Source organism: Babylonia areolata, chromosome 28 (genome assembly GCF_041734735.1).
Source record: "Babylonia areolata isolate BAREFJ2019XMU chromosome 28, ASM4173473v1, whole genome shotgun sequence".
Lineage (NCBI taxonomy): Eukaryota > Metazoa > Mollusca > Gastropoda > Neogastropoda > Buccinidae > Babylonia > Babylonia areolata.
The window spans coordinates 3981540-4125718 of record NC_134903.1 but is presented as its reverse complement, the minus strand read 5'-3'; the positions used below and the strand labels follow the sequence as shown (position 1 = coordinate 4125718).

The following is a 144179-nucleotide window of genomic DNA, read 5'->3' as shown; positions in this document are numbered from 1 at the left end:
GGGGAAAGGAAAAAATTTTTTTCCCCAAAAACCCCTTTCCCGGAAACCAAAAACCCCCCAAAAAATTCTTTTCCCCCGGGGGGGGGGCCCCCCAAAAAAGGGGCCCAAAAATTTTTCCCCAAAAAAATAAATTAAAAAATTTTTTTTTTTAAAAAAATTCTTTTTCCCCCCCCGGGTTTTTACAAAAAAAAAAAAAAAAATTTTTTTTTTCCCAAAAAGGTTTTTTTTTTTTTGGGGGGGAAAAAAACCCTTTTCCCCCCCAAAAAAAAAAAACCCAAAAAAAAAAAAATTTTTTAAAAAAAAAAAAACCCCAAAAAAAATTTAAAAAATTTTTAAAAAAACCCCCTTTTTAAAAACCCCCTTTTTAAAAAAAAAATTTAAAAAAAAAAACCCCCCTTTTTTAAAAAGGGCCAAAATAAAAAACCAAAACCTTTAAAAAAAATTTTTTTTTAAAAAACCCCCAAAATTTAAAAAAAAAAAACCAAAAAACCCAAAAAAATTTTTCCCCCCTTTTAAAAAAAACCCCCAAAAAAAAACCCCAAAAATTTCCCCTTTAAAAAAAAAAAAATTAACCAAAAAAAAAAAACCCCCCCCCCTTAAGGGGAAAAAATTCCCCAAAAAAAAACCCTAAAAAATTTTTCCCAAAACCCCCCAAAAAAAAAAATTTTTAAAAAAAACTTTTTTAATTCCCCCCAATTTTAAAAAAATTTCCCCAAAAAAAAATTTCCAAAAACCCCAAACCTTAAAACCCAAAAACCCCCCTTTAAAAAAAAAAATTTTTCCCCAAAAAAAAAAAAAAAAAAATTTTAAAAAAATTTTTTTTAAAAAACCCCCCCCAAAAATAAAAAACCCCCCAAAAAACCCAAAAGGGGAAACCTTTTCCCCCAAAGGGCCCCCCCCCCCTTTTCATTTCCCCAAAAGGTTTTAAAAAAAAAAAAAAAAAAAGGGAAAAATAAAAAAATTTTTTTTAAAAAAAAAAAAAAAAAAAAAAAAAAAAAAATTTTTTTTTCCCCCCCCTTTTTTTAAAAAAATTTAAAATTTAAAAAAAAAAAAAAAAAATTTTTAAAAAATTTTTTTTAAAAAAAAAGGTTTTTAAAAAAAAAACCCCTTTTTTTTAAAAAAAAAAAAATTTTTTTTTTTGGAAAAAAAAAAAACCCCCCCCCAAAAAAAAAAAAAAAATTTTTTTCCCCCCCTTAAAAAAAAATTTTTTTAAAAAAAAATTTTTTTTTTAAAAAAAACCCCCCCAAAAAAAAAAAAAGGGGGCCCCCCCCCCTTTTTAAATGGGGAAAAAAAAAAAGGGCCCTTTTTTAAAAAAAAAAAAGGGGGGAAAAGTTTTTTAAAAAAAAAAAAAAAAAAAAAAATTTTTAAAAAACCCAACCGGGGAAATTTTTTTTTTTTTTAAAAAAAAAAAAAACTATTTTTATTTTTTTTAAAAAAAAAATTTTTTTAAAATTTTTTTTTAAAAAAAAAAAAAAAAAAAATTTTTAAAAACCCCCCCTTTTGGGGAAAAAAAAAAAAAAAAAAAAAAAGTTTTTTAAATTTTCCCTTTTTAAAAAAAAATTTTAATTTTTAAAAAAAAAAAAAATTTTTAAAAAATTTTTTGGGGAAACCCTTTCCCTTTTTTTTTTTTCCGGGGGGGGGGGGGGGAAAAAAAAACCCAAAAAATTTTTTTTTTTGGGGGGAAAACCCAAAAAAACCCACCCCCCAAAAACCCCGGGTTTTTAAAAAAAAAAATTTTTTTTTTAAAAAAAAAAACCCCCCCAAAAAATTTCCCCCCACCCCCCAACCCCCCCCCTTTTCCCCCGGGGTTTTTAAAAAAAAATTTTTTTTTTTGGGGGGTTTTTGGGGGGGTTTTTTTTCCTTTGGGGTTTTTTTTTTTTTGGGGGGGGGGGGGGAAAAAAAATTTTCCCCCGGGGTTTTCTTTTTAAGTTTAAAACCCTTTTAAAAATTTTTTTCCTTGGGGGGGGGGGAAATTTTTTTTTTTTCCCCCCAAAACCCTTCGGGGGAAAAAGGGGCCGGGCCCCCGGGGGGGGGGTTTTAAAGGGGGGGGGGGCCCCCCCCGGCCCCCGGGGTTTTATTTTTTTTTTTCCCCATAAGAAAAAATTTTAAAAATTTTTAAAAAAAAATTTTTTTTTTTTTAAAAAAACCCCACCCCCAAAAAAAACCCCAAAAAAAAACCCCCCCCCCCAAAACCCCCCCCCTTCCCCCCCCCCCCCCCCCCCCCTTTTTTTTTTTACCCCCAAAAAATTCCCCCCCAAAATAAAAAAAATTTTTTTTATTTTTTTTCCCCCCCTTTTTTCCCCTTTTTTTTTTTTTTTTTTTTTCCCCCCCCCGGGGGGGTTTTTCCTTTTCCCCCCCCCCAAAAAAAAGGGGGGGCCCAAAATTTTTTTTTTTTTTTTTTTTTTGGGGGAAAAATTTTTTTGGGGGGGGTTGGGGGGGGGGGGGGGGGGGGGGGGGGAAAAAAAAATTTTTTAAATTTATTTTAAAAAAAAAAAAAAATTTTTTAAAAAAAAAAGGGGGGAAAAAAAACCCTTTTGCCCCCCAAAAAAAAAAAAATTTTTTTTTTCCCCCCCCCCCCCAAAAAAACCCCCCTTTTTGGGGAAAAAAAGGGAAAAAATTTTTTCCCCCAAAAAGCCTTTGGGCCCCTTTTGGGGGCCCCCCCCCCCTTTTTAAAAATTTTTTTCCCCCTTTTTTTTAAAAGGGGGAAGGGAAAAAAATTTTTTTTGGGGTTTTCCCGGGGGGGGAACAAAAACCCCAAATTTTCCGGGTTTTTTTTTTTTTTTTTTTTTTGGGCCAATTTTTTCCCCCCCAAAAAAAAAGGGCCGTAAAAAATTTCCCAAAAAAACCCTAAACCCGGGGGGAACAAGGCTTAAAAAAAAAAGGGGAAAAGGGGTTCCCCCCCAAAAAAACCTTTAAGGAAAAAAAAAAAAAAATTTTTAAAAAAAAACCCCCCCTTTTTCAAAAAGGGGGGGCCCCCCTTTAGGGAACCCCCCAATGGTTTGGTTTTTTAAAAAAAAAAAAAAAAAATTTTTTAAAAAATTTTTAAAAACGGGGAAAACCCCCCAAAAAAAAAATTTTTTTTCCCCCCCCCAAAAAAAAAAAATACGGCCCCCTTTTTTAAAAAAACCCCCAAAAAAAAAATTTAATTTAAAAACCCAAAACCAAACCAAAAAAAAAATTTTTTTTTCCCCGGGAAAAGGGGGAAAAAAGGGGGGGGTTTTTTACGGGTGGCCCCCGGAAGGGGGGGGCCAAAATTGGGGGTTTGGGGGGCCCCTTTTTTTGGGGATTTTTGGGGCCTTTTTGGGGGGGGGGGCCCCAAAAAAAAAAAAACCCCCCTTTTTTTTAAAAAGGGGCCCCCAAAAAAACCCCCAAACCTTTAAAAACCCCCCAAAAAAAAAAACCCCCTTTAAAAAACCCCCAAAAAAAAAAAAAAGGGGAAACCCCGGGAAAAAAAAATTTTCCCAAAAGTTAAAAAGGGAAATTTTTTTTCCCTGAAGGGGGGGGGTTTCGGGGTTTTTTTTTTAAATTTAAAACCCCCCCCCGGGTTTTTTTTTTTTTGAATTTTTTTTAAATTTAAAAGGGAAAAAAAACAAAAAAAAAATTTTTTTAAAAAAAAAATTTTCCCCAAAAAAAAAAAAGGGGGAAAAAAAAGGGGGGGAAATTATGAAGTTCCCTTTTTTTTAAAAAATATTTTTGAAAAAAAAAGGCTTCATTTCCCCGGGGGCCCCCAAAAAGAAAGCATGCGCTATCCACCTATTTTTAGAGCAGGGCCAACACGCACCCGTTGTTGGATGGGGGCGCCCAAAAGGGAAAAAAACAATTGGGTTTTTTGGGGGGGGTTTTTCCCAAAAAACCAAATTTTTGGGGGTTTTTTTTTTAAACCAAAAGGGGGGTTTTTGGGGAAATTTAAACCCGATGACATCACTTATGTTTCCAATTTTTTTCGTACCCCGGGATTTTTAAAAAAAATCCAAAAAAACCCCCCCCCCCCCCCCCCCCCCCCCCCCCCCCCCCCCTTACAACCCGGGGGGGAAAAAAAAAAAAAACCCCCAAAAAAAAAAAATTTTTTTTTTTTTTTTTTTTTTTTTTCCCTTTTGTTTTTAAAAAAACCCTTTTTAAACCCCCCCCCCCCCAACCCCCCCCCCCCCCCCCCAAAAAAAAAAAATTACCCCTTCCCCCCTCCCCCCCCCCCCCCGGGCCCCCCCCCCCCCCCCAAACCCCCCCCCCCCCCTTTTTGGGGGGAAGGGGGGGGAAGGGGGGGGTTTGGGGGGAGGGGGGGGGGGGGGTGGGCCCCCCCCCCGGGGGGGGGGGGGGGCCCGGGGGGGGCCCGGGGGGGGGGGGGGGGGGGGGCCCCCGGGGGGGGGGTTTTTTTTTTAAAAAAAGGGGGTTTGGGGATATTAAAGGGGCCCCCCAAAAAAGGGGGGCCCCCCAATTTTTTTTGGGGGGGCCCCCCTTAAAAAAATTTTGGGGGAAAAAAAAAAAAATTTTAAGGGTATGATAAAGATGATGGAAAAAACCCCCCCCCGGGGGGTTTTTTTTTAAAATTTTTTAAAAATTTTTTTAAAAAAAAATTTTTTAAAATTTGGGGGGGGCCCCCCGTTTTTTGGGGCCTGGGGGATGCCCGGGGGGGGGGGGGGGGTTGGGGTTTTTTTCCCCCCCGGGGTTCCTTTTTTTTTGGGGGGGGGTTTAAAAAGGGGGCCCCCCCCGGGGGTTTTTTTTGGGGAAAAGGGGCCCCCCAAAAAAACCCCGGTTTTTTGGGTTTTTTTCCCAAAGGGGGTTTTTTTTCCCCCAAAAAAAAAAAAAACCCCCCCATTCCCCCCCATTTCCCCTCCTTTTCCCCCCCCAATTTAAAAAAACCCTTTTTTGGGTTTTTTTGGGGGTTTTGGGGGGGTTTTTCCGGGAAAAGGGGGGCCCTTTTTGGGGGGTTTTTTGGGGGATTTTGGGGGGGCCCCCGGGGGCCCCAAATAGTTTTTGGAAAGGGGGTTTTTTTTTGGGGGGGGGTTTTTTTTGCCCCCTTTTTTTCAAAAAAGGGGCCCCCCCCCCCGGCTTTTGGGGGGTTCCCCCCTTTTTAACCCCCCCCAAGGGGGGGAAAAAAGGGGCGGAAAAAAAAAAATTTTAAAAAAAAAAAAAAAAGGGTTTTAAAGGGAAAAGGGCCCGGGGGGGGAAAAAAAAAAAAAATTTTTTAAAAAAATTTTAAAAAATTTTTTTTTGGGGGGGGGAAAAATTTGGGGGGAAAACCAAGAAAGGGGGGGGGGGGGAAAAAAAAAAATGTTTTTTGGGGGGGGTTTTTTGGGGGGGTAAAAATGGGCCCCAAAAATTTTTTTTTTTTTTTTAAAAAAAAAATTTTTTAAAAAAAAAAAAATTTTTTTTTTTTTCCCCCCCCCCAAAAAAAAAAAAAAAAAAAATAAAAAAAAAATTTTGGGGGGCCCCCCCCACACCCCCAAAAAAAAAAACCCAAAACACCCCCCCCCAAAAACCCCCCCAAAAACCCCCCCCCCCCCCCCACCCCCCAAAAAACCCCCCCCCCCCCCCCCCCCCCCCCCCCCCCCAAAGCCCCCCCCCCCCCCCCACCCCCCACCCCCCTCCCCCAAACCCCCCCAAAACCCCCCCCCCCCCACCCCCAACCCCCCCCAAACCCCCCCCCCCCCCCCCCCAAAAAAAAACAACCCCCCCAAAAAAAACCCCCCCCCCCCCCCCCCCCCCCCCCAAAGGGGAAAAACCCCCCCCCCCCCCCCCCCCCCCCCCCCAAAAATTCCCCCCCCCCCCCCCCCCCCCCCCCAAACCCAAATTTTTTTTTTTCCCCCAAAAAAAAAAAAACCCCCCCCCCCCCCCCCCAAAACCCTTCCCCCGGGGGCCCCCCCCCCCCCACCCCCACAACCCCTTTTTTTAAAAAAAATTTTAAAGGAAAAAAAAAAAAAATTTTTAAAAAAAAAATTTTTTAAAAAAAAAAAAAGGGGGGGGGAAAAAAAAAAAGGGGGGGGGGGGGGGGGGGGGGGGGGTTTTTGGGGGGGGGGGGGGGAAAAACCCCCGGGGAAAACCCCCCCGGGCCCCCCCTTCCCCCCCCAAAACCCCGGGGGGGTTTTTTAAAAAAAAAAATCTTTCCCCAAAAAAAAAGGGGGGGGGGGGGAAAAAAATAAAGGGGTTTTTTAAAAATGAGGGGGAAAAAGGGGGGGAAAAAGGGGGTTTTTTGATGGGAAAAAAAATAAAGGTGATTAATTTTGGGGGGGGGAAAACCCCCCCCCCTTTCGGGGGGCCCTTTTCGGGGTTTGGGGAAAAAAAAAACCCCAAAATTTTTTTTTTGTGACCACAAATTAAAGGGGGAGGGGTTTTAAAAAAAAAAATGCCTTTTGTTCCCCACAAATGACTGGTGGGGGGGGGGAAAAAAAGGGTTTTTTTTTTTGCCACCAAAAAGGGGGTTTTGGGGGGGGAAAAAAAATTTTTGGGGGGAAAAAAAAATGGGTGGTTGGGGATTTTAAAAAAAAAAAAAATTGGGGGGGAAAAAATTTGGGGGAAAAAAAAAAAATTTTTCCAAAAGGCCCCCCAAAAAAAAGGGGGAAAAAAAAAACCCAAAAGGGCCCAAAAAAGGGGGGGATTTTTGGGGGGGAAAAAAAAACCCCCTTTTTTAAAAAAGGGGGTTTGGGGGGAAAAACCCAAATAAACCTTTAAAAAAAAAAAATGGTTAAAAAAAAAAAAAAAAAAAGGGGGGGAAAAAAAAAAAATTTTTTTAAAAATTTAAAAAAAAAAAAAAAAATTTATTGGGAAAAAAAAAATTTTTAAAAAAAAAAAAAAAAAAAAATTTTAAAAAATTCCCCCCAAAAGGGGGGGCCCCCTTTTGGGGGGAAAAAAAAAAAACAAATTTAAAAATTAAACCCCCAAAAAATTAAAAAAAAAAAAAGGGGGGGGGAAAAAATTTCCCCCCCTTTATTTTAAAAAAAAAAAGGGGGGGGAATTTTCCCCCCCCTTTTTTTTAAAAAATTTTTTTTGGGGGGGGAAAAAAAAAAAATGGGGTTTTTTTTAAAAAAAAAAATTGGGGTTTAAAAAAATTTAAACCGGGTTTTTAAAAAAAATTGGGCCCGGGGGAAAAGGGGTTTCCCCCTTTTTGGAAAAAAAAAGGGGGGGGGGGGAAAAAAAAGGGGGGGGTTTTTTTTGGCCCAAAAAAAAGGGGGGGGCCCCCGGGGAATAAACCCAAAAAGGCCGGGCCCCCAAATTTTTTTTAAAAAAAAACCCCGGTTTTTAAAAAAGGGGGGGGGGGGATTTTCCCCCCAAAAAAAAAGGGTTAAAACCCAAAAGGGGGTTTTTTAAAAAAAAACCCCAAAAAAAAGGGGGGCCCCAAAAAGGGGGGGGGGGGGGAAAAAGAGAAGTTTTTTTTGGGGGGGGAATTTGGGGGGAAAAAAAATTTTTTTTTTTTTTTTAAATAAAAAATTTTTTTGGGGGGCCCCCCCGGGGCCGGGGGCAAAACCCGGGTTTTTTTTTAAAAAAAGGGGGAAAAAAAACCCCCAAAAAAAAAAGGGGGGAGGGAAAAAGGGGGGCCCCCCGGGGGGAAAAAGGGGGGGGGGGGGGGGAAAAAAAAAAAAAAAAACCCCCCCAAAAACTGGGGGCCGGGGAAAAAAAAAAAAAAAAAACCCAAAAAAAAAAACCCCGGGCCCCTTTAAAAAAAAACCCCTTTTTTTTTTCCCCCGGGAAACCTTTCCCCCCCCCGGGGGGCCCCCCAAACCCCCCCCCCCTAAAGGGGGGGGGGCCCCCCGGGGCCCCCCTCCCCCCCTTTTTTCAGGGGGGGTTTTTTCCCCGGTTTTTTTCCCCAAAAAAAAAAAATTTTTTTTTTTTTTTTTTTTTTTTGGGGGTTTTTTTTTTTGGGGGGGGGGGAAAAAGGGGGGGGGGTTTTTTTTTTGGTTTGGGGGTTTTTGGGGGGGTTTTTTTTTTGGGGTTTTTGGGGGTTTTTTTTTTTTTTGTGTTTGGGGGGGGGGGGTTTTTTTTTTTTTTTTGGGGGTTTTTTTTGGGGGTTTTTTTTTAAATTTTTTCCCAAAAAAAAATTTTGGGGGGGGGGAAAAATTTTTTTAAAGGGGGGGGAAAATTTTTTGGTTAAAAAAGGGGGGGGGTTTTTTGGGGGTTTTTTTTGGGGTTTGGGGGGTTTTTGGGGGGGGGGGGGGGGGGTTGGGGGGGGGGGGGTTTTTTTGGGGGGTTTTTTGGGGGGTTTTTTTTTTTGGGTTTTGGGGGGGGGGGTTGGGGGGGGGGGGGTTTTTTTGGGGGGGGGGTTTTGGGGGGGGTTTTTTTTTTTTGGTTTTGGGGGGGGGGGGGGTTTTTTTTTAAAAAATTTTTTTTTTTTTTTTGGGGGGGGGCAGGGCCCCCCCCCCGGGAAAAAAAAACTTAAAAAAAAAAAAAAAAACCCCGGGGGAAAAAAAAAAAACCCAACCCCAAAAAAAAAATTTTTTTTTTTTTTTTTGGGGGGGGCCCCCTTTTTGGGGGGGGTTTTTTTGGGGGGAAAAAAAAGGGTAAAACCCAAAATTAAACCCCGGGTTTAAAAACCCCCAAAAAAAAAATTTTTTTGGAAAAAAACCCTTTAAAAAGGGGGGAAAAAAAATTTAAAAAAAAACCCAAAAAAAAAAAAATTTAAAAAAAAAAAAAAAAAACCCCCCCCCAAAACCCCTTCCCCCGGGGGCCCCCCCCCCCCCCCCCCCAAAAAAAAAAAAAAAAAACGGAAAAGGAAAAAAAAAAAAAAAACCCCCCTTTTACCCCCTTTTTCCCTTTTTTTTGTGGGTTTAAAGGTTCCCAAAGGGGGTTCCCCCCCTTTTTTTTGGGGCCCCCGGGGGGGGGAAACCCGGGGGCCCCCCAAAAAACCCCTTTTGGGGGGGGGGGGGGGGGGGGGGGGGGGGTTTTTGGTTTTTTTTTTTTTTTTTGGCTTTTGGGGGGTTGGGGTTTTGGGGGGGGTTTTTGTTTTGGGGGGGGGTTTTTTTTTTGTTTTTGGGGGGGGTTTTTTTTTTGGGGGGGGAAAATTTTTTTTTTTGGGGGGGGGGTTTTTGGGGGGGGGTTTTTTTTTTTTTTTTTGTTGGGTTTTTGGGGGGGGTTTTTTTTTGGGGGGTGGGTTTTGGGGTTTTTTCCCCCCGGGGGGGGGGGGGTTTTTTTTTTTTTTTTTGGTTTTTTGGTTTTTTTGTTTTTTGGGGGTTTTTTTGGGGGGGGGGTTTTTTTTGGGGGGGGTTTTTTTTTTTTTTGGGGGGGGGTTTGGGGTTTTTTTGGGTTTTTTTTTGGGGTTTTTGGCCAAAAAAAACTTTTCCCCCAAAAAATTTTTTTTTTGGGGGGGGGGGGGGGGGGGGGGGGGGGGGGTTTTTTTTTTTTTTTTTCCCCCCCTTTTTTTTTTCCCCCCCTTTTTGGGGGGGGGGGTTTTTGGGGGGGGGGGGGGGGGTTTGGGGGGGGTTGGGGGGTTTTGGGGGGGGGTGGGGGTTTTTTTTGGGGGGGGGGGGGTTTTGGGGGTTTTTTTTTTTTGGGGGGGGGGGGGGGGGTTTTAAGGTTTTTTGGGGAAAAAAATTTTTTTTTAAAAAAAAAAGGGGGGGGGGTTTTGGGGGGTTTGGGGGGGGGTTGGGGGGGGGGTTTTAAAAATTTTTTGGGGGGGGGGGGTTGGGGGGGGGGGGGGGGGGAAAAAAAACCCGGGGGGGTTTTTAGGGTTTTTTTTTTTTTTTTTTTTTTTTTAACCAAAAAACCCCCCCCCTTTTCCCCCCCTTTTTTCCCCTTTAAAAAAAAAAAAAACCCTCCAAATTTTTAAAAAAAAAAAAAATTCCAAAAAAAAATTTGGGGGGCCCCCTTTTTTCCCCTTTTGGGGAAAAAACCCAAAAAAGGCCCCCTTTTAAAAAAAAAAAAAAGGGGGGGAAAAAAAGACAGGGGTTAAACCCCCGGTTTTTGGGGGTTTCCTTTTTTTAAAATTTAAAAAAAAAATTTTTTTTAAAAACTTTTTTTAAAAAAATTTTTTTAAAAAAAATTTAAAAAATTTAAAATTTTTTTTTAAAACCCCTTTTTTAAAACCCCCAAAAAACAAAACCCCCAAAAAAAAAAAAAATTTTTTTTTTCCCCCCAAAAAACCCCCAAAACCCCCCAAAAAATTTTTCCAAAAAAAAGGGCCCCCCCACAACCCCCCCAAAAAAAAACCGGGTTTGCCTTCAAACCTCAGACGTACACCTGTGTCAAAACATCAACACCATCTATTAAAGATGTACACATAATAGCACCCCCGAAAACGGAGTATGGCTGCCTACATGGCGGGGTAAAAACGGTCATACACGTAAAAGCCCACTCGTGTACATACGAGTGAACGTGGGAGTTGCAGCCCACGAATGCAGAAGAAGAAGGAAGAAGTACACATAATAGCAACAAGCTTCAGTGCACACAGGACTTGCCTTCAAACCTCAGACGTACACCTGTGTCAAAACATCAACACCATCTATTAAAGATGTACACATAATAGCAACAAGCTTCAGTGCACACAGGACTTGCCTTCAAACCTCAGACGTACACCTGTGTCAAAACAGCAACACCTTCAATTAAAGACGTACACATAATAGCAACAAGCTTCAGTGCACACAGGACTTGCCTTCAAACCTCAGACGTACACCTGTGTCAAAACAGCAACACCTTCTATTAAAGATGTACACATAATAGCAACAAGCTTCAGTGCACACAGGACTTGCCTTCAAACCTCAGACGTACACCTGTGTCAAAACAGCAACACCATCAATTAAAGACGTACACATTACAGCAACAAGCTCCAATTTTTCAAACCTCAGACGCACACTTGTGCACAAACCAAAACATCATCAACACCATCAATTAAAGACATACATGTAACAGCAACAAACTCCAGTGGAAATACACCTTGCCCACGGCTGTTGGCCCGAAAGCTTTTAGCTGGGCCAGTTTTCTCTGCTAAAAACAGTAAGATGAAACTGGCACGGCTAAACACCCGCGCAGTACCCCACTGAGCTGAATGGGTACACCGCGCGAGCACAGACGGTAATGCCAAGCCGGCCTCTTGTGTGAATGTGTGCCTTCATGTTTTACATTTATTTGCTTATTTATCATCATTGTTGTCTTTTTTATTATTATTATTATTACTACTACCTTTTTTATATTATAATTATTATTTATGTATTTATTTATTTATGTAAGCTTATCTATTATTTATTCACTTTTCTCAAGGCCTGACTAAGCGCGTTGGGTTACGCTGCTGGTCAGGCATCTGCTTGGCAGATGTGGTGTAGCGTATATGGATTTGTCCGAACGCAGTGACGCCTCCTTGAGCTACTGAAACTGAAACTGAAACGGCCTCTTGTCTGTGCTTCACACACACACGCACAGACTGAGGCGGTGATATCGCCTGTCAGATTGAGCTTGGTGCAGGGGCGGCAGGGACTTACACGTGACGGTACTCTTGAGATAACTGCTAATTATTAATGTTACACTGCCCACACACACGAAAGATTAAACTGGCTACAATTCACCTGTGAGAAGGGAGCGATTCAAAATGATACGTAAAACACACAAAACGTTGTTTTCTAAAACAGGCAAAGTAAGAGAGAGATCAATGAAGAGTATAAATCCACTTCCTCTTCACATTGAGCACTTGAATAACGGAAGTTATCTGTTGGTAGAAAAGTTGTTTTTTTTATAAAATAAAATTAAAAAAACAAGCGAGTTTCAAGCAGTTCTCACATTTCTCACATACATATAAACAATTTCCACATACTGAGTACAACGTCAGGAAAAAAGCAAACAATGAGATACACACACACACACACACACACACACACACATTCACTTAAGGACTATCGGACAAAGTAACATACACACACACACTGTGTCACACACACACACACACACACACACACTGTCACACACACACACACACACACACACACACACACACACACACACACTGTCACACACACACACTGTCACACACACACACACACTGTGTCACACACACACACACACACACACACACACACACACACACACACACACTGTCACACACACACACACACACACACTGTCACACTGTCACACACGCACGCACGCACGCACGCGCGCACGCGCGCGCGCACACACACACACACACACACACTATGACACATGCACACACACACACACACATGGTCTGCCTGCAACATGCTTCTAATATGTTATGCGTGCAACAAGCATTATTGATAAACAGACAAAAATACGTTTACCCCCCACAACTCCACACACACACACACACACACACATGGACAGAATGATAAATAATGTGAGAAAATTAAAAAAAAAAGAAAGAAAATGGATCGACAGAGATAGAGAGGTGAACAGTGTCAGATTGTGTGAGGGTGGAAAAACCACAACACACACACACACACACACACACACACACACACACACACACACACACACATACATGATCTGCCTGCAACATACTTCTAATATGCTATGCATGTAACATGCGTTGTTGAAAATCAGACAAAAATGCATTCACACACACACACACACACACACACACACACACACACACACACATGTACCCACCAATGGTGAAATGAATGTCTTCTGAATGTAAGAATCAATAGACAACTGCTGCCACATCACACACGAACTATTCATGTTGACATGATGATACTTCACAGGTGCATGATCAAGAATGCAGATTAGGACAAGCTATTGTTCATTAGCATTATCTGACTGACATGCTTGTTTTTTTCTTTCTTTTGTTCTTTGCACATATCATGGGATCTGAGATAATACATTTCAAGTTCAACAAAAAGAAATGTTTTTCACTCCCTTGCAGTTCCATGTACACAGGGTTGGCTTCTCATTCAAACATAATCAGTTGCCACAGTGGTGCAGTTCTCAGGCAATGAAAGGAAATAAAAAGAGTTATGTACACCTGTAGGAACAACCAACACAATGTTAATCACAGTTACAAGACAACATGGACTTGGAGGAATCAAATACTGTTCATTTACATGAATGAATAAGACACAGCACTATGTATGGTTGCAAGACTAAAATAAGCATGGACCACACATGCACCCACCTCTCATGGACATTTCCTCGGTCAGCTCAATGGTGCAGTGACCCTGCACATTCTGACCAGCGTAGTACACGCCTTGGAAGTTGGCCAGAGTGATTTCAAAGATGTTCAGCTTTCCCATTCTGTCAGACAGCCAACCAACCATTTCTGACTCATGTCTGTAAGTTTCCATTTCACTTTCAGTTCAAAGGAGGTGGACCGATCAATTGTTCTACACCGCGTTTGCTTCAAACAAAAACAAGAAACAACAACAACAAGAGAAGAAAAAAAAAAAGAAACAAAATGGAGCTGGAGATGCCTGAACTACACACACTACTGACACTGAAACAGATGCCTGAACTTCACACACTATTGACACTGAAAGAGATGCCTGAACTACACACACTATTGACACTGAAAGATGCCTGAACTACACACACTATTGACACTGAAAGATGCCTGAACTACACACACTATTGACACTGAAAGATGCCTGAACTACACACACTATTGACACTGAAAGATGCCTGAACTACACACACTATTGACACTGAAAGAGATGCCTGAACTACACACACTATTGACACTGAAAGAGATGCCTGAACTACACACACTATTGAAACTGAAAGAGATGCCTGAACTACACACACTACTGACACTGAAAGAGATGCCTGAAATACACACACTACTGACACTGAAAGAGATGCCTGAACTACACACACTACTGACACTGAAAGAGATGCCTGAACTACACACACTACTGACACTGAAAGAGATGCCTGAACTACACACACTATTGACACTGAAAGAGATGTCTGAACTACACACACTACTGACACTGAAAGAGATGCCTGAACTACACACACTATTGACACTGAAAGAGATGTCTGAACTACACACACTACTGACACTGAAAGATGCCTGAACTACACACACTATTGACACTGAAAGAGATGCCTGAACTACACACACTATTGACACTGAAAGAGATGCCTGAACTACACACACTACTGACACTGAAAGAGATGCCTGAACTACACACACTACTGACACTGAAAGAGATGCCTGAACTACACACACTATTGACACTGAAAGAGATGCCTGAACTACACACACTATTGACACTGAAAGAGATGCCTGAAATACACACACTACTGACAATGAAAGAGATGCCTGAACTACACACACTATTGACACTGAAAGAGATGCCTGAACTACACACACTACTGACACTGAAAGAGATGCCTGAACTACACACACTACTGACACTGAAAGAGATGTCTCAACTACACACACTACTGACACTGAAAGAGATGCCTGAACTACACACACTATTGACACTGAAAGAGATGCCTTAACTACACACACTATTGACACTGAAAGAGATGCCTGAACTACACACACTATTGACACTGAAAGAGATGCCTGAACTACACACACTACTGACACTGAAAGAGATGCCTGAACTACACACACTACTGACACTGAAAGAGATGCCTGAACTACACACACTATTGACACTGAAAGAGATGCCTGAACTACACACACTACTGACACTGAAAGAGATGCCTGAACTACACACACTACTGACACTGAAAGAGATGCCTGAACTACACACACTATTGACACTGAAAGAGATGCCTGAACTACACACACTACTGACACTGAAAGAGATGCCTGAACTACACACACTACTGACACTGAAAGAGATGCCTGAACTACACACACTACTGACACTGAAAGAGATGCCTGAACTACACACACTACTGACACTGAAAGAGATGCCTGAACTACACACACTACTGACACTGAAAGATGCCTGAACTACACACACTATTGACACTGAAAGAGATGCCTGAACTACACACACTATTGACACTGAAAGAGATGCCTGAACTTCACACACTACTGACACTGAAAGAGATGTCTCAACTACACACACTACTGACACTGAAAGAGATGCCTGAACTACACACACTATTGACACTGAAAGAGATGCCTGAACTACACACACTATTGACACTGAAAGAGATGTCTCAACTACACACACTACTAACACTGAAAGAGATGTCTCAACTACACACACTATTGACACTGAAAGAGATGCCTTAACTACACACACTACTGACACTGAAAGAGATGTCTCAACTACACACACTATTGACACTGAAAGAGATGCCTTAACTACACACACTATTGACACTGAAAGAGATGCCTTAACTACACACACTATTGACACTGAAAGAGATGCCTGAACTACACACACTATTGACACTGAAAGAGATGCCTGAACTACACACACTATTGACACTGAAAGAGATGCCTGAACTACACACACTATTGACACTGAAAGAGATGCCTGAACTACACACACTACTGACACTGAAAGAGATGCCTGAACTACACACACTACTGACACTGAAAGAGATGCCTGAACTACACACACTATTGACACTGAAAGAGATGCCTGAACTACACACACTATTGACACTGAAAGAGATGCCTGAACTACACACACTACTGACACTGAAAGAGATGCCTGAACTACACACACTATTGACAGTGAAAGAGATGCCTGAACTACACACACTACTGACAGTGAAAGAGATGCCTGAACTACACACACTATTGACACTGAAAGTGAAAGAGATGCCTGAACTACACACACTATTGACACTGAAAGTGAAAGAGATGCCTGAACTACACACACTATTGACACTGAAAGAGATGCCTGAACTACACACACAATTGACACTGAAAGAGATGCCTGAACTACACACACTACTGACACTGAAAGAGATGCCTGAACTACACACACTATTGACACTGAAAGAGATGCCTGAACTACACACACTATTGACACTGAAAGAGATGTCTCAACTACACACACTATTGACACTGAAAGAGATGCCTGAACTACACACACTACTGACACTGAAAGAGATGCCTGAACTACACACACTACTGACACTGAAAGATGCCTGAACTACACACACTATTGACACTGAAAGAGATGCCTGAACTACACACACAATTGACACTGAAAGATGCCTGAACTACACACACTATTGACACTGAAAGATGCCTGAACTACACACACTATTGACACTGAAGAGATGCCTGAACTACACACACAATTGACACTGAAAGAGATGCCTGAACTACACACACTACTGACACTGAAAGAGATGCCTGAACTACACACACTATTGACACTGAAAGAGATGCCTGAACTACACACACTATTGACATTTTTAATTACACTGAAAAAGCCCACACCATACCCACGAGAAATGGCAAGGGAGGTGGTGCGGGGGGGGGGGGGGGGGGGGGTGCGGGGGGGAGTGGTGGGGGGCCAACATGAGTTACCAATGATATAGGTAACTCATGTGTTTCCACAAGGCTACCAGTCCTCTGGATCAGCCAGTGTCAAATGCTCCATGTTCACACTTCATGCTGGACCATTCACATTATACCAGGCCACAGGCACTAATATCACCCCTGGGATGTTGGTATGTCCACACTGGACCATTCACATTATTATGATTATACCAGGGGCATGGCACACTGAATGTGCATCAATGCAACAACAAAAGGCATCTTCTATAAAGTATTCAAATGAATGTCAATGTATGATAGTCAGTCGTGTCCGACTATGACCATCAGAACAGCAGAGGAGGCAACTGCTGTTCCGACTATTTGGGCTAGAATTTGATTATGGTGGAGAGTGTCTTGCCCAAGTACATCCCCACTTTCTCGGCCAAGAGGGTTTTAGGACAGTCGGCGTTGGGATGGTTCCAGAACGCCAACTAGCCCACAAGGCTGCAGCACTATGAGCCAGTGCAATTTTTCCTCCAAGTTTGAGAGTCATAGTCCTTCACAAAAGGCCAAGCTGTAAATGGTTTCCCACTGACTGGAGAAACCATTGATAATATAGCTCTCACTTTGCTGTTGGCCCAAATGTAAACTTATGTCAATCTGTGAGATGTCACTACAGTAAACATAACTACAAAGAGGTCGGGTGGTATTTTTCACTTTCTGTTTACAAGTCCAATTTTAGCATCCTAAATTATTGCACCTATTATACCGGCAATTTTTCTGCGTGTATGAAACGATATTTCCATCAGTAGATACAACCCAATTTTAAGTTAGATTTCGACTCTTATTTTGTATATTATTTTACTCCATTCTGATGCGGAATCAGTCACTAAACTAACGTGTCATCATCTTGTTTTTTTCCATTTTCATCCCACAAACCATGGAAATGTAACCAATGTGTGCAATAATTTAGGATGTTAAAATTGCACCCTTGTACTGGCTAACAAAAATGTTAGTCTTACCTTAGTTTAAGGACTGTTACTTCCTTTTCCCAGTTGCGAGGTTCGTGTTTCCACTGAAAAGATGCGAGCAGATGCACTGTCGGATCCGCCCTTTCGCAGCTTGTTTGTCACTGAGTTCTGGTCAACACCCACCCTGTTCAGTGAATTGCAACACCAACACACACAGAATCTTCGAAAGTTTTGCAAGGACCGCAAAATCGACGAGTTGCACGCGTACCTTACGCAATCAACCACTTCAGCTTCGGGAGGGGAGAACACTCCTCAAATGTTGATCATTTTTTATGAGGTCAGGCTCAGGTCACACGCCTAAAGGCCACACGTCTGTTTTGGAGAGTAGTAGAAAACACGAACTCCTCACTATGCGCGTGGATTCAGAACAGAACAAAAGATTTTTCCTGCAAAATATTCAGTTTCGGTTTCGCATCTATCTGATTTTTTATGTGCGTTCCGTTTCTATAATTACATCTAACTTCGAGGTGAACACTGAGATTAATAGCGTATAACTTAAGACATAATCGAAAGAATAACAATAACGCGTGTTGGATCTACAATGCACACTTATCATTCTGACCTCCAAGTATTCTGACCTCGCGCAATGTTTTCGTTACCGGATAAATAAAGTTGACAATCACAGATTGTGGTAAACCTTCACAGTCGGAAAGAACTTGATAAGATAATTTTAAATAAAATCAAGAAGGGAAACGAACTGGCGCTAGAGAGACTAAGCTTGTATTGTAATTTCCATCTAGAGACAGTTGCGCGGGCCCTGCGGTTACTGACGGATGCCGGATAACTGAACAACAATTAAGACACAACAGTTAAATATAAAGGGCAAAACGGTTAGATAAAATAATTTATAGTACTGAACAATTAGATGAGTCATAAAAAAAAACCAGAAAATTGCAACAGTAAAGTTAATCGTCATTTTTGCAGCCGTGACCAACTATTCAGCGAAACATCTCGACTCAATTTCAAATTCAGCACAAAGAACAACTCGATCAACTTCAAATTTAGTGAAAGAAATTCAACTTTGCATCTTAGTGCTGCAGCCTTGGGGGCCACTAAATAGTTGGCCTTTGGGAACCATCCCATTGCAGACTGTCCTAAAACCCGAGTCTCAGAGAGTCAGTGGGTCAGTGTAACCCGGTTGGGCAAGACACTCGATCTCCACGGTACTGAATCAGATTCTCAGTAGCCCAGATAGTCCGGACAGCCGTGTTGCCTCCTCTGCTGTTCTGGTGGTCATAGTCGGACACGACTGACTATCTGTATCGCCGTATTTATTTATTTGTTATTATTATTTTTTTTTATTATTACCATTACTACTGCCTTTTTTATATATCATAATTATTATTTATTTATTTATTTATGTAACCTTATCTATTATTAATTTACCTTTTTTTTTCTTCTTTTTTTTCTCGAGGCCTGACTAAGCACGTTGGGTTCAGTACGCTGCTGGTCAGGCATCTGCTTGGCAGATGTGGTGTAGCGTATATGGATTTGTCCGAACGCAGTGACGCCTCCTTGAGCTACTGAAACTGAAACTGAAACTGAAACTGCCACTGGGCGGGAGGGTCTCGTCGTATCCCGCAAAGGACATGACTTTCATCACTCCGCAGTCATCGGTCTTGCTTTTTGCATCAATCGTTCTTCATACGTTACACATTTTACTCTGACACACTGGTACATCACCCACTGACTTCTTCTTCTTCTTCTGCGTTCACTCGTATGCACACGAGTGGGCTTTTACGTGTATGACCATTTTTACCCCGCCATGTAGGCAGCCATACTCCGTTTTCGGGGGTGTGCATGCTGGGTATGTTCTTGTTTCCATAACCCACCGAACGCTGACATGGATTACAGGATCTTTAACGTGCGTATTTGATCTTCTGCTTGCAACACACGAAGGGGGTTAAGGCACTAGCAGGTCTGCACATATGTTGACCTGGGAGATCGTAAAGATCTCCACCCTTTACCCACCAGGCGCCGCGCCGTCACCGTAATTCGAACCCGGGACCCTCAGATTAACAGTCCAACGCTTTGACCACTCGGCTATTGCACCCGTCATCACCCATTGACAATCCTTACCACTTACTTTCACAATTCTGTTCAGAACACCCTGGTATTGCATTTATCACAACAAATGAATGGCCGGATATGCCAGAACATGTTCATAAGTTAAGACAGCGGTGAAAACTGACTTGAACTGAGAAGGCTGTGTTCACATCAACGGTGAAGTCCGCTTTCAATGGTAGCTATAATGATGTGGACGGTTGAGTTCAGTCAGTGAACAGTCGAGCTACAATACTGTTAATTAATAATTTATGAGTTGCCGTGTGGACTGGCATTGTAGGGCTACTACAACTTATACACTGACACACGGCACACACACACACACACACACACACACACACACACACACACACACACACACACACACACACTATCGCACCGTGAGTTTTTCCTTTTTCCTCCTCAGTTCTTATTTTGTTCAGATGTTATGATGATCATGTGAATTTTTTTTGCTTTCACATGTTGCTTTCACATATTTTTTCCTTCTTCCTCAATTAACTCCTTTGTAAAAATGTGATGACGTGAATCTGCAGTGAGAGGGAGGGAGAAAGAGAGAGGCAGACAGACACAGACACTGCGGGAGACATACTAACAGGCAGACACTAAGACAAATAGCCTACTGAGACAGACAGACAGACAGACAGACAGACAAATAGACAGACAGGCCGGCGGCACCCATCGTGGCACACCGACGGTCACAGACTGACAGAAGTCAGAGAGAGATAGACAGATAGGTAGACATACAGACAGACAGAGAGACAGACAGACAGACAGACAGAGAGAGATAGACAGATAGGTAGACATACAGACAGACAGAGAGACAGACAGACTGACAGAAGACAGACAGAGATAGACAGATAGGTAGACATACAGACAGACAGAGAGACAGACAGACAGACAGACAGAGAGAGATAGACAGATAGGTAGACATACAGACAGACAGACAGACTGACAGAAGACAGACAGAGATAGACAGATAGGTAGACATACAGACAGACAGACAGACAGACTGACAGAGATAGACAGATAGGTAGACATACAGACAGACAGAGAGACAGACGGGATTCGCATGTTTGAATTGCGACGGGAACTTTAAAAAAAAAAAATTTCTTTTTAATAATTATGTGTCCAGTTATAAATGTATGTCAGAGTGTCGGTAATTACTGTTGTTGGCTTTATATTTTTTTCAATCAGTCCGGTCGACTGAGCAAGTCTGAGACTGTTTTATGTGATTCAATGTATCATTTTACATCCGTACGTTACTGACATTGGTGGTATGATAAGCTTCTCAGTAATGTTTTCAAACCACAGAATAGCTTCAACTTTCAAAGTTGTTTAGCCTTGTGCGGTTACTGGGGATAGGTTTCTCTTGTACTTTTTATATTCATAATGGAGAAATGTGTGTTGACGTTATCTGGTGAAACATGCATATAAGATTATATATTGTGATGGAGAGAATTTGCTCGTTAGCTGATTTATGGCTTTCATATGGATTTTGTATTGCATTTCGAAGAGATGAAGTCTTCAAAGAATGCTCTTTTTTCCCTTTTTATTTATTTTATTTTATTTTTATTTTTTTTTTTTTTCAAGTTTTTTGCTGCACGCTGAAAAGCGTGTTCACTGTGTGTGTGTGTGTGTGTGTGTGTGTGTGTGTGTGTGTGTGTGTGTGTGTGTGTGTGTGTGTGTGTGTGTGCGCGCGCGCGCGTCAGTGTTCTTCTTTCTTTTCCAACAGCTTCGAGTTCATCATGCAGAAAACCAGCGACGACTCATTTTCTGGATATCATCCGTTTGGGTTGTGGCGTATGTTTCACACTGTCTGCCCCGAGGGAATCAAATGGTCCACTGTGTTCATCATAGCCATCGCGACAGCCAGCCTATGTTTTAGGTCTGTGACGTTGTAAACGTCACAAGTTTTACACTGAAGAGGGGAATTTAGATGGAATGTCAAAAATTGGTCCTCGTTAAAATTGGAAAATGACCGGTACTGAGGTGATGTGCAACTAGGCTCAGTTTTGCATGCCTCAGTTGGGGATCAGCCTCTCCTTCCGTGTCCATACCGATTTTTTCCGAGTCCTCCCTAATTCATTCTTGTGTGTGTGTGTGTGTGTGTGTGTGTGTTAGGGCCGGCATGGCGTAAAGAAGCTTTTAGCCGGCTTATTTGTCCAGTTTACCCTCAATAAAACACTGACTTGTCATAGTGTCATTTGTCATTGACCACGTTATACTGACACACAGGGAAAGGCTAAGTCACCTGCACCTGGAACACAGATTTCACTGAGAAATCAGTGTTATGCCTGTGGTACTGCCACATGTATGATACATTAGATATGGTCTTCTTCTTCGGCATGTTAAGTTCCCCAGGCCATGCTGTCACGGATGGTTCATCCGGTCTGCAGCGCGAAGTCCGCCGTCACGTCCTCTGCTGTGCAACATGGTCAATTGTGGTCTTTGATGTAGCAGTTACACACGTAGGCACATGAGAAAATCAGTTGGGACACCAGTGTTGTAAAAATAATCACTGAGTGTTCTGTCCACTGATGTTTTTGATTTTAGCAAAACAGTGTGTTTAAATCCCAGGTCGCCGATTTCAGAACCACCAATAACATCAGCGTCCACCATGAACGAGAATTTATCACTTCAATCTGTCTTTTCAACTGGGTGTCTGTAAAGAAATCCTACTATCGTATGATATTATTTTTTCCCTGGCAAGCCATACAACTTAGGTGGCCTTTTGAAGATGCGTTAAAGTGTTCAGTTTGAAATGGACTCAGTCTCATTTCTGTGGGTCAGTGTCTGTGGAATTTGGGGAGTGAAGGGCGCGAACTTATTATACCTATTCTATTTATAAGTCCGTGGATGAAGGGTCTTACGAATTATGTTGAAACCTGGTACAGTGACATCACAGTCAGCAACGACACACGGTAGTCTGGATTCAGAAAAAGTGACAACAAACAACTTGAATGAAATCTGTTTTTCATTAGACAGACACAGCGATAGAGAGATAGAGTGAGGAGCAGAGAGTAGCAGAAAAGTATTTAGTTCTATAGTTGCAATAAAAGAGTTGCTGTTTTACTTAAACGCTCTTATGGATCAGTGGCACACACACGCACACACACACACTGACACACATACAGACACACATCAACCCCCCCCCCCCCCTCCATCGAAGCATTAAGTAGAAAAATTAATATCTTATCAATCAAGGAGACATCACGCGACGCTTTCATAGGACATTACCCATCAAGGGTGTGAAGATGTACGAACAGTGAACTGTGTGCATGTAAATAATCATTTGCAACAGTAGCCTACATGTGCAATGTCTTTCCATTGACACCTCTATGGGCAAAAAGAAGAAGGAAAAGAAAAAGAAAAAAAGAAAGAAAAAGGAATGCCCAATGGCCTAAGGAGGCAACTGTGTCCACATTCGTAATGTTGTCAAAACCCCTCTCTTGCTGAGATGATAAACTTTGTCTGATCTGATATCGACTTCGGAAAAGTGGAATTCATGTGCACATTTGACTTGAATTGGGTAAAAAGATAAAAAGGAACATCGGAGAATGAACCTGCATTATAACCATAGTTGTTCTTAACTATCAGATAAATAGATTTTCATTCCATTACATAAATATGTACTATGATGCACAAAAACGGAAGAATCACGAACGAAACAAAAATCTCGCATGCCAGTGAAATACAATCCGTGACTGACAAGATGGCTGACGCTTAGACAGGCATCACGTTACCCCGTTTATTGTTTGTAGACAAAAGAAAAGAAACGTCTTACTACACATTGCACCAGAACCGAAACGAAAGAACAAATCGAACATCACAATGAGTTCGTCGTATCAAGGTATGCATAAATGTTTTGGAACCTAGAAATGCTGTTATTGGTCGATTTCTTGCTGTATGCAGACGGAAATTAACACCGGCGAACGGCGAACTAATGTTGAATTTGCACCTCGGCAGACTACTGATTGAAACAAAAAGTGATATGCATATATTATAACACTGTCACAGGCGGCAGTAGGGGAACGTTCAAATGATGTATCTTAACACTGGGAGAAAAAGCAGTGCTCTCAGACTTCAAATTATTAGTAATAATTGTAAACCTTTTCAAAACTGACACATTTTGCTGTGATAATATTGATACGAATGAAATAGCGCATATCTTCGGTCAGAGACCAGACTCAAAGCACTTTACGAACACAACACAGAGTCCTTGCACAGCAGGCGGTAAACATGGGTACAGATGGCTGAGATCGGGGCACACACACAGTGACATACACACAGACACAGACAGACAGACACACACACACACACACACACACACACACACACACACACACACACACACACACAAGACACACATCACACACACACACACACACACACACACACACAGCACACACACACACACACACAGTCATCTCATGTTTACATCACCTTGTTAACAACACACACACACACACACACACAATCACAACATACTCACATCTGCTTATTCACACACACACACTCACACTCACACACACTCGCCACTCACACACACTCACAAACTAAACAGACAGACAAAACAGGTCACAATGCACCCGTCCCTTTCAGGCAGGCACTGTCATACACCCAAACACACACACCACTCCACACCCAGGAAGATCAAAGAAAGACCAAGGGAGTTAATTTTTCTATATTTTATTATCTTATTTTGATAGTTTGATGGCTGGTTGTGTGCATCTGTGATTCAAATTACAAAGTGGCATAGAAGACTTAATACGGACTATCAAAATGGTTGACTGTGCTGATAAACAACATGTATGTAATATGATAGTCAGTCGTGTTTGACAATGACCACCAGAACAGCAGAGGAGGTAACTGCTGTCCCAACTATCTGGGCTAGAATTTGATTATTGTGGAAAGTGTCTTGCCCAAGTTACATCCCCATGCTTTCGGCCAAGAGGATTTGAGGACAGTTGGCATTGGGAATGGTTCCCAAAGGCCAACTAGCCCCCAAGGCTGCATCACAAAGAGCTAGTGCGATTTTGCCGCCTAGTTTGAGAGTCATAGTCCTTCACAAAAGACTAAGTTGTAAATCATAAATGATTTCCCACTGCAAGTGCAACAGAGGAACCATGTTGCTGTTGACCCAACTGTAAACTTATGTCAGTATGTGATATAAGCTGAGACTAGAGTGATATACATTACAGACAGTAGATGAAATGCATTAAGTTTAGACTGAAGACTTTTAGAATAAGGATGATCAAAATGGTTGACTGTACTGATAAGCAACATAGTACACAGTAGATGTTATGCACTGATGCTTTGATGACGCGGGAACTTTGTGTGAATGAGCAACAGGAGTATTTTACAGATTACGGACAGTACACCACCCAGGACTACTCCCAGTACGGGGGTCAGCAGACCGCTGCAGGGACGGGCTACACAGGCGCTCAGTACACCAGCGGAGAGCAATACACCCCTGAGAGTACTGACGCCTATAACTACAGCCAGTATGCTACTGGTACATCAACAGCCACCACTGGTTATACAGACTACACCACTGCTGGTCAATACGACCAGAGCCAAGGCTATGGAACTGCCAGCTATGAAAGCCAAGGAAGCTACGATCAGTACTCCAGTGGGGGTACCTATGACACCTCTCAGGCGTATAACACTGCCACGGGCCAGTATGGTGATTCGACTGGCTACACGGCAGCAGGGACCTACCCGTCAGGTCAGTACGATGCTTCAGGGCAGTACACGGCTACAGACAGCTCTCAGCAGTACGCAACCAGTCAGTACACCACCACCGACAATCAGTACAGCACGGCTGGCCAGTACAGCACCGCTGGCCAGTACAGCACGGCTGGCCAGTACAGCACTGCCACCCCCTATGCAGCAGGTGAGTACACCGTCAACCACGACTTATGGAACAGCCAGCCAGTACGGGTCTGGAGGTCAGTACGGGACTGCCGCCACAGCCCCTACCACCGCTCAGCCTCAGGCAGTAGGGAAGGAGCAGTACAGGGACTTTGGAACGGCTGACCAGTACACGTCCGGGGATGGCTATTCCACTGCTGCTGACCAGTACAGCCAGTACGCCACCACCACTGCTACCACCAGCACGGCTGGGTTAGGGGACGCTTACCAGAGTGCTCAGACCAGCATGTATGGGGACTACAACCAGGCCGCCACAGGCTATGGCTATGGGACGACAGGAACTACGAGCAGTGTTGGGAGTTGGCAGACACCCAGCGCGGGTCAGTACGGAGGGACGGGCACTCAGTATGGAGGGACGGGCACTCAGTACGGAGGGACGGGCACTCAGTACGGAGCAGTGTCGGCCAGCCAGCCTAAAACCACCTTGGCCAGCAGCCAGGCCTACTCTGCGGGGGCCACCGGAACCTACACCCAAAGCAGCACTTACCAGCCAGACTCCTTCAAGAAGTTTGACCAGCAGCCCAGACAGGACTACAGTCAGCTGCAGGGGAAGGACTCATTCAGCAACTCTCAGAACCGAGGGCAATACGGCGCACAGAGCAGTGGATCCTTCGGAGCTAGTCAGACCCAAGGGTCATTCAGTAGTGGGGGGGGCTCCTTCAGGAACAACCAGAATCAAGGCACCTTTGCCTCCAACCAGAACAAAGGTTCCTTTGTTGGTGGCGGTCAGAATCGAAGCGCAGTGGGAGGAAACATGGAAGGCAGCTCCTTGGTGACCGGCCAGGACCGAGGCAGCTACGGAACTAATCAGAACAGGAATTCCTTCGGCACCGGCGGTCAGGGCAGGGGGTCATTTAGTAACGTCCAGGACAGAGGGTCATTTGGCACAGGTCAGGACAAAGGCTCCTTCGGCAGTAGCGTCGGACAGAAAAGAGACTTTGGCAGCGGCGGGAACAAACAGGACAGAAGCTCCGTTGGAGACAGCCAAGACAGGAGTTCATTTGGAAACAATCAGAACAGGAGTCCCTTTGGGAGCGGTCAGGGCCGGGGGGGCAGAGACTCCTTTGGAACGGGTCAGGGGAGAGGAGGCTCCTTCGACAGCAGCAACAGGGGGCGTGGTGGTTCGTTTGATAGTGGCAGGGGAAGGGGCTCCTTCGAGGGCAGCAGCAGAGGGCGTGGCTCTTATGACAGCAGTAGTGGTCGTGGGTCGTTTGACAGTAACAGAGGTCGGGGTTCCTTTGACAGCAGCAGAGGCAGGGGCTCCTTCAACAAGGGCCGAGATTCATTTGAAGGCAGAGGATCATTTGAGAAAGATCAAAGGCGGGGAGGTATGTTTGGGAACGAGGACGCAGGGGGCTCCTTTGGTAACATGCAGGGTGGACGTTCCTTTGACAGCGGCCGGGGGTCGTTTGGGAACAACCAGGGCCGAGGTTCTTTTAACAAGCAGGGCGAAGGTCGAAGTTCTTTCAACATGCAAAGTGAAGGTCGTGGTGGTTTCAATAAGCAAGGTGAAGGCAGAGGTGGTTTCAGCTCTGGGGGTCAGGGCAGGGGGTCGTTCGGCCAGGACAGAGGCGGCTTCAACAGCGGAAACAGCCGGGGCAGAGGTGGCTTTGGCAATGAAAGGGACAGCACCCCTGGCCAAGGAAGGGGGTCGTTTAACAATGGTCCCAACTTCCGTGGCAGAGGCCGAGGAGGGAGAGGAGGGTTTGGTTCTGGCGGTCCTGATTTTAACAACCAGAACCAAGGTGGTAACCAGGGAAGGGGAGGCTTCATGGGAGGAGACGGGCAGAGAAACTGGAGTCGGCCTCAAGAGGGCTTCAGTCGTGACGGATCGCCAGCAGGGTTCAAGTCTGGGCCGGGTGGATGGGCTGGGAAAGGCCCAGGAAAACCCTTTGGTCAGGACAGGATGGCTGGAGACAGAGATGGCCCCAGAAGCTTTGGAAGTGGAGGTTCTGTGAAATCACCGACCGGCCCCAAGCCACTGGTCCCTGCTGGCTCTTCACACCCCCACAAGACGCCCATGTTTGGCAGTGGTGATCGTGAACCCTTCGGCCGGGGCTCTCATCATGCAAAGCCTTTCACCGTTTCTCAAGGCAAACCCTCAACAGCTCCAACAACAAAGATGGAGGCGGCCACTTCCAAATCAGCAACACCCACGAAAGCTGATGAGAAACCGAAATCGGCCATCGAGAAACAAGCGGAGATTGCTCTGAAATGCGCAGCCTCTTTCAAAGGAGTCTCCACACCTCCGTCCAAAGAGGAAGTGACCAGCAAGCCAGGCGACAAAGCAGAGAGCAAGTCCGGCTCTGGTAGCTGTAGTACCCCAATCTCCAAGGGAACCACTCCCTCTGACGCCACCTCCAAGGCAGCCGGTGCCAAAGCAGGCACCCCCTCCGATGCCAAGAAGACAGAAACGCAGCCTGCAGACTCAGCTGATGAAGACAAGGAGATGACAGAGGAAGAGAAAGCCCACGAGGAGGAGATCCAGAGAAAGATCAAGGAGTCTGTGGTCACTGTCAAAAACGACGGCAACCCAACAGCGGAAGATGTGGACAAGATCCTGAAAGCTGCCCCAGTGGTTGACGTGAGTATTCTTTTTTTTTTCTTTCAATGGCCTTTTTGGTTGATTGATATGCATACTTATAAAGCACCTGTCTGCAGTAAGCTACCAAGCTGTAAGCGGTTTACAAACACAGCGTCAGTGCACAGCCTTAAACCATAACATTTCTTTGAACAGCACAATAAACTGCTTGGAGCCTTTGTTGTCATAACAGTTCAAGACATGCAGTTATTTTCATATATAAAGATATATTAACTCACTAGGTACTTGAGAGTATTCTCCCCAGCTTTCCACCTTATATCATCATTTATATATGGCCCTTTAATTATAAAAGGTTTAAAAAAGAAAAAAAAAGGTTCCATAGACTTTGACAGCCATGGGAGCAGTGAATTCATATCCACTGTGTCTGGTGCTTGTCATTGGAAGGCTGGGCCAACTCCTGTCCTAACACCTTTTCAACCCTCCCTACCTGAAATTGGGTACACATTCACACCTAGGTGGATTGAGAAAAATACCCAGAGTAGAGTCACTTTCCCCAAGGACACAACACCTACAACTGTATTCATGCCACATGTTTTGTTAATGTTTTAGAGTTGTAGGGTAAGCACTATGATGTAAAAATTTTATGCACTTTATTATTATTCTTTATTATCATCAGCCAGATTAAGTTAGAGTCTTGTTCAGGCAGAATTCCGTTGATCCAAAAGATTGATGCAAAATTGCATGGTAACTTTGCACTGAAGGAAAAATTTGCATAAACCATTTAAAGATTGTGTAAATACATAGGCCTGAATTTCATATGGATATTATTGTTGCAGAACTGAAAGTGAAACTTGTTTCGCACAAGGGATCGAAACTTTTCACTTTACATGCAAATTTTACCAGTCATTGGACAGATTCCTTCTTGGGTGAAGCAGTGTTTGATGAGATTCCACTCTCCCAGGTCGACTGCTTCAGCAAAAAAAAATTGTTTCCTTGTTAGCTGTGTGTATCTGCTGAAGAGCTGTCTATCAAAACCAAGCTTCTTTTGTTGCAAGCACCCTGCTGCTGTTTCCACCTCAACACGATACTTCCTTTTGCTTCTTTGATGGCAACAAGATTGCATTCACAGCTCTCTTGCTTTTGACAAAGAATGTTTGCTTTGATAGAACTGGCGCCATGGTTTCAGTTAAAACAGGCAGGTAAATGTTGTATCTGTGGATGGACAGTATCGTATCTGTGGATGAACGGATCATATGCAGATTGTGTATAAATTCTTGGCAGGTGAATTTTTTTTTTTTTAATGGGATCTATGGATTGGGCCTTTGCACCAATGGAACTGTGTCAGTGCCCTCCAGATGCCTTCACCTCAACACTCCATGTCGCTCTGTACAATTGGCTTCGGATCCACTCTGTTTACGCACACCCAGATTGAGATTCAAACACTCCACTGTGAGCTGCTGTTTTTTCTCTGTCTCTGGACCTTGCATTTGGAATGAACTTGCTCTTTCGTCAGGTCCCCACACTCAGCTCTTTCAGGTCTGGCCTTAAGTTAAAACCCACCTCTTTCCATGATAGCCTCCCTCCCCTGCCTCTTCTTTGTCTTCAGTTTCACAAGTTTAGAGTTATGCATGTGTGCGAATGACTGGTGTGAAATTGAAAGCGCTTTGATTTGTCTCTGCACAAGATTCAGTGGTATATAAATACTAATATTATTATTAGATGTCGAAGGAGCTGCAGGAGAAGCTTCAGACGCTGACGTCCCAGACGTACTGCCAGCTATGCTCCCTAGTTCTAAACGCCCCCCTGCAGGCTGTGCAGCACTACCAGGGCAAGAACCACGCCAAGCGTGTCCGCCTCTTCGTCACCTCCAACGGCAACTTGGCTGTGGGAAAGGCACCCCCTGTGCCCTCCCAGGGAACAGAAGCTGATTCGGCGACGCCTCCTGCCACTGAGAAGGCCAAGTCAGCGCCTGCAGCAGAGAAGAAGAAGGAGGAGGAGGGGGAGAAGAGCGCAGGGGATGCACCTGTGTTTGATGTGAGTGTGTGGAAAGAAAGAGTGCCTGTTTTTTTATGTGAGTTTGCGGGAAAATAGTGCCTATGATTGATGTGAGTGTGCGGAAAGAACGAGTACCTGTGTTTGGTGTTAGTGTGTGGGAAAAAAGAGTGCCTGTGGTTAACTTTAGCGTGTGTAAAAAAAAAAAGAGTACCTGTGTCTGACGTGAGCGTGCGTGAAAAAAGAGTGCCTGTGTTTGCATGTGCGTGAAAAAAAAGTGCCTGTGTTTGATGTGAGTGTGCGGGAAAAAAGAGTACCTGTGTTTGATGTGAGTGTGTGGGAGAAAAGTTCCTGTGTTTAATGTGAGTGTGCAGGTAAAAAGAATACCTGTGTTTGACGTGAGTGTGCGGAGAAAAGAGTGTTTGTGTTTGACGTTGGTGTGCAGGAAAAACAGAGTACCTGTGTTTGATGTGAGTGTGCAGGAAAAAATGAGTACCTGTGTTTAATGTGAGTGTGTAGGAAAAAAAGAGTACCTGTGTTTAATGTGAGTGTGCAGGAAAAAAAATGAGTACCTGTGTTTAATGTGAGTGTGCAGGAAAAAAAATGAGTACCTGTGTTTAATGTGAGTGTGCAGGAAAAAAGAGTTCCTTTGTTTGATGTGATCGTTGACAGGAGACAAAGAAGTGGGAGTTCTGTGCACTGTGTGGCGTGGGCTTCACGTCCCTGAAGCAGGCAGAGCAGCACTACAATGGCAAGAACCATGCCAAGAAGCTGAGGATGAGCGAGTCCAAGACCCCGGAGAAAGGGGGTGGGGGCGGCGGAAAAAAGTGAGGCTTTGACATGGTTCTCTTCACATTGTCTGTGATGGATGGGAGAGGGAGGGGGAGGATGATGCTTGGGATTTTGGGATGATGATGATGATGATGCTCATGATTTTGGGATGATGATGCTCATAAGCTGGAGATGACGATGCTCATTGTCATAATTTGGGGGTGGCGGGGGTGGCAGGGGGGGGGGGGGGGAGTAGCAGCATTGCTCATAGTCTTAACAGTTTAGGGGTGACAATGTTCATGATTGACGGATGATGAAGTTCATAATAGGAGACGTGTGTGTGATGATATTCTGATTCATGTTCGTAACTGGGGAAGGGTGATAATATTCTCATAACTAGGAGGCTGATGATTTCAAGTCTGGCGTTTAAAACCCACCTTCTCCCAGAATAGCCCTCGCTTCTCCATTTCTAACCCCTCCCCTGCCTCTTCCTGGTCTACAGTTTCTCCAGCTGTCTGTTTTTATGTATTTGTATGTTGTGTTTTTCACCTTCATGAGTTAAGAGTTGTGCATGCAGGTGAATGACTTGTGTGTAAGATTTGTCTTTGCACAAGGTTCAGCGCTGTATCAATACTTATTGTGCGTGGGGTTTGGGGTGGGTGGGCAGGGGGGGGGGGATTGGGGAGGGGGGCATGCAGGAGCAACGGGAACATGTTAAGGTGTGCCGTGTGCATTCTTGATGGTTGTAAATGTGACAGGATCGCTTGTGATTTGACAGTCTGCATTAATGCTCCATTGTGATTGACAGTCTGCATTAATGCTCCCTTGTGTAATGCTCTCTTGTGTAATACTCCCTTGTGATTGACAGTCTGCATTAATACTCCCTTGGGATTGACAGTCTGCAGTAATGCTCCCTTGTGTAATGCTCCCTTGGGATTGACAGTCTGCATTAATGCTCCCTTGTGATTGTCAGTGTGCATTATCATTATTATCATTATTACTGTTATTATGATAATGATCGTCTGTGCCCACAGGAGCCAGGAGAACATGTTTGAGTGCGCCATGTGCAACGTGATGGTGACGAGCCAGGAACAGCTGGCCATGCATCTCAAGGGAATCAAGCACCAGAACAAGATGAAGCAGGCCAGTGGAGAGAACCTCCCTCGATTCTTCCCTGGCCGTGGCGGCCCTGGCATGGCCATGAGCCGTGGCCTTGGCTTTCGTGGCGGCCGTGGGGGAGACCGCGGCGGAATGGGTGGTGGACGAGGTAAAGATGAGGTGCTGGGCTGTTTGGAAACTTCCTGCAGCACTCTTGATAAGCACGGTTTAATAAGGTCCCATTGCCTTTTACAGCTATCAGAGGAGTGGTTTCTTGTCCATGGTGAGTCTAGGGCTCAGCATAGGACGGCAGGGGCATTATGACCTTCCCCAGTCAAAGTTAGGTACCCATTCACACCTAGTTGGTGTTCGCAGAGGATGAAACTATAGTCAGATGAGGCATATGATTGGTTCTGTCTTTTGTTCTGGAGGAGTCCCATTGTTGTCTTTGAAGGGTTTGTTATATTGATTCCAACTTTCTCTATATTTTTTCTCTCCGTTTTTATAAAAGAAAATTTTTGGTTTAAATCTTTGCAAACTTATTTTGAAAATAGGGCTTGTTTTGTTGATAACTGGACTTGTTTTCCTCCACTATCATTTGTTATAAAAAAAAAAAAAATCCACACCAACAACAGTAAACAAAACAGAAATAAAACAGGACAAAACAAATTATGGCAAATAGATAACTGAATGGAAATGGAATAAAAATGATACAGACAGCATAGTGACGGTGTTGGGTTGTTGTTGTCGTTTAACTTAGGGCGGTGTTTATAATCGTGGGGGTGATGTTGTTCACAATTTGGCAGATGATGTGGCTGATAATTTGGGGTGGGGGAACAGAGGTATGTTAATAATAACTGGTTGCGTGGGGGTGATGTTGAAATGAGGAGGGTGGTAGTGATGCCCATAATTTGGAAGGGGGTGGGGGAGTGCGGGGGGAGGACGCGGAGGACACGGAGGACAGAGGTATATTGGTCATAACTGGTTGCGGGGGGCAGGGGGGGATGATGTTTCTAACAGGGTGGAGGTGAGGAAGGTGGTAGAATGGTTAAGACGCTCAGCTGCCAATACAGAGAGTCTGTGGGTGTGGGTTTGAATCCCACTCTCGCCCTTTCTCTCAAGTTTGGCTGGAAAATTGAACTGAGCGTCTAGTCTTTTGGATGAGATGATAAACGGAGGTCCTGTGTGCAGCACGCACTTAGCGCACTGAAAAAGAACCCCATGGCAACGAGAGTGTTGTCCTCTGGCAAAATCCTGTAAAAAGAAACCCACCCTGACAGGTACACAAATATATAAGCATGCACTCAAGGCCTGACAAGCGTGTTGGGTTATGCTGCTGTCAGGCAGATGTGGTGTGGTGTATATGGATTTGTCCAAACGCAGTGACGCCTCTTTGAGAAACTGAAACCGGTGTTGCCCATGACTGGATGTAGAGATGTGATCCCTCCCCTCCCTGTGCAGGCTTCATCCCCAGTCACAGATGTGTTGTCTCCATGTGCAGGCTTCATTCCTAGTCTGCTGGATGACCTGCCTGAGTTCCTGCAGAGTGGAGGCTTCCCAGGCCGAGGGCGAGGGGGCTTCTTCCGGGGGGGTCGGGGTGGGGGGCCGCCCCCCCCTGTGGGGATGGACATGGACAGGGACATGTTTCTGCGGAACATGATGGACCGGCCCCCAGGATTCCCCGGCCTTGGCTTCCCTTTCCCCGACCTTGGTTTTCAGGGCCCGGGTAAGTGGTTGTCGTGGTTTGTTCTTCGTGTGCTGCTGTGCTGTTGTTGTTGAGCCTTGGTGGTACGTGTTGCTGGGGTCTCCGTTAGACTTTTTGTGTGTGTGTTGAGATGTGTTGTCTTGGAGATTTACATGTGTGTGTATGTGTGTGTGCAAGTGTGGGTTTGTTTTTTTTTGTTTTGTTTTTTTGTGTGTGTGTGTTCGTTATCTGTTGTGCCATTTAAAAACTTGTTTGTCAGACTTTATGCCATGGGTTTTATTTATTTCATTTATTTTTATTCATTTAAAAAGAAAGTATTTACTTGTTGGTCTGTTTCTTTGTTTCTTTATAATATTAACATCAGAGGGGCAATAATGTTTTAAATTATTTTTTTTTTATCTCCTTTCAGTTGAGGTTAGCATAGGTTGCTCCAGCCTGGCTAGCTGGCAGTGGTCAAACATAAAGATTAGCATTTCTGCCCCCCCTCCCCCCCCCCTATCTGAATGCATGCCATTCCTCCCTACACCCCAGTCCACCCCACACCCTCCGCCCCCTCATCCACCCAAATATCCTGGGATGGTTATCCTGGTTTAGCCGAATCATGAGAGGTGGGTGGGTGTTGACATGAAAATCCAAATGTGACTTAAGGAAGTCGATGAAACAAGAAAAATGCTGTCAGTGATTCAGGTAAATGGAATTAACCTCTTGACCGGTGAACCTTGGTGAAATGCGATCAACAGTGGGGCGTGAGTTTGAAATGTGACGACGACTTCACAGTTGTTCACAGCAACACATTCCTAGCATTTTTCATCTCTTTTTCTGTCAGCACCTGTTGCAGCTGAGGACATAGAAATGCTGGTTGGAAAATTCACCAGTGTGTTGTATGTCCTGTTGTCAGTTAAAGATGTCAAAACCAGTTCTCATCCTGTTAGAGAGAGAGAGAGAGAGAGAGAGAGAGAGAGAGAGAAGAAAGTCAAGATTAAGAAAGGAAGCGGAATAATTATTGACAAGCGAATACCATTGTCCGATGGTGTGCAGTCCATTCTTTGCTGTGTCTTGCGTTGACAGTCACATAGAATGTGATTATTGTATTGTATTGCTTTTTCTCACAACACATTTCTCTGTTTGAAATTCTGGCTTCTCTCCTTTGGGAGAATGCATTGCTACAGTGAAGAACCCCCACCACCCCCTGTACCCCACCACACCCCCCTGTCTGCAAGTATATTTGTAAAACTATCTCAGTGGATTTTTCTGCAGAATTCTACCAAGAGCATCCCTTTTGTTGCCATGGGTTCTTATACGTGCGCAAGGTGCATGCTGCACACGGGACCAGGGCTTATTGCCTCATCTAAAAGACTAGCGCCCAGAACACCACTGAAGGTCTAATTGGGGTGGGGGTGGGTCGGTCTGTAGAAATGTTGATCTCCTCCCCATCAGATTCAGATAGTTTGTGGTTGACGCTGAAGAGATGGGAATATGACAGATTGTTGCTGTGGACACTGTGCTCGTCTGCATTATTCCTGTAGAGAAAGACGGAGAGAGAGAGAGTGAGACACACACACACACACACAGAGAAACAAGTAATGGGTTAGGTAAGTTTTGGATTATATGACATAGCTGGCTAAACATTCCCTGGGTCTGAATACTGGCCTGTGTCACCTCCTCCAAACTGAACAATGAGTCCTTGATCCATAAAGCGGAACCTGGGCACAGAAACCTCTGGAGTTCGTCGTCTTATTTATTTATGTATCTTTTTTAAATTTTCATTTATTTATTTATTTATTCATTCATATTTTATTTACTTATTAATCTTTTTATATATATATATATAATAATCTGGATAGATAAATCAGCCATCCAGATTACAAAGCATGAAGAGAGAATGCACAAAAAAAAACCCTTCCCATTAAGTGAAGTGGTAGTTTGCAGTGTCACACTAAGTACATCCATGCTAATTGCTATATCTATGGTGTGGTACTGTTGTGTGTTTTGCTGCTTGCCCCCTTGTCTAGTGCTGGGTTTGCAGGAGCAGTCTCAGCAGCAGCTAAGTTTGCCTAGCATTTAAGAATTTTCCTTCCAAAGTCTACGCTCATTCCAGTGACAAAGGAAAACTCTTTATAGCTAACAAAGCGAGCTTAAAGCGCTGCTAAAAGCCGCACTTGTGCAACCAGGGCCAGTTTTTTTTTTTACTCTGATTTTTGGTGTTTTTGTTTTGTTTTTTAAATTACTTTTTTTTTGTTTTTTGTTTTTTTTTGGTTTTAATTTACTACTGACCTTTACTTCCTGTAAAAGTAGGTGTTTTGCCAGAGAGGTGATTTTAGGACATGAAGAAACAGTCAGTGGGTTGAAGTCTGTGTCATTCCCTATAGAGGAAAAGATAGCAAGCTGCTTGAAAGCGGTGGTGTTTTAGTGTGACTACAAAATTCTGTCTCCATCACACACACAATTTTTTTTTTTTGTGGTCCTTCCACGCAGTGTGTGGTTAGCTAAGTTTGCAGGTGACCACAGTTTTGAAAACTGGAAAAGTAAGGAAAAATCATGTAGAATGCCCCTGTTTTTGTTTTCTTTTTTGTTGTCAGTTTTGTGGATAAGGAAATTGACACTGAACTTGCAGATTTGAAGTCCCTGCACTGCTCTTCCTTGGGGTGGCAGTGTAGTCTCTCACTTGGTGGTCCCTAAACCTGGCCTTTTTTTCCCCCCCCTTCTGTTTCTTTCATCAATTTTTATTGCTAAAGAGCTTGATCCAGACTTTTGGTCACAGTCGTCTTGTGTAGATCGGTAGCAGTGTGTTACGTTTATCGCCAAACGACTGCGTCATGATCAGTGCAGAAAACAGTGTGATGTAGATTGGAGTTCCACCCTGGCATTGTTTTTCAGCATCTCTGTCTGGTTTTCTGTCCAGAACTAAGTGATAGTATCCATTGCCATTTAAAAATTTTTTTTTTTATTACACTTATTCCCAAGAATTGCAAAGTTAAGGTTGTAGGTCTCACAGCCTTTTAAGGCTGTTGGGGCAGTGACTTCACATCCACTATGTCCAGGGCTCAGCATGGGAAGGCGGGGCCCCGTTCCCTCCTTCTGACGTTTCAACCATCCCTGTCCAAAATCTGCTGCCCGTTGTCACTTGGGTAGAGTTGATGTAAATGAGAGTAAAGGGCCTTTCTCAAGGACACAACACAATGCTAAAACGGGGCCTTGAACCCTGATCGTTTGGGAACACTGGATCAGAAGTCCTGTCTTGTCACGGTGCGTCTAACCAGTCTCAGGGTATTGGCTGTTTTGTACAGTGACTTTATTGATGTTCTGTTTGCTGCAGGGGTGCTTTTAGTACTTTTTTTGTTTTTTTTTTAGTGCTCAAATCTTCTTTTTTTTTCTTCTTAAGTCCCTGCTACCTTCTATGTATTGTCCTGTATTACTTTTGTCACAACAGATTTCTCTGTGAGAAATTGGACTGCTGTCCCCTTGGATAGTGTGTCGTCGCAGTGCAGCAACACTCATATGTATAGATTTTTGTCCTTTTATCTGCCAGCAAGTCTGTCTGCTTTTATTATCAATACCAAAGTGGATTTTGTCCACAGAATTTTGCCAGGGACAACCCTCTTGTTGCCATGGGTTCTTTTACAGTGCGCTGCTGAGTGCATGTTGCACTCAGGTTTTCGGTACAGTCAACATCTCGACTGAAAGATTGTTGTTTTGGTCATATTCAGAATATGACATGTGATAGATAACATGAATGCACAACAACAGCAACAAAGTAGTATTTGTGGTTTGTGATGGAGACAGAAGATTGTGTGGAGCACAGAACACCTACCCTTGCAGGTTGGCTGTGAGTTTTTCTGTAGCCTGCCAACTGTAGAATCAGCAGCCGCTAGGTTGCGTGTCCTTAAATCCACTCCTTGGTAACGATTCTCTTTAGTCTGGATGGTGTAGGACAGTCAGTCGTGTCTGACTGTGACCATCAGAACAGCAGTGTAGGCAACTACTTTCCGGACTTTAGTATGTAGGCTAAAATTTGATTTTAGTGGAGAGTGTTTTGCCCAAGTTACATCCCCATTCTCTCAGCCAAGAGGGTTTTAGGACAGTCGCCATTAGGATGGCCCCCAAAGGCCAGGTAGACCCCAAAGCTGCAGCACTAAGAGCCAGTCCAATCTTGCCTCCTAGTCTGAGAATCATAGTCCTTCACAAAAGACTAAGCTGTAAATGAACTCCCATTGCGATGGAGAAACTATTGATTATACAGTTCTCACTTTGTTGTTTGCCCAGCAGTAAGCTTACGATAGTCTCTGATATGAGCTGAGTGTTGAGCCTTTTCTGGAGAGAGAGATATAGTCGGGGCCAACACTCGGCTTATATCACAGATTGACATAAGTTTACAGTTAGGCCAAGAATGCAATGGGAAAACTTTTACAGCTTAGTCTTTTGTGGACTATGACTCTCAAACTAGGAGGCAAAATATGAAAATTGCACTGGCTCTTAGTGCCGCAGCCATGGGGGCTAGCTGGCCTTTGGGAACCATCCCAACACCGACTGTCCTAAAACCCTCTTCGCTGAGAAAGTGGGGATGTTACTTGGGCAAGACACTCCACTATAATCAAATTCTAGCCCAAGTAGCCGGGACAGCGTTGCCTCCTCTGTTGTTCTGATGGTCATAGATGGACACGACTGACTGTCATGTATATATAGATACAGTAGAAAGTTTCCTTTGACTTAGAATGGAAAGTTTGAAATGACTTGTGTGTATAGGTTGCACACCATCATTGGCAAAACTGACAGGAATGTCTTTTGTTGGACAGCCTGCAGGGTGGTGTGACAACAACATGCTGTGGTGCCTGTGGTCAGGCTTTTTTTCCAACATTTTTACTCAGACAAAGGTTTATTCATAAAACATTGATACACTTTTTGCATTGGGAAGTAAGAACATGATGGTGCTCTGAACATCGACAATTCCACAGTCAGTAATTCCAAAAAATGTAGGCAGAATTATTCACTTGATGTAGGCAGAACAGTTTACATAATGTCAGAACAATTCACTTGATGTAGGCAGAACAGTTTACATAATGTCAGAACAATTCACTTGATGTAGGCAGAACAGTTTACAGAATGTCATAAAAAATCACATGATGCAGGCAGAACAATTTACATAATTTCAGAACAAATCATATAATGCTGGCAGAACAATATATATTCATAAATTTATTACATAATGATATTGCACAGCCTGGTCTTGTGCTGGCATGCCTGTAGTGCCCATTTCTGCACCAGTTTGTAATATTTCATAGTTACATTAAAAACTACTTGTCAGCATGACACTGGCCAGGCGAGTTCAGTGCAGCAGTGAACTCTGTTCATTCACAGCCTGTGTGTCCTGCTCAAGACTTCATGTCAGTTTTGCTGAGAAAGTTGGTGAGAGACAACTGAAATGAATATGCAAGGTCTTGAAACTTTCAGTTCAAAGCTAAGGAAACTTTGTGCTGTCTTGACTTTACCCAACACTTCCTTTCCAAACGGCTGTCCCACCTCAATCAGTAAAGAAAAGCATCAGAAGAACCAAATGTTACTGTGTGTGTGTTTTGCACATCGACAAATTCTTGCAGGAAACAATGCTATAATGTGCTGACTGGGGTTTTATATCCTGTGGGAGTGTTTTGTGCAGACTCTGGGAATTGAATGTTTTGGCATTGTGTCAGGTGTATGGCTGGCAGTGACTTCTTGCTATGCTTGAGGAGCAGGGTTGTACTTGGGTGGATTCACACAGAAACATCAGGGTTCTTAGAGAGTCCTGCTAGCCTGGAAGTCTTGGAAAAAAAGAGAGAACCATTTCCAGTGCTGCAAAGGTCTGGGGGGGCGGATGTTTTGCCCTTGAGGGTTGGAAAAAGCATTGGGGAAAAAGAGAGAACCATGTCCAGGACTGGAAAAGTCTTGGGAACATGTTGTGCCCTTCAGGGACTGGAAAACTCTTGGAATTTTTGTGAAACCCTTGCCCATTCAACCAAGAGTTTAATGCATTAAAAACAAAAAAACAAAAAAGTGGTGAAAATTGAGTATCAGTACTGAGATATCTGCCGATGTCTTTTATCGGTGGAGTAGCGTTCTGTTTTTTTTTTATATTCAGTTTGGCTTTGTGCTCGGAATGGACAGTTTTCAGTCTCGACTGGAAAAGGTCTTGAAAGAAGTATGGAATTTAGTGTGGTCACATCTGTGGGAACTGTGAACTGTGTACAGTGTTTGTGACTGGGCGGAGGGGAGGAAGGACAGAGAGGGAACCCAACAGAGTGAAAACATTCCATGCCGAGGGCTAGGTAGTTTTCAGATCTTGTGGCCTTGATTAGTGTTGGTGTGCCTGGGGTGTGCATGGCCTGTCCATGTGCGTCCTTGTTTATCTGCTCTTTCCACTGACAGTGCTCAGCAGCTTGCCCTCACTGAGACCATACTTGTGATAGAGCACAGATTGTCTGTTCGTTACCAGCACAAAAACTGGAATGAAATTCAGTCAGAAATTTGTTCGTTGCCAACCCCTAAAGCTGCAGTGCATTATTCTCAAAAGTGTTTTAACGTAAGGGACTTTCTAGGTAGCTTAAACAAAGAGGTTCATGATGTACACTAGTCAGTAAAGCGCAGACCTTCATCATCTGCTTCTTCTCCCTCAACTCACTGAGGAGTCATTGTGGAGCGCCACACTGAGGAGGTGCTCACCAGATTGCTCCAGGTGTGTCGGTCCAGACCACATGGTCACAGTCAACACACAGCACATCCAGCAGCTCTGAGGGGCTGGGGCAAGGGGGCAAGATTGCTGCACACAGTTCCTGAAAGGTTAGATGTTGCTTTGTATGCCGGTCATGGTTGAGGCAAGATAGCTGCACACAGTTCCTGAAAGGTTAGATGTTGCTTTGTATGCCGGTCATGGTTGAGGCAAGATAGCTGTATACAGTTCCTGGAAGGTTAGATGTTGCTTTGTATGCCGGTCATGGTTGAGGCAAGATAGCTGTATACAGTTCCTGGAAGGTTAGATGTTGCTTTGTATGCCGGTCCTGGTTGAGGCAAGATAGCTGTATACAGTTCCTGGAAGGTTAGATGTTGCATGCTGGTCATTGTTGAGGCAAGATGGTTGTACATAGTTCCTGGAAGGTTAGGTGTTGCTTTGCGTGCCGGCCATCAGCAGTATCAGCAGAAAACAGGGAGGATGGTCTCCCTTTGTACTGATTTGCTGGGAAGCAGAATCAATGGAAAGAGAGGCACAAGGGAGGGTAGTCTCCCTGTTTTCTGAAGACATTGTTGGGTGGCCTGGCGGTGATGTGTTTGACCAGAAGATGAGTGTACTTGGGTTTGAGTCCCATATGCTGACTGGCACTTTTACTTACTCCCCCCAGCACCAGACCTTGAGTGGTGGTCTGGGTACTAGTCATTTGGATGAGACAGTAAACTCAGGCTCTGTGTGCAGCATGCCCTTCACACACATAGAAAAAAAAAAAGAAAAAAAAGAAAAAGAAAGGTACAGCAACAAAAGGATTTTCCCTGGTGAAATTCCGTAGCAAAATCTACTTTGGTAAGTAAAAAAATACAATTGCAAACAGAAAAAAAGAAGAAAAAAAACAAACATGGGTAGGACTGCACTGTGGCGAGTGCTCTTCCCAGGGAGAGCAGTCCAAATTCCTCACAGAAATCTGCTGTGGCAATAAATGAAACACAGTATTAATACAGTGATAAATTCTTCAAGAGATAAACCATGCCAGAATCACTGCTTCTGAGGATAGTGCACTTGATGGTCCTTGTCTGACAGAATTGAAATGTGATCAGAGATGTCCCAATGTGGTGATTGCCATGACTTTTATCTGTGCCATGAACAATAACTCAAAAGTAATTTCAAATGTTCTATCACAAGTGCCCTGTTTGATATTTTCATATATTTGTCATAAGAATCTGAAAAAAAAGATTGCCCAAAATATCCCATTTGTGGATTGGATGGTTTAAATGAGATATGTATATATATATATATATATATATATATATAATGTATACACTTCTTTCCTCCCTAATCATTTCAGTTATATTAGTGGATGTATTTATGGCAGCTCATTGTCTATAAATCACTGCTGTGATGGATTATTCATCCTGTAATAGTGTAGACCCAGTTTGCTATACATGGCATTTTTCCTGTGGTTATTTATGGACGCAATACACTGGGGGAGGGAGCAGCGCTGTGCACCAGACAGCAGCAGTGCTGACAGTTCAGAGCCAGCGGTGTGTAGAGAGGTTGGAAGCAGAAGGGATCAGTCCTTGGAAAATGAACACATGCTACAGTCTGTACCCACTGGTGACCGGATTTATGACATTTCCCCCCCTTATTTATTTATTTATTTATTTACTATCTGTGACAGATAATATAGCATTGAGGGCTTATGGAAAAAATGCACATTTGTTTGAAGAAAGGATATTTTAAAAATGTTTTGTACCAAGGGTAGGCTCCCAATATGCCTGACCAGTGTGTTGGGCTTATGTGTAGATCAAGTGTCTTTTCTGGCTTTTTTGAAATTTGATTTTTATTTATTTATTTTCAAAAAAATGATCTTTTTTATGTAGACGTGGATCAGTCTGTGCTTTGGCAACTCCTTGAAAGTGAAAGTGAAGAAAATGAAAAGTCCTTAAATGGGTTTTTGGGGTTCTGCTGGCATCTGGCCCACCACCAAAGACATGGCGACACCTCAGACCAGAAGTGAATTTGTTGATGGTGATAGCTAGGGTGTCTTGCACAAAATGGTAGGAGGCTAAGATCTCAGCAGTTTGCCAGAAATTTATTATTCCCCTCCCCCTTCCCCCACCCCTGCCCTCCATCCCATTCTGTCCCCTGTTGTTGATTACAGGATCTTTTACGTGTGCATTTGATCTTCTGCATGCGTACACACTTGAAGGGGGTTCAGACACTAGCAGGTCTGCTCATATGTTGATCTGGGAATCAAGAAAACAACACCACCTCCACCCTTAACCCACCAGGTGTGCTGAAACCGGGGATCGAACTCCGGAAACTTGGGCAGCGCTATGACCATCAGGTCACCATTCCTGTTGAGACACTTGTTCAGAGTGGCAGTCTTTCTAATTGTAATTTGTGTACTTGACTGAATGAGGAGCAGGTATCCCCATTTCTTATCGATGTCTGGACAACAATAATCTGTTCTACAACTCGTGTTTTCTTTGTATTGAAGCGGTGGCTTAGTGGTACTGCTCCTGACATGGTGACTAGGAAGCAGGTGTTCATGAGTTTGAGTCCCTTACATATATATATATATATATACATATATATATATATATATATATATATATATATATATATATATATATATGATGGAGACCATGATGTTTACTGCCCATGACCCCGCCCCTCCCCTGCACCCTCCCCACGTCCCATGCCCTCCCACCCGTACCCCCACACCTCTTCCTTAGACCTTGGGTGGTGTTCTGGGTGTTAGCTGTTTGGATGAGATGATAGACCAAGGTCCTGTGTGCAGCGTGTGTAAAAGAACCCACAGCAATGATCAGTTTTATGACAGGTGTGTTTTGAGTCTTTTTTTGTGGCTGTCGTGATTTGTTCGGAGGGTGTGTGTGTGGTGGTTTTAGATCTTGACCTGTGTCTTTGGAGGTGGGGCTGCTTTCCTGAGGAACCAAAACACTGTTGAGGACTTTTCAATTTCTTTGTGATGGTAGTTGGGTACATTTCTGTCATTTTCTTATTGGTTTATTTATTTATTTATTTTATTAATTGATTTATTTATCATTCAAAGGAGTGAACAGAAGTAAAAACGGATTCATTTTGGCTGGTTGATTTGCCATCATATGGTTTATTTAATAAAAAAAAATTTTTTTTTAATGTATATTTGACTTGGAAGAAGTGTTGACTTTCTTTTATGTAATTAAAAACACAGCAACAAAACAAGCTGCATGGTTTATTAGGGACAAGTCAACCAACTGGAATGTCAGAATCTTGGGGGAAAGTTGGCTGTGCTTTGTGTGTGTAACTCAGGGAAAGATGGCTGAGTTGGAGAGGTTCTGTTTGGAAACGAAAGTCAAATTATTTATTTGTTTATTTTTATTCTGTTATTTTATTCATTTAGTCATTTATTTATTTATTCATTCATTTATTTGGTTATTTATTTATTTGTTGGAAAGTGTTTATTCCTTCATATATTGACTGAATTATTTATCCATTCTTTCATTTATTTATTGAGCTATTTATTTCAAAGATACTTGATTTTTTAAAAGTTGTTCATTTCTCAAGTTATTTATTTATTTATTCATTTACACACATTTCATTATTGGGGTATTTATTGAAAGATCAGTTTTCCAGCAGTGCAGTAGAGTACAGTGCAGTACAGTAGAGTACAGTAGTCCCTCAGACAGCCCATAAAACACAAGACCTGTTCATTGTTTGTTATATTGTCTGAAGAGCGGAGATTTTTAAAATGTTCTTCACATTGAAGAAACTGAAATGATTTTGGTTTGGATTATAAAAAAAGAAGTAATTTTAGAGTGATTTGTTGAAAGAAAAAAAAACGCCCAGGTTTGCTGTACAAATAATTCATAATTTTGGGTCTTTGTATTACTGAAACGAACAAACAAATTTTTTTTTTTCTGTCAGTACTAAAGCGCAGCTGGGAAATGTCCAGTCTAAATTAAGATATAGAAGTCCTAATAATAAAAATGATATTGAAGATTATAAAAATTTTTTTTTTTTTAAATCCCAATCCCAGAGGCAGTTTTTGAGGGTTTTGCAGTAAAATCAACAACAGCAGCAACAACAAACAAACAAACAAAAACAAAAAATCCCACCTGTTTGAGGCCATTGCTGTTACTCAGGATTGAGAAATTCAGGCTGCTTGCCAAAGACCTTCACTCCTGCCCCTCCCACCTCCAGCCCCCTCTCCCTCCACTTCCCTACCACCTCCCCCCAAAGAAAGACAGTAGAGAAAGGATTAGGAAAACTGGAAATTAACAAATAATGAGGCCAGGAGATGATATGATTAACAAATAGTAAAGAGTGGTCATTCTCTCCATTACACAAGGTACACAACTTCAAGTCAGTGATGCTTACGCTACCGATTCAGCTAGCACACAGGTAAATAAAAGGTACATTGGAACAAACCCAGACACTTCCTCAAAAAAGGAAGCACCGGGCCTGTCCTTATACCAATCATTTGACATGTGCACACAGCAGCAAAGACAGAAGAAATGTGTAAACACAAATTAGCTTTTATTCAAGACTGGCATAACCTCTTTAATCCTGAATAAGCCACACAGAACACATGGACAATACAGAACAAATACATGGTTGCCTATCGATCGGATTAGGAAAACATTTGCAGAAAAGTGCACATTCTGATAACTGTTTGATTGGTTTTGACTGAATTAAGAAACAAAGTTGAACTGACTCATTAGGGAAAAAAATGTAATATATACATATTATATATATATAACTAAAAAAAAAAAAAATTTCTTTTCTAGATTTGCTTCTGTTGAACTCTTAGATAATCAGGAAAAAAAAAAAAGTTTGTGGCAACAACAAAAAAACAACCAGGAACCAGGGGGTGGGGTGGGGGGGGGTGTGTGCATGTGGGGGGAAGGGTGGGGGGAGTCATTTGAAACATGTTCTTGTCTTTGTCATTTGAGTGTGTGTTTTTTTGTTGTTCGTCTTATTCTTTTTTTCTTTTTTTTTTCTTTTCTTTTACCTGCATAAGATATTTTTGTGGATAAATGAAGATATATATGTATGTACTTTTTCTGTTGCTTGTTTTATTTTCAGTAAGAAAAGGAGAGAGAAGCTGCTGAAAGGAGATAGGGTTTGCTCAGCTTTCTGATGTGTTTGTTATGTGATTTGGGGTGTGTGCGTTGTAACTTGAAATGTTCAGTCATTTATTTTCTTTGTCAGCTTTGTGGTTAATTCTCTCTGCTTTGAATTTTCCAAGGTCAGTGTTGATTGTTTGATATTACAATGGTTTTTCCTGAATAGAAGCTTGGATGATCTACTGAAATCCGGTTTGTTTGTTTTTTTGACTGATTGATTTGTTGATTTTAGAAATATTAATTTGATGTTTAATCATGATTCATTTTATTTATTTGTTTGTTTGCTTATTATCTTTGTAAAGTGTGACTGTGCTTGCTCTGCAAAATGTATGATTTGATTTTTAAAAGTTTCTTTCAGTCAGACATTGTTTTTTGTTGACAAACGTTCTTCATTTCTCAATATTTCTTGTGTACAAATAGAAATGGATTTGATGGGTTGGGGGGTGGGGTGGTGTGGGGTGAGGGGTTAAGGGGTTAAAGGGTTGAAATAGAGAGAGAGGGGGGGTTAAAATAATGGTTTTTCTTTTTTAAAAAGAACATGATTGAAAGAACATGACAGTCATAATAAAAATTAAAAAATTAAAAAAATGTTGGCATGGTATTGCAAAAAACGACAACACTTACCTTTAAAAACAGTACAGAGTGAGCACAAATACTTGGAAAAGTACACACAGAGATGTTGAGAAATGAGAGTGAGGTCAATAAAGAGTGTTGACGTGGAACTGGAGTCAGTACAAGTGACAAGTACGCAAGTGAAACCAGAAAGTCCACACCTTCAGTGATATATATATATATATATATATGTATGTATATATATGTATATATATGCATCGTTGTACTCTGCTGAAATTGAACATGGGCAGTCAGCACTTTCATGGCTACTTGGGCTTGTGGATCGTGTAAGGAGCATAGCCTTGTGGTTCTTGATAGCAGTTAAGCCATGTGGTTCTAGGTAGCAGTTTAGCCGTGTGGTTCTTGATGGCAGTAGAGCCATGTGGTTCTTGTTAGGAGTATAGCCATGTGGTTCTTGTTAGGAGTATAGTATAGCAATGTGGTTCCTGATTAGAGTATAGCCAGGTGGTTCCTCATAAGAGTATAGTCAGGTGGTTCTTGATAGGAACATAGCCACATGGTTCTTGTTAGCAGTATAACCATGTGGTTCATGATCAGAATATAGCCACATGGTTCTTGTTAGCAGTATAGCCATAGTCCTTGATAGCAGTATAGCCATGTGGTTCTCTATGCTATAGTAATTTGGCCACATGGTTCTTGTTAGCAGTATAGCCATGTGGTTCTTGATAGTAATATTGCCACATGGTTTCTGTTAGCAGTATAGCCGTGTGGTTCTTGATAGTAATATACTAGCCACATGGTTCCTGTTAGCAGTATAGCCATGTGGTTCTTGATAATAATATAGCCACACGGTTCTTGTTAGCAGTATAGCCATATGGTTCTTTATAGGAGTAGCAACCATGCCACCACAGCTACATTGGAGTTTGCTGGAATTGAACCTGGGACAGTGGCATCCTTGTCAGGCACTTGTTATCACTTGACCACAACCAACGCTCCACACACATTATTGTGGCAGGGCAGACAGGAAAGCAGTGCCTCAAGTTGTCATCAAAATACTGACTGTTGGTGTTCAATTCATGCAGCATGGTATCAAAGCCTTAGCTCCCAGCTTTAAAAATCATTGCACTGGTGTGGTTTCATTGTTGTTAGCTATCGAAGTCTGTTTGATTTCTGGCATTTCCCATTCTCCCATTGGATCCTCTGTATCTGCTCGGTAACCAGTCGCAGGGACTCTTGTCACCCTAATCAACAGCTGGTGAGGTGTTTGTGGGAGACCACTTGTTTCAAAACTCTGCATTTTTAGTTTTTGTGGTGAAAAGAGTCATTTTGTTTGTAGCAGGAGTAAAAACATCATCATGATGATGATTGTGCTGTGCGATTAGATTGTTTCGTTGTGTCATGATTATTGATTTGTCTTGTTTTGAGTAAGAAATCACTAATTTTGGTACAGTGCTATGATATAAATGGTAAATCAGTGTCTGAGTTGTACTCTTTGTGGTGAAAAGAGGAATTTTGCTTGTGAAAAGAGTGAATAGAGTGAATAATCATCACCAAAGCTATTGTGCTGAGAAACTGAATTGTTTCCTTGTGTCATAATTATTAATTTGTCTTGTTTTCAGCAAGAAAATTGATGATTATGTCACAGTGTTATACTGTCATTAATCTAATGGTAAACCAGCATCCAAGGCATTCTTTTGATTTAAAGAATGTGCTTTGAAATTACTGTTTTGAGCAAGAAAATAATAATCATGATGCAGTGCTATGATATACAATGGTAAATCAGTATACAAATTATCCTCTGATCACGTCATCTCATGTGCTTCCTTATGCAGTTATGGTAAATTGGGACAGTAATTGATAATAATTATTGTAATTGGAAAAAACAAAATGGCAAACCTTAGCCTGATAACAGCGACACTGCAAGGTCAGAAATTATTGAATTTTGTTCTTTTCATGCATAAGTGCACTTTACTTATCAACAGGAGCAAAGTTGATGACTTTGACTTGGAAATAACATCACACATATGGTATTAAATTTTTTGTAAGATGGATACTCATTTCACAATGAAAATGACTCATTTCCAGTGTGAAAATTATAATGCAGATCTTTTGAAACAATTGAGCTATCATAGTTCTGACCCAGTTTGGCGATTGAGAGGCTGTCACAGTGAGGGTGACTGTGGCATAGGCTGTATACACCCCAGGGTGACTCCTGCACTCACTCACTAAGCTTGAGTTCAGATCCCAGTGTGCTATAGAGGTGGTTGTTGGACCAGTGTGATGGCTGGGCCACAACGGCACAAGGAAGAGGCGAGAATGGACATGGCCTGCTAGATCTGGCATTACTGTGGTGATTTTCTTCAGCTTTTTTGTATGCCAAGAGATTTTTTGTTCTTGTCCTCAATGGGGTCCATGTCTTTTTGGAGTGGACCACGGAAAAGTTACCGTCCAGTGTGCTTTCTTCTTGTGAATAGCACTTCAGATACAACTTTTATGGAAAGAAAATGCTGGTCTTTAAAGATCACAGAATCTTTCCCCCTTTCTGGAAAAGAAACATTGGCCTTTGAAATTCAAATAATCTTTCCCCTTTCTAAATTGGAAGTATTGGTCTTTGAAGATCATGTAATATTTCCCCTTTCTGGAAAGGAAATAGCAGCATTTAAAGATAATGCAATCTTTCCCCTTTCTGGATGAAAACATTGGCCTTTAAAGATCACATATTCATATTCTTTCCAGTTGTGGAAAGGGAATATTGGTCTTTGAAGATCATGTAATCTTTCCCCTTTCTGGAAAGGAAATAGCAGCATTTAAAGATAATGCAATCTTTCCCCTTTCTGGATTGAAAACATTGGTCTTTAAAGATCACATATTCTTTCCACTTTCTGGAAAGTAAATATTGGCCTTAAACAGTCACATGATTTCCCTCCTTATTTACAGAATCTTTCCCCTTTCTAAGAAAGTAAATATTGGTCTTTGAAGATCACATTTATAATTCCCTCCTTATTGAGAGAATCTTTTCCCTTTCTGGAAAGTAAATATTGACCTTTAAAGATCATAAAATCTTTCTTCATTCTGGAAAGGAAATATTGGTCTTTGAAGATCATGTTATCTTTCACCTTTCTTGAAAGAAAATAGTGGCCTTTAAAGATCACATATTCTTTCCCCTTGTGGAAAGGGAATATTGGTCTTTAAAGATAATGCAATCTTTCACCTTTCTGGATAGAAAACATTGGCCTTTAACGATCACATGATTTCCCTCCTTATTTACATAATCTTTCTCCTTTCTACGAAAGTGAATATTGGTCTTTGAAGATTGCATTTATAATTCCCTTCTTATTGAGAGAATCTTTCCCCTTTCTGGAAAGTAGATATTGACCTTTAAAGATCATAAAATCTTTCTCCATTCTGGAAAGGAAACATTGGTCTTTGAAGATCACATGTTCTTTTCCATGACTGGAAAGGAAATAGAGGCCATTAAAAATAACAGATTTTCCCTCTTTGACAGAATCTTTCCCCTTTCTGGAGGGGAAATACTGGCCTTTAAAGATCGTAGAATCTTTCCTCTTTTTGGAAAGGAAATATTAACTATTTTTCCCTTTTCTTGAAAGGACGTATTGGCTTTTAAAGATTGCATAATTGCCCTCTTTTTTGACAGAATCTTCCCCCTTTCTGGAAAGAAAATATTGTCCGTAAGAAATTACAGATTCCTTTCCCTAAGGAAATATTGGCCTTTAAAGATTGCAGAATCTCTTTCTTATTGGCTTTTCGAGATCACACAGTCTTTCCCCCTTTTCTGGAAAGCAAATGTTGACCTTAATAGATTGCATGATCTTTTCCCTTTCTGGAAAGGAAATATTGGTCTGTAAAGATAACAGAATCTTTTCCCATTCTGGAAAGGAAATATTGGTCTGTAAAGATAACAGAATCTTTCCCCATTCTGGAAAGGAAATATTGACAGAATTTTTCCCCTCTCTGGAGAGGAACTATTGGCTCTTAAAGATCACATAATCATTTCCATTTCTGGAAAGGTGGCCTTTAAAGATCAAGAATCTTCCCCCTTTCTGGAAAGGAAATACTGGCCCTCAAAGATTACAGCATATTTCCCCATTCTGGAAAGCAAACGTGGACAAAATCTTTCCCATTTCAGGAAAAGATATTCTGGCCTTTATTACAGAATCTCTTGCCTATTTACAGACAAGCCATGGTTTTACCCATGACCTTTCCCTGGGAAGTTTTTAGTGACCATTACACCCAACTTTCCCACAGGAGTGGACTTAGTAGTTTGACTTGTGGACTTGTCTTGAAAGGCAAACATATTTTTCCTTAGGCATTTTGTTGAGGATAGTTTAATTCTTTTAGTATCTGGGGACGATGGAGAAAAGATAAAGATGCTGAGAGGGGTGTTTGGGAAGAGGGAGGTGTCCTGTTCAGATTATCATGGTCAGAGACTTAAAGCAAAACCTGCTCTACAACCACCATCACCTTACCACCACCACCACCTCGTTTTTAGTGTTTGGCTGTATGGCTTTATGTATTGTGGTGTGGTGGTTGTGAGAACTGTAAAAACAGCTCGTGTTCATAAAACATTGATATGTGTCTGTCTTGAAAGTAAGCTGTAGAGCGGCCATGTGACTTGTTTCTTGTGGCCAGTGTTGTTACATAAAGCAAGCCTTCTTTCTCTGTGAGTTGTTTCTTGTGGCTAGTGTTGTTACATAAAGCAAGCCTTCTTTCTCTGGCAGTGACTTTTCCAGCAGCAGATCTTCCATCCGGGGCGTGGCTGGGTGTGGGGGTGGTTGGGTGAGGGGTGGTGTGTGGCAGGTGTTTCTATATTCCCCTACCCTCCCTTGCGTGCAGGTTTCAAGAGAAGAGATCGCTTGCCCTTTGACGACTTTGGACCTTCTCGGGGCAAGCGCCCTCGTCGTGGGTTCTAAAACGTGGCATAGTCCCCCCCTCTCCCCCAGTGAGTGAGTGGGTGGTTGTGCGGCGAGCGAGCGAGCGAGAGGGGGCAGGGGAGATGACTGTTGGTGTTTGCCTACACTGGGGAAGAGTTTCTGCAGACTCGATCACGACTTCTTTACAGGCGTGTGTGGGTGTGTGAGCGTGCCACCGAGGCCATTAAAGGAGTAGGATTGGGTGTGTGTGAACTCTTCCCCAGTGTGTAAACTCCTCCATTAACATCTTCGCTCCCTTATCACGGCCACTGTCATCGTCTAAGAGGTTATTCTGATAAGGACAAGAAGAAGAAGTGAACAACAAGAATAACTTGAGGAAAGGTAACACCTGTGTCACTGTCATCAGCAATGATATTTGTTGTGTACAACAGCAGAGATGATGATGATGATGACAGCAAAGAGAATGTATTCAACTTGGTGTTCAGTGTATAAACAGTAACAAGAAAAGGTGTGTGTTTTTTTTTTTTTACTTTATTTTATTTTTCAATTCATGTACAACAGCAGCAAAGATATATGAAGAAAGAATTTCTGAAGCATGGAGGAAGGGTTACAGCAAAGAGACTTTTTAAGAAGAGGTCAGTAGACTGTTGTGGATGTGTTGTTTCTTCAGGAAGGCTCTGAGTGCTTTGCTTTTTCTGTCAAATCCCCAAACATTCATCATCACTTTTAGCATGTTTGTTCAGAAGAAGGCAGTGTGACTTGATTTAAAATAGCCAGCAAAAAAAAAAAAAAGAAGGAAAACGCCCCTCCTTAACGGGAATCTGTATTATAATTGATATACATGTGTGATCATTATCTTCATGTGTCAAGAGATTTTAATCACCTGGTTGTTGTCTTCTACTGTGTCCTCTCTTTACCAGTGGGTTTTTTTTTCTTTCTACTTGTTATGTTTTTTGTTGGATTACTTTGTTTCATTTGATGTTAATGTTTTACACAAATGTAGGATTGGATCAAGGCCTGACCACAGGAGTCAGGTGTATGCCAGGGAAGGGCATTTCCGGTTTTTTTTCTATTTTTATTATAAAGCAGATGTAGTTTAGCACGTATGGACCAGTCTGCACACTTTGACATCTTGAAACTGAAACTGAAACCTCTCATTATCTCTCTCTCTCTCTCTCTCTCTCTCTCTCTCTCTCTCTGTCTCTCTCTCTCTCTCTCTCATATCTTGAATATTGCTGTGTTTTGTGTGTGTAAAACTTGCACTTTGGTAAGTTGACGCATTAAAGTGGTTAACATTGTTGTGTAGAAGTTTGACTTTTTTAAAAACTTTGTTTTGAGTTCTTTTCTTAGGGTTTGTCGTGAATGGTTTTATTGTTAGCTGGTATTGATGGTAATAAGACATTGCTTTCTGTACCGACAGATGGGTATGGCATCACTGGATGGGTCCCTTTTTTGTCAGACTTGCTGATAGATAAAAGAGTCATGTAAGCATGGGAAAGTCTGGGAAAATGATAGAACCATTTACAGGGCTGAAAATGTCTTGGAAATATTTCTTCTTCTTTTTTTCTTGCTCTTTTTTTTTTGCCGCAACAGATTTTTCTCTGTGGACTGAATGACATACTTTGCCCCTCAGGATCTGGGTAAAAATGTGCAGCACATCATGGTCAGGAAACATTTGACCTGTACCATTCAACAATGGGCTTAGTGCAGCAACAAATATATCTTTTATAAAACTAAAAAAGCTGATGAAAACTGAAAATTATACTTGAATATTCACCACACTCTTTTTGTATTGTCAGTGGCATACCACTTTACCAGACATATTGATTCAGTTCGGCTTTGGGTTTGGTATGGAACAACACAAAATTGAAAAAAGTATTAAAAAAACAACAAAAACAAAACAAAACAAAAACAAAAAAAAAAACAACCAAGAAAAACAAAAAAAAAAAACAACAACCCCGGAAAGAAAAGAAAAAAAAGAAAAAAAGAAAATGATACTTTGAATATTCACCACTCTGTTTTGTGTCAGTGGTTTAGCAGACAAATTAAAAAATTTTTTTTTATTCATTTTGGCTTTGGGTCAGGAATAAGACTGGAAAAAGGTTGGAATTTTTTGTTGTGACATGTGTGGAAACGCTGGCAGGAGAACATTGAAGAAGTGTTTTTTTTTGTCACTCTGGGGTCTGGCAGCTGTAGACTGGTCTTTCAGGTTCGTGTGAAGGCTTTGAACATTGTAGGTAGTAAATGCTGTGCAGAAAACCTCGATTGAATTAACTCTATCGTTCATAGACATGAAAGACCATGCACACAAAAAGATGGTTGTTTCTTCAACGGAAAGTTCAGATGAACCTTGTCGCACTGGGATTCTCTCTCTCTCTCTTTTTTTTTTTTTTTTTTTTTTTTTAGATCACCCCTCGTTTTGTTTCTGTGTGTCTAACAAAAATGGAAAATGAAATGTTTATATTAAAATACTTTTAAATAATACAGTGTTTCCTTATACAGTGGCCATATAAATTGACACAGATGTGACAGGGCTGCTGTTAACTTTAAATCAGGAGTTAGTGTTGTTAGGAGACATTCAGGAAAAATGGTGAATTAATTCAGGTGCAGAAAAAATTGAATTCAGCCGGAGGGATGGAGGAAGAAGAAGTGATTAAAGAAAAGTCTTGAGCAGCAGCCGGTGTAGTTGTTTTATCTCATTTTCAAAGCATCCAGTTTCATTTCTGTGACCACCCCTGAAAACGGAGTATGGCTGCCTACATGGCGGGGTAAAAACGGTCATACACGTAAAAGCCCGCTCGTGTGCATACGAGTGAACGTGGGAGTTGCAGCCCACGAACGCAGAAGAAGAAGAGAATTTCTGTGACCAAGTCGTCACAGTTCCTGGTTGGACTTTTCAGCTCCTCTAGAGAATACATGTAGTGCAGAACAACCACCAGTCGTGATGAACGCCTTCATTCAACACCACCAGGTCAGTGACGGTCCCACGCTGGACCTGCCAGCATACATACCGGGCCAGCCCACTTTGAGATGGCTTTGTTTCACAGTTGTGCACAGATTTGAAATCGGGTCGGCCCAACAAGAGATCTGGTCAAGATGGTATCGCCATGAATGCCTACAGATTTGGGCTGGCTGGCTGGCTGTTAGTCCGCACTGGTTTGGTACCCAGCCCAACAGAATGGTTTTAAGGTGTGTTGAGTTTTGTGAAGGTTTGACATGAAGCAGGTGGTGGATGGTGAGTGTTTTTTTCAGTTTCCAGGAAGACGACATTTTTATGAACAGTGCTGTGGCGCTTTTTTTGGTGGGGAAATAAAGAGAGGTACAGACTGCATGGTACACTTCTTTGTTGATGTGTTTGCAAGTTTGCTCACTTTGGGGCGTCGTGTGTGTGTCACAGTGAGTGTGTATGTCTGTGAGTGTGTTTGTGTGTCACAGTATGTGAGTGTGTAAGTCTGTGAGTGTGTGTGTGTGTGTGTGTGTGTGTGCCACAGTATGTGAGTGTGTGCCACAGTATGTGAGTGTGTATGTCTGTGAGTGAGTGTGTGTGTGTGTGTGACAGTATGTGAGTGTGTATGTCTGTGAGTGAGTGTGTGTGTGTGTGTGACAGTATGTGAGTGTGTATGTTTGTGAGCTCGTTCGTTCTTTAACTTAACGTCTTTTCACTTTGAGTGATATAAGACATGTCATGTGTGTGTGTGTGTGTGAGAGAGAGAGAGAGAGAGAGAGTGAGTGAGTGTATGTGTGTGTGTGTGTGTGTATTTGAGCAGTGTTTTTGTTCCTGTTTAAAAAAAAAAAAAAAAAAGAGCAGCAAACAAGAAATAGCAGAATTGGTCAGTTCCTGGCCTGACCTGCATGGACAGAACCTGAAATGGAAAGAAAATTTAGCTTTTAACTTGTGACAAATGCCTGTGTCTCCACATCACATAAAGGAAAGACATGCCTCACAGGTTAAAAAAAGGAAGTTTTTGGTTTAAAAAAAAAAAGATCAAAGATAGACATGTTATGTATATGTGTGTGTGTATATATATATCATGAAAGTCAAATATTGAGGATGTGCTGGATGTTACATACCTTAAATAGGTCTTTGAAAAATGATAGAACCATTGCCAGGGCTGGAGGATTCTTGGAAAAATGAGAGAACCGTTTTAAGGGCTGGAAAAGCCTTGGGGGGGGGGGGGGGGGGGTCTTGAAACAAATGAAAGAACCTGTGGGGAAAAAAGTATGGAATTTTGTTTGGAAGCTCATGTGGGAAGCCTGCTTTGTCATCCCCCCCCCACCCCCCCCACCCATTTCTTGTTTCTTTTTTTTCTCTTAGATTTGAATTTGGAAGAGACAAGAGCCAAACTCTGATGACAAAGGAAATATTTTTGATTCATATAAGGGGGATGAACACACTTTCTTGTGGGATTGCGAGAAATCACGGGCTTACATGAGCTCTTTTCAAGACAGCAGTCAGCCAGTCTGGTGGTCAATTAACCCCTATTGTTGACTCTTTTGTAAGGCACTCGTCCACAGTCTGAAGTGTGAATAGTAATTATTGACAGGAGACAAGGCCTTCAAGACTCAATTGTGCTACATGCTTTATCCAGTACAGGAATCATGAGGAGGAGAAAAAAAGAGAATAAAAAAAAAATGTTTAAAAAGTGTTTCTGTATTATATCTATATATATAGCTCCTTTACGGTGTCTGATGTCATTCAACCAAATTTAATATTTAAAGCTGTGTTGTTATTTTTCTGTGCGGGATAAAGATGTGCTTGTATTGGACAGTACAGTGTTTAAATCTTTAAAAAAAAAAATTTATGTATCTCGATAAGTTAGAATTCTTTTAATTCGGCAGTAAAGGAGATGTTGCCATCGCTTCAAGCACACTACACATAGCTGTTTTCTGTAGATCTGCATAAACCAGTCCATAATGGCTGACTGAAACTGAAAGAAACAATCAATTCAATTTTTCTTTTATGTTCATTTCAGTTAATTCAGTGTCCACTTTAGAAACTGAATACTTACGGTAAATGCAGTAAACAAGTCAATGGTTTAGATAGTGTCACTGTATGTTTTCTGTCCAGAATTTGCATTTCTTTTCTTCAAGTGCGAACAACCCCACCCCCACCCCCCCAAAAAAACAACAAAAAACAAACACAAAAACCGAGGTCATGCCATCTTACCAAACATCGCCCACATTCCAGCAGCTGGGAAGTGGAAATAGAGTGTTTCCGGAATCTGGAATGTGCCTCAACAAAATAAACCGTAAACTTAATGATCTGGAAATGTGGCATAATTTGGGAGACTTAAACCTGTTATTGGTATGACTGTGAAGATTTTTTTCCAATTATTCTATAGCCAAAATTGGTATTGGCAGACAAAAGTATTTCCAGAGAACATTGCAATGTTAAAGTTTACCACGAACACACACACAGACAACCAAACACCGAGTTATACTTTGTTCACACAAGTGAGTTAAAAATCAAAATCAGTGTTCCTGCCCCTCTTAAGTGGTAAACTTAGTGGTCAGTGTGATCAGTATAATTTATTCTGTCGTTAAAAGAATGATGTAGTTGCACACATTTGGACCATTTTTGTATCGGTCCTGGACTAAAATTGTTCTTGAAACAAAATACTGATTGATCCATTTAACAGGGAGTTTCAATTCTTTGTTTGAAGTTACTGGGAAATAGTCTGTCTGCTGAACACAGCAACAAGGAATTAAGTGGTTGTGGTCAACTTTGGGTAACCCAGAAAGCAGTGAAGTACCGCTTAATGTGTTGATAATAATGATAATATTACTTTGTTGACTGTTTTTCTGTTTACATTTGGTATCTTGCACTTTCAGGCAGCATTCTATATTTTGTCCATTTCTTTCTTTGATATATGTGTTTTTTGTTATTGAAATAAAATTGTTGTACGTACGTTTTAGGGTTTTGTGTTTGATTTTATCTCAGTAGACTTACTCAGTTACTGTATTAAAAAAAGAAAGAATAAAGAGAAGGAATATATATATATATGATCGTGTTTTACAGTACTCCTTTTGATTTTGAAGTGGACATCATGCTCTTTTCATTTCTTTTAACAATCAGAATTTCAGTATTAAAAAAAAAAAAAAAAAAATATATATATATATATATATATATATAATAGAGAGAGCAAAAGAGGGAGATAAAACTTTGTCATGCCTGTGACTATTCATTTGCATGAGTTAAGGTTTTGCCTTTGAACTTCAGGTCCTGTGTTCACCAGTGAACAGCATTTAGACCTAGAAAAGTATTAGTAATGTTAGAACTTGTTTTGGTATATATATAAATGAGCGAATTGGTTCAAGATTTACAGAAACTGGGTCAAGAAAGTTATTTAAAAAAAAGTAATTATTGGCCTTCAAAAGGGGAAAAAGACCTAACACCAGACAGACAGACAGACAGACCAGTGTCATGACTTCCCCTCTGTACAGTGTGGGAGGGACTGTCACTCCCTATGTGGACCTGTCCAGATTGACGGGCGCAATAGCCGAGTGGTTAAAGTATTGGACTTTCAATCTGAGGGTCCCTGGTTCAAATCTTGGTAATGGCACCTGGTGGATAAAGGGTGGAGATTTTTCTGATCTCCCAGGTCAACATATGTGCAGACCTGCTTAGTGCCTGAACCCCCTTAGTGTGTATACGCAAGCAGAAGATCAAATGCGCACGTTAAAGATCCTGTAATCCATATCAGCATTCGGATGGGTTATGGAAACAAGAACATAGCCAGCATGCACACCCCCGAAAACGGAGTATGACTGCCTACATTTTGGGGTAAAAACAGTCATACATGTAAAAGCCCACTCATATACATATGAGTGAATGTGGGAGTTGCAGCCCATGAATAAAGAAGAAGAAGACCTGTCCAATCACACCCCACACTGTATCAATCACCCACAGCCCAACTCCGTAGTCTCCCACTGAAGGATGCCTGTCCAAAAGCACATCTTTTGCTTCTAGGTTGAAGAAAGGCGTATTTCAATCAGTTGTTGGCCTTTTAAAAGCGAATAATTAGTCACTGCAATCAATGTTTTCAGAGAACTGAAATGTAGACAACTTACACTCACAAGTCATTTTTAGGAAGAAGCAGTCATATATCTGTAATAAACTGTTTCTTCTTGTGTTGTTTCAGACAACATTTTTTTAGTTGACACAAGTTGGTGTTGCATGGTTCAATAAATTCATGAACTAAATGATTGTGTGTGTGTGTGTGTGTGTGTTGTGTTTGAAGTGAGGTGAGGATGGGATGGTTCTTGTGAAAAAATCAGTTTTTCTTTCCTTTTTTCCATCACCTTTTTTTTTTTTTTTTTTTCTGCCCCATCACCTGCACCATTTCAGTGCCATTACTCCCACACTGCTCATTTAGATTCCCCCATACATGACCACACCCAGGTTCATCCGTCACAGTTCAAGTGTCAGCAGTCTGCAGGGAACCATCAATGTTAGGTCGCCTGGAGGCCACACACCAGAGAAGACCCTGCACCTTTTTGTTTCGTTGTGGTTGGGGAGGGAGTGTAGCAGCCAACAGAGAAGGGTTTTTTGTTGTGTAGCTTGAGGGGGGGGGGGGGGGAGTGTAGCAGCCAACAGAGAAGGGTTTTTTGTTGTGTAGGTTGAGGGGGGGGGGTGGAGGAAGGAGTGTAGCAGCCAACAGAGAAGGGTTTTTTGTTGTGTAGCTTGAGGGGGGTGGGGGAGTGTAGCAGCCAACAGAGAAGTGGGGTTTTTTGTTGGGAAGCTTGGGAGGGGAGTAGGGAGTGTAGCAGTCAACACAGAAGTGGGTTTTTTTTGTTGTGTAAGCTAGCTTGGGGGGCAGGAGGGAGTGTAGCAGTCAACACAGAAGTGGGTTTTGTTTTGTTGTGTAAGCTAGCTTGGGGGGCAGGAGGGAGTGTAGCAGTCAACACAGAAGTGGGTTTTTTTTGTTGTGTAAGCTAGCTTGGGGGGCAGGAGGGAGTGTAGCAGCCAGCAGGGAAGTGGGTTTTTTGTTGTTGTGCTTGGGGGAAAGGGGGGGGGAGGTACATTGGCTGAAGTGGGTCAGTGGGTGTTTGACTTGTGATCCAGTGTTCTCCAGTGATCAGGCCCTGTTTCAGCACAGTGTTGGCAGTCCTGTGCCAGTCTCTCCAGCCGTCCCCAGGTGTGGCCTGTCCTCATCATGTCTGCCTTCAGGTCACAGTGCCATGGATTTTTTGGACGATATCTTTACCTTTTCACCTGCAGGTTCCAGGCGAGGGCTTGCCTTGCAGTGCTGGATGCAGGCTTGTGGAGCATGTGGCCGATCGTCTCCTGCGTCTGTGGAGGATCTCTTCTTCTGCAGGCTGCTCTCTTGTTCTCGGACTCTCCCATAGCTCTTTGTGTTTTTTTTTTCTTTTCTTTTTTTTCTTTTTCTCTGGCCAGCAAATCAGAAGAATCCTCCTGAGGCAGGTGTTGATGAAAGTTTAGATTCTCTTCACGGCAGTGATGGTGGTTCTCCAGGTCTCTGCTCCATAGAGCAGGACAGGTTTCACTGTGGTGTTGAAGATCCTGATCTTGATGTTGGATGTGAGATCTCTGGATCCCGGTACATGGAAAGCCGTCCTGGCTTTGCGATACTGGTTCTCATGTCAGCATCTGTTCCACTCTGCTTGTCAAAGATGCTACCAAGGTAAGTGGAGCTCTCCACCTCTTCTTGTGCCTGCCCTTCCAGCCTGATGGGTGTTGTGTGTTCGCTGCCTTGACCTTCAGGATCTCGCTCATTCCTCTGTGGATGTTGAGGCCCAGGGCTGCTGTATAGTCCAAGTTGTCACTGTCATGATGGGCGCAATAGCTGAGTGGTTGAATTGTTGGACTTTCAATCTGAGGATCCTGGTTTTGAATCTCGGTAACGGCGCCTGGTGGATAAAGGGTGGAGATTTTTCCGATCTCCCATGTCAACATATGTGCAGAGCTGCCTGTGCTGAACCCCCTTTTTGTGTATACACATGCAGAAAATCAAACACGCATTGAAGATCCTGTAATCCATGTCAGCGTTCGGTGGGTTATGGAAACAAGAACATTGCCAGCATGCACACCCCTGAAAATGGAATATGGCTGCCTAAATGGCAGGGTAAATGAACAAAACGGTCATACAGGTAAAATGTTGCATGTCTGAGTGTGTATGTCATGTGTAATTGAAACCTGATTGAATGACACAGGAAACTAATGACAAGCTGTCTGTCGGCTCTACCCAGGAAGGCAGCCTGTTGTTCAAATGACCGTGTTTGTAAAGTGCTTAGAGCTTGGTCTCTGACGGAGGATAGGCACTTGGCGCTACAAGTACTCAGGATGATGATCATCATTCATGGGGTACAGCACTGGATGATGTTATGTTGGCCCCCCTCTCCTTGGGACAGTAGGAGGCTGTGATGATCTGTTGACTGTGTGCCTCCCATCCCATGCCTGCTTCCGGAGCTGTCTGCGGTTGATGTTGTCTGATGTGGAGTGGAGTGCCTGCATTATGGTGTTCAAGACTGCTTCAAAAAAAGGAATGTTTTGAGTTTTGTTTCCAAGTAGTGGAGACAGCAAAGTCTTTGACAGTGAAGAATGTGTTTAAATACTGGCACACAGTATTTTGTTGTGTTGTATTACTATTTGTCACAACAGATTTCTGTGTGTGAAAGTTGATCTGTTCTCCTTGTGGAGAGCATATCACTACATTGCAGGACCACCTTTTTTTCTTTTTTGTCTACAAGTGTATCAGTTTCACCATCAAAAAGTGTTGGTTTTTTAAAATTTATTTATTTATTTATTTTTACAGAACTTTGTCAGGGACCTTGCTTTTGTTGCAGTAGGATTTTCTGTGTGCACGAAGTGCGTGCTGTTTACAAGAATTCAGTTAACCATTTTATCCAGATGATTTTTTCATAATCTTACTGATTCTAGTGGTGAAAAGAAAATTAAAAAAAAAAAAAAAAATTAGAACGCTTCTCAAAGTAGTACTGCTCACTGATGATGAAATAAAGCCATACACATTGAGTACTGACACAGCAAAACAATCTCTGAAACACCTTCTGATTTTGATATTGATTTAATATATATACTCTCTCATCTCGGTAACAATTGAGAAATGCACCTTGCTTTCACACCTCCTCACACCATGCCAAAAACACACAGGAAACATACTCCACTCTCACACACACACAGTACAAAAAGTATGTAATTTTCAAAGGATGATGCACTTTATACATAGTAACCAAACTGAGGGTTTTTTACATGGTAACTCAAAAGGTTGTGTTTTTTTTTTTATATATATTTAAAAAAAAATTGTTTTTATATTTGAACCCAAACGTTGTGACTGTAGTATGATTCGCAGACCCACTCTGTTTGCACACATTAGCCAAACAGATCAGTTCACCCACAGATCAGACAGGAAACAGGGCGACAAAACACAAAGACACCCCCCTCAAACCCCAGCCCCACCCCATTCCACAATGAAAACTGGCAAAGGCAGACTGATGACAGATGAGAGGTGATGTCGGGATGATGCACACACACACCTTTCCTGGCCACACTGTCAGGATGATGCACACACACACCTTTCCTGGCCAGACTGTCACAATGATGCACACACACCTTTCCTGGCCAGACTGTCACAATGATGCACACACACCTTTCCTGGCCAGACTGTCACAATGATGCACACACACACCTTTCCTGGCCAGACTGTCAGGATGATGCACACACACACCTTTCCTGGCCAGACTGTCAGGATGATGCACACACACCTGGCCAGACTGTCACAATGATGCACACACACCTTTCCTGGCCAGACTGTCAGGATGATGCACACACACCTTTCCTGGCCAGACTGTCACAATGATGCACACACACTTTTCATGGCCAGACTGTCACAATGATGCACACACACACCTTTCTTGGCCAGACTGTCACAATGATGCACACACACCTTTCATGGCCAGACTGTCACAATGATGCACACACACCTTTCCTGGCCAGACTGTCACAATGATGCACACACACACCTTTCTTGGCCAGACTGTCACAATGATGCACACACACCTTTCTTGGCCAGACTGTCACAATGATGCACACAAACCTTTCACGGCCAGATGGTCAGGATGATGCACACACACCTTTCACGGCCACACTGTCAGTATGATGCACACACACCTTTCACGGCCAGATGGTCAGGATGATGCACATACACCTTTCATGGCCAGACAATCAGGATGATGCACACACACCTTTCACGGCCACACTGTCCGGATGATGCACATACACCTTTCATGGCCAGACTATCAGGATGATGCACACACACACACCTTTCATGGCCACACTGTCAGGATGATGCACACACACCTTTCATGGCCAGACTATCAGGATGATGCACACACATCTTTCATCATCATGATGATGCACACATCTTTCACGGCCAGACTGTCAGGATGATGCACACACATCTTTCACGGCCAGACTGTCATGATGACATACACACACCTTTCATGGCCATACTGTCAGTATGATGCACACCCACCTTTCACCCTTCATGGCCAGACATGTCTACAGGCTTCACAAAAAGTTAAGGACCACATGGCAACTTGCTCAGTTTTCTTGGATGCATGATGAAAATGGTGCTGAAGTTCCGACAAACAGCGGCGTGTGCAGCTGAAGTAATGAGCACCACTCATAGCCACAGGTGCCTTCTTGTATGTGCATTTCCTTTTTTTTTTTTTGTACAGAAAAACTACATCTGTCATTTATTTACTTAGCTACTGGCAGAAGCATGATATTTTCGAGTACATTTTTCAAGGTATTCATGGTGCCTGAAACAGCTATCAGTGTGATGAGGGGCAGTGGTGGACCTTACGCCGCCTGCAGTATTTAAACCACATCCTGACGTTTTCAAAAAAAAAAAAAAAAAAATCACACACACACACACAAATATACCTGCTTTTATGTTGTGGTCCATAACTTTTGGTGAAGTCTGAATATAATATAAATATGTACAGTGGACATTAAACTTTGGTCAGTAAATCTGAACATCCAGCAGAGAATGACATTTGCCAAGAGAAACAATGCTCTCACACCTCTTGTGGTAGGACAGACATATACATACATGACACACACACACACACACACACACGTATCTAGTATGGCAGACATTCAACTTACAATAATGAATTTGACCAACAAATGACAGAGACTGAAGGTGGGCAAAAGAAAAAAAAATTCAATGATGCACTGACACTTTTTGTGGTATAACAGGCATACAGGCTTATATACAATACTTTGATAAGGCAGACATTCTACTATTGTACAGATCCAAACATCCAACAGAGACTGACGACGGAGAGAAACTATACAAGCTATAAATGATTCATCCAAGACTAGTGAACTGGAAATGCTGACCAGTTAATTAAGCCCTTTTCTGGGTGGGAGGGACAACGGGGAAAGAAGTGGCTTTATTTCTGAAACAGACAATATATGACACATTGAAATGCTGTTGATGCTTTCTATTTAGCACATGTTTGGGTGTGGTGAGCATTTCTGATAAACCAAAATTATGTGATAAATAAGCTACGTAAGTTTTACATCAAAAATGGTTTGGGTGAGGCAGATCTTGGAAGAAATTACAGTAACAAATGTACTCTGTATTCGTTTAACGCAATTTGTTAGTTAGATAAATGAATTGCTGATATTTTCTTCTATGTTATCGCAAAGCAGAATCATGGTCAGACCTGAAGATTTTAATTTTCATTTAAAGCTAACTTCCTGCATTTTTTTTTTTTACAGGTTTTGGGCGAAATATTTGGCTTCTAAAAATATCCTCCACTTTACAATGAGAATGACACAATGACAATCTAAAATAAGACAAGAGAAAAGAAAATGTTTAATTCCTTCACCTGTCTACTCCAAAGTACAGTTAGATTCAAGTGCTCACAAACCTTTTGTACATGTATGTATACGTGTATGATGTACATTTAAAGTCTAAACAGAAAATCTGATTGTGTGATGTCAAAACACTTTCCCTTCAGTTCAAAACCACAGCAAAGTCGCAACATCTTGATCAAGAAATCTTCAGTCCAAGCGGTGTTGCTTAGACTAGAGAAGGACAGTCAATAGCAAGCCTCAGAAACCTGCAGATTCTGAGGTCATGTACACAGCCATAAGCAGACTCAATCAATTAGCAACTACAGCTCACAGACCTGCCAGATTTCACAACCCAAATTGTCAGCATTGTCCAGTAATGGCTTTGGTCAGGGGGCCTATAGAAGAGCAACCCACAGTGCGTGTTTGTGAGAAAGAGACAGAGACACACACAGAGAGAGAACAATAGTCTGTCAGTGCATGCACGTACATGAATGTGACTGAGGAATGACAACATATGTAGATCTACAGAAATAGTAACTAACAGAGTACACATTCAATGACTGACACACCCTAGGAAGAAGATTCAGACAGGAGTACACATTCAATGAACGACACAAACACCCTAGGAAGAAGATTCAGACAAGAGTACACATTCAGTGAACGACACAAACATCCTAGGAAGAAGATTCAGACGAGTACACATTCAATGAACGACACAAACACCCTAGGAAAGAAGATTCAGACAAGTACACATTCAGTGAACGACACAAACACCCTAGGAAGAAGATTCAAACACAGCATCACACAGCACTGACACAAAACCAACAAACACACAGACGAAACGCACACGGTCTTCAGTGCCGGACACCCCTGGTAATGAGTCGCACCACACAGCAGGTCAACACAGTGCAGCAACAAAAACCCTGTCTGTCTGTCTGTCTGTCTGTCTGTCTGTCTGTCTGACTGCTCACACCCCTGGTAATGAGTCGCACCACACAGCAGGTCAACACAGTGCAGCAACAAAAACCCTGTCTGTCTGTCTGTCTGTCTGTCTGTCTGTCTTTCTGACTGCTCCCAACCCTGCAGTGTGGTAGAGGTGTCCTCTGCATGCTCTCTGTCTGTCTGTCTGTCTGTCTGTCTTTCTGACTGCTCCCAACCCTGCAGTGTGGTAGAGGTGTCCTCTGCATGCTCTCTGTCTGTCTGTCTGTCTGTCTGTCTGTCTTTCTGACTGCTCCCAACCCTGCAGTGTGGTAGAGGTGTCCTCTGCATGCTCTCTGTCTGTCTGTCTGTCTGTCTGTCTTTCTGACTGCTCCCAACCCTGCAGTGTGGTAGAGGTGTCCTCTGCATGCTCTCTGTCTGTCTGTCTGTCTGTCTGTCTGTCTTTCTGACTGCTCCCAACCCTGCAGTGTGGTAGAGGTGTCCTCTGCATGCTCTCTGTCTGTCTGTCTGTCTGTCTGTCTGTCTGTCTGTCTGTCTGTCTGACTGCTCCCAACCCTGCAGTGTGGTAGAGGTGTCCTCTGCATGCTCTCTGTCTGTCTGTCTGTCTGTCTGTCTGTCTGTCTGTCTTTCTGACTGCTCCCAACCCTGCAGTGTGGTAGAGGTGTCCTCTGCATGCTCTCTGTCTGTCTGTCTGTCTGTCTTTCTGACTGCTCCCAACCCTGCAGTGTGGTAGAGGTGTCCTCTGCATGCTCTCTGTCTGTCTGTCTGTCTGTCTGTCTGTCTGTCTGTCTTTCTGACTGCTCCCAACCCTGCAGCGTGGCAGAGGGTATCCACTGCATAGTGGAACAGCCACTCCACCCAAAACCTGCCCCCTCTCTCTCTCACTGTGTGCTGGTGCCTTGTTCAAACCCTGCCACTGACCAGCACACCACTGAAAACTCCTGTCACCCCTATGAAAATGTGCGTCATCAAAGGAGAGAGAGACAAAGACAGAGAGTGAGACAGAGACAGACTGACTGACTGGGAATGAACACTGGAAGGGAGAAATGAAAAAAACCAACACACACACACACACATAGAGGAAGACGAGGAGAGGGAGAGACGTCATGACCCCCACAATACAAAACCAACAAACCTCACTGGAGAGAGATTGTCATAACCCACCCTACAGGTACAAACCAAAAGAAACGAACCTCATGATCAAAGAAGAAAATTACTCCCCTTCCCCTGCCCCCCCCCCCCCCTCCACCCCTCCCTCCTCCCCCCCCTTCCCCTTCCCAAGGACAATCACTTTGTCTTGTACAGTTGTGTTACTTCAGCCACACACACCGGATCTGACCAACCAGACTGTCATGCCCTCAATATTTCACAGCGGTTGTACTGGTGAAATAAAATCTCAGAACCAACACTGAGATGCTATCTTAAAGACATTTCTGAACCATACAGACTGAAAAAAAAACCCCAAAAAAGGTGTGCACACCACAACCACAAAAATAAGACAGACCCCCAGGCATGGAAAGTCCACGGCATCTTTCCCTTATCCCCCAAATAATCCCCCTGTCTCATGAGAGAAACAACGTTCTGTCTTGCTGTACTACTTCAGCCACACACACAAACACCCAGATCTGACCAACCACTATGTCATGTGCCGAGTATTTCACAGCAGCTGGCTGCACTTGTGAAATAATCATATCTCAGAGCCAACGTTGTGTCATACCTTGTCAGACATTTCTGAACCATGTAGTCACGGAAAAGCAACAACAAAGCTTGTGTTGGCGTGTTTCACAACAGGAACAACATGGCTGAGCACAGCATCCCCCCACCCCTCTTCATGCACTGGGAAAAAAAAGCAAAAAAGCTGAGCCCCCCAAAACTTTGATAACAAAATGCCTATAAAGATGAGGTCACCTTATGTCCATCTTGCTTCACACAGCCCACCCCCACCCCCCTCCCACAGCCACACAACACCAGGCACAGGACATTCATCGAGTGCACAGCGCACAGCAACACTTACAGTCACATCTCACATGGGCATGTTGCAGAATGGACAACACAGCGTACATATTATATACTCACTGGCTTCAAGCAAGAAATCCTCTCCCCCACAAGGGTCACATCATGTCCCCACAATCCAACACGGCATGGCATGACTAACCATTCATGAGCAAGTCTCAACCAAAAATGAAAGAAAGAAAAAAAAAAAGGAAGAAAACAAGCAAAAAGGAAAGAAAAACAAAAACAAACTAAACAACAAAACAACAAAATAACAAAAATGCTGGTAGGATTGTACTGTAGCATGTCGTCTTGCACATCGTTTCACCACAGCCTCCCACAAGATCCAGATGATGCGAAAAAAGAAAAAAAAAAAAAAGAAAAAAAAGAACACACACAAAAAAAGCTGTGGCAGCCACACCATGCCCTCAGCACTCCAAGACACAGGATGAACACTTGACATGGCCACCACTTTTTGTTTCTTCCCTCACACATCGCTGCCCCGTTGTCTGCCCCACACAGGGACAGGGGGTGCTGGAGGAGCCATGAACGACGACGCAGGACCAATCACCACCCTCCTCTTCCCCCTCGCCCTCGGCCCCCTCTACGTGGGGGGTGATCCAGGGGGCCGGCCGGACCGTTGTAGACGCGCACACCGCCACCGCGACCTCCACGCCTCGAGTCCTGCCCCCCTCCCCTTCCCCGCCCTGGCCCGTCTTGCCATGATCGCTTGCGACCCCCGTGACTTCTCTCGTCGTCGTCGTAGGGACTGCCGAACGAGTGTGGAGCGCCGTAGTTGTCTGGGTAACCACCACCACCACCGCCACCATGGTAACCGGCGCTGTGCATGTCATAGTGACCTCCGCGAGCCATGTCCCCTGCCCCGCGGGGGGGAGGAGGCTGAAGGAAGCGTTCGTCCACGTCCCCCCCTCCACCTCCTCCCCCGGGCGCCATGCGCAGGTCAAAGTCACCGTACTGCTCGCCATAATCATCATCGTCGTAACCCCCACCACCACTGCCCCTGCCCCCACCACCACCCTCCTGACCATAAAACGACGTCTGCCCCCGCATGTCGCTGTCCTCAAAGGGATCCTGGGACTGCTGAGGAGGCGGCTTCGGGGGGAATCCCCCCATGGAAGGCCCGGAAGAGTGTCGGAAGTCCTGGTCCCCTTCCCCGGGGAAATCGTCCAGGGCAGTGGAGGAGGAGGAGGAGGGGAGGGTGGGGGGCCTTCGCAGGTCCATGTCCTGGGGGTGGAGTGAGGAGGAGGGGGCGCTGCTGCTGCTGGCAGGTGGCATGCTGGGAAAGGGGCGGCGGTGGTCCTGGTCACCCATGCCTTGTTGACCTGCTGGACACACACAGCAACAATGGTACTCACTAACACGACAATAACAGTCATGCACTACCTGTAAACACATCCTGGGGAAATACTGAAGCATTTGATTTCACATACATATACACCATCCTTGGCACTCTCAAGAGTTTAAGAGCAGAAACTGCCATGCTCTCCTCCTCCTCCCCTCCCACCCCATCACACAAAAACAGAGTATGACATGGCTGGGATAAACAAGGTCATACACATTAACTCACTCAGGACGGCGAGTTTCTCCCTTGCTTTTCCCCACAGACAGCCTATCTGTCAGGGTTTGGAAAAAAAATGACAAAAAATACAGAGTAAGAATATGAAACTTTCAGAACTGGGTTATTACGTGTTGGGCTATTACATAAAAAAAAAATAAAAAAAAAAATCAAATTTCTCATCTTATTTTTACAGTTTTGCCATAATGCAGAAAATAATGCCAATTTTTCATCCCGCACCACCACACCCATGCTCGCTTTCTGCACCGAATTCACTTTCTTCTTCATCATCATCCACCTCTTCGATGTCCGACCCTTCAGTTTGTAGCATTTCAAGTACTTCAGCAACACTAAAACGTTGCCGTCGGTGCCTTGTTCGCTCCGCAACATTTTGAGAAGAACCCGCTTCAGACGCCACTTTGTTAACAGGTTGGCACACGAGCAGGTGACTTTGTCAGCGTGTGTGTGAGACAGGCCACACATTACAGGCTGGCCAATCATACTATTTGGTTGTGGAGTGACCCAGAATAGTGCACTCTGCTTAGCCAATCACAAAATCATGTGTACAGCAGGTGATGGATTTTTATTTTAGGAAAATGCTATTCCACTCCGTCGTCCGAATCCGAATACATTTTATGTAGGAATGTTCACGCATTCCGTCATCCGGAGAGAGTTAAAGCACACTGGTGTATACCAGTGAACGTGGGAGTCACAGACCATAAACAAAGAAGTCATACTGTTGACCTTAGAAAGACTGGATGTCGTAGCTGACTAAGAGACGGAAAATGGACAGAACACGTACAATTCAAGGTTCCCACACATGTGACCAAATCAAATTCACGACTTTATCCAGACCTTTTCCCAGTCACAATGGAAACTGTCTAGACCAAATGTGAAGCCAAGTAGAAGAAAAAAAGAAGAAGAAAAACCCCCCAGTAATCTGATCCAGTGCTGGTGTATAATCACACGTGTATTAACACCCCTGACTACTGCTAATCTGACAAGTATGGTCATCAGTGAAGGGCTGTCACCTCACTGTGATGAAACTGAGTTTTCAGGTCAGGATGTGATCAGTCGCTGTTGTTTATTTACAAGATTTCCTCTCTGGGGACAGCATTATTTTCCTTCAGCAAAATCAATCAGGAAACTTAAAAACTACACAAAAAGCAGTGGTTGTGCATTGGAGTCACGCCACACTGATCTCTGTTCACCCTCCTTTCAGCAGCTAGGGGGTTAAAATGGGAAGAAAATCACACACACACACACACACACTTACCCATAGACTGCCCCGGCACTGGACGGTAATTTTCTGCAAATGACAAAAACAGAACCAAAATTTAGAACAGAACCCTTCATACACTTTTAAAAGACACACTGATTTTTAGTTTATTTCTGCTACCTCCCTCCCTCTTCATTCACTTTAAAAAGACACACTGATTTTTAGTTTATTTCTGCTACATAGTACATCCCCCTTCAATCACTTTAAAAAGACACACTGATGTTTAGTTTATTTCTGCTACATCCTCCTTCAGTCACTTTAAAAAGACACACTGATTTTTAAAATTTATTTCTGCTACATCCCCCTTCATTCACTTTAAAAAGACACACTGATGTTTAGTTTATTTCTACTACATAGTACATCCCCCTTCAATCACTTTAAAAAGACACACTGATGTTTAGTTTATTTCTACTACATAGTACATCCCCCTTCAATCACTTTAAAAAGACACACTGATGTTTAGTTTATTTCTGCTACATCCCCCTTCAATCACTTTAAAAAGACACACTGATGTTTAGTTTATTTCTGCTACATCCCCCTTCATTCACTTTAAAAAGACACACTGATGTTTAGTTTATTTCTGCTACATCCTCCTTCAGTCACTTTAAAAAGACACACTGATTTTTAAAATTTATTTCTGCTACATCCCCCTTCATTCACTTTAAAAAGACACACTGATTTTTAGTTTATTTCTACTACATACATCCCCCTTCAGTCACTTTAAAAAGACACACTGATTTTTAGTTTATTTCTACTACATCCCCCTTCATTCACTTTAAAAAGACACACTGATTTTTAGTTTATTTCTACTACATCCTCCTTCATTGACTTTAAAAAGACACAGTGATTTTTAGTTTATTTCTACTACATAGCACATCCCCCTTCAATCACTTTAAAAAAGACATACTGATTTTTCCAATAATTTCTGCTACCCCCCTCCCTCTTTATTCGCTTTGAAAAAAAAAAAAAGACAATGATTTTTCAAATTATTTTCAAACCTTTACTTAATCATTTACTGAATCCATGGGCTGCTAGACAACATTAAAACTGATGCTTCAGCCCTCATAATCAGAAGATGAGACAAGACTATACAAGACAAGAAAATAAAGAAATATTCTTTGTGGTTGGAAATTTTTTTGGTATTTCTGAATGTTTTGAAATGGACTGATAGGTGTGTACTGACACTGACACTGATACTGATATCATCTAGCTCTGCCACACAGCTGGCCAGCCCCCCACCCTCCCCCACACCCCAAGCCCCTCCCTGGCCCCCCTCCCTACAAACATCCAGTCAGGTTGTTCTGCACTGCTCTGGAAATCAGGATTCTGGGTCAACTGCTGTGAGTGATGTAAGGGAGACAACCCCACCCCCACCCCACCCCAGCGGCGGCTTCACAGCGACAAACACAAATCACCTTTGGGCGGTGGCATCAGGGAGTTGTTGGGCTGGCCGGAGAATGGGGGGCGGGTGGGTGTGGGAAACAGACCAGGACCGCCGGGCCCAAACTGCTTCTGGTCCGCCAGTCCCCCGCTGCTGTCCTGGGGACGGAACTGAGGCTGGCCCGGCGTGGGGGGCTGGAAGTGGCTGGGACCGTCGGGGCCCATGGGTCGAACCCCCCCGATGCCTTGAGGGGGCGTCTGCAGCAGGGCTACATAACAAAACACTGAGGTCAGAGGGTTGAGTTTGACTTTTGAGACACACCCCTCACTTCTCACATCATCCACAGTGCACCACATCTCTCTCTTCTCTCTCCCTCTCTGTCTGTCTCACACACACACACACACACCACATGCACACACAACACAAACAACACACACACACACTACACCACACCACAACACACACACACAAACAAGAAAACACAAAACACACACACACACACACCATATCACACACATCACATGCACACACACACAACACACACACAGAACACAACACACATGCACAAAACACACAAACAACAAAGCACACACACAAAACGCAACACACACACCAAACACAACACGTAACACAACACACACAAACAAAAAAGCACACACACACACACACACACACACAAAATACAACACACCCACCCAAAACAACACATAACACAATACACACAAACAAAAAAGCACACACACACACACACACACACACACACAACACAACACATACATACCTGGCCGAGACGGAAGTGCAGGTCTGGGCTGCTGCTGCTGCTGCTGTTGCATGGGATTAGACTGCTGCTGCTGCTGCTGTTGTTGCTGCAAAGCGTTGTTGGACTGCCCGGCACTCTGCTGCTGAGAAGGAGTAGGAGGGGGCATCCCTGGGGGGCCGGTGGTCAGTTTGGGGGTCTGCTGGCCGGGGGCAGGGTTGGATCCCTGCTTGCTTTGCATGAGGTCCTGCTGGTGCTTCATGAGGAGCTGCTGTCCCAGGGCCATGAGCTGCGGCTGCTTCTGCATCTCCGTCATCATGTTGACCACGATCTCCTGCGGGATGCTGGCCGTGTTGCCCTGCAGTAACAGGTTGAGGGCCATCGTGGGGTTCAGGTTGGGCGGCATGCCCAGGATGCCTGGCTTGCTGGCCGCTGTGGGGACACACACACAGAGCGATGATGATAATTCTGATAACAGCTGACGGTAGTACAGCAATAATGTTAGTGATTCTGATACAGCTGATGGTTGTACTGAAGGCCATGTTCCCTGCGGATTACCGACACTGGGACTGTGACAGATGAACTTGGGTGTGGCTGTGTATGGGAAAACTTGAAATGCCATTGAAACGGTGCAGATGATGGGGCAGCAAAAAACAACAACAAAAAAACAAAACAAACAAACAAAAAAAGGTCGCCTGTGCTGTTGAAAGAGTTAAGACAGTATAGCAGACAGTGGGGTGATTACAGACAGTGGGTGGTGTTTACAGACAGTGGGTGGTGTTTACAGACAGTGGGGTGTTTACGGACAGTGGGGTGTTTACGGACAGTGTGGTGTTTACAGACAGTGGGGTGTTTACAGACAGTGGGGTGTTTACGGACAGTGGAGTGTTTACAGACAGTGGGGTGTTTACGGACAGTATACAGTGGGGTGTTTACGGACAGACGGTGGAGTGTTCACAGACAGTGGGGTGTTTACAGACAGGGGGGTGTTTACAGACAGTATTCACAGACAGTGGGGGTGTTTACAGACAGTGGGGTGTTTACAGACAGACAGTGGGGTGTTTACGGACAGTGGGGTGTTTGCAGACAGTGGAGTGTTTACAGACAGTGGGGTGTTTACAGACAGTAAACACAGACAGTGGGGTGTTTACAGACAGTGGGGTGTTTACTGACAACAGGGTGTTTACAGACAGTGGGGTGTTTACAGACGGCGGGGTGTTTACAGACAGTGGGGTGTTTACAGACAGTAAACACAGACAGTGGGGTGTTTACAGACAGTAAACACAGACAGTGGAGTGTTTACAGACAGTGGGGTGTTTACAGACAGTGGGGTGTTTACAGACAGTGAACACAGACAGTGGGGTGTTTACAGACAGTGGGGTGTTTACAGACAGTGGGGTGTTTACAGACAGCGGGGTGTTTACTGACAGCGGGGTGTTTACAGATAGTGGGGTGTTTACTGACAACAGGGTGTTTACAGACAGTGGGGTGTTTACAGACAGTGGGGGTGTTTACAGACAGTGGGGGTGTTTACAGACAGTAAACACAGACAGTGGGGTGTTTACAGACAGTGGGGGTGTTTACAGACAGTGGAGTGTTTACAGACAGTGGGGTGTTTTCTGACAACAGGGTGTTTACAGACAGTGGGGTGTTTAGTGTTTACAGACAGTGGGGTGTTTATAGACAATGGGGTGTCTACAGACAGTGCGGTGTTTACAGACAGTGGGGTGTTTACAGACAGTGCGCAGACAGTGGGGTGTTTACAGACAGTGGGGTGTTTACAGACAGTGGGGTGTTTACTGACAACAGGGTGTTTACAGACAGTGGGGGTGTTTACAGACAGTGGGGTGTCTACAGACAGTGGGGTGTTTACAGACAGTGGGGTGTTTACAGACAGTGGGGTGTCTACAGACAGTGGGGTGTCTACCTTTCTCCATGGCAGACTGGGGAGTCTCGTGGCCCAGCCAGGCCTTCTCAAAGTTGCGGGGGATGGGGCGGGCAAAGGGGATCTTCTTCATGGGCAGCTTCTCCGCCGCCATCTGTTTGAAGAACGGGGAGTCCTGGTTCCAGTCCAGCCCTGGGATGCTGGGCACCTCCTCACCCTCCTCCTCTGCAACAACACACACATCATCATCATCGTAACAGTAACAATAATAATAATAGATGCTCCTACAGCATTCCACTCAGACAAATGCTCTGGGTGCGTTACAAAAAACATATGATACATATACACAGCAAAGTATTAAAAAAATCATGATACACATACACAGCAAATTATTACAAAATACAAGATATGACGCATATACATAGCAAATTACATCAAAGAAAAATATGAATCAAAGTAAATACTCGAAAGACACGTCTACGTTTCTGCATGCAAGAAGATCAAATAAAATTATACTGACGCATCTCAGAACATTTTTACCTAACTTGCAACTATTAGCAAAAAAAAAAAAAAAAAAAGAAAAAAAGAAAATAATATATAAAAATCTAAGATCAAATAAACTAAATAAAAGAGCAATTACAAATGAGTAGATAATTCTTTATTCCTGCTGCGAATTTCTGGCCCTCGTTTGACTGCTCACTCCTTCTGTCCCATGTGACAGTGGCAGAACAGCAGAGGGACAGCACCCAGCAGCAGTGCAGGGTCTCCTCTGCTGTGTGGCCTCCTGGTGAACTAACATCCCATAGCTCCCTGTGGGACTGCGAACACTAGGACTGCAAGAGACGAACCCTGGTGTATGGAGAATGAGCAGCTGGGGTGTGATGCCACTAAAATGGTGCAGCTGTAGGAGGATTAAAAAAAAAAAAGGAAAAGAAGAGAGCACCCCCCCACCTTTTGGTTTGAGGTGATCCGGCAGTCCATGTTCCAGCCCCATGCCTGGCAGACTGGGCATCGCCTGCACGTCCTCCTCTGTCACACATCAAATCAACATCAACGTCTTCTGTCACACATCAACATCCTCCTCTGTCACACATCAAATCAACATCAACGTCTTCTGTCACATATCAACATCCTCCTGTCACACATCAAATCAACATCAACGTCTTCTGTCACACATCAACATCAACGTCTTCTGTCACATATCAACATCCTCTTGTCACACATCAACATCCTCCTCTGTCACACATCAAATCAACAGCCTCCTCTGTCACACATCAACATCAACATCCTCCTGTCACATATCAACATCCTCCTGTCACACATCAAATCAACAGCCTCCTCTGTCACACATCAAATCAACATCAACGTCTTCTGTCACACATCAACATCAACGTCTTCTGTCACATATCAACATCCTCCTGTCACACATCAAATCAACAGCCTCCTCTGTCACATATCAAATCAACATCTTCTGTTACACATCGAATCTCATCATTTATACTAATCCATATGGAAATTGATTTGTGCAATCACAGATTCGTTGTGGGCACCAACAAAATCTGATCAGGCACACCATATAAAGAGGTTGAAACAGGTCAAATCAGAATCCACAATAACTGTTGATGGACTAAACCAAGCCACACACACACACACACAACGGCGCAATAGCCGAGTGGTTAAAGCGTTGGACTTTCAATCTGAGGGTCCCGGGTTCGAATCTCGGTAACAGCGCCTGGTGGGTAAAGGGTGGAGATTTTTCCGATCTCCCAGGTCAACATATGTGCAGATCTGCTAGTGCCTGATCCCCCTTCGTGTGTATACGCACGCAGAAAATCAAATACGCACGTTAAAGATCCTGTAATCCATGTCAGTGTTCGGTGGGTTATGGAGACACGAAAATACCCAGCATGCATGAACCACGACAGAGTCATCGGCAAGTCGACGTTGGTCGTGTAACGGAAAGAAGAAGAAATACACACACAAACATACAAGACAATAAATTCTTGCACATCAATAAATGAATATCAATTGCAAAAATCAAAACAAAATCATCCAACAAAAAAAAACAAAAAAAAAAAATCCTTACAAATCAGTAAAATGTACACACACACATGCACAAACACACACACAACAATCCATCAAATCACACACACACATGACATGACATTAAAAAACACAACAACAAAAACAGCAGCAGACCACAGACATCACATAGAAATAAGACAAAACAACATCGGGGAAAACAGTGGCCTGCAGCCATCGCAAAAGAACGGGAGACGGGGAGGGGAGAGCGGCACACGAGGAAAAAGAAGAGGAGGAGGAGGAGGGAGGAGGAGAGTGACGGGGCGTCAGGGAAAGACAACTCACTGCTGTACTCCAGGATCTCCTGCTCCACCCCTGTGGGCAGGTTGTTCAGGTTGTAGCGGTCCCTCATCTCATCCCCGGGTCGATTCCGCGTCCAGAATTTCCTGTAGGCACCCCCGTACAGTCACTCAACTCTGTCAGCGTCTCTTGCTGTGTGGGGTTTGTTTTCAACAAGTGTGGTATATGTGTGTGTGTCTGTGTGTATGTGTGGTTATGTGTGTGTGTGTGTGCATGTGTGTGTGTAGGTGTGTGCATGTGTATCTGTGTGTGTGTGTGTGTGTGTGTGTGTGCGTGTGCATGTGTATCTGTGTGTGTGTGTGTGTGTGTGTGTGTGTGTGTGTGTGTAGGTGTGTGCATGTGTATCTGTGTGTGTGTGTGTGTGTGTGTGTGTGTGAGGTGTAGGCATGTGTGTGTGTGCATGTGTATAGATCTGTCTGTATCTGTGTGTGTATGTCTGTGTGTGTGTGTGTGTGTGTGTGTGTACACGTGCATGTGTATCTGTATCTGTGTGTGTGTGTGTGTGTGTGTGTGTGTGTGTCTGTGTGTGTGAGAGTGTGAGTGTGTGTGTGTGTTGAAAAACTTGGACCACTAATTCAAAAAGACTTTTTAAAGGACTGAAAAAAGGCAAGTAATATCTTTCAAGTGTGCAAATTTCTAAAGATTTTTTAAAATTCAAAACCTGTACTGATTTGAAAACTGAAAAAAAACCACAACCCCAAACACCCCCCCCCCCCCCCACCTCCCCCGAAAACACAAAAGAACAAACAAAAACAAACAGAAGAAGACACGAAAGACAAGCTCTAAAAACACCACCACCACCAACAACAAAAACAAAGCATGGAATCAAGTAACACTACAACAACAACAGCTGTGCAGCCATCAACGAGAGAACACTCACGTGGTGTGGTCATTGGAGCCAGAGACCAGGATGTGCCCCAGAGGATGCCAGTCCAGACCCCACACCATCCCTTCATGGGCCTCTTCTATGCTGCCCACCTCACGGTCACACCTGTAGCATTATTTATCATCATTACACCATCCCTTCATGGGCCTCTTCTATGCTGCCCACCTCACGGTCACACCTGTAGCATTATTTATCATCATTACACCATCCCTTCATGGGCCTCTTCTATGCTGCCCACCTCACCGTCACACCATTATTTATCATCATAATATCATCCCTTCATGGGCCTCTTCTATGCTGCCCACCTCACCGTCACACCATTACTTATCATCATAATATCATCCCTTCATGGGCCTCTTCTATGCTGCCCACCTCACTGTCATACCTGTAGCATTATTTATCATCATTATACCATCCCTTCATGGGCCTCTTCTCTGCTGCCCACCTCACGGTCACACCTGTAGCATTATCTATCATCATTACACCATCCCTTCATGGGCCTCTTCTATGCTGCCCACCTCACCGTCACACCATTATTTATCATCATAATATCATCCCTTCATGGGCCTCTTCTCTGCTGCCCACCTCACTGTCACACCATTATTTATCATCATATCATCCCTTCATGGGCCTCTTCTCTGCTGCCCACCTCACTGTCACACCATTATTTATCATCATATCATCCCTTCATGGGCCTCTTCTCTGCTGCCCACCTCACTGTCACATATGTAGCATTACTTATCATCATTTATACCATCCCTTCATGGGCCTCTTCTCTGCTGCCCACCTCACTGTCATACCTGTAGCATTATTTATCATCATTATACCATCCCCTCATGGGCCTCTTCTCTGCTGCCCACCTCACCGTCACACCATTATTTATCATCATAATATCCCTTCATGGGCCTCTTCTCTGCTGCCCACCTCACTGTCATACCTGTAGCATTATTTATCATCATTATACCATCCCCTCATGGGCCTCTTCTCTGCTGCCCACCTCACCGTCACACCATTACTTATCAGCATAATATCATCCCTTTGCGGGCCTCTTCTCTGCTGCCCACCTCACTGTCACATCTGTAGCATTATTTACCATCATTATACCATCCCTTCATGGGCCTCTTCTATGCTGCCCACCTCACCGTCACACCATTATTTATCATCATTATACCATCCCCTCATGGGCCTCTTCTCTGCTGCCCACCTCACTGTCACATCTGTAGCATTATTTATCATCATTATACCATCCCTTCATGGGCCTCTTCTATGCTGCCCACCTCACTGTCACACCATTATTTATCATCATTATACCATCCCCTCATGGGCCTCTTCTCTGCTGCCCACCTCACTGTCACATCTGTAGCATTATTTATCATCATTATACCATCCCTTCATGGGCCTCTTCTATGCTGCCCACCTCACTGTCACACCATTACTTATCAGCATAATATCATCCCTTTGCGGGCCTCTTCTATGCTACCCACATCATCGTCACACCTGTAGCATTATTTATCATCATTATACCATCCCTTCATGGGCCTCTTCTCTGCTGCCCACCTCATCGTCACACCTAGATTTACCAGACAAAACTACGATCCCTTTTGCACACAAACTACTGCCCATTCCAGTGTCACATATCCAACGCTTCTTGTGCACACAGTGACTTTGGCTCCCACAGCTTTACCCTTCGCCTTTATCCAACCCACACTACATCAAATAATGTCACTGCTGCATCTGACTGCATGGTATAAATCACACCCCATCAAATAATGTCACTGCTGCATCTGACTGCATGGTATTAATCACACCCCATCAAATAATGTCACTGCTGCATCTGACTGCATGGTATTAATCACACCCCATCAAATAATGTCACTGCTGCATCTGACTGCATGGTATTAATCACACTCCATCAAATTATGTCACTGCTGCATCTGACTGCATGGTATAAATCACATTCCATCAAATAATGTCACTGCTGCATTGAACTGGATGTTGTAATTGCTGTCTGTTCAGCACACATTTCCCACCTACCTATATAACATTTATAAAAATTAGGTATTTAACACACACACACACACACACACAAACACACACAAACAATGACAGCAGTAGCAACACCAAACAAAACCAGGTCACTCTCTTCCACACACACACACACACTCACACACACACATACACACCTCTCCACAGACACAGACTGACCACCTACCCCACAATCCAGAACATGAGGGAGCCGTCTGACCCTCCTGAGGTGAAGAGTGATTCATGGAGAGGATGCCAGGCCAGGGCTGCACACACACACACACACACACACCATCACTTAAAACTACACACACAGTACACAGACAACTTCTCCCCTCAACAAAACCACATCATGACCACAATGACACAAATCCACACACATAATTATGGCCTCCTCCTTGTGACCTTCAAAGGTCTGCAGGTCTGTCTTCATTATGCAGATACAGCGCAAACACACACACACATACACACAACACACACATGCAAGCAAACACACAACAGACCCATCTTCTCCCTTCAACGAATCTGACCATCTCACACAACATGAATCAACCCACATATGGCCTCCTTCTTATGGCCTTAACTCACTCAGTACGGCCAGTCCTCTCTTCTCCTCTACACAGACCCCTTGGATGTCCAGTGGGTGTCTGAATGACCCAACCTTTAGCTTCCGTCGTCAGAATTGTGGTATCTTTGTCAACATTCACCTCTTCAGTATAAGAGCCTTCCGCTTGCAATATTTTGATGATGGTAATTGGGGTGAAACGCTGTTAGCGTCGTCTCTTTCGCTGTTCGTATGGAGAGAGTTAAAAGGTCTGTACGTCGGTCTTCAAGTTGCAGATAGCGAGATACAGCGTACACACACACACACACACAACACATAACACACACAGTAACACAAACACCACAGACAACTTCTCATCACACCACACCACCCCACACAACACAAATCTCTCACATGTGGCCTCTTTCTTGTGTCCCTTGAAGGTCTGCATGTCGGTCTTCATGTTGCGGATGTCAAACACCTTCAGCAGGTGGTCACGGGAGGCTGTCAGCAGCCACTGGCCGTTACGATTCCACCGCAGGTCCATCACTGTGTGCTTGTGGGCATGTCTGGAGACAAACATCATCATCAGTGTACTGTATTGTGTCATGAAATGGAGAAGGTTTTCCAACTAACACAGTCCCTGAAAGACAGGCCAATGGTCTGAAACACTGGACACCTTTTTATCAAAAACGAGTCTTATTTTACAACCCATGGTTTTTATACACTTTCTCCATTTGGTGATTTTTAGAGACACAGCAGTCATTTTTCATTTTATTGTGTCACGTTTTGTCACAACAGCTGTCTATGTGTGAAATGCAGGCTGTTCTCCCAAGGAAGAGCCTGTTGCTAGAGTGCAGTGCTATCATTTTTTTTCTGCCTGCAAGTGTAATTGTTTTTCTATAGAAGTGGATTATTAACATAATATCAACATAATATATTCTATTGCACAGAGTCACTTTGTGTTGCATTGTATCAATTTCGCTTTGCACTGTACTGTACTGCACTGTACTGTACTGTATAGCACTGTACTGCACTGTATAGCACTGTACTGTATAGCACTGTACTGTACAGCACTGTATAGCACTGTACTGTATAGCACTGTACTGTATAGCACTGTATTGTATAGCACTGTACTGCACTGTATAGCACTGTACTGTATAGCACTGTACTGTATAGCACTGTACTGCACTGTATAGCACTGTACTGTATAGCACTGTACTGTATAGCACTGTACTGCACTGTATAGCACTGTACTGTATAGCACTGTATTGTATAGCACTGTACTGCACTGTGTAGCACTGTACTGTATACTGGAGTGATGGCCTAGAGGTAACGCGTCCGCCTAGGAAGCGAGAGAATCTTTGCGCGCTGGTTCGAATCACGGCTCAGCCGCCGATATTTTCTCCCCCTCCACTACATCTTGAGTGGTGGTCTGGATGCTAGTCATTCGGATGAGACGATAAACCCAGGTCCCGTGTGCAGCATGCACTTAGTGCATATAAAAGAAACCATGGCAACAAAAGGGTTGTTCATGGCAAAATTCTGTAGAAAAATCCACAAACAAATAAAACTGCATGCAGGAAAAAAAAAAAAAGAAAAAAAGAAAGAAAAAAGGGTGGCACAGTAGTGTAGCGACACGCTCTCCCTGGGGAGAGCAGCCCGAATTTTACACAGAGAAATCTACTGTGATAAAAAGAAATACAAATAGAAATACAAATATAGCACTGTACTATACTGTACTGTACTGCACTGTACTACACTGTATAGCACTGCACTGTACTGTACAGCACTGTACTACACTGTATAGCACTGCACTTTCCTGCACTGTACTGTATAGCACTGTTCTGTACTGTATAGCATTATATACTGCACTGTACTGCAGTGCACTGTATAACACTGTACTGCACTGTACTGAATAGCACTGCACTGCACTGTATAGCACTGTACTGCACTGTACCGTATAGCACTGTACCGTATGGCACTGTACTGTATAGCACTGCACTGCACTGTATCGCACTGTACTGCACAACACTGTACTGTATAGAACTGTATATTATTGTATAGCACTGCACTGCACAGTACTGTAAAGCAATGTAGTGCATAGCACTGTAGTATAAAGAACTGTAGTGTACTGTATAGCACTGTACTGTATATCACGGTAGTGTATAGCACTGCACTGTACAGCACTGTAGTGTACTGTATAGCACTGCACTGTACAGCACTGTAGTGTATAGCACTGCACTGTATAGCACTGTAGTGTATAGCACTGTAGTGTATAGCACTGCACTGTACAGCACTGTTGTGTACTGTATAGCACTGCAGTGTATAGCACTGCACTGTACAGCACTGTTGTGTACTGTATAGCACTGCAGTGCACAGCACTGAGGACTCACAGCGTAGCCAGACTGGTGCCGGTGCGAGGGTCCCACAACTTCACAGGCTGCTGGTTGTCCTTGCTGCCGGACGCCACCAGCGACTTCTGGGGGTGCCAGTCCACACACTTCACGTCTGCCCCGTGACCTGCACACACACACACACACACACAGGTCAAGGTCAAGGCAACACACCGACAGCCTTCGCACTGGTTTTCAACAGGTTTTTTTTTCTCACTAGTCTTTAAACTTAACATACTTGCGTTTCACTTAACATAAAAAAGACACTGACAGCCTTCAAACTGGTTTTCAAAAGGATTTTCTTCTCTCTAAAATTACCGTTAATGTAACATACTTGCGTTTAACTTACCATACTTACCGTCACCCACTGGCGCCGACTCCGTTAGGTGTCTCAGTCCCTGTCCTGTGCTAACTTCTGTCCTACTCAGGTGGAGAAAATGAATGTTACTGAGTTAGTGATATCCCTTGGTGTATTACACAAATTTATTTCCTTGGTCAGCCAGTTCCATGAAGGCATGCAGGCTCGAGTCCAGGACAATGGCGAAACATCTGCTCCTTTTGCTGTCACAAATGGTGTCAAGCAAGGCTGCGTCCTGGCTCCAACGCTGTTCAGCCTCATGTTCTCTGCAATGCTTACTGATGCCTTCAGAGATGGCGATGTTGGAATCGGCCTAAAGTACCGAACAGATGGCAAGTTGTTTAACCTCAGAAGGCTACAAGCAAAAATGAAGGTCATGACAGACATCATCAGAGACTTTTTGTTTGCTGATGATTGTGCCCTCAACGCTGGATCTGAAGCTGACATGCAACTCAGCGTCGACAAGTTTGCCACTGCCAGCAGGAACTTTGGCCTTACCATCAGCATGAGGAAAACTGAAGTTCTCCATCAGCCAGCCCCAGGGAAACCCTACGTTGAGCCCAACATCACAGTCAACGGTCACAGACTCAGTGCGGTGGAGCGGTTCACATACCTTAGTAGCACACTATCACGAAATGCGACCATCGACGATGAAGTGAACGTCAGGATTGCAAGAGCAAGCGCAACTTTTGGCAGACTCAGTGCAAATGTCTGGAACAGAAGAGGCATTAGTCTTGAGACCAAGCTAAAGGTCTACAGAGCAGTATTTCTCCCCACACTACTGTACGCCTGTGAAACTTGGACAGTGTACCAACGACATGCCAAGAAGCTGAACCACTTCCACACATCATGCCTCAGGAAGCTACTGAACATCAAGTGGCAAGACAGGACCCCAGACACAGAGGTGCTCGCAAAAGCCACCCTTCCCAGCATCTTCACCATCCTGATGCAGTCCCAGCTTCGCTGGGCTGGACACATGGCGCGCATGCCAGACCATCGGCTGCCCAAAAGGCTCTTCTATGGCGAGCTGCAACAAGGGAAGAGATCACACGGAGGTCAGAAGAAGCGCTTCAGAGATACTCTGAAAGTCTCTCTTAAAGCGTTTGATATCAACCCTGACTCCTGGGAGGAATCTGCAGTGGACCGTGACAAATGGCGTGCTGCTGTGCACAAAGGTGCCAAGTCGTGCGAGGCCAACAGGACTGCTGCAGCTGTTCAGAAGAGGCAGGCCAGAAAGTCACGGGCAAACAAGCCCCCTGACAATGATATGCCTGTCTTTGTCTGCCCCAACTGTCAGCGAACATTTCGTGCGCAGATTGGACTATTCAGTCATCTGCGCATTCACAGATAGATTCATGAGCATCCTCCCCCCCCCCACCCCACCACCACCCTCCCCACATCCCCCAGCTGGATGACAATGATGGTCATCATCGATCTCGATGGACACACCACCACCACCTCCTTTGATATATATTACCTCCCTTCTGCATGCCTGTGCAGCGCCCTCTTTGACAATTAAAACAAAAAATCAACTATTATGTCAGGTACCTAGAGAGGTGGGTTTTTTTTTACATTTTTTAAATTTTTATAGTGCCAACTTAGTTATGCCCCTTGCATTGTCTGTCTGTTTCATGAAGGAGAACAGTGATTTCAGTAAAAGAAAGATTCTCTTGGGATCAGGTTGACTGTACTGTGGAATCCACATGACAGACTGAAAAGGGGAGTTTCTTCCATGCTACGTGACCAAGATGGTGAAAGAGCGCTGGCCTTGGGACTTTGCTTCTTCAAGGAATTGTCTGCTGTGACTATCTTAATTTTCTGTGGCCGTTGCTTTCAATCAAAAACAGTAATTCCACACCAGTCCATCATCACTGCAAATTGTCTGTGTTCATGACATCACTGTGCCATCATCTGCATATCACTGTTTAACCCCTTAACTGCTGAAACCTCTGTAACATGAAATCAGTGTGGCATATGTTTGAAAGGTAGTTACTACTTTATGTACTTACAAATAATGTAAAAATAGATTTTTCTGATTGAAAATAAGTCAAAAGAGGAAAAGTTCCCCAAGCATAGACAACAACTGATGTCCTGAACTGTAAGCTCTGTCTTACCTCAAGTGAGGTTGCAGCCCTTCACCGACATCCTGACCTGTAAGCTCCGTCTTACCGCATTGAGGTAACAGCCTTTCACGGACATCCTGACCTGTAAGCTCTGACTGATCTCAGTGAGGTGACAGCCTTTCACTGACATCCTGACTTGTAGGCTCTGTCTTATCTCAGTGACGTGAAAGCCTTTCACTGACATCCTAACCTATAAGCTTCTGTCTCATCTTGGTGAGGTGACAGCCCTCGACTGACAAGCATACTCCTAGGAAGCAGGTCAATGGGAAATGCTCAAGGTATTTAGCTTTTGGACAATAACTGAAGCTCATTTCTCTTTCTCCTTGTATGACAATAAAAAAAAAAAAAAAAAAAAAAATCAAGATAAATAAACATATGTATGAAACCCATTATCAGTCCTGAAATGGCCCTTTATCAGTCGTCTGGACTGGGATAAAACAGAATTGGATTTGAACCACACACATGACAAACACAACCAACCACATGTGCATTAACTTTATTTTGATGACACAACAGACAAGAGTCAGAGGCCACCAGTGACGGGCATGGTATTTCTTCCAAGTGTTTCTCACTGTCTGAAAGTGGCTCCTGTCAACAGGTCACCAGCTTCCTCTCACCTTGCACAGCGTGATCGTTAGGGGCTCACCCAACAGATGTACCCTGTCCATGGGATGGTAGACAATGTTTTGGAAAGCTGAAATGTCGGTGCTAGGTCACTTTAACTAAAAAAAAAAAAAAAAAAAAAAAAAAAAAAAAAAAGGGGGTAAAACAAAGACGAAAAATAGGACTTTTCATCATTTTTTTTTTTTAAATCACCAAAAAAGCTTCAAAAATCTGTGTTATATAAAGTATTCCTAATCACGTGTTTAAGTTGTCAAGAGTCCAACTTGTAGTCTGAGGAGATTTGCTGGAAATGCACTGACTGGTGAATGGGTCATTGCTCGTTGGTGGAATGGGTCACTGCTGGTTGGTGAACAGGTAGGTCACTGCTTGTTAGTAGAATGGGTCACTGCTGGTTGGTGAACAGGTAGGTCACTGCTTGTTAGTAGAATGGGTCACTGCTGGTTGGTGAACAGGTAGGTCACTGCTTGTTAGTAGAATGGGTCACTGCTGGTTGGTGAACAGGTAGGTCATTGCTTGTAGGTAGAATGGGTCACTGCTGGTTGGTGAACAGGCAGGTCATTGCTTGTAGGTAGAATGGGTTTGTGCTGGTTTCATGGTCATGCTTCCAAGTAAGTTCGGTGTGAAAGTGCTTTGCTTTGTGCAAAAAAAAAAAAAAAATTTGCTTTCCATCCTGGCAATTCAAGCTGACTCATGGGCAACCTGCCTCACACTCACACCTTTGGTTATTTCATAAGGTCTTACTTTTCTTTTCTCAATTTATAAACTTCATGGGATTTTAGTGATGTAAAAAGTCTAGGCTTACAACCGAGAAAGAACTGAGTCTGTTTCACCATCTGGTCATGCTTTTGTGCTACTTCAGTTGTTGTTGTTTTTTTGTGTGTAGGTCCAACACTCGGCTTTTATTACAGATTGACATAAGCTTACAGTTGGGCGAACAGCAAAGTGAGAGCTGAATGATCAATGGTTTCTCCACTGCAATGGGAAATCATTTACAGCTTAGTCTTTTGTAAAGGACTCTGAAATTAGGAGGCAATATTGCACTGGCTTTTACTGCTGCAGCCTTGGGGGCCAGTAGGCCTTTGGGAACCATCCCAACTCTTGTCCAAAAACCCTGTAACCTGGGTAAGACACTCTCCACTACAATCAAATTCTAGCCCAGGTAGGACAGCAGATGCCTCCTCTGCTGTTCCGGTGGTCCAAGTCATACACAACTAACGATCTGTATCATTCATACTTCTCAAGATTATAAGATACCTTTTGAAAGAGAAACCATGCAAGAAATCAAGTTATGTGTATTTCAGAATAAATACTACTGCTTTCCAAAATGATTACTCTGATTTTCTAAACAGAGAATACCCATAGGTAATAATGCAATTCCAACTTCACAGAAATATATGCAGCAAATCTTTTGTGTTTGACTTGAATCTGTTTGCATCAAGTCACTGCACTTCAAAGTTCGCATGACTTCAACAAATTGTGAAACTTAAAGGAGAACAGAAATGAATGTGACTGCACCCTGATGTCAAATGTATAAGTATGTGCAAAGTTTGAAAGTAATTTGTGTTTTTCACTTTCGATGTCCAGACAATTTCATGGGGAGAGGTTCAGGTTGTTAAGCACGTTTCTCCGTTTCATACGATGACGCATTCATTTCATTCTGCATTTGTGGGCAACAACTTGCATACAATGGTAAGGTTTTATGTGCATGACGAGCTTTACCCAGCCTTTGCTGCAGCCACAGTTTGTTTTCAGTGGAAGTGCATGATGGTGTATGTTCTGGTTTCCATAATCCATCACTCACTCACATGGAATATTCAGTGTGCGTATTTGATCTTCAGCATGATGATCTTCAGCATGGGGACTATGTTGCTAGCAGGTCTGCACATGTTGACTTGGGAGATGGGAAAAATATTTTGGGTCTCCCACGTCAACATGTATGCAGACCTGCCAGTGCCTTAATCCATCAGGTGTGAAAAGAGATTGAACCTTTTCTTTTTTTAAAATGTGTTTCTGTGGTGTTGCAGTGTGTGTATACGATATGTTCAAACTGCGTTGGTAAACAGGTCAGCTGTCAGTCCTATTTGTGTGGACAGCCACAAGAACTAAGAACAGACTGACAGACAGCTGAAGCGACAAGTCTTCACTCTTGGTGGGTCCAACGTGCATTTCAACAGTACAGCATCACATCACCACACACACACACACAAATATTCCATTCATGAGACAAGCATTTCTAAATGTTCCCCCTTTTCCAGTTTGTCCAAACTGAATGGCAAGCATGTATTGTAATCAGGCCAGGGACTTTTTTTTCTTTCTTTCTGAAGGCAAGGAATATTTGATTTAGTTAACTGCTAACTACAACTTTGTTTCTGCTTCAGATGACTAACATTTCGATGCATCATAATTTTCGGCCTACAAGGTGCTGCAGCGTTTTAAAAAACTAAACAGATTAGTGGAAATGTTCTAGAATGTTTTGTATGCTTTGGTGTCCCTCCCTCACTTCCCTCCTCCAGACAAAATGCCTTTTACCAGCCCCCAAAGTTTACAAAGAAAGAAAGAAGAAAAAAGAACTAAAACCCACTTCATCTAAAAAAAAAAAAAAAAAAAAAAGAAAAAAAAAAAAAAGAAAAAAAAAAGGAGCAAAGGTCACTGACGATTACACTGTACACCAAGAGAACATGAATTTCCATCAGCACACATTTTCAAAACAATGTCTTTCCACAGTTGTCAAGGGTTATGACAAAGGATTATCTTTCAACACCACAAAGGGAATATAAAATTGAAATAGTGTTCTTCATACTTGGAGATTTCCTTCTGCAAAATGTTCATTTTTCAGAGATGTGTGCTTGGCCAATCTTCACGAGAAGTATCAGTTCACAAAATGACAGTGTTCTCAGTTTCCAATCATGATGTAAGATAAATTTTAGTACCGAGGGATGATTGACCAAAAATTTTGTTTGTATGACTTGTTATAACTTGCTTTCTTTTCTTCTTCTTTTTGGATGTAAAGGTGACTAAGGTGCTATTAATATTCCAGAAAACCATTTGCTGTCCCCAACACACCCTGGAGAAAAAAAAAGAGAGAAAAAAGAGAAAACCCAGAAAAAACCAGGAAGAGACAGATTTTCGTAGAACTGAACAGTTTGCCACCAGGGTCCAAGGCAGCTTCACTGAAGCGTGTGCATCTGACAATGCCACAACAAAGTAAAATAAAAGAAAAACTATTTGTTTAATCATCAAAATGCCAAAATGGAGATCCCTCTTCTTTGAAAGTACTCCAATTCATGATAACAACATGCATTTCATATAGAAAATGATGTTTTTGTGAGTTGAGAGAAAAAAAAAACAACAACAAAAAACCCTGACAATTCTGATCCATCTTGCTGCTTGTTGGTACTACGGGAGACAAGACTCGGTAAGGATACTAAAAAAAAAAAAAAAAAAAAAAAAAAAAAAAATTTTGTTTTAAATCACAACTCAAAGCTCTCACAAAATAAGCGGAGAAAATCTTATAACTTAATATTACAGGAAGACAGCAAGCCACAAAACGGAGAAAAAAATTGAAAAAGCAGACAGCTGAGACACATCAAAAAGCATGTGGCCTGTGCATTACTGGTAACGGAAAGTTGTGTTGGTTTTTCCAAGTATTTGCTTCTTATTTTCATAGTTTATGAACTGAAAACTTCCAAACTTATCAGTAACATGACAAGTTAGTTGGGAACAAAATATAAAACTTACCCCCTTTTCATGCCGTCATACAGTAAAGATGATGAAAATGTCCATATTTTTTGTTTGAAATTTGTATACACTGATGACTTGTGAACAAACCCAGGAATGCACACAGAGTATGAAACAAATTAAATTCAGAATGTTATATAGCCACTACATGGCCCCTTTGTCTAATTCTGCCTTCCTTGTGACAGAGAAGAAACTGGGTCAGACGCCTTTGTTGACACACAGTTCATGTGAACCAGTCACCGCAAAAATAACTCTCCAGCTAGCGAGCACAGCAACACACACTGCATTTACTGGTAGCAGTGGAGAGTGGAAAGGTGAGTTAAGACATTCTTCTTAGCTTGAATGTCATTATGTAAATTTGGTGCCAATCCAAAAATTCAGAACTATCTAAAACCCCGATCGGGCTCCTTTGTCTGAAACGGTTGTAAACAGTACGGTCTTGATCAGGGCCCTTCGTCTGGAGTTAAGATAATCAAATTCACTCTCTTGTGAATGACAATAAATGCAGAAATGCTAAACATAGACTGGTTGTGGATGCTGTGCACTGGTAAAACACAAAAAAGAGCAACTACACTGATCATGCTGTAGTATTGTTTAACACTGTACTACTACATTACAGAATATGCCAAACTATCATTTTGTAAATTCAAATTCTTAAACAAAACGCATTTAGTAACCACACAAATAGGCATTTTCCAATCCTTTTCTTTCATTCAGAGAGAAATTTCACCAAGTGAAAAATTATGTCATCCAAGTTAGCAGTCAAAGTTTCACACCTAAGTAATGAAGGTGTTCATCAAACACCACTTTTAGTGATACAATCTTAACAATGTAAGCCTGCTGCTAAGAAAACAAAGGCAGTAGAACACTTCCAACCTTTCCACCCCCTCTCAAACAGATGGGAAAGTAGTCACAATTAGAAAGTCTTCCAAATCCACTGCTTGCTTTGTGATCAGAAAAAGCTGGCAAGCACGTCCACTCGCTCACACATCCAATATCTGTCACACACACGCACATCCATCTCTCTCACAACAAGCGACCCAAGCCGCCCCCCTCTCTCACATCTGTCGAACTCGCTCACATACCTCGCAAAATCCTCTCCTCATGGCAGTGCAAGAAGTCCCAGACGCGAACGGTTCCATCATCGGAACATGTGGCAAACTTAGTGTCCGTGGGGCAAAAACTGTGGCAACAGAACAACACAACATGCCGACGCCGGGTTACACACACAGCAAGGAGACAAGGACAGGCAGCACGGAGCACTGTGCACTTCACGACTTATTGCGCACCACTCACTTCAGCACAAAGAAAAAAAACCCACGGTCTTATCCTCTGTGCTTTCCTCAGCCCCGAGTTCAGCAAGACTCTACTATCAGCTCTTTTAATAGTGCAGGGTGGATGGATTCAATTGTACCTGCATCCAATAATTTCAAAATTTATACATTTTCCGGACTAAAAATTCCAATTTCCAGTACCATTCCAGAAATTTCCCCTTGAAAGAAAGTACAATGTATGAGATGCATACACTGACAATCAATTCAAAATTTATGCATTTTCCTGACAAACAATTTTAAAATTCTGTTTTCAGGTACCATTCCAAAAAGCTGGCCCTTGAGAAAGAAAATGCAATTTATTTCGCCAAATTTAATATCCACAAGTTGAATTCAATCACGCTTCAACTTCAAACTGCAAATCCCTTGAAGAAAAATTGTAAAGAAAAATGTCACTTATTCCCCCCACCCACTGACTTGCTTTGTAAAACTGTAAACAACTGGAGGCACAAATCAATGAACCCAGTGAGATTAACATGTTTTGCTCTTCAACAAACAAGTTTACAAAGTTCTTGTCATATAGATTTAGTAATCATTACATTTTCAAGTTGCTTCGCATTAAGATATCATTTGGGAACTTTCTGTGGAACACTATATTATGGAAACACAATTTGCAAACCCTTTCTCCCTTCACCACTTCAAACTGACTGGAAAGACGTTTGCCAGACGCAGACAACTTCAATTTTCTTTTCATTCATTTTAACATTTGGTAATACTTTGAAGACACCCTTCCCCTTGCCCATCTTCCCTTGAAAGGTTCAGGTCCAAGCCTCTCAGAAAATTAATAAAAATGAATGAAAAAATTATTAAAAAATAAAAATCAACAAAAAAAAAGAAAAAGAAGAAAAAAAAAAGAAAGAAAACCACCAAGACAGGCTTAACTTTATTCTTCCGAAGCCATCTTGGCGCTGGGGGGTATGTTTGGAAATGCTTGTCACATGAACACACACCCTCATGCGTTACTGACCACACAAAAGTCTTCACCCGCATTTCTTTATTTGGATCCTGAGCGGAGTGAAGATATTGGAACAGTAACAGAAAGACAGGAGGAAAAAAAAAGGACATGCAGATCTTTATTGGGGTGTTCAACAAGGGCACATCGACTGGCATACTTTATTTCCACCAAGCCAGTGATGTCTCAGCTTTATTGGAAATCTCCCGTCGTGAAGTACACATTCACACATGCTGGTAAGTGCATCAAGATTGCATCAATGGCTGCAATGCATTCCTGAGATGGAAGAATTGAATACTCAACTGATAAAAAGATACTACATTAGCTTACTTATGTAAATAGGCTGATCTAGTTTCGTAACACCAAGATCCCCATACAAACCTCAAGCCAAAGTTCTATAACTAAATCCTAATTTAGCTGATCATTTATATTATTTTACTGCACATATAATCATTCATTAATGTTATCTGTAATGGTTAGCATATAACATTTTTATACTATGAATGAATGTTCTGTTTGCATAAATAAAAGCAAAATAAGTGCCATATGCCTGATAACAAACTTAAAAGCTATTTCTAATATCAGCAATACATACTACTCCACAAGTGCTAGGAATCACAAATAAAACAGCTTTGATCTGAAAATTTCCCCCCCTTTGTAAACGTAAAGCAAATTGAGCAATGTGGTCAATAAAAATAAATACAGCTGGGACCGATGGCTCAAGCACAAGGTTTGATGTCAGATTTTATCAAGGTAGGTCTGATGTCATCAAGGTAGGCATGCTGATTCCTCTCCCCAAACCATTATGTCATCACTGTCTCGGTATGCTGAGCCATGTACTGGTTGTGGAAAGGTCATCACTGTATCAGTACACTGGGCCATGTACTGGTTGTGGAAAGGTCATCACTGTATGATAGTGTATCGGAATGCTGAGCCATGAACTGGTTGTGAAAAGGTCATCACTGTATCAGTATGCCGGGCCATGTACTGGCTGTAAAAAAGTCATCATTGTACCGGTATGCTGGGCCATGAACTGGCTGTGAAAAGGTCATCATTGTACCGGTATGCTGGGCCATGAACTGGCTGTGAAAAGGTCATCATTGTACCGGTATGCTGGGCCATGAACTGGCTGTGAAAAGGTCATCATTGTACCGGTATGCTGGGTCATGAACTGGCTGTGGAAAAGTCATCATTGTACCGGTATGCTGGGCCATGAACTGGCTGTGAAAAGGTCATAATTGTACCGGTATGGTGGGCCATGTACTGGCTGTGAAAAGGTCTAACTGTATCGGTATGGTGGGCCATGTACTGTCTGTGAAAAGGTCTAACTGTATCGGTATGGTGGGCCATGTACTGGCTGTGAAAAGGTCTAACTGTATTGGTATGGTGGGCCATGTACTGGCTGTGAAAAGGTCATCATTGTACCGGTATGCTGGGCCATGAACTGGCTGTGAAAAGGTCATGACTGTATCGGTATGGTGGGCCATGTACTGGCTGTGAAAAGGTCATGACTGTATCGGTATGGTGGGCCATGTACTGGCTGTGAAAAGGTCATCTCTGTAGCAGTATGCTGAGCCACGTACTGGTTGTGGAAAGGTTATCACGGTATACTGGGTCACTGTATTGGTATGCTGGCCATGTACTGGTTGTGGAAAGGTCATCATTGTATTAGTATGCTGGGCCATGTACTGGTTGTGGAAAGGTTATCACTGTATCGGTATGCTGGGCCATGTACTGGCTGTGGAAAGGTCATCATTGTATCGGTATGCTGGGCCATATACTGGCTGTGGAAAGGTCATCACTATCCGTATGCTGAGCCATGTACTGGCTGTGGAAACACTGGTTTTGACGTCTACTCCTGAATGTCATATCAACATGGCCTACCAGTAAAACAAACCAGGGCCCAATTAGCCACAGCCCTGGTGACGTCCTCACTCTGGTGTGGTTCAGGTTCAGAGGAATGCCAATGGCTGAGGCTCTTAAGAGTGCAGACCAACTCTGTTCCAGAAGTCTCCTCACAACTCTACAGAAAACGCCATTCCATTTCGCACAGTTTGAAGCTTGCTCCACAGCCACACTGCATTCCACAACGAACAGCAATGTGCCTGGATGACTGACAACACTGCATTCCACAACGAACGGCAATGTGCCTGGATGACTGACAACACTGCATTCCACAATGGACGGCAATGTGCCTGGATGACTGACAACAAACAATGCATTCCACAATGGACAGCAATGTGCCTGGATGACTGACAACAAACACTGCATTCCACAATGGACGGCAATGTGCCTGGATGACTGACAACAAACACTGCATTCCACAACGGATGGCAATGTGCCTGGATGACTGACAACAAACACTGCATTCCACAATGAACGGCCATGTGCCTGGATAACTGACAACAAACACTGCATTCCACAATGGATGGCAATGTGCCTGGATGACTGACAACAAACACTGCATTCCACAATGGACGGCAATGTGCCTGGATGACTGACAACAAACACTGCATTCCACAACGGATGGCAATGTGCCTGGATGACTGACAACACTGCATTCCACAATGGACGGCCATGTGCCTGGATAACTGACAACAAACACTGCCTTCCACAATGGACGGCCATGTGCCTGGATGACTGCCAACAAACACTGCATTCCACAATGGACGGCCATGTGCCTGGATAACTGACAACACTGCATTCCACAAGGAACGGCAATGTGCCTGGATGACTGACAACACTGTATTCCACAATGGACGACCATGTGCCTGGATAACTGACAACACTGCATTCCACAAGGAACGGCAATGTGCTTGGATGACTGACAACACTGCATCCCACAATGAACGGCTATGCGCCTGGATGACTGCCAACAAACACTGCATTCCACAATGGACGGCAATGTGCCTGGATGACTGACAACACTGCATTCCACAATGGACGGCAATGTGCCTGGATGACTGACAACACTGCATTCCACAACGGACGGCAATGTGCCTGGATGACTGCCAACAAACACTGCATTCCACAATGAACGGCCATGTGCCTGGATGACTGACAACACTGCACACGGCTGCTCAGCCGAGCACAAAATCTGGCTCTTTAGTTGGCCGAGCAGCGTCTAGCGTCTTGGGTGAAAAATTTTTTAATGCCAGACTTTCCCACCGCACTCTGTACTGACCGGCACATTCGCCGCGGTATTTCTGGCCCAGCGCGCCAAACCGGGACACTGCCTTCTTTGTTTCACTCGGCCCCGTGGCCCCCGCCCCACTTTTCCCACCTTTTCACAGCATCCACACATTTCCTGCAGCGATTACAGAAAGTTGAATTATTGCCATTCCTGTTTGTATTATTGGAGTGCAGTTTGATTTGATTTACACAATTTCATTATTTTATTAACATCATCGTTTCAATTTTTTTTTTTTTTTACCTTAAAAATCTTCGTCTTTCTCGTGAAATGAAGGGCACGGCAGTGCCATAAGCCGACAGACATTCACCCCGCTCTCCATCCCCCTGCTGCTCGCACTCACCATGCTACAGTGTGTTCATTTAAACGTTTGTTGTGCTGCCAAGAAAAATCGCACAACTCAAAAGGTAAGCTAATCTGCATGCAGGCATGCTATATGTTCTGTGTGTATTTACGATGTTATTGTGCTAAACGCCTGTTTTCTTAGAGAGGGATTTAAACTTAACGATTTTTGCGATCATGTTTCTGCTTATCCTTCTCTTCTCTTTCTTTATTTATGTTTCAACCGTTGCCGCAACAACCGCTATGTAAGAAAACATATTGTGTTTGGAGTCAATGGAAAGCTTATTTTGTGTTCTTTTTAGAAAACCACTTCTTTAGTCGTTATTTCCGATCCATCCGAGGAGATGATGCGCGAAAGAAACAAAGCAGATTTACCGCCGAACAAGCGTACAGCGAGTGCTGCTGGCGCGGCCTGTTTGTCAGCCGCGTTTATTCATATCCATGCCCTAGTTCCTGGGTTCACGAACTTTCGCAGGGCCAACTAAAGTGCCAGCACTGAACACCCGTGTGCATTCCACAATGGACAGCTATGTGCCTGGATGACTGACAACACTGCATCCCACAATGAACGGCTATGTGCCTGGATGACTGACAAGCCTGGCCTCTCTCTGCCATGTCATGTGTGTTCCCACCCCAAGAATGTGTTCTGAAACTTGTCTACGTGGTCTGGTGGTGGAAAATCACACTCTGTGACTTGTTTAAAGCTGCTGATGCTTGGTGTTGATAACATCCAGCTTCAAGCACACCAATACCTCCAGCCATCTCATCTTTTGTTGAATATCTCCTGAGCTTGCTTATGCATGATGAGAAAGCATTATCCATGAAAAAACCTCCGCCAAAATGAAAAAAACCCAAAAAAACCCCAACTGAACCCGACTTATATGCAGCAACTAAAGAAATATTAACATCAGCTCTGTTTCAGCCCAATTTGAGGTAACGTACAGCAATACAAGCATCAAAAAGTGTTGCTGCTTCAAGCTATACACACCCACTCTTACAAATAACAAACAGCTTTTACATACAATCAAAAGATCCCCAGTGCATGTGGAGTAGTATAAATAACACACACCCTTACTTAACTTTAACTTTATTTCCGCTAATATTACCATTATTACTATTTCTGCCCCAAATAAGGAACCAGGCACCCAGGATGACGGACCCAACACATTACCACTTAACATCACCCACACACAGGCTGTGAAACGTAGCTTTACAGGACTGCTGCTGCTGCCCCTCACCACTGCAACAACAACAGCAGCAGCAGCAGCAACAGCGGCAGCAGCAGAGTCCCAGACAGGACACAGAGAAGCTGCTAAGTGGTCAGAGAACACATCAACACCACCGGCCTTAGCGCCCTCCTCCACTGGCACCACCGCAGGAACCGGGCGCCGGCAGGCTGGGTCGGGGGGGAGGGCATCGGCGCAGCAGGAGGACAAGGAGGTGAAGGATGCTAACCTGACTCCGCGGATGGGCTCCTTGTGGCCCTGGTACATCTTCACGTTGTTCATGTTGCTCTGCCAGTATTTGACGTAGCCCCCGTGGTCGGCCGTCACCATCCACAGGTCGTTGTGGGTCCACCGCATGGCGCGCACCGACACGTCATGAGCCTGGCACATAAAGCAGGATTTGGAGGAACAAGCTTTGCCCACACGCTACTACGCTGCATGCCTGTTAGAAATCTAAATGAATATTGCTTAATCAATTCCTGTATGTTGTTATATATCAGTTAATTCATACCAAAATGATTTTCGAAACAAACAAAAATAAAAACCAAGTTGCTGAGATTCTGATGCTCAAGGATGGGGGAGGGGGGAAACAACAACTGTGCACTAATAGTGAAATAAACACAATAAACACCCACGTCAACCACAGAACAGAAATGGCCCTAAAAAATTACAGCATCAATCGATCTCCACTGCCCTGATTAAGCTGAATAACAAACTGCAACATTCCTTTCTAAATCTCAGACGACTGGGATTTTGATACTTTTGTGGAATGACATAGCCTTGTTTAGCAGGCTGGTTGATAATAACTAACAAGAGCTAAGAGATCAAAATCATTACTGTTCCTATTCGGTCTGAGATGGTATTTGTGTTATAAGCATTGTGTCAGTGTAAGAAACAGCAAACATCACCTTTCAAGACATTACACAAAACAGAATGCTTTAATTCTACTTTGATCTGGAAACCTCATACATAAATCTCTCATTCCAAACCTCATACCCTGTACATTCCATCGTTAAACACAGAACCCATAAAACAACACCTACTATCATCATAAACTGGTGCAAACAGACCACCTCAATCAAAACAAAAAAAGTTAGGTTACTTACTCCTCCGAAACATCTGTAAAGAGTCAAAGCTATGGTGTAGAAATGAGAACTGATAAAAACAACTCCACACACTGTCACTGTATCAAACTACTGTGAATGACTCTGAATTCAGAGCAACAGAGAGAGAACAAGACAGACACCTGTAAGGGAGAAACCAGACTACCGTAAAGAGACTGACTGACAGAGAGCATGAGGGTAAGGTCAAGGGAAAACCAGACTACCATGATGATCAACTGACGGACTGACAGACCGCATGACAGCAACGTTAAGAGAAGCTGCCTTTACACCATGACTTAGCAGCAATAGATCATGAGGGTAACGTCAAGGAAAGCTGCCATTACACCATGACTTCAACAGCAATGTTAATGTCACATGCAGCCTACCTGCAGGATGGTTTCAAAGTTGAAGGTCAGCCCGTTCCACAAGGTGAACTCTCCGCTGGAAGCCCCTGTCACCAACCTCCGTCCCTCCGGTGTCCACTGCACACAGACCACACCCCATCCTCTCTTCATGCAGTCATTTAACATGGTTGCTTATAGCTTAGCCCACCACAGGTTCCAATCCCACACCCACGATGGGCGCAACAGCCAAGTGGTTAAAGCGTCAGACTTTCAATCTGAGGGTCCCTGGTTTGAATCTTGGTCAGGGCGCCTTGTAGGTAAAGTGTGGAGATTTTTCCGATCTCTCTGGTCATCATATGTGCAAACCTGTTAGTGCCTGAACCCCCTTGCTCTACCAAGGTCAGCAACCTGTTGTGCAAATAAATGCTGTGTTTGTAAAACACTTAGAGCTTGGTCTCCGACCAAGGACAGGCATCATATAAGTATCCATATCATAATCATTATTTTCTCCCCCTCCACAAGACCTTCAGAGGTGGTATGAACGCTAGTCTTTCAGATGAGATGATAATCCTGGGTCCTGTGTGCAGCATTATCTTTGCATACATATAAGTACCCACAGCAACAAAAGGGTTGCCCTGGCAAATTTCTGAAAAAAAAAACAAAACAAAAAAAACACCTTTGAAAGGAAAATAAATTCACTGGTATGCAGAACAAAAAACAGAAAGAAAAAAAACACAAAAAAACGGGTGGCACTGTCACTGTAATGACACGCTTCATAAAAAGAAATCTGTTGTGACAAAAGAGTGCCGCAATATAATACACACTGGGCAATATGAGGGCTGAAAGACTAAGCATTGTTTCTGTAGGGAAAAAAACCAACAAAACAAAAAACACAAACAAAAAAACCTTAACAAACAGAAAACTGGAAAAGAAAATTAACCACAAGCACAGTCACATTCATGCACATAAACCTAGAATATGCCTCTGATGCTGACTATTCTGTCAATGTTTCGCCAGAGGACTGAAATAAAACAAAACAAAAAAACATCGTCCCAAAATACAACTAACCTAACACAAACATACATGAAGTGCAGCGTGTAAGTGTTATGCCACTGTGAAGATGAAGAAGGTGGGTCAACCAAACCAAACCAAATCAAAACAAGGCGAGTGAGAGAGAGAGAGAGAGAGAGAGAGAGAGAGAGAGAGAGAGAGAGAGAGAGAGAGAGAGAGAGAGAGAACGACAGACGGGGGGATTGGGGGGGGTGGAGGGAGGCTCACAGCCAGGCAGAAGACAGGACAGCGGAACTTGTTGGTGGAGGTGCGCACGAACTTGGTGGTGACGCAGTTCATGGGCTTGTCCTGCATTGCAAGTGGAGGCATCAGCTGCAACACACAGTGAACACGTGTATCCCTCATCATACACGACATGCTCTGAACAGTAATGACACAACACACAGTGCACACATTTCCCTCATCATACATGACATGCTCTGAACAGTAATAAAACAGCACACAGTGAACACGTTTCCCTCATCATACATGACATGCTCTTCACACATATTTCCATCATCAAACACTGACACCCTCTTCACATATATTTCCTTCATCAAACACTGACACACTCTCCACACTTCCCTCATCAAACACTGAGACACTTGTCACATATTTTCCTCACCAAACATTGACATGCACTTCATACTTCCCTCATCAAATACTGACACGCTCGTCACACATATTTCCCTCATCAAACACTGACACACTCTTCACAACATATTTCCCTCATCAAACAATGACACACTCGTCATACATATTTCCATCATCAAACACTAACATGCCTTTCTTAACATATTTCCATCTTTGAACACGGACGCACTTGCCACACTTCCCTCATCAAACACTAACATGCTCGTCACATATTTCCCTCAATCACTGACAAACTCATGACAACATATTTCCCACATCAAACACTAACACGCTTTTCACCAATTCCCCTCATCAAACACCGACACGCTCTTCACATGTTTCCCTCATCAAACACTGACACGCTCTTCACACATTTCCATCATCAAACACTGACAGTGACACACTCTTCACACGTTTCCCCTCATCAAACACCGACACGCTCTTCACATGTTTCCCTCATCAAACACTGACACGCTCTTCACACATTTCCATCATCAAACACTGACAGTGACACACTCTTCACACGTTTCCCCTCATCAAACACTGACACGCTCTTCACACGTTTCCCTCACCAAACACTGACAGTGACACGCTCTTCACACGTTTCCCTCACCAAACGCTGACAAGTGACATGCTCTTCACACAAACACTAAATCAACTGCAACACAGGGGAACACACAGTTTCCTTCACGAAAGTGACACACTCTTAACACAAACACTATATCAGCAACTGGGGAGAACACACACATATTTCCCTCATAAAACACTGACATGCTCTTAACACAAACACTACACCAGCTGCTACACAGGGGAACACACACGTTTCCATCATGGAAGTGTCACTGCAACACAGGCAAACACATCTTTCCCTCATGAAGCACTGACACTCTCCTCTTAACACAAACACTATATCAACTGCAAAATGGGGAACAAACACATATTTCTGACATGAAACACTGACCCACTCTTGACACGAACAAAACTGTAGCACAGGTGAATGCATCTTTCGCTCATGAAACACTGACATGCTCTTAACATAAACGCCATATCAACTGAAATAGAGAAGTGAACAAACACAAAACACTGACATGGCTTAACAAAAATGCTACATACCCAGTACATGCACACGCATTACTTGCTGCCATAACACACACACACACACACACAAATACTGCTGCTATTTTGAACTTTTCTTTCTCTAAATTTTGAACAGCCAGTGGGTTTCAGTTGTATAAAGTCATTGTTTGCAACATGAAGCACACCTCACAGACACACTTCAACAAACATATAGAGCTATTTTGTTGGAGAATATTTTGTGTTGTTGAATATATGTTCAAAAGTGAGGAAATACAATTAGTATTAAAAAACAAAAATACCAAAACGCCCAAAGCAACCAAATCTCTTGTTTTAAATAAACTATTTTTTACTTTCGCATCACTACAAATTTCACACAGTGGCAGTCGCACAATTATCTGTGAACAGCACCCCGAACACATTTTTTTTCGCAGAACACTTTTTTTTTGGCAAGGGAAAACTTGCTTGCTTCCATGGATTCTTCCATGTGCACTCAATGAATCCCACACAGGGGACCCATGTTTGTTATCACATCCAAAAGACCAACATAGAGAATCACCACTCAAGATCTTGTTGAAAAAAGGGTGAAAATAACCCCATAAAATGTCAAAATCTTTTCATGATCTGGAACAGGACTCTCCCTTCCTAGTTGTGGCCACAACTCCACCACATCCCTTTTTACACAGGTGTAAAAATGTACATCAATAAGTATAACCTCTTACTTTAGTGTCAAGTTCATTTCACAGCCTACTTACCTGTGGTGTATACAAGCCATCAGGCTGGATGGCGCGTCTGTCTCGATGATCACGTTGAAATACACGGTTCTGAAGAATGCAACAGTTGTGCACATTTATTAATTTCAATAATATGAATAAAATCAAAGATCATTTGCAATCTGAACATACTTAAATGCTTTGGCACAGTTTCAATGAAATTACTATTCAGACATGTGTAGGCATATGCTGACTGATGAGTACACAATATATTTCTTGATTTTTGTTTTCGCTTTTGTGGTAGTCACAAAATCAAAATTTTCTGGCACATTTATGAAGGTTATGCATTCAAAATAATTGTGATACTCAAACTGATAACTGTGTCAACTGCTGCACCTGTAATATGGGTACAACATGTGAACGAGGGCCTCAGTATACGATACAGGTGGAAGGAGGAGATGGCAGGGTAGACTGTTCACAGAAGTAAACATGTTATAAATAAATCACAACTTGTTGCTGTTCACAAGTTGCATGCTTATATAACTTACTGACATGTGAGGGAATGGTTGTATTTCAGTGTGTATGCTTATAATGTTTATCTTTGAGTCAGTGTGTGTGTGTGTGTGTGTGTTTGTGTGTGTGTGTGTGTGCGCGCGCGCACATATTCAAGCAAAAGGCTGAACAAGCCTACAACTTAAAGCTTACCAATGATATGAATATGATAACTGATATAAAATCATTTTGATATTATTAATAAATTACCAATATGTAATGTAAACATGCAAATGAAAACCCCTTATCTTGGGCAAATTGACAACTCTACCTCCAAATAGTGAATCATAGAAGAATTGTAGTCAATTGTCTTGCGATGGATTGCCTTGCGCATGCGTTTTCCATCAAAGGACGTGTTGTTGAGATCTCCATTCCTGTCTGACTGGTCCTTGGGATCGCGGTCAGGTCTGTTGCCACCGCGACGATTTCTGTCCCCTAGTCGACCTCCACGCTGAGAGGCGAAGGGTCGCAGGTAGTTTACAGGTCCGCCCTCCATAATGTCTTAATCTTCCAATGGGTCTGGGTCTGTTATTAAAAAAGAAAGAAAAATTGTCACAATAAACATTTATGAATCCTGTAAGTGAAAAAAAAGTACCTCACAACGCATCAATTTTCATCTTCACTTCAGGTTGCTTAAAAGGTTTAGAAGTTTTGACTGCTTTAATGCTTTCAGGCCTTAATTATAAGGTCCTGTACAGCCGTCCTGGCCTGGTATGTTTTGGCCTGGCTGCATCAACTGGGAGGGGTGCTTCACTTCAGGCACAATATTGTAGCAACCATTCAACCAATAGCTACCAAACTTCACATGACTGAAATATAATTTTTGACACAAGTTGCACAAGTCTCTTGTAACTTTAATTAAAAACAGAAATAGTGACTAAAATGTCAGCTTCTGTCAATGTTGAAGGTTGTGGGTAATGTTCTTGAGTCATGTCCACCACCTTGCGACGTTTGTCCAGACCGTTTGCAAATTTGATTTCCTTCACTTTCCGAAGAATTATCAGATAAATTTTTAAGTAAAACTTTTGTCAGTATCACTATCTGTGTCAAATTCGCTGCAGTCCATCATAATATAATCGAGCACTTACTGTGCAATAAGCCTTTCACATTTTACCATATAATAATAATGGATACTTATAAAGCACACTATCCAGAAATCTGCTCCTGGTGCTTTACAAAAACACTTTTGTTAACATAACACATTACATCAATGTTACATACACACAACAAAATGTGACTGCAAAAACACAAACGCACACACACACACACTCTCTCACACACAATGCATACATACATTTTAACATACATGTGTATCTAACAGCTACCCTCAACACATATGCACACATAGGCAGGCACAAACTTACATAAACACATGTGCACGCACACACGCACGCGTGCACACACAACACACATTAATATACATGCATGTAGTTATGTACACATACATATGTATACACACATAGTCAAGCACAGCTAACGCAAAGGAAGTGGACCTGCCACAATTAAATTTATTGCTGAGGAAAAAGGTGAAGATTTAAAAGATGTGATGGAATCAGAATGATGTAGGTTGTCAGGGAGCTCATTCCACATCTTTGGCAATTGAAAAGAAAATGATCTGTGTCCATAGGTCTTACTTCTGACGCGGGGTATCCTGAGAAGTTGAGCATCAGAGGAAGAACGGAGCTGGCAATACGGGCTATAGATATGGAGGAGTTCAGAGAGATACTTGGGGCCAGATCCGTTGACTGCAGAAAAGGTCAGTGGATAGCTTATAGTCTATTTGATCAGAAACTGGCAACCAGTGGAGAGACTGAAGGCGAGGAAAAACATGGTCAAATTTAGAAGCTCTGCAAATAAGTCTGGCAGTGTTATTCTGAATTCGTTGGAGTCTAACAGATATCTGGGAAGGCTGGCCAAAAGAGAGTTGCAGTAATGTAATCCAATCTTGAGAGAACCAGAGAGCATACAAGTGTCTTGGTTGCGTTGGTTGAGAGATAGAGGTGGATAGAACTGATTCTATGCAGATCCAAATAGGCAACTTTACAGATATTCGAAATGTGCTGTTGAAAGGAAAGAGACTGGTCTAGGATTACACCAAAACTCCAAGCAGAAGGAGAAAGTGAAACAGGTGTGTTATTGATCAGAACAGAGTCAGGAAAGGAAGGATGTTGACGAAACTTCTTTGTAATATATCAAAAACCTGTTAAAATACACACACAAATGGTGCTCTCTCTCTCTCTCTTTTTTTTTTTAGCCAAATTTTGCGTGCTAGTGAGGAAGTGAAGTCAAAGTACACCCTTAATTACCAATTTAATGCATGATATTGAGATGATCAACCAGTTTAAGTAAATTAATTTTTAAAAAATTACCAAGTTTACCTACTGTTGTACTGGTGTTACTTAAGCTAAGCCAAAGAAGATTAACTGTAAAGCTTCCAACTTATGGATATTGTAAAACAAGTATATAATTCATATCTAATGTATATACATTTTTTTTTTTTTTATAAACCATTTATCCAAAATGTTTTCTTATTACACATCCTGTTCTTCCTTCTTCATGCTTCTTTTCCCCCCTCTTACTGTGATAAGAAACTCTAGGGAGTGCTGGACAGTACAAGGTCTTCAGAGAAGAAGCCCCCCTCAGTTGAGTGTTTCGGCCCTGAACTCCTTACTGTCTTGAAGTTAGATAACTTTTTTTTAACAGTTTACTTTTTTAAAATTTTTGATGCACTTCTGTTTCTCAATACAATCAAGTAACACTAAAGCATTATACGCAAATCCAACCTGAAAAATTCTTGAGTTAAAAAATAAATGACAACAGACCATCAATGTCGATTCTGCAAGTGTTACTCCCACACAATAAAACTTAAAAGGAATCAGTGTCTCAGGATTTTTAACTTGGCTGCTCTGATATGGGGGCAATTACGTTTTAAACTTTGTCTTGACTTGACTTGACTTGACTTGACTAGACGACGGTTTAGGCCTCTCCCGAGGCCTGTTCGTGTTCCTAAAGAACTATTACTGAAATAGCAGCATGCGTGGCGAGCGTGGCTAGACCAGATCAGTTGTCTGACAGGCAGGGTTATACAGGCCAGGTAGGCCCCTCCAGTGTTTATCTAAGCGGGTTTTGAAGGCGTTGACTGATGGCGCCAGGACCACGGAGTCTGGGAGCCCGTTCCATTGTGTCACTACTCTGTTAGAGAAATAATTCCCCCTGACATCAAGGCGAAAGCGTTGTTTTTGGAGTTTTAGGGTGTTGCCTCTGAGGTTCCCACTAAGTGACGACTGGAACACTGGCCTCTGTGCGTCGTAATGCCCATGAAGGTATTTGAATAATTCGATCATGTCCCCCCGCAGCCTCTGGTGTTCCAGACTTGGCAGCCCCAGCAGTTTCAGTCTCTCGGGGTAAGGCTTCTCCTTCAGTGGGCCCAGGAGTTTTGCTGCTCGCCTCTGGACGTCCTCGATGTCACTACATAATGTTTTGTGAAAGGGTTGCCAGACACAATGGCCATATTCCAACAGTGGTCGGACGAGGCTCTTGTACAATTGAACAAAAGTTGTCTCTGTTAAGAAATCAAATGATCGCCTTATGAGTCAACCATTCTGTTTGCTTTGGATGTCAACTGTGCAACATGTTCCTTGAAATTCAGTTTGTCATCAATGAGTACACCCAGATCCTTTTCACTTGCAGTCTCTTTTAATATCACCCTTGTACTGTCGTCCTCTTGATTTTTGCTTGTCATGTAATATGTTGCCTCTGACTTCTGCCCCCCAGTTTCATTACGCTACATTTCTGTGGATGGAACTTAAGCATCCACGTGTCAGACCAGTGCTGAAGTTGGTCAAGGTCGTCCTGAAGCTCTTTTGGTCCCGTCTCTGTGTCACTTCTGTTGAACACTTTGGTATCATCCGCAAACATTTTTACTGTGCTCTTAACTCTAGCTGGGAGGTCGTTGATGAAAATAACGAACAAGACTGGCCCGAGCACGCTCCCCTGGGGGATGCCACTGCTCACACTGGCTTCCTGAGACTGCGTACCATTGACTATCACATGCTGTTTCCTGTTGGTTAGAAAGTCCTTGATCCATCCCAGCACTTTCCCCGTGATACCGTGGGCTGCGACCTTAGACAAAAGTCTACGATGGGGCACTGTGTCGAATGCCTTCTGAAAGTCGGTGTACACCACATCCACACTGCCTCCATCGTCTACAATGCTTGTCCAGATATCCATGACCTCTAACAGTTGGGTAGTACATGATCGTCCAGGGACAAAGCCATGTTGTTCTTCAGCGATCAGGGAGTTTTTCAGCAGGTGTTTCATAACGTGGTCGCGTACGATCTTCTCCATAACCTTGCAGGTTATACAGGTTAGGCTGACAGGTCTGTAGTTACTGGGCACCATTCTGCTCCCCTTCTTGAATATAGGTGTGACATGGGCTTTCCTCCAGTCTTCCGGGATTGTTCCGCTGTCCAGTGTCAATCTGAAGAGATAGGCCAGAGGCTTCGCCAGCTGGTCAGCTGCTTTGGCGAGTATCAATGGCGTCAATCCATCGGGTCCTGCTGCCTTGTCTGTATGTAGGTTGACTAAGTGCTTCCGTACAAGATCCTCGGTGACTTCCAAGTCTTCTGTGAAACTGTAGTCTGGTGGGTCTGGGAGTGGGCCTGTATCCTCTACTATAAAGACGCTCTTGAAAAACTGGTTCAGCAATTCTGCCTTTTCACTATCTGTCTTTGTCTTTGAACCATCTTCTTTCTTGAGGTCCCCTATTCCAGTCCTTGTTTTGGTTTTTCCTCTGACATAATTCCAGAACGCTTTTGGATTGGTTTTCGCCACTGATGCCACCTGTGCTTCCAATTTCCTCTGTGCCTTTCTTTGTGTATGTATATTGTATTGTTACTTGTAAAATTCGTAATTTGTAAAGACTTAAGTACAATTTTCGTGTGTACGTATAAGCGAATACTGATGCAATGCGAAGTAGAAACAAAAATAATGTGTTATGTAAAGCACCTACATCAGTTTTCTGGATAGATAAGCAGTATCCATTATCAATTTAAACACAGATCAGTCAGATCAAAAAAAGTTTTCTATTCTAACTGTATGGGCGAGACGTAATATATATATTTTTTAAAGCACACACACACACACAATAAGACTGTGAACGTAAGTAACAGTCCGTAAAACCGTAAGGTTCTTAACAGTCCGTACACACAAAACTGAAATTGAAAAGGTCTCAAGAAAGCAAACACAAATCTTTAAAAAAAAATTATAATAAAAAAACAAAAAACAACCCACTGCTCACAAACACCAACGAACAAGAATATAAGCGATATGCAAGAAATCAAAAGCGTACTTGTTTCTTTTGCCTCGATAAATCCTGTTTTATTTGACGAATATGCTGCGTTTTGAATCAATATGTCCATCCCAAACGGTGTTCATCTTCACATGGTAAAACCAAGACTGAAGATGGCGTCGAACTGTGGTTTATGTTAAAATTGTATGTGGAACGAACTATAATAGACAAAAATTCTTATTATAATATTAGAATATATTACCTCGAAACAAATGCTTGTGGAATAAATGTAGTTCGTGTATTATTTATAATGGACTCAATCATGCAAACAGACTGGCGAAAATGATACTGTATAATTCCTTTCGGCAAAATCGGAAGTGTGTTTACCGTTTTTAAAATACCGCACAATATTCCGATGATTTCATTGGTGCGTAAAATCAAGCATTCTTCCGGTCAATGGGCTAAGACCGAAAGCACTTGGGAAATCAGCAAAAGGAACCGACAGAATAGGCAACTAAAAAGACATATTTACTTTCTGACATGCTGTAGTACACAACCCTGTTAGCACTTTTATGGTGCCATGCATTTCTTTGTACACTCTATGTTACTTTTTATCTTATAACTTATCGGAGGTGTATAAAAGTGAGACACACCTTTGTATCAATTGCATTTTACAAAGGAGGAAAGCGTGTTCATGTGGAAATTAAACGCAACAAACATGCCAGACGAATTGAAAATAGCAATTGTGTGCTCAAGCAATCAGAATCGGAGCATGGAAGCACACAGTTTCCTGGGGTGAGTGACACTAACTTGGTTTTCTGCAGTTACCTGTCTGTTTTTGCTTTGATAACCCTAGTTGTTTTTACATTGTATAGAATGTCTTTATTACCAGATGTACCGGGGTCACAAGGAATATTGGGGGGGATAGTACATAAAGGGTACAAACATTAATCGAAAATCATACACAAAAACAGATACAGTAGAATTTAGGACACATACATGTGCATATATGTATATCAGTGTGAGAACTTGAGCGCGTGCACGCACACACACACACACACACACACACACTTATTTAAACATGAGCTGCATATCACATGTGGATGGGGCTGATGACTAGATCTTCAGGTAAGTAGTTGCTAATTGCACAACTCTATTTAATCATACTGGATTTGTTTGAGAGACCGGGCATTGACTGCTTTGGGGAAAAAGCTATTGGCAAAGCGATTGGTTTTCGGCCTTATACTCCTGTACTGCCGACCAGAGGGGAGCATCTTAAAAACCCCAGAAGCTGAATGTGATTTGTCCTGGCTGATTGATTTTGCTTTTTTGATTAGCCACTCATAATTTATTTTGTCTGTAGAAGGTAGATCAGCCCCGGTAATCTTGGTGGCAGTTTTTATGATTCTGTTCAGGGCTGCGACTTCTGCCTTGGAAATGTTTCCGTAGCAAACAGAAATAGCGAAGGTTAACATGCTTTCAATGACTGCCCGGTAGAAATCACCCATGATTTCTTTTCTAATTCCAGACTTTTTGAGGCGCCGAAGAAAGTACAGGTGCTGTTGTACTTTCTTAACAAATTTTTCCGTATTTTTCTCCCATTTCAAATCATTGAAAATGATCAGTTGGAGAAATTTAAATTTGCTGATGATCTTTACTTGCTTGTCTTTTATGACAAGTGGTGAGGGGTCAGATCTGGTCTTCCTGAAATCTAAAATGAATTCTTTTGTTTTTGATACTTTGAGTTCTAAGTTGTTTTGATCACACCAGCTGACAAGTTCCAGTATTTCTTCCCTATATTTTGACTCATCACTGTTCGTAATCAGCCCTTCTAGAGTAGTATCGTCGGCAAACTTGACCATGGTGTTGCATTCATTTTGAGTTGCACAGTCATGTGTGAATAGTGAGTACAACAGTGGGGATAGAACACATCCCTGTGGGGTGCCCATGTTGAGAATACATGTGGAGTAGGTGAGGTCAACAACTTTAACAACTTGCGGTCTGCATCTTAGAAAATCTAGGATCCATGCACAAACTGATTCAGGCAGCGAGAGGTCTTTCAATTTGAAATATAGTTTTGATGGTACTGCTGTGTTGAAAGCAGAGCTGTAGTCAATGAAAAGGATTCCAGCATAACTGTTAGGATTTTCGAGTTGTCTGAGGACGTGGTAGAGACCTGTGCTAATGGCATCTTCAACTGATCTGTTGGCTCTGTAGGCAAACTGAAAGGGATCAAAAGATGGAGGAATGCAGGTTTTTAGGAATTGCAGAATCAAGTGTTCAAATGTTTTCATGACAACTGATGTTAAGGCTATGGGACAATAATCATTAAGACAACTTGGTTGTGCTTTCTTTGGAACAGGAATGATTGTTGATTTCTTAAACAAAGCAGTGTGGTACCACACATGACTGAAGGGACATGTTAAATATGCCAGTGAAGAAACAAGATACTTAGATAGTTGGACTGCACACTTCCTCAAAAGGCCTGGTGAGACGTCAGAGCCAGTGGCTTTTCTCATTTTCAGACGATTGAAGTGGCGTCTGACTTCATTCTCTTGGACTATGAAAGAGGGAGTGGGGGTGATTTTGGGTGCAACCACGTCAGAAGAAGACAATGGTTTGTCAAACCTGGAGTAGAATGTGTTCAGTTTGTCTGGAAGAGTTCTGTCAGTGATGTTGACTGTCAGGTGGGTCAGTTTAAATTATAATCAGTGATGTTCTGCAGTCTGGGCCTCACATTCCTAGAGTTGTTTGCAGACAAATGTTCTTCTCATTTCAAAATGTCCCCTATATAAAAACTTTGCCTTCTTAATGCAGTTTTCACAGTTCTTTTAGCCTTATTGTGGACTATTCTATCATCAGTTTCACAAAAAGCTCATTCTTTTTCCTTTAGTTTTTGCCTAACTGCCCTGTTACACCAAATTTTGTCATTTGAAAATATTTTGATATTTTTTGTTGCAATGCACACACTTTCACAGAAAGAAATGTAATCACACACTGTTTCGGTACATTCATCTAAGTTCCCTGCAGAGTCTTTAAAAATACTCCATTCTGTACATTCAGAACAGTCCTGCAAGGTCGCTAAGGCAGGGGCTGACCATTGTTTGACAGTTTTCACGACTGGATTTTCAGCTTTTTGTTTTTGTTTGTACTCCGACACCAGATACATCATGCTGTGATCGGACTGTCCCGAAGGCTCACGGTGGATCATGTGGTATGCCTTCTTGATGGAGGTGTAGCAGTGGTTGAGGGTCTTGTCACTACGTGTTGGGCAATCCACTCGTTGATAAAGCTTTGGCATCTCTTTCTTGAGGCTGGCTTTGTTAAAATCACAAGCAACGATGACAGTGGAGTTGGGTCAACTGTTCTCGCTCTTGTTAATTTTGTCTGCTAGCAGACCAAGTGCGGCAGAGAGGTTTGCTGTGGGATAGATGTACACCGCGATCAGCGTCACTGAAGTTGTTTCTCATGGGAGGTAGAAGGCTCGGCACTGGATGGTGAGAAATTCCATGTGGGGGAAGCAGGCACACGATAGCACCTTGACATCAGAGGACCAGCTTGTGTCCATGAGGAAACACACACCGCTGCCCCTTTGCTTGCATGAGTCAGCAGTGTGGTCAGCTCTGTGCACAGTGAAGCCTGGTGGCTGAATGGCGCTGCCAGGGATGTCCGGGTTGAGCCATGTTTCAGTGAAACAGAACACAGATCACTCTTTGTAGTCCCTCCTCGTCTCCTCGTTACATGTATTAGTCTGTTACTGGATTGAAACACCTGAGTGGCATTTGAACACCAACACTTAACACAAGTATTGTGATTATATTTTGGTCATAACAGTTTCATAAGAAAAGTTATGTGAAAACATTTTTTCAGTGCTCAGACACACAAAATTATTGTTTCAGCTAGAGTTACAAACATATGGAATGGACTGTCACCTCATCTACAACAAGCACCATCTATATTGATACTTTCAAGAATGAACTAGGCAGTTTCTCAGAATTCTGATCCATTTATAGAAGTTTTTATGTACAAAACAAAGTAATTTGGGTGTGGAACATTGACCAGTTTATTTGAAGCTGTATTAACAGAGAAAGGACTGTTACTTCCACACTTGTCACTTTCTTCTCAGTTTGTTTTGTCCCTAATCTGCTACCACTACTACTGCTACTTATACTAAAGGCTCAGGATCTGTAATACTGATTCATTATTAGTTCAGTTCAGTTTCTCAAAGAGGAGCCGCTGCATTTGGACTGATTATATAATATATTGTCTTAACAAAAAATGTGGGTTACATGAGTGACAGAACAATTTTTTTATTTTAAATAAACTTTAAATTTATGGGTAAATGACTTTCAATCAATGACTGACTTACTTGAATTATGTTGAATGGCATATACTGATAGATGATACAACATTTCAAACAAATTTGGTCAAATTAGATATTGATAAGTGATAGTAGATTCAACGTGTAGTCAAAAAGACTTATTGATATGCCATGGTTTTGACAGTACATCATCATTGATTTATAATGATTTCTATTAAAAATTCAAATCCCTGATACAGCTCTGTTGTTGGCCAAGCTGCAACGTGAATTGAATTGATTTGATATATATTATATCTCTTTTGCCATTGCTGAATGCTTTTTTTTATTTTATTTTTTTATTGTGACAGCATGAGGTGGGACATATATACTGGGAGACAGTAATACTGGCATACATATGTATGCTGTAAGATTTACATACATCTCTGGATGATTAAAGAGTGCAAAATTTTGAGTGCAAGAAATAACCCAGACTTGAAGACAGGTAAAAGTGACATCATAATCAATAGAAAGTTATTTCTTTTTGAATGATGATGATGAACGATAAGGATACTTATAGAGCACCTTTGCTCGGTCAGAGACCAAGTTCTAAGCACTTTGCAAACAGGCTTCCATCCTGGGTAGAACCAACTGACAGCTGCCATTGGGTGCTCATCATTCGTTTCCTGAACCATTCAATCGGATTTCAAGCACGCACACATACACACTCATGCAGACATGTAACATTTTATGTATATGGCCATTTTGTTAATTTACCCTGCCATGCAGGCAACCATACTCTGTTTTCAGGGGTTTGCACACTGGGTGTGTACTTGTTTCCATAACCCATTGAATGCTGACTTGGATTACAGGAGCTTTAACGTGCTTATTCGATCTTCTGCATTGGTATACACATTATGGGGTTCAGGCACTAGCAGGTCTGCACATGTTGACCTTGGAGATAAGAAAAATCTCCATGCTTTTGTTCCGTTACCCACCTGGTGCCATTACAGAGATTTGAACTGAGACCCTCAATTTAAAGTCCAATGCTTTTACCACTCGGTTATTGCGCCAGTGAAATTTAGGTTAAAAGGTAGCAGTTCATTGCATGAGTTATTATATTTCCGGGGGGAACTACAAATGAAAAATACTAGTGGTATTACGATTGGTAAGGTCATGTCAACCTTGTGTGTGTGTTTGGTAAAAATATGCTAATTTTGAACATGACTTTTTACAGGAAAAAGGGATTTCCAGTTCAGTCATTTGGCACAGGGAATCAGGTAAAGCTGCCTGGTCCGTCGCCCGACAAACCTAACGTCTACGATTTCAGCGTCACCTATGATGAAATGTATAAAGATTTGTGGAGGAAAGATCCTGATCTGTATCCTTTTTCTTACTTTTTCAATTGATTTGCTCAATGTTTGGGTTATGAAAGGTTCGTAATGATATTATTCTTGTTTTATCCATCATTGAATTCACTTAATTTTTCAATTGATTTGCTGTATATTTGGGTTATGAAAGGTTTGTAATGATATTATTGTTGTTGTTTTATCCATCATTGAATTCACTGCATTTTTCAATTGATTTGCCGTATGTTTGGGTTATAAGAGGTTTGTAATGATATTATTGTTGTTGTTTTATCCATCATTGAATTCACTTAATTTTTCAATTGATTTGTTGTATGTTTGGGTTATAAAAGGTTCGTAATGATATTATTGTTGTTGTTTTATCCATCATTGAATTCACTTAATTTTTCAATTGATTTGCTGTTTGTTTGGGTTATGAGAGGTTCGTAATGATATTATTGTTGTTGTTTTATCCATCATTGAATTCACTTAATTTTTTCAATTGATTTGCTGTATGTTTGGGTTATGAAAGGTTCGTAATGATATTATTGTTGTTGTTTTATCCATCATTGAATTCACTTAATTTTTCAATTGATTTGCCGTATGTTTGGCTTATAAGAGGTTCGTAATGATATTATTGTTGTTGTTTTATCCATCATTGAATTCACTTAATTTTTTCAATTGATTTGCTGTATGTTTGGGTTATGAAAGGTTCGTAATGATATTATTCTTGTTGTCTTATCCATCATTGAATTCATTTATGCAGATTCCAGAAAATTTAAGCAAGTGCCCCAGTAGAAGAACATACCATGCCAATTCCAAAAGATTATGCTGTTTTCCACAATACAATGTACGGCTCAATCTGTTGGCATACCAAAAGCCCTAAGAAGTTTTATGATAAAAATTGTAAACCATGTCTGCACCCGTAAATATCAAGGGTTTGTACAGAATAGTGGAGGTCTGGAAAAGTCTTTGAATATTGATCAAAGTAAAACCCTTGGCCAGTGTCACTTAAGTTTGTTCTCATTGCATTTGAAAGACAAACAATAGAAATTGGAAACAGTGGTGAAAATTGAACACAAATACTGGGATATCCACTGATCTTTTTTTTTTCAGCAGAAAAATTTTTGAATCAGTTTGGCTTTGTCAGTTAGTGTTTGTTAAGGAAATTGTTCTGTCTGGTCACTATAGCATTTTGTGTTTGTTAATGACATTGTTCCGTCTGGTCAGTATAGAATTTTGTGTTTGTTAAGAACATTGGTTATAGTCTGGTCAGCTGGTATAGAATGTTGTGTATTCACAGCTCTGGAAACCCTGAGTGTGTGTGTGTGTGTGTGTGTGTAACCAGTTCTAACCATTGCTCCAAGAGTCATGTTCTAACCATCACTTCAAGTGTCATGTTCTATCCATTGCTTCAAGAATCCTGTTCTAACCACTGGTTCATTCAAGAGTCCTGTTCTAACCATTGCTTCTGTTCAAACCACTGGTTCGTTCAAGAGTCCTGTTCTAACCATTGCTTCTGTTCTAACCACTGGTTCGTTCAAGAGTCCTGTTCTAACCATTGCTTCTGTTCAAACCACTGGTTCGTTCAAGAGTCCTGTTCTAACCATTGCTTCTGTTCTAACCACTGGTTCGTTCAAGAGTCCTGTTCTAACCATTGCTTCTGTTCAAACCACTGGTTCATTCAAGAGTCCTGTTCTAACCATTGCTTCTGTTCTAACCACTGGTTCGTTCAAGAGTCCTGTTATAACCATTGCTTCTGTTCTAACCACTGGTTCGTTCAAGAGTCCTGTTCTAACCATTGCTTCAATAGTCCTGTTCTAACCATTGCTTCAAGAGTGAAAAAGACAGATTCCTTAGCTTCATGTAGCTACACACAGAACGGCATTCTACACATGCTGGACAGGAATCGACGCATCAAACCCAAACCCGAGCGTTTCCAGGCCTGCAAAGAGAAATTTGACATCGTCATCACCTGCGAGGAGAGAGTATATGACCAAGTCATAGAAGGTAAGAATTAATTTCTTTACTTCTTCTTTCTGTTCTTTTCTTAGTTTTTGGGCTGCATTGCTAATGTTCACCCGTACAGGTATGGAATTAGTTTTTACTTGTGGTTGTTTCCAACGTGCCATGCAGACAGCCATATTCTGTTTTGGGGGATATGCCTGCTGAACATGTTCTTCATTTTTGTGTGTGTTCAGAATTTATTTTATTTTATTTTATTTTTTTTAAAGAATATGAATATAGATGGGGGTACAGACTCTAGCAGGTCCACACATCCGTTGAGTTGGGGCTGGGAAAACATTTAAATCTCTGTCCTTAACTCAAACCAGCCTTTGCAACTTGATTCAAACTTGGGACCCTAACATAAATTTATACTTTCAGTGTTGAATTGGTTGATTTGGTGCTTCTGATGAAGAGAACATGTCTAACTCACAGATCTCTGAAATGGTCGTCTGGTCTGATAGTGAAAGAAATACTAAACAGAAAATTTTAGAACATCCCAGGTATCCGTGCTTTGCTATGGGTCCATTCCATTTCCAAAGCAACGGATGTAGCATAGCAGAAAAAAACTATAAGGACCTGTCCGCACGCTCTGACTACTTTGTTGAAACTGAGACTGTAGGTATGCATTATCAGAAGTGGTGTACAGGACTGTGTGTGTGTGTGTGTGTGTGTGTGATGCACCTCAACAACATCGACATCCAGGACAACCATGAAGAGGCCTTCATCGGGGTATTGATGTGTGTGTGTGTGTGTGCCATGGAAGCTGCGATAAGTAGGAATATGCGTGTGGGGGGAGGGGGGTGCAGGGTAATGTGGGAGATGGTGTGTGTATGCGTGTGTTGGGGCTCTTGTGCTTTTTATGTGTAGTGTTGGGCCTGTGCACTTTTGTTTGTGCTTTCATGTGTGTGAAACTGCATGTTTGGTGCACGTCTGTTGTGAATGTGTGTGTGTGTGTGTGTGTGTGTGTTTATTTACATTTACTTGCTTATCTGTATATCTATCATTATTGTCTTGCATTTATATGTTTTTGTGTTTTTGACATTTGTGTGTGTTTTTTGGATTTTTTTTCACATTGTATTTTATTTCATTATCTGCTTACCTCCTTTTTTCTTTTACTTTTTTTCCCTCAAGGCCTGACTAAGCGCGTTGGGTTATGCTGCTGGTCAGGCATCTGCTTGGCAGATGTGGTGTAGCGTATATGGATTTGTCTGAACGCAGTGTAAGTGAACTGCACTGAGCTGTGTGTGTGTGTGGTGTGCAGACATCGAGAGCCGGGAGAAGGATGTGGACCATGTGATGCACCTCATCAACATTGACATCCAGGACAACCATGAAGAGGCCACCATTGGGGCCTTCATGATCTGTGAGATGGTCTCCATGGTCAGTTACACACATTATTATTATTATTATTTTATTATTATTATGAATATATTTATTGTTTTGATGATTATTATTATGAGCATTTACACCTAATCTTGAAAATAAGCCCTAGGCATTTACAAATAGAACACATGCAAAAATCAAAAAGGAAAAATTGAACGCAAGATACCAAACATTATTTGAATTAATCATCCATCCACACACACTCACACACACACACAGTACACACAAGCATTACACACACAAAAGTCATAGTACACAATCATAAATAGTACACAATAAAAAATACAACCATCGAATTCTGAAACTATCCAAACTCATTCACGCACTAATAGTCATTTTAGTTTGTACTGGAAAGGGATGAGTTGTTGAGAATTATTCAGGAGGGGAAAAGGTGGGTCTTCAGGCTGGATCTGAAAGATTGCAGCGAAGATGAGTGATGGTGAGGCTGAGGAAGTTGATTCCAAAGAAAGGGGGCTTGGTCTGATAAACTGCATTGTCCACATGTTTTGGTTCGAGCAGGGTGGATCCTAAGCATGCGGTGTCAGAACAAGAGCGTAGTTGGCATGAGGGTATGTAAGGGTGAACGAGATCAGAAAGATACTGTGGGCCAGTAGCCTCAAAGGACTTGAAACGCGTATATGTACGCATGATGGTTGTGTCCGACTGTGACCATCGTGACAGCAGAGGAGGCAGCTGCCATGGCAACTGTCTGGACAACATTTGGATTATAGTGGAGAGTGTCTTCCCCAAGTTACATCCCCATTATAGTGGAGAGTGTCTTCCCCAAGTTACATCCCCACTCTCTCGGCCAAGAGAGCTTTAGGACAGTCAGAGTTGAGATCCCCAAAAGCTTCATAAAAGACTAAGCTATTAGTGAAATCCCATGGCAGTGGAGCTCCTAGTTTGGGAGTCACAGTCTTTCATAAAAGTGTGTTTATGTAAGTTTGTGCCTGCCTATGTGTGCGTATGTGTTAGGGTAGCTGTTAGATACACATGTTTGTTAAAATTTATGTATGCAGTGTGTGTGTGTGTGTGTGTGTGTGTGTGTGTGTGTGTGTGTAGTCACATTTTGGTGTGTGTATGTAACATAGATATAATGTTTTATGTTAACAAATGCACCTAGAGCAGATTTCTGGATAGTGTGCTATATAAGTATCCATTATTATTATTATTATAAAAGACTAAGCTATTAGTGAAATCCCATGGCAATGGAGCAACCATTGATCATACAGCTCACACTTTGCTCATGGCCGTACTGAAAGCTTGTCTCAATCTCTGGTACAAGCTGAGCAAGACGTGCCACACCAACTGGTGGTACTGGAACCACAGTCCTTGCATTTTGGCTGACGTGTGTGTTTCAACAGTGAATTTGTGTAATACCCTGCATGTGTTGAAGCACAACATGAATTGGTGTAATACCCTGAATATGTTGAAGTACAACATGAATTTGTGTAACAGTAAAAAAAACTAATACCCTGCCTTTCCGTTGTCTCTGTGTGTGTGTAATGTATGTATATATGTTTATGTGTGTGTGTCTATGGTACATTTTAACAGTTCATTGAGTCTGTATAATAACTGATTAACTCTGTTTCAGATGTCTGTGTGTGTACGTACATCCAACAGTTCATGTGTATGTGTCTATTGTAAACTTTAACAAAATCATTTTCTCTGGAAATACTTGTCTGTCGACACTAGACTTGAGTTAAAAGTTGAAAAAATTAAGTTATTTCCACACATGCCAATGAGAACAGCAGAGAAAGCTGGAAACTTTGACAGATCTGTATTATAATCTGAAAACAGTGAAATGGCAATCGATGTGGGCTGCTGTTGCGTGATGGAATTTTTAGTTTCCAGCACACAACGTTCAGTTTGACAAACACCCGTTTCTAATGGAGCAAACATGATATTAGGATCAATATACATAAGTACTGGTAACCCCCCTCCCCCATACACACTCTTCCTCTTCCCCACCCCCCAGCATTTTTGGTTTTGTCATTCAGCAGGAATCTTATGTTAGCTTTGAAGGCTTTGCCTCTTGTTATGTTGTTGTGTTTTTATTTTTTTATTTTTTTAAAATTTTTATTTTTCATTATCTTACCCCCATAACTTGTTGACTTGTTAACCAAGAGAGTGAAAGGGGTAACTGACAAACGTAACGTCAGTTCTCCAAGAATCAGGTTACTGCCAAGCAAGGAATGGATGTCTGTGTCTGAATACAATTAAACGTTTCATGCCTGTGTATCCAAGTGAGGAAACAGGTTTGCATGTGTAACCTACAGTATACCTCTGAAACAAATTTTACTAATTGTGAGGAGAGCATTTTGAATTGCTCTCTTGTTCAGTAATTTCTTTTGTGTCTCTCCCTTGCAGTTACATGTATATTTCTTAACACACCTCTCCATCCTTTAAGATTGTGTGTGTGTGTGTGTGTGTGTGTGTGTGTGTGTGTGTGTGTGTGTGTGTTTCTGTTGCAGTTGTATTCATCTGATGATCTGGACAATGAAGTGGACGAAATTCTGCAGGACTTTGAACACAAAGTGAACAGGCCCATATTACACACGGCACTATTCTACTAGTGTATGGGGCATCTCTGGAGTGACTCTGTAGATAATTATTCCGTTGACCTGAAAAGTGAATTGATTTTTTTTTTCTTCTTCCTCCAGTGTGCTTGTGGAGTAGAAATCTTCCAGTGTCTGAAGGCAACCAAAGCTTTTGAAGATGAAAAGGCAAGTGTATAAGATTGTGTTTTGGCAAGGATTGAGAATGAGCTTGTTGAAATATCTTTTGGGTGAACTTTTCTTTTTGTTTATTTATTTATTTACTACTTTTTTCGTAATCAGATCAAGTAAGAAGTAGTTGTTGCCAACATATTTTCAATCTGATAAATTGATAAACCTTGAAGGAGGTAAGTTGATTTCAGATCAACTTATATGTGTAAACAGATTTAACAGCATCTCTTTTTTTTTTCTTTTTAACAATGTATTGTACAGAGTTCTTTTGGGTTATTTTTAAAATTCAGTGTAGAGAATTACTGGTAATTTTTTTAAATTCTTTCTTTTTCAGTATATGGAGTAGTTTCAGGGTGTCTTGTCAGCTGCCCTTTTGTACTCTCACCTTTCCCCAGTAATGACCTGTTCAGCCAATAAACATGTGAAACTATCGATTAAACCAGTGACATTGTAGATTAAAAGTGTGAAATTGGAGGTTAAACCAGTGAAATTGTAGATTAAACATGTACAAGGTTTAGAAAAAAAAAGAAGAAAAAAGACATGGATGAAGATCATCGACTGGAGGGTTTTTTTTGTTTTGTTTTTTTGTTTTTTTAATGCATGAACATCACTGGATGTAAAAGCCGGCTGGCCGGTGGAGGTCATACATGATCCCTGGGGTGATGATGAGAATGGAGGTGGTTTGAGATGTCATATATTTCTTCCGTGGAGTCCGTTGTCTCATGTAATACATTGTCAGGTCTGGCAGTTGTTTTTTTTTTTGTTTTTTGTTGTTTTTTTTCTCCTCACTGTCTTGTCTTGGGTTTGCTGCTTTAGTTATTGTCTTTTACCACACTCTCTCCCTCCCCCATCCCCCTTCTACACCTGCCCCACTGCCCCACCTTGCTGTTTGTTGTCAGGTTTATGTAAAATAGCCAGTGAGCATTCAGGTCCGTACAGAGTCCTGCAAGTCTGGAAAAATCTTGGTGAAATGAGAGAACCATTTCCAGGGCTGGAAAAATCTTGGTGAAATGAGAGAACCATTTCCAGGGCTGGAAAAGTCTTGGGGAAATGAGAGAACCATTTCCAGGGCTGGAAAAGTCTTTGGGAAAGTATATTTGATTACACGTGTTAATAATGGTAACAGTGAAGTGTTCTTCTATTGCGCTGTTCCCTCACAGAGAGGCTCACGGCACTTCACAAATTGGATATAAAAAGAAAGAAACAACAATAAAAAAAAACATTTTTTTAAAAAGATTAAAACCAGTCATAAATTACATGATACAAAAGAGAAGCAACAATCACTACAGAATCAACCACGAAGAAACAGTCACCGTCATCACATCATTTACAGCCCAGACACACATGTGCACACACACACACACACATGCACACACACATGCATACACACACACACACAGAGCACCTCCCACCCACACATACACACATAACACTAGAAAAAATAGCACATCCCTCACATAACAGCAAATTAGACTTAACTGTCACTCGAATACAAGACAGTAATGATGCTTTGTATTTGTATTTGTATTTCTTTTTATCACAACAGATTTCTCTGTGTGAAATTTGGGCTGCTCTCCCCAGGGAGAGCGTGTCGCTACACTACAGCGCCACCCATTTTTTTGTATTTTTTCCTGCATGCAGTTTTATTTGTTTTTCCTGTCAAAATGGATTTTTCAACAGAATTTTGCCAGGAACAGGCCCTTTTGTTGCTGTGGGTTCTTTTACGTGTGCTAAGTGCATGCTGCACACGGGACCTCGGTTTTTCGTCTCATCCGAATGGCTTTTGGTTGGGACTTGAGAGAGTCTGGGGAAGGGGTTTTACCATGACCCACTGGTGCAGACTCAAGCAGAGTCCTGACTCCCTGTTCTGCGCTGACTACCATTTTTCTCTTCAGGGTCTGGAAAAGTGCTGCAGTTTTAGTGAAACCCTTGACCAACACCCTTCAAGGGGCTGATTGAGAGTTAAATAGTTAAAGTAAAGACAAAATTGTGCTGCAGTTTTAGTGAAACCCTTGACCAACACCATTAAGAGGCTGATTGACAGCTAAACAGTTAAAGTAAAGACAGAAAATTGTGCTGCAGTTTCAATGAAACCCTTGACCAACAGCATTAAGGGGCTGATTGACAGCTAAACAGTTAAAGTAAAGACAGAATTGTGCTGCAGTTTCAATGAAACCCTTGACCAACACCATTAAGAGGCTGATTGACAGCTAAACAGTTAAAGTAAAGACAGAAAATTGTGCTGCAGTTTCAATGAAACCCTTGACCAACACCATTAAGGGGCTGATTGACAGCTAAACAGTTAAAGACAAAATGGTGCTGCAGTTTCAATGAAACCCTCGATCAACACCATTAATAGGGCTGATTGACAGCTAAACAGTTAAAGTAAAGACAAAATTGTGCTGCAATTTCAATGAAACCCTCGTCCAACACCATTAAGGGGCTGATTGAGAGTTAAACAGTTAAAGTAAAGACAAAATTGTGCTGCAATTTCAATGAAACCCTCAACCAACACCATTAATAGGGCTGATTGACAGCTAAACAGTTAAAGACAAAATGGTGCTGCAGTTTCAATGAAACCCTCGACCAACACCATTAATAGGGCTGATTGACAGCTAAACAGTTTAAGTAAAGACAAAATTGTGCTGCAGTTTCAATGAAACCCTCGACCAACACCATTAATAGGGCTGATTGACAGCTAAACAGTTAAAGTAAAGACAAAATGGTGCTGCAGTTTCAATGAAACCCTCGTCCAACACCATTAAGGGGCTGATTGAGAGTTAAACAGTTAAAGACAAAATTGTGCTGCAGTTTCAATGAAACCCTCGTCCAACACCATTAATAGGGCTGATTGACAGCTAAACAGTTAAAGTAAAGACAAAATTGTGCTGCAATTTCAATGAAACCCTCGACCAACACCATTAATAGGGCTGATTGACAGCTAAACAGTTAAAGTAAAGACAAAATGGTGCTGCAGTTTCAATGAAACCCTCGACCAACACCATTAATAGGGCTGATTGACAGCTAAACAGTTAAAGTAAAGACAAAATTGTGCTGCAGTTTCAATGAAACCCTCGACCAACACCATTAATAGGGCTGATTGACAGCTAAACAGTCAAAGTAAAGACAAAATTGTAATGTGTATTTTCTGCCTGGTTGATTTTTCTTTGTTGTTTTTCTCCTTACATCCCCCCTTCCCTATTTTGGCAGGTAAAAATCAAAATGAAATGAAGATGCGTTTGCATGTATGTGTGGAAATCTTTGTCTTTTTTAAAAAATATTTATTTTTTATTTTTTTTAGGAAATGGGAATGTGTGTTGAATTTTATTGTGTTCTAAAATACTGGAAGTTGGTATGTCACAATAACTTAAGCATTGATTGAACTTGTACATTCACAGATATGTGTACAGGTCTCTACAGGTCTTTATTTCTGTAATTTTCAGAAAATGGGAAGCATCTACAGTGAAGCGCTTAAGTTTTAGGTTTTTATCATTTAGAATTTTATTGTGCTGCAATGGAAAAGATTGTTACCATTGAAAAGGTGCTTTGCTGCAGAAACGCTAGAGAAGTTGTTTGTATTCACAGAGGTTTTGTTTGTACACATTCTTGTGTGATGTCTGAGGAGCATTCTTTCAAACACCATGTACTTTCTCTCTTTCTCTCTCTCTCTCTCACACACACACACATACACACACACTCACACACAAATTCTTCAAACACACCATTAGGATATGTCATGCACATTTGGTAATATGTAATGTACATTTCGTACAGTATACGTTCATATTTCAGACAGACAGGTTGTGATATCAGGAGAGAGAAAATGTAAAATCAAAAGCTGTGTAAATGCCCCTCTTCTTAAGGAGGCATTCTAGATTTCCATAATGATTTCATTGGTACCTCTGATTCCTGATAGGCCTCTGTTTTATCTTATTTTGTTTTATTGGGGTTTTTTGTGTGTTTTTGGACTGTTGGCTGACTCAGAAAGGTGTTCAGGATTTGTAAAGAGCTTGTTGGAAGTCTGGAAAAGCCTTGGTGAAATGAGGGAACTATTTCCAGGGCTGGAAAAGTCCTGGGGAAAATGTTGTGTTCTTCAAGGTTTGGAAATGTCTTGGAATTTTGGTAAGCCCCTTGACCAATATAGCTTAGCAAGGTGCTTAGTGCATTCAAAACAAGAGAGCAAGAAGCATGAAGACTCACTTGTGATACACACTAAAAAAAAAAAAAAAAAAAAAAATATATATATATATATATATAAGCGTTAAAATGTGTTCTGTATATGTTATTATGAAGCTTCAGGTTGAAAAAAAAATCAAAGCAAGCATGCTCGGGGTCAAAAGAAATAGTTACTCACAGCACTATAGTCCATCTACCAATGGCGTTAAAAAAATTAACATTTGAGCATGTTTTTTAAGCGTGATAAATCAATCACAGTATTCAAGGGGATAACGCTGTTTAAATCATGTTATTTTGGTATATCTCGGGCATTTAAGAAATTCTATAAAGTCTACGGTAAAGGAGACGTTGCCATCACCTCAAGCACACCACAACATGTAGTTGTTTTCTCTAGATCTGCGGAGATCCATGTTGAACAGGCTTAGTTACACTCAGAAACTATGACATGGTCCATTCAATTTCTTTTGTGTTCATTCTGGTTCCTTCAGTATCCACCTTGATACATTTATGTGCAGTAAACCCGTCAGTGATGTAGTTAGTGTCACTGTGTGTTCTGTCCAGAATTGGTATTTCTTTTCTTTTAATTGCGAACAAGAAAAACGATGTCATGCCATCATCTTACCAAACAGCCTATGCTCTGGTAACTGGGAAGTGGGATTATGGTCTTTTTGGATCTGGATTGAGCATTAATGAAATAAAACGTTAATGATCTGGGAATATGGCTTAATTCAGAAGACTTCAACCTGTTATTGTTATGACTGTGAAGATTTATTTTTCCTTCTATGTTTAATTCAGATTTGGTATTGGCAGACAAAAGTATTTCTAGATAAAATTATATTGTTAAAATTTACCACAGACATACACACAGGCAACCGAACACTGTGTAATAACGTGGACTCACTTTGTTTACACAAGTGAGTCAAAAAACAATCAAGAAAACCCCAAATGGTGAAAATTAACATAGTAACAGAATATCCTCTGATCTGTTTTGTCAATGGTGTTACAGACCATTTTTAAAAAATTCTGTTTGGCTTTGTGTCTGGTATGGAAAATGTTCAGTCTGGCCAGGAAAATGTATGGAATTTTGTTTGAGCTGTTATCTGACAACACAAAATGCCATCAAAGCTCTCATTTGTTTCAGAATTCTTTCTCCTGTCCTATGTAATCTTGTGTTTACATAGCTGTTCTGGTGTGTCAGTAACTGGTCTTTGTTAGAATCATTTCTCTTAACATGTCTTTTTTTATTTTCTGTAGACTCGAGTGCTTGTGGTGCTGCATTGAATTCTGTCTTGTCTGTTCCTCATTTTTGGATGTTTGGTTTTGGTTTGTATTCGGAACCCCGACTGGTGGATTGATAGATATTTTGTGGTGGTTTGGTTGGATCTGTCTTAATGTCGGTCTTGTATCCTTGTCCATGTTTTAGTTTGACTCCATGCAGATTGCCACAATACATTGATTACATCCACTTTGTAGCAGATCCATTGATGCTGGTAGCTCTGTCAAATTAAAAAGTATCCCCACCTTGCCACAATACATTGATTACATCCACTTTGTAGCAGATCCATTGATGCTGGTAGCTCTGTCAAATTAAAAAGTATCCCCATCTTGCCACAATACATTGATTACATCCACTTTGTAACAGATCCATTGATGCTGGTAGCTCTGTCAAATTAAAAAGTATCCCCACCTTCTGGAAATACCGTGTTGTGTCTTTTCTGTCGCTCTCTTTCTGGCTCTTTTCCTTTTCTTTTTTTGTTGTCTCTTCCTTTGTTGTTTTCTGCCCTGTTGGTCCACTGAGCAACATTTGTTCTGGAAAGCCTTGAATAGTTTGGTCATTTTTGTGGGCTGGATAATTGGGCGTTCTCGCTGTGTTGTCTTATTTTTTGTGTGTGTGCCAAGGATGGATGCATGAGGTGCCTGTTGGTTTTTGTTTATTTTGTATGGCTGTTGTTATGTAGAATTTCATTTATTGTGTATTGTGATGTTTATGTTCAGGTTTGGATTTTTTGTTCTTTTTTAAAATCCTCTAATGAAAAATTGAAGAAACTGGCAACATCAGAGGTCTGTCCTAGATTTATTTGCCCGAGTGTGACTGTACTTTTGCCTAAGTTTCTTTTTATTATTTTGTTGTTTTTTTGTTTTTGTTTTTTTCTTGTTGTTTTTCATTGCACAGAACAGGTAGTTAGTTTTTTTTTTCAGCCCTGCTATGGCTGAGCTGTGATCAACAGTGATGGAGATCCAGTCAGTAGCAAATCACTCCCAGGAAACAAAAAACCACAGGAACATGTAGTCTTGTTTGTGATTGTCACTGGTCACTGTCCTCATTTTGTATTGCCTAAGCTCCCAGCTCTTCCCGATTTAAAATTAAAAATTTTTTTTTAAGTTAATGGAAAGAGATTGATGTATGTTGATGGATGTTGGGCGGCAAGGACTTGAAACCAAAAGTATATTACATGACGTTGCACCACATAGAAGTATCGGTATGTACAGTCAGATTGTAATAAATGGTAATGAAGTCTCATTTGTTTGCTGTGTTTGTTAAGATTTTAATGTGAGTGGTGGTTTTGAGTGTGTGTGTGTGTGTGTGTGGCTTCACCACATTGACAAGGACATTACTTTTTTGTGGTATTAAAATCTTTCAAAGTTTACATTGTTACTGAAAGTATTGTATCATGTCCATGCATGCCCACTTGCAAACACGCTCTAGAGACATACTCGTTCATGCATACACGCACAGCATACACATGCACATATAATCATGCACCTTATTTCATTCTTTTTATCAATATTCTTATCCCATTACTCAGTGTCTGTTGGCTGTGTCAAAAAGGAAATTTTCTATCTAAAATTACGTTTAAATAACATACTTACCGTGACCCAACTAGTGCAGACTCCGGCAGGGGTCTGACATTCCTGTCCTGTGCAAACTACTATCCGCCTATGCGGAGAAAATGAGAGAACTACGGCCGATAACCTCCCGGAAGTAGGTAACGTCCCCTTTGTCCCCCTGGCTAGCGCCCTCTTTTGACGGCAATGTCAGACCCCTGCCGGAGTCTGCACTAGTTGGGTCACGGTTAAGTATGTGTAATTAAACCTGGGTCTCTGCAAATGTTTTTCCTGTCCATTCTGCAGTGTAGTCAGTCCATTAGTTTCTTTTCTGTCCTCCGCTTTGTCTCCTTCCGTCAACAGTTCTTCACAGGACTGTTTAAGCAAGGCCACTGGGTCTTACGTGGCTGTGCCAATGTTGTTTCCTAAACAAGAAAAAATAATAATAACGCAACACAGCTTGGTCATACCACCATTTTTATTATTGACGTTGCCAGTCACTAATTTGCCATCACCATTTCAGCATCATACCACCACACCTACAGCCAGTTAAGATAGCGCAAATAATTTTCTTTTAAAAAGAGAAAATTCAGACACAACCTGGTGCATTTCACAACATGCACTCAATCCTGGAAACCTCAGAATTCACAGCCGATAGAGAAAATCAAAAGGCGTCCAAAAATGACACATAATAAACTGATTTTGATCAGCCAACACATCACACCTTGGTGAAGTGGTTAGTGTTGTGGACTGACGACTGGGAGGATGCAGGTTTGACCCCCATCAAAGGTGGGTTTTTTTCGCCCTGTGGCCATCTCCTGCTCAGACTGGAGTGTGCTGTGGGCTCAGATGTGAAGACTGGGACCACACAGCCCACGGTCATCCACTTTGCAGATCCACCTTTCAGTTTGGGAGTGTTGTTCAAATTCCTGACCAACACTGCAGGTGTCTGTGTCTTTCAGCCTGGTTGAAGCCAGGGCATGTGATGAGAACACAGCTGTGTCAAGTAGTCCCCGGCCTACATGGACCTCCACTGCAGCACTGTCGAAAACAAAATGTCTCAAAATTCTACAAAAAATTGATTTTGAAGATGCTGCTTGCTGTGAAAACACATTTTTACATCTTATGCTGGAACTGACGACTGTAAACGGTGTAACACTTTAGAAAAGCTGTTTTCTGAATAGGACAATGATGAATGTTTACACATGTATCATAACGACACTACCCTAAGTATGCTGTGACTGAACATAAAAGTTCTGAACAGCCATACACCCATACACAACTAGAAATCCCCATCACGCTGATCATATTTTTGCAAGCTGAGAAGAATATCAAGAATTATGAAAAAAATATCCAGAATTAATTACCCTTGGAAAACAAAGTGTAAAAGAGAATATGAAACACACATGGCATAATCGTGTTAGACAACAATATCTCACTGCATGGAGGATACAACACACACACACACACACACAGTTTCAGTAGCTCAAGGAGGCGTCACTGCGTTTGGACAAATCCATATACGCTACACCACATCTGCCAAGCAGATGCCTGACCAGCAGTGTAACCCAACGCGCTTGGTCAGGCCTTGAGAAAAAACAACAACAAAAAAACACAAACAACAAAGACAAGTGTGTGTGTCAAAGATACATGCTGACACCTTCAGAGAAAAAGATGACATGCACACATCACACATTCAACAGTTGTATGTATGTGGAGAATACAAAAAGGAAAATATCAAAACAAATTGCAGAACATGTAAACTGTCTCCTGGTACGGCTCCAGATAATAACAAATGAAGAGTTGAATAACAGTACCACTTTCACTGCCAAACTTGCATTTATGCAGCAGCTAGGAAGAGGACCCATGTCAATGAAGGGTGACCAGATCATGGATCTGTTATCCATGAACCTACTGCTCTTTATATTCGGTGGTAGGATAGGCCATCTTTTCTACACATCACAGGGGGAAATTCCCAGCTATTCTTAGACACCACATTTTCTGTGTTTATAGCACAAGGGAATTTTTCACTCTAAATTGACTGGCGGTGAAAGGGGCACTGACAATCACTGACCACCATTACACACAAAAAAAATGAACCACTGCAATGTAAATACAATACTGATGCTTTGAAAAACTTGAACTTCAGACCAAAAGCTGACAGGTCTTTGAATTCAAGTCTAATGACAAATCCTTTCCAGAATGATAACAAATTGTGTGTGTGTGTTTGTGAGGGTGGTGGTGTGGGGGGTGAGAGAGCATGTGTAGGCCGCCATTGTTTTTTGTGGTTTTTAGGTGCAGAGTGCCTGATGACTGAACGTCATTTTAATACCTGATGCACCTACCAAAATTTTTCTATATGAAGCGGATAAAGAGTCTTGAAGTCCTGAAGTGTTGAAACTGACTGACATATAACACCTGGCTAATGTTCCAACCACAATGAAGAACCCAGTTTGCTTTGACAGAAGATGATTTCAAATGATCAAGTCACCAGCTCATTTTATAGGACTGCATCACATTTCCATTCAGATATTAAGGGAGATAGCAACAAAAAACAACAACAACAACAAAAGAAAAGAAAAAAATAGGGATATGGCAACAACAAAAAAAGAAAAAGAAAAAAAGGTTTTATCTTATTTTTGGTATATGTTAAACAATACATAAAAATTCAACAATTCTGCAGAAACAGATAACAAGATTTACTTGAGAACACAACTGATCCATCCAAAACAATATCAATGACAATTCAGATTGTGCTTATTTTTATAAATCACATTTCTCTACAATATTTCACAAAACTGAAAAGACAACTGCTTTTTATACTCAAGTATTTTTTTCATCACATAGTTTTTATCACATTCATTACATACCAGCTGCACCCTATTTTGTATCACAGAACACAAAACGCTGCTGCCTCTATTCCATTTTCAGTGAGTATAACTATCACACTCATGTCAAAATTGATAACACTTGGCATTGCTTTAAACAATTCCTATTCAAAGAAACAACGCAGCATAACCACATAAACACTAAAAGCATGGGAAAGGCATCAAGCTTGGCTTACTTACAACACTTGACATTCACAGCTATCACACTAGTGTTAAAAATGATAACAACTGGCATTCAAAACTCCAAGGCCAAGGAAAGGCAACTCCATGCATACTGGCTGCCTGCTTGTTGCTACTTCTTTCCCTTGCCCTTCCTGCCCTTGGTGCGCTTCAGGAAGCTCTTGCCCTCCTTGGCCGTGTTCTGCATGGTACCTGCCCGTTTCATTGCCGGTTTGGCTGGCGTCGCTTTCTTTGCTGCTCGCGTTCTCTTCCCTGCTGTGATGGTCTCTTCACCATCCAGCAAGCGTTTTGCTGCAACAAACAAAGCCAGGTCATTAAAAAAAAAAAAATAAATAAAAAAAAACATAAAGAAAACTCTCATCCATTGGCCTCTTCAGTCAGCAGACGATGTATTCAGTGGGTGGGACACACACCGCATGTGGCTTCAGGTAACAAGAATCATCTGTGAACTGGACACCTGAGAGTTGGAGAAAGAGAGGACAGCAGAAGATGAACTGGTGGCATACAGTGGAAATAGACCTCAGACATGTCGACAGACGATGGGGTGACACCAGCAAACAGTGGAAATAGACCTCAGACATGTCGACAGACAATGGTGTGACACCAGCAAACAGTGGAGAGAGACCTCAGACATGTCGACAGACAATGGGGTGACACCAGCAAACAGTGGAAACAGACCTCAGACATGTCAACAAATGTTGGTGTGACACCAGCAAACAGTGGAAAGAGACCTCAGACATGTCGACAGACAATGGGGTGACACCAGCAAACAGTGGAAACAGACCTCAGACATGTCAACAAATGTTGGCGTGACACCAGCAAACAGTGGAAATAGACCTCAGACATGTCGACAGACAATGGGGTGACACCAGCAAACAGTGGAAATAGACCTCAGACATGTTGACAGATGATGGGGTGACACCAACAAACAGTGGAAATAGACCTCAGACATGTTGACAGACTATGGGGTGACACCAGCAAATAGCGGAGAGAAACCTAAGACACGTTATTATTATTGTTCTTCTCATTATTATATATTCAAAATAACAATAAATGATATGGTCAAATTAAGTATGCAGCCAGTTTAATAATGATAATAGGGAGGCACCGTGGCAGAATTGGTTAGGTGATGGACCTCTGATCCAGTGTTCACCAGTGATCAGTGATGGACCTCTGATCCAGTGATCAGTGATGGACCTCTGATCCAGTGTTCACCAGTGATCAGTGATGGACCTCTGATCCAGTGATCAGCGATGGACCTCTGATCCAGTGATCAGTGATGGACCTCTGATCCAGTGATCAGTGATGGACCTCTGATCCAGTGTTCACCAGTGATCAGTGATGGACCTCTGATCCAGTGATCAGTGATGGACCTCTGATCCAGTGATCAGTGATCAGTGATGGACCTCTGATCCAGTGATCAGTGATGGACCTCTGATCCAGTCATCAGCGATGGACCTCTGATCCAGTGATCAGTGATGGACCTCTGATCCAGTGTTCACCAGTGATCAGTGATGGACCTCTGATCCAGTGATCAGTGATGGACCTCTGATCCAGTGTTCACCAGTGATCAGTGATGGACCTCTGAACCAGTGATCAGTGATGGACCTCTGATCCAGTGATCAGTGATGGACCTCTGATCCACTGTTCACCAGTGATCAGTGATGGACCTCTGATCCAGTGTTCACCAGTGATCAGTGATGGACTTCTGATCCAGTGTTCACCAGTGATCAGTGATGGACCTCTGATCCAGTGATCAGTGATCAGTGATGGACCTCTGATCCAGTGTTCACCAGTGATCAGGGTTCAAGGCCCTGTTTCAGCATGGTGCTGTGTCTTTGGGAAAGGCACTTTATTCCCATGTTCCTCACTCCTTCCAAGTGTGATAAGTATCCATATTAATCAATCAAAAAAGAAACAGTATGAATGGGTAGCTGACCAGATGGGGAAGGTCAAAACGGCAGAGAGGACTGGGTCCTAGCTTCCTATGCCAAGCCCAAGACACAGTGGATATCAATTCACTGCTCTGACTGACAGCTGTATGTGACTTTTGAACATTTAACAATAATAATTATCATAAAATAAACTAATAACTAAATAATATGACCAACTGATTTCCAGTGAGCAGATACTACAGGCTAAATAACTGCAACAACTGCAATGACTTCATCATACACTTGTCATGACTACAGTCCGTTTCATTTCATGGTCTGGCAGCAAAACTGAGTGGTTTTTTTTGTTTGTTTTGTTTTGTTTTGCCTGTTGGGTCTTTAGTTTGAATCCTGACAGCAATCAGTGACTTAAAGGTGAAGGTTTTCCCCAATCTTCCTGGACATGTGTGTTCCTGCAAACACCTGAACACCCTTTGTATGAAAACAAAGGTGAAGGTTTTCCCCAATCTTCCTTGACATGCGTGTTCCTGCCAACACCTGAACACCCTTTGTGTGAAAACAAAGGTGAAGGTTTTCCCTTACCTTCCAGAACAACATGTGCATTTCTGCCAACATCTTGACACCCTTTGTGTGATAACGTGTGCAAGATCAAGCATAGTCACTAAATATGCCCTAATCCATGTCTGTGTTTGGTTACGGAAATGAACTATCCAGTGACATAACTGAAAATGGAGTGTGGCTGCCTAAACTGTAGGCTCACACACACACACACACACACACACATGAACAAACCAGTGACAAACCTGAAAATGGAGTGTGGTTGCCTAAATGGTACGGTCACATACACACACACACACACACAGAGTGAGAACTCTTTAAATCTGATGAACCCAAACCTGTGTATCTACAACTGACCTTCTGCAACAGTTTTTGCCATGGTACCAGTGCGTTTCATGGAGGGCTTTGCTCCTTTTTTGCCTTTGCTGCTGCTTGCCGTTGCTGTCTGCGCAACAGAAACAAAAATCATCTGCGATCAAATCAGCTTACTTCACCTGGCTTTGGCCCCGCCGACAGTGAAGGGAAAATTTCAGGGCTGATTTACACGTCAAAGGAAAACCAATAGAATGTTTAAAGTGTTTAAGTCAATCACTGTCACACTGAACCACTCACAGTCTCATTTAGTCCATGTAAAATTCAAATTGTTATCGAAAATATCTCTTTCCTTGTGACTTTTTTCATCTGATTCTACAATGCAATGCATGCATTACAATGCAATGCAATACATCATTACATGTATACTGATCCATGATATCAATTCAAATGTGAAACAATGCAATGCAATGTAATGCAAAGCAATGCAATACATGTCTATTAATCCAGGATAGCAATTTGAATGTGTGAACAATGGCATAGAACATATATTCCATATTCTCTCAAAAACATAATAGATATACAGTAATAAAACAAGCATGGGTTTTTCAGACAAACACGTACACTACGTGTGGCATACAGAACTATTGTTGACAAATTGAAAGCATTAAAACAGACACACTCAAACAAACAAAATTGGAAAGAATTTTGAGAAAGCAAACAGGATTCTGTGATGAAGCATTTTGTAAAAGTTATCTTTCTTGTAAATTTGTCACTGGTACCTGATTCAACAAGATGATTCTTTGATTTTTCTTTTAGAATTATCATTTCTTTATGTTTACAATAACAAAATTTTAAAAGCAAGAGTCCACCTGTTTAACACCATGACTGCTGATCCTTGGCAAACAGAAATCAGCATGGAAAGAACTTGTAATGCAGCCACTACTTTTTATGTGTCCTTTTTTAAAGAGTGGTGCCACTGATAATCCCCAGGAGAAGTAACAAGTCCAAATAAAGCATGGTGACTGAGACTGACCTAGTTGTAATTAGGTCACAGCCCTTCACTGACAAGCATACACATCACCAGCAGCAGTCAAGGGGTTAAAACAGTTATAAGGAACTCTGGAGAAATACTGACCTCTTCAGTGCTTACACTTGGAACGTTCACACCCATGGCAGTGTGTAGATCTTCCATAGTTTGGGACTTGAAGTAGTACTGTTTTTTTGGTCTTACATCGCCCGGAAACAAGTACTGCACTGCCTCCTACAAGCCATGTGAAAATCATTTACACACTCCACAAAGAGTTCAGGATCATTTCATACAGCTGGCATTTTCTAATAAAATGTTTTTAAAAAATCGAGATGGTTTGAAATATGTAGGCTGCACTGAATCTACCACTGATTCCAAGAACCACTGAAAAAAGCAGGCATATTTTAATCTAATAAAATGTGTTTGTTTTGGGTTTTTTTAATCAAGAGATGGTTTGAATTGTGCAGGCTGCATTAAATCTACCAAACCCCAAGAACCATTCAACAAACAGGCATGTTTTAATAGAGTGTTAAAAAATAATCGAGACATCAGTGCTGGTTGCGTACAGTCTACCATGCACAGATCGACATCTCATCAAATACACAGATCACCCTTTCACTTTCAATCACACGTGCACCATAAACATCCTGAAAAGTGTTTGAAAAAACTTATGTTTGAACCGAAAATTCACACACACACATCTGTAAACATAACAACTTTACAAACAAGTCAAATTCCAAGCAGGCCAAATCAAAAACTGGACCCAAACTATTCGAAGGAAATGCTATTCAGAACTCTAACATCCAGTCTGAACTTGAATGGGACAAGTACGTTAAACCTGGTGACCTAAATATCGATCGATAGGCCAAGGATTCGATTTTTACCTATCAACTAATCAAGATGAGTAACAATGCACCGTTATCATTATCGATCTTGAATTTTGTGCATGCTAAAGTGATCTTAATTCATACCTTGGCAGTTGCTTTCATCGAGCTGGCTCGAGGCACTCTAGGCATGTCGTACTTTTTGATCGTGAAAATAAATTACTTCGAGGATTTGCAATCTTCGTCCAGGAAATAAGGCAGACGAACTTTGTGCGAGACGTGGTCACGTGGTGGGCAACCGCGTGCGCATACATCGGAAACAATCACTAAAATGTTAAGCACGCATGCCCAGAAAAGCATTGTAAATTTTGACGTCATTGTTCTCCGTGAGAAACATGATAAAAATAGAATTCAGGTTGAAACAAGTTCTCTCTCTCTCTCTGTTTTGCTTTTTATTTACTTTTTTAAGTTCACTATTATATTTATAAAGGCTGATATTTGGCTTTATATTTATTGCTTTTTTTGTGTTCACTTTGCTTTTTTTCTTGTTTGTTTCTTTGTTATATACATGATTTACTGTTTTGCAAGTTTATAGCTTTAAAAAAATCTTTTTGAACAAGTAAAATTTTTGGTCTAAATTGTTCTTTTGAAATGATCATTTGATTTGTTTCTCAATATCTTGAGCATATTGTTGTTTTGTTGTTGTTCTTGTGTGTGTGTTTTAATTCTTCCGTTCTTTGGAAAGGTCATGGATATGAAGTTTTAATGCAAGGTACTAAACATCGGATACACTGATCATATCACCAAGGAACAAGAGAGTCAAACCACCAAGCAGCACACTGGGCCATTGTAAAATCTACTGACATCTGTTACAATTAAAGGTGTTTTCACTGTGCGTATGTGTGTGAGGTTACCTAGCACTTGTATGAATGATGAAGCAATGTGTATGTAGTGCCTGTACATGCTAATTGTTTCAGGAACACACACACACATGCAGACATACACATATTTGAAATGAAGCAAAATGTGAACTGTGGACAGCATGACAATATACTGCATGTACACTGCAGACACACACAGAATTTTTCTTTAAAAAAAAAAAGTTCAAGATTCCATAACTATGTCAGCATTTGGTGATTTAACTCACTCAGTACGGCCAGTCCTCTCTTCTCCTCTACACAGACCCCTCGGATGTCCAGTGGGTGTCTCAATGACCCAACCTTTAACTTCCGTCGTCAGAATTGTATTGTTTGTCAACATTCACCTCTTCAGTATAAGAGCCTTCCGCTTGCAATATTTTGATGGTGGTAATTGGGGTGAAATGCTGTTAACGTCGTCTCTTTCGTCGTTCGTATGGAGAGAGTTAAGAAACCCAAGCATACCCATCCTACATGGACATGTATGACACTGAGACACTGTCAAATCTCACACTCAGGCACAATAGCTCAGTGGTTACCGCTCTGGAGTTTTAATACAAGGATCTTGGGTTTGAACCCTGGCCATGGCCCCTGGTGGATTATAATGGGTAGAGATTTTTCAAATTTCCCATGTCAACATTCGCTGCAGACCTGCTAGTGTCTTTGTCCCCTTTGTGTATCCATACAGATCAAAGAAAAAAAAAAAAAGCCCGCATGTTCTTTAAATGTGTGTGCTTGCTATTTTCTATTTCATTTAGTTACATGTTCCCACTCTAATTACGCACATTCTCTTGCAGGTCCTAACCAAGATTATTGAAGACAGGTGAAGCGAATATGCTCATATACGTGTGAACGAAACTGTCACTATCAGTCCTAGCCAAGATACGTGAAGTGAATAAATTATGCTATGTTAAAGATAGCGTCACAATCCCAAGATTATTGAAGACAGGTGAAGTGAATATGCTGATATCATGTGAAAGATGGTGTCACAATCAGTCCTACACAAGATATGTGAAGTGAATAAATTGATCTGATATCATGTGAAAGATACCATTACTGGTCAGGCGGGCCTGGCTGGACCGACAGTGAAGAGAAGAAGAAGAAAGATTCTGTAATCCTGTCAGCACTCACTGGTTATGGATGCAAGGACATCCCAGCATGCACATCAAGAAAATGGAGTATGGCTGCCTGGAAGTAAGGGTCAAACATGTGAAAAGCCCTCAGGTACACACTGGAGACATCTGAGTCACAGCCCACACACACACAAAAACACCCAAAGCAATGTGAAGAAATAATGACATTTTTATTTATTTTTTGAAAAAGCCTCAATCACAAACATACACCAAGTCTTAATAAGTGAAACGATTGCCAGTAAAATGTCACTCTAGTTAAAACAAAAGGTGTCGGATGGGAAGAAGACAGAAACTCAACAAGCCGAAAGTTACTCCGGTACAAAACTAACAGTACATACACACTTACAACTCTGAGAGAAAAGTGGTGTGATGTCAAGTCCATATAGTGTATGCAAAACAAGCCAATGTAAATGTTTATAAACAACAATGCAATAAAACTGAATGATTGTTAAGATGACAGCATGCACGGATAATGTAACATGACAAAAAGTGACAATGAATAACACCAAAGAAAACACAGGATGTGTAACAATAAACAAAATAAAAACACTTTCTCTGCAACATAAAAAAAAACCTTTGTTGATATTGCAATTCTTAACAACCTTAATTAAACACTAACACAGTTTAGTATTCTAACATCATGAGTGTATTTCTGTTCCCTGTTCAAATATTATATATAATTTTGGTATGCGCAACTATGAAATATTATTTATCCCACTGACTGGCGACTATGAAACAAAATAATCTTGCCTGTACGTTTCACCTGTGTTGCCATCACACCACTGAACAAAAGTTAATGCTTTTTATGTGTCTCGTTGCCATCATGAATGCAGTGTGTGCAAACTATCAAGAAAGCCTTTCCAGGAAGAATGTGCCGAGTAGATTCATCAAACACACACACATATTAATGCTGTCAGTGGATCCATCGCAAGTCGTTGATACAAAAAAAAAGAAGAAAGAAGTATACAATAACTGATTACAGCAAAGTCGAGGGTGCTACCACAACCTAGGAAAAAAAAAGTTAGCAGAAGAGATCTCCTTACTGAGGACACAACATGATATGGTTCTGATTCAGACACAATCTTTTTTTTTCCCACCACAAAAAACAGTTTTGACACGAGTTCACTTCAGGACAAAAATTTACAAAATTAGATTCCAGCACCTGTTGACATGCAGCCTTCAGACTGAAGATGACACCTTGTGTTATTTACATCATGCTGTAAACAGGTGCTCATATCATGCTTTGTAACAGTGTGGAAAAATGCTATACCCAACGACATTTACCAGAAATCAAACCAAGTTTTAAGACCTGCATCAGAACGATGGACCATTGATGGTTGATATTACAAACAGAATCATCACTGTCCTTCATTAAATTGATTAATACATAAATAAGATGAAAAATGAAAAGAAAACGCAAAAAATCTTTGGTTCCTGTGACTACCAGATAAGATGCTCTTCAGTCAATCACATCTAAGAAACTTAGAAAGCCAGAATGAGAAACTACAACAAATAAAAATCTACGGTTACGCAAGTCAGCATTTCAATTTTCATGAAAATGGAAGTCGATGACAGAAATTTAGCCAGACATTTCTTTTTCTGTTCTTTTTTTTTTTTTTTTTTCCAATGCGTTATAAATGAAGCCTATAATAAACCAGGCAATGTGGTTTGTGAACATTTTTATATCATGTCATTACACCCGATCACATACTTTTTTTCTTTTTTTTTTCCCAGTATATTCTTCTTGAAAAAAACAACAAACACATTTGATGTCTGTTTATGAAAAAAGCCATGCCATTACAATAATATGATTAACCACAGCTCTGTGTATGCACTGGATGCAATGATTTGAAGAATCAGACAGCACTGGATGCAATGATTTGAAGAATCAGTCTGACCTCTCCGTTCCCATGTACACATTCTACAAGCAGTGGCATCATTTGCTCACAATTACGCCTCAGGCATACAAATCCTGGTGGAAAAAACAGAAAAAGAAGCAGCATGGCACCTAGAAGAAAGTTTTGTAAAAGACTAAAATCATACATATGGTGGTAAAAGGATGTTTAAAAAAAAATCAGGGTAATACAATGGAATAAAAGAATCACATCTGATTAATCACAACAGCCTCGATAAAAATGTGACTTTAAAAAAATAATGAAAAAACACTTGTTCAACTCATTCTCTGCCCGAGATCTCTGCATTCAGAGTCATCAGATAATTAAAGTGACAGACAGTTGTAAATGTCTGTAAATTATTTACACCACCAACTTCCGAGTGAGATGAATTTCAAGCTGCTCACGAAAAACCAAGGACAAAACTTTGCTCCACTGTGGGTGACGAAGAAACCAGAGACAAAACTACTGCACCATAACTACTTCACCACACTACACCACAACTGCTAGGCAGATGCCCTGACCAGCGAAAGTAATAACCCAACGTGTTTAGACAGGCCTTGAGTGCTTGCATATACGTGTACCTATCAGAGCGGATTTCTTCAACAGAATTTTGCCAGGACAACTCTTTTGTTGCCATGGGTTCTTTTTCAGTATCCCAAGTGCGTGCTGCACATGGGACATCTGTTCACCACCTTATCCAAATGACTAGATGACTAAACTTGGAAGGGCAAGAGTGGGATTTGAACCCAGACCTTCATGGACACTGCATTGGCAGGTGAGTATTTTAACCATTCTGCCACCTTCCTCATTATCTCATCTCCTTCAGCAGTCAATGTATGGCAGTGTAAAGAAACTGAATTTCTGAAATAAACATTACATTTGAATTTGTTTTGTTGTATTGAAAATCTGGAATGAAATATATGGCTAATTTTTTCCCCTTGATGCCCAAGAACAGAGAGTATTACATTGGGACAGCAGGGGTGAGGGCAAAGACACTGCACAGAACGAGTTAAAACAGTGTTTCTCTACACCAGATTGGCAGAGAACCAGTTAAACCAGTGTTTCTCTACACCAGATTGGCAGAGAACCAGTTAAACCAGTGTTTCTCTACACCAGATTGGCACAGAACCAGTTAAACCAGTGTTTCTCCACACCAGATCGGCAGAGAACCAGTTAAACCAGTGTTTCTCCACACCAGATTGGCAGAGAACCAGTTAAACCAGGGTTTCTCCACGCCAGATTGGCAGAGAACCAGTTAAACCAGGGTTTCTCCATGCCAGATTGGCACAGAACCAGTTAAACCAGGGTTTCTCAACGCCAGGTTGGCACAGAACCAGTTAAACCAGGGTTTCTCCATGCCAGGTTGGCAGAGAACCAATTAAACCAGCCTTTCTCCATGCCACATTGCCAATCATCCATGGCAGCCAACATTTTTACTCGATGTGCACACACCTCACCCACACAACACACAGGGGAAGGGAGGTGAGTATTCATCATAAGCTGTTGTTCTTTCCACATCGTAATCTGCCGCTTCTGCCATTTCATTCTTCAATGATACACTCTTCTGAATATGTAAATGACTATGAAGTGAATAGTATTTTCTTCAAAACTTTGAAATATCATCTCCGTATTACTGAGTTATGTAACGCCACATACATACAAATGCAAAATGTAAAGTGCAAGATGAATGTGAACTGTACCATGCTTCGATGATTCCTGTAATGTGAATGGCATGTACATCAACAGGAGAGAGAAAAATGCATGCAGAAAAAAATCATTCCATCAGCTAGTTTTGACATTTTCTGATTATCATCAGACAAATACACAACTGCACAGCGCTGATCTGACATGATGTGGAAGTACAAGATAAGCATTAATGGAGATCCAATGACTTTGGTACAAAACACTGTGTTACCACTCCAATATGACAAAAAGCTCAATGATACAGTCATCATCTCATAATGAAAAACACTTCATTACCCCTACAATATTCTGTCAATGTCCTTCACATGTTGATGTGAACGTGATTTTAAAACTATAGATCCAATCCCTCAAAAAAGATGTCAAAGGTAACTGAAATGATTTTTAAAACCCAAAGCAATGTAACGACGATGACACGACAATCATGAAACCAAAGAAGTGAGAAAGAAAATCAAGTCCAACAGCAAAATATTGTCAAGCAGCACAGCACAAAGAATGATGCACACAGGCGATGAGGGTTTGAGACCCTGCCCAAAGAGGTTTGCATTCACAGTGGTTATAAAATGATGATGACATCAAACATGTAAATTGCTGCCTCCGACACACACACATTCTGTCCCGAACAACTGACCACTAACAACACCTCCTCCCCCTCCTTCTGACGCTGACGTCAAGGAAAGGTATTAAGTCTTATGCGACACAGTCTACCACTACATATCAACATGGTGATTAATTAATCATACGTCATTCACAACAACAACCCACTGAAAGGAGAAGGAACAGTACAGAAAGCCGAGATACAGCAACGCAGTCGGGTTCAATCAGTATCATTGATTATAACTAAGTGACAGACAACGTTTAGTGTGCACCAAATGACTTCAGTAATGTCAGACTTCGGTTAAATCAGTTTTGCAATGCTACTGTGCACCAGATGACTTGAGTAACGTCAGACTTGGGATAGATCAGTTTTGCAATGTTACTGTGCACCAGGTCGGCCATCTCCACTGTGTGTAGGGCTTGGCAAAGGAAGGCAGGGACCAAGTCTCTCCTTCTGCCGTTTTAACCATTCCTAAGTCAGGTTCCCATCCACACCTGGGTGGAGTGAGGAAAACCAGAGTGAAAAGCCTTTCCCAAGGACACGACACCATGCCGGAACAGAGCCTCAAACCCTCATCACTGGCTCACAAGTCCAACGCCTAACCAACTAAGGAACGGCACCTCCTGACAGGAGACTTACTGACAAATTTAGAGGTAGGCGGGCTTTGTCGCTCATCTGTATCACTTTACATTCGTTTGGTCATTCATCTGTATTATCTGTGTTACTCTGAATATTTTCTTTTAACTATTTCTGACAAAAAAGGGGACAAATTTCCAAACTGCACGTCTCCACTGTGACTCGAGACGTGCACATTCCTTTTCCTAAGGTAGACCGATTTCCAACAGCCAGCAAACTTCAGTGTTAACAGCCCAAGAGACATAACCGGGGTAGATAACCACCTTTAGTAACACACACTTCACAATAATAAATGAATATATGATACTAATAACTTGGAAAGAAAAACCATAATGTTTCTGACTCCACCAGAAAAAAAATCCCAATAAATCTCGCTGTTTGTTCCAGTGATTCCCCAAAGTTACTGATTCCTTGCATTAAAACATTCTTTCTTTTTTTTCTTTCTTCCCAAACTCCAACCCTGAAATAGCCCCCTTGGCTATGAGCAACATGACTGGATCAGAATCTTCTCAGAGTGACAAAAACAAAGGTACGATGACAAGATATTGCTTCGTACGAAATATCTGTAAAATAAATCTGGTCTCTCTTTTATCTTTCTGTTGAGCCATTTGGTCATTCGTTTTTTCTTCTTTGTATTTTTACTTTTTTCCCCCCCCTAACTTGTATTGTTGTAAGCAGCATTAAAAATTTTCATTAACATACGATCTTTCTCCATACCTTTACCAGCATTTCAACATTTATATATGTTGTTTCTTCCTCTGATATTTGTAAGCAGCATTTGGTACATTTATTTCTCTGTACTGTCAACCCCAAAACAAATCTGTGAACACAAGGCTGGGGCAGCCGGGAACCACGAAATGTCAAGGACAACAGTTTGGTCAGAAACAGATCATGGGAAAGAAGGAAGGAATGAAAGAAAGAAGAAAGCAAGGCTGATAGAAAGAAGGAGAGAGAAGAAGAAGAAGAAAAACAACAACAAAAAACGACACACAAGACACAGAGAGAAGAAATGGAGATTAGAAAGACAGTGAGAGATGGAGAGTGAGATGGAGAGAAGACAAAGGAGAGCAGAAGACAGACAGAAAGATGGGGACAGGGAAGAGAGAGAGCGAGAGAGAGAGAACAACAAACACTCAAACCAACAACTGAGCACATCAACAATGCAAAAAAAAAAAAAAAAAAAAAAAAAAAAAAAAAAAAAGGAGTAAAACAACAAGAAATACATACAGATGATAACTACCAACAAGTTCAACACAGATTAATACAATCAATTACACACAAACCTATGACCCATGCGGTACACAAGACATGAAATGAAACATATGACGACGATGAATACTGATAATGACCATTAAAAAAAAAAAAAAAAAGTATATAAAAAACAACAACAAAAAAACACAAAAAAAAACAACAACAACAAAACCTGGCGACACCAGAACATGATGTTATTCTTACTTACACAAGAGGGGTGGCTTTGAGGATAGACAGAGACAAAGATAGGACGAAGAAAAACAAAGACAGGAAGGAATACTGATGACTCTAAATGGGTTTAAAAAATAAAAATAAAAAAAAAAAAAAAAAAGGGGGGGGGGGGGGGGGGGGGGGGGGCGAGGGGCCTGGACAGACACATGCTGCCTGCCTACAACTGACACAGGCCTTTTTTCCCCCTCACACTTTTTCACTGGAAAAAAAAAAAAAAAAAAACAAAAACAAAAAAAACAAAACAAAAAAAAACCACAATAAAAAAACACTACTACACAAGTCTCTACTACTCTCAAAACACCACCACACACTTTTTCATGTTTAAGTTTTTTGACCTCACTCGCAAATGTCTCATCACCTCTCTCACAGAAAGAAAAAAAAAAAAAGATGCAGCGCACACAACGTGCACGCGGCTGGTTGTGTCTCCTCCTCCTTGTCCCCTCCCTCCCTCACTCCCCTCACTCACTCTGCATCCTCCTCCTCCTCCTCCTCTTTGGCTTCCTCCTTCTCTGCCGCCTCTTCCTCCTCCTCCTCCTCTTTCTCTTCTTCCACCTTGTCGTCGTCGGCAGCGGCGGCGGTCTTCTTGCCCTTGCCCTTTCCCTTGCCGCGCTTCAGGTACTCCTTGCCCTCCTTGGCTGTGTTCTGCATGGTTCCGGCCCGCTTCACCGCTGGTTTGGCCGGTGCCGGTTTGCTCTGCGACCTGGTTCTCCGGCCCTCCGTCACATCAACCTCCTTGCCCTGCAGGAGGTACTTGGCTGTGGGGGACAGAGACAGTAATGGATTCTATTGTATAGAGTTTGTTTTCTTACCAGTCTTTTTTTTCCCTACAGAATTTTGCCAGTGACATCCCTTTGGTTGGTGTGGGTTCTTTCATACGCGCAGCATCCATTCTTGGTTTATCATCTTGTCTAAATGACTGGCGTTGAGACCACCACTTAATGTCTCATGGTGGTGGAGAGAACACTGGCCAATGTGGGATTCAGAATTTTGCCAGTGACAGCACTTTAGATGGTGTGGGTTCTTTCATGTGTTTAGAGTGCAAGCTACAAAACAAGACCTTGGTTGGTTATCTTGTGTGAATGATTGCCTTTGAGACCACCACTTAAGGTCAAAAGGAGGTGGAGAAAATACTGGTCAGTGTGGGATTCAGTGCTGTGCACCCAGATTCTCTTGCTTGATGAAAGTCAGTCAGATATCCTGCCACCAATGTTCAATTTTCATCACTTTCTGTTTGTTCCCTTAATATGCGTTTTGAGCTTTGCTGAATGGTACAGTTCAAGGGTTTCACTAAAAATTCCAAGATATTTCCAGACCGCAAAGGGCAAAACATATTTCACCCAAGACTTTTCCTGCCCTGGAAATGGTTTTCTTGTTTCTCCAATACTTTTCCAGCCATGGAAATGGTTCTCTCATTTTCAGAGGACTTTTTCCAGACTTCCATAACTCAGCGTTCATGACTCGTGGTTAAAATCAAAATAATAAAAGTTGTCTCCCTTTGATCACTGACAGCACATACCACATTCTTGCCCCCAAAACCCCATTTCCAGAGCAGTGCAGAACTAACCTCAGGTGTTTGCACTGGGGGAAGCTGGCAGCCAGTGCAGCTGAGCTGATGTTCACAGAAATATCAGCAGTGTTACTGATAATTATATAGCGCCTGTCTTAAGTCACAGACTAAACTCAAAGTACTTTGCAGTGTCATTTGCACAACAGGCTTCCTTCTGCCTATTGAGCTACTCTTGGGTGCTCATCACTTGTTTCCTGCGCCATTCAGCCAGGCTTCAGTCTCTCCCTCTCACACACACACACATATATCAAGTGTGGATTTTACTATGGGACAACTCTCTTGCTGTCTTGGGTTCTTTTACATGTGTTTAGTAGTGCATGCTACACATGGGCCTAAGTTTATCGCCTCATCCATATGACAAGTGTTCAGACCACCACTCAAGTTCTAGCGGAGTAATATCAAACACAAGGGAGTGCAGGGTCTGATCCCAGATGGTCAGATTCTCTCTGCCACCAACTCACACGCACAGAATGACACACACACAGAGTACAGAGTGACACACACACACAGAGTGACACACACACAAAGACAGTGTACCTTCCTCCAGTGTCTTGGCCATAGTGACACCCCTCTTGGGGGAGGGTTTACCACTGCTCTTCCTGGCGGTCTCCTGACGCGTGTCTCCCAGCTTCTCCTTGCCTAGCAAATCCTTTGCTTCCTGGAACATCACACATACACACACACACCTTGTGTATGCACATCAACACAAAAAATAATGTGCGTTTATATCATAATCACAATTAATAATATATAAAAATCACCACCCCCCATGCTTTGGGAGGCAAATAAGCTTAGGCTTGTTGGCATTTTTCTTCTGGGGGGTTTGGGGGGCAGGTTGCAGGATATGGGGGTGGGGTGGGGGAAGAAGAGGTGTTACTGTTAGGGGCTTTTGATTTAGTGTGAATGAATTAGTTGTTTTACTGTGTTGCCTCTTAATTTAGTGACCTATGGAAGTGCTGCTTTTAGGTCCAATATTGTTAGCCTGACACTGATTTTTAAATGAACTGTTTATCTTAGTAGCTGCATACTCTGTGTGTGTGTGTGTGTGTGTGTGTGTGTGTGTGTGTGTGTGAGAGAGAGAGAGAGAGAGAGAGAGAGAGAGAGAGAGAGAGAGAGAGAGAGAGCGTGTGCATGGTGTGTGTGTGTGTGTGTGTGTGTGTGTGTATGCGCGAGTGGTGTGGGAAGATGTGCCACGTGGCTTGGTTGACTGAAATAGAGGGGCATAAGAATTTCAGTAATCTGTATATTTGTATATATAGCTATTTCTATTTGGTGCCATTCAAATTATTTTGCTATTTTTCATTCATTTTATTTGTTGTTTTTTATGTTGGACATGTGCTGCTGCCAAAAAGAAAATCTCTGTATCAAAGTATAGACAATACAGTTTGTGTATTCATTTTCGTCCATTTATCATATTCAAAATAATAACCCATACACACACATGCTTAGGCAACACAGAAAATAATGTGCAATTTAAATATTAATCACAACTAT

At 42.1% G+C, this 144179-nt stretch overlaps 5 protein-coding genes across 7 annotated transcripts in view; 2 read left to right on the top strand and 3 right to left on the bottom strand.

Annotated features, from left to right (window-relative positions):
• Positions 1-25132: 25132 nt before the first annotated feature.
• LOC143301870 (uncharacterized) lies at positions 25133-54104 on the top strand. Its single transcript, XM_076616286.1, has 6 exons — positions 25133-27955; positions 29633-29947; positions 30578-30732; positions 31711-31943; positions 33276-33500; positions 50736-54104. Exons 1-6 carry the CDS (start codon positions 25175-25177, stop codon positions 50810-50812), a joined length of 3786 nt encoding a protein of 1261 aa, XP_076472401.1. The 5' UTR covers positions 25133-25174; the 3' UTR covers positions 50813-54104.
• Positions 54105-65849: 11745 nt separating this feature from the next.
• On the bottom strand, positions 65850-106501 carry LOC143301721 (uncharacterized). Of its 2 annotated transcripts, none has more exons than XM_076616105.1 (18): positions 106369-106501; positions 101290-101543; positions 100509-100577; positions 98275-98379; positions 97039-97134; positions 95779-95930; positions 89594-89691; positions 81666-81792; positions 79684-79838; positions 78913-78991; positions 76695-76805; positions 75800-75900; positions 74384-74461; positions 73475-73657; positions 71572-71979; positions 70825-71058; positions 69407-69439; positions 65850-67900 (listed from the first exon to the last, which is right to left on the bottom strand). In XM_076616105.1, exons 2-18 carry the CDS (start codon positions 101512-101514, stop codon positions 67122-67124), a joined length of 3033 nt encoding a protein of 1010 aa, XP_076472220.1. In that variant the 5' UTR covers positions 101515-101543; positions 106369-106501; the 3' UTR covers positions 65850-67121. The 2 variants fall into 2 exon arrangements, with proteins under 2 accessions (XP_076472220.1, XP_076472222.1); XM_076616107.1 differs by having other exon boundaries at positions 65850-67897.
• Positions 106502-106770: 269 nt separating this feature from the next.
• On the top strand, positions 106771-124767 carry LOC143301729 (RNA polymerase II subunit A C-terminal domain phosphatase SSU72-like). 2 transcript variants are annotated; one of them, XR_013057837.1, is made up of 6 exons: positions 106771-107103; positions 111843-111986; positions 113822-113961; positions 115220-115338; positions 117816-119019; positions 119060-124767. XR_013057837.1 is itself a non-coding variant. In XM_076616119.1 (5 exons), exons 1-5 carry the CDS (start codon positions 107003-107005, stop codon positions 117915-117917), a joined length of 606 nt encoding a protein of 201 aa, XP_076472234.1. In that variant the 5' UTR covers positions 106771-107002; the 3' UTR covers positions 117918-124767. The 2 variants fall into 2 exon arrangements, 1 of the variants encoding a protein (XP_076472234.1); XM_076616119.1 differs by having other exon boundaries at positions 117816-124767.
• Positions 124768-125532: 765 nt separating this feature from the next.
• On the bottom strand, positions 125533-133053 carry LOC143301903 (uncharacterized). Its single transcript, XM_076616345.1, has 4 exons — positions 132904-133053; positions 132041-132166; positions 130948-131035; positions 125533-128431 (listed from the first exon to the last, which is right to left on the bottom strand). The coding sequence occupies exons 1-4, from the start codon at positions 132946-132948 to the stop codon at positions 128253-128255; spliced, it is 438 nt and encodes a 145-aa protein (XP_076472460.1). The 5' UTR covers positions 132949-133053; the 3' UTR covers positions 125533-128252.
• An 8527-nt stretch (positions 133054-141580) lies between these two features.
• LOC143301760 (uncharacterized) overlaps positions 141581-144179 on the bottom strand; it is a 12520-nt gene continuing 9921 nt past the window's right edge. Inside the window, exons 4-5 of the mRNA XM_076616148.1 lie at positions 143223-143343; positions 141581-141873 (exon numbers count right to left, since the gene is read on the bottom strand). Of these exons, the coding sequence (XP_076472263.1) occupies positions 141581-141873; positions 143223-143343 (414 nt within the window). The remainder of the gene's footprint in view (positions 141874-143222; positions 143344-144179) is intronic.

Excerpts from the sequence above, each read along its gene's own strand:
- LOC143301729 (XM_076616119.1), top strand. The coding sequence starts at position 107,003 with ATGTGGAAATTAAACGCAACAAACATGCCAGACGAATTGAAAATAGCA. Across the intron at positions 107,104-111,842 it reads GAAGCACACAGTTTCCTGGG|GAAAAAGGGATTTCCAGTTC; the intron begins GTGAGTGACACT and ends GACTTTTTACAG. Across the intron at positions 115,339-117,815 it reads TCTGTGAGATGGTCTCCATG|TTGTATTCATCTGATGATCT; the intron begins GTCAGTTACACA and ends TTTCTGTTGCAG.
- LOC143301870 (XM_076616286.1), top strand. The coding sequence starts at position 25,175 with ATGCTTCAGGGCAGTACACGGCTACAGACAGCTCTCAGCAGTACGCAA. Across the intron at positions 30,733-31,710 it reads GGTGGGGGCGGCGGAAAAAA|GAGCCAGGAGAACATGTTTG; the intron begins GTGAGGCTTTGA and ends CTGTGCCCACAG. Across the intron at positions 33,501-50,735 it reads CCTTGGTTTTCAGGGCCCGG|GTTTCAAGAGAAGAGATCGC; the intron begins GTAAGTGGTTGT and ends CCTTGCGTGCAG.
- LOC143301721 (XM_076616105.1), bottom strand. The coding sequence starts at position 101,514 with ATGGAGGGCGGACCTGTAAACTACCTGCGACCCTTCGCCTCTCAGCGT. Across the intron at positions 98,380-100,508 it reads ATGGCTTGTATACACCACAG|CTGATGCCTCCACTTGCAAT; the intron begins GTAAGTAGGCTG and ends TGTGTGTTGCAG. Across the intron at positions 97,135-98,274 it reads GTCCTGTCTTCTGCCTGGCT|TGGACACCGGAGGGACGGAG; the intron begins GTGAGCCTCCCT and ends GTCTGTGTGCAG.
- LOC143301903 (XM_076616345.1), bottom strand. The coding sequence starts at position 132,948 with ATGCCTAGAGTGCCTCGAGCCAGCTCGATGAAAGCAACTGCCAAG. Across the intron at positions 132,167-132,903 it reads CGATGAAAGCAACTGCCAAG|GAGGCAGTGCAGTACTTGTT; the intron begins GTATGAATTAAG and ends CATGGCTTGTAG. Across the intron at positions 128,432-130,947 it reads GGCAAAAACTGTTGCAGAAG|CAAAACGCTTGCTGGATGGT; the intron begins GTCAGTTGTAGA and ends TGTTTGTTGCAG.